Source organism: Leuresthes tenuis, unplaced genomic scaffold (assembly GCF_036924035.1).
Source record: "Leuresthes tenuis unplaced genomic scaffold, fLeuTen1.0.hap1 SCAF_6, whole genome shotgun sequence".
NCBI lineage: Eukaryota > Metazoa > Chordata > Actinopteri > Atheriniformes > Atherinopsidae > Leuresthes > Leuresthes tenuis.
The window spans coordinates 8,931,416-9,054,299 of NW_027325360.1; the positions used below are offsets into that span (position 1 = coordinate 8,931,416).

Genomic DNA, 122,884 nt, shown 5'->3' on the forward strand with positions numbered 1-122,884 from the left:
CCTCCAGGCACCCTAGCCCAGCACTCATGCATTGCAGACCAGGTGCTGCCTGTTGCAGCAAGGGACTTCAAAGGAGCAAAAAAAGAGCAAATATTAAGAAAGGTAGGGAGCACAGGGGGTTAAGATCCAGGCAGGCCAAAAAGCTGAAACATCTGTAATACTTCATAACACTCAACAGAATACCTCTCAAACACAATAAGTATGTTGCTTTCTTCTAAAACTCTCCAATCCACAGCTTTGATTTGATTAAAGAGTGTCTCCTCTCACATTTAAAATCAGAGTAATTATTTAATACATTATGCACAAAATTAGGGACGCACTAATCCAGATTTCAGCTTGATCAGCTGAAATACATCCAATTCTGTGCTGGTCAAATTTGCATACATGAGTTTCACATGTGCATGGCAACACACACAGTAACATCCCAGCCATACACACACCCACTCACGGGTTGTCAGAGCTTTTTCAGAATGTTCAAGACTCTATTAGACTCATTAATTTTTACGCTAAGCTATACAAAGAGGCACCTGTTTCAAGATACTCACAGGAAAACTGCCTGAATCTGTAGCTCAGAGCTGAAGTGTTCAAACACAAGCAATGCCTCTTTACAACTGTAAGGTACTCATAGTCCTGTAACCGGATTTATACGAAAGCGAGCCGTCCTTTTAGTCACTCAAACAATATTAAACTGTTAGCAACTGATGAGCCTTCTCTTACAGAAATGAGTGAAACAAGAACAAGCTGTACACAGTAAGTGGTAGCACATGCATCAGTCCTGTAATGCAGAAACACAGAAAGTGTGGTGGACACAGATTAACTCTCTCAAAAAGACTACTTGGTTTATTGTGAAACAGAAATATTTTGATGGGAAACTATACGGCAATGTCTGCCTGACAAAAAAAATCCAATCTCTCAATGCTCTCAATTAATGCATTTTTTTTAACACTTTCAAAAAGGCTGTGGTATCATTTACCAGCGCTGAGGGCAAGACCAGTCACCCTGGTAACCAAGAAGGCTATTGTAACAGATCAACATGAAATACTACAAACAATCAAGAAGAAGCAGTTACTTTGCGTGGCAGTGGGAGATACTTAACAAGTCACGTTCATTCGTGTCTCAAGCCATGCTCACTTCATGTATTACTGCAAGACTACGTCAAGATGTGTGGGGAAGTGCAACATCACGTTAGATATACTGGAATTTACTGCGGGTTGTGTCACATGGAATTTATGTGTTGATTAAAGCTCTGTCCTGTAACCTAGAAAGCTTTATTTTGAGAAATATTGGAGAGTAAGCAACAGTCCTGGTCAATCTGGTGCCGTTTTGGACGGTATTTAAAAGTCAGTGCTTCATTGTGGACATACAGAACGTTTATCAGTCCAAGAAAAGTTAGAAGAATGTGATCCGTGGTTCTCAGATAGCAGGGAAATCTGAATCTGCTGGTCAGACTCCTGGAACTCCTGTGTATCTCTGTACAAAATAGAAATAAGTGGATGAATGGTGCATATGCTTCAGAAAGTTGTATTTTCTGCTCTAAACACACAAAATAACAAGAGCATGTTACGATATGGGGCTTAGCACCGTTGCCTCAGTGAGAGGTTTCCAGCTGGGGCCTTTCTGTGTGGAGTTTGCATGTTCTCCCCGTGTATGCATGGGGTCTCTCTGGGTACTCCGGCTTCCTCCACCGTCCAAAAAAACATGCATGTTAGGTTAATTGGTGTCTTTAAAATTGTCCTTAGGAGTGAGTGTGTGTGTGGTTGTTTGTCTCGTTTGTCTCTGTGTGGCCCTGTGATGGACAGGCGACCTGTCCAGGGTGTACCGCTGGGATAGGCTCCAGCCCCCCCGCGTCCCGACCGACGGATTAAGTGGGTATAGAAAATGAATGGATGGCTGTTACAATATGGCAACATCACACCACAGCCTTCACTTCTCCTGTTAACACCCCTGACAGAGTTGAACTTGTATTTGTCACTGCTTTGCTGATCATCATATCTGTGAAGGTGTTTATGTTTAACATAGTTCGAGGCACGGTGTTAAGGTTCACATGACAGATGTTGCACTCCGGGCTGTGATGCAGATTCTGAACTCGTGCCATTCATGTGCCACTTTAACATGAGGAGAAGGGAAGGCAGACACAGTTTCAGCCTTGTTGGAGAGCCACACAGATTAAAAGCTTTCGTGCTTCCACTGAAATGTTGCTGTAATTATTTTGGGGGGTACAATTTGACAGCAGGAGGAGCAGAATCCATTTTAGTCCTTTTTATAGGACAATACTTGTTCCAATGCATGCGGCTGTCTCTCAAGATACGCGAGTTACTCATATACACAGGATCATTATAGGGAGTTGTCAGCGTGGAGGATTTTGTTAGCAGCTTAATTAGGCTATAGCTTTGCTTGCAGTGTTGATAATGGTCATTACAATGTGTATGTAATTGTAGTCAATGATCAATGCAATAATCTCTTGTGCTGTTATACTGAATTAGATCCAACCTTCTGTATTTAGTAGAAATTAGGATTCTTCAAATTATATGATTGTTAGTGATGAATTACAAGACACATTTTTCCAGCAATTATTAAGTGAGTGAAAATGTTGGATGTTTGATAGATGTGAGGATAGATGGATGAAATGATAAGGCTAACCTGAGCTTGCCTCTGAGTCTTCTGTAACTATCGATCTGTCTCTGTCTACAAAGACGTACAAAATAACCAACACAATAGTGTGGAGTTAATAAAGTGCAGACTAAATTACCAGTGGTTCTCTCTGCAGTATCATTTCCTATGTGACCAACAAATGTAGAGTTATGTGGGAGAAATGTATTTTGCCCCTTAAAATGGTCTGCTCTTTGCACCAACTGAGAAGAAAAAGATGAGATATAGTGAGTACAGTTATAATAAAATTTAGTCAGAAAATTACAAACACCCAGGTTGGAGACAGTAAAGCCATTTTATGTTGGCAGAACAGATTGATATCAGCATCAACAGACATCTGTCTATTCCAACAAGTGAACAAGATTGCCTTGACTGAATGACTGTCTTGACACATCAGTGAAACACAGAGTGAACCCAACTGCAAAACTGGATTTTAGAAGTATACAAATAAAAGATAAAGACCAGTAAAGCCAGTGAGAACATATGTTACTTGAATAAGACAACTGGTGAAAACACTCCATTGTTTGGAATACTCTTACCTAGGAAGAAAAAAACAATTAGAAAAAGACTGTCTTATAAACAGTAGGTGCACTACATATTGCCAGGATCACAAGAAATGAGTGTTGAAATGTATTGATAAAATGTACAAGCTTAAAAAATACAGTAAAATAGGCTAAACAAAGTTTGTAGAATTCCAACAAGCTTGAAAGTCAATATTTGGTATGATCATGTCTATTCTTCAACACAGCCTGAACCCTCTTAGACAAGCTTTATTGTCATTTCTTTAAGCAGTCTTCAGGAATAGTTCTCCAGGCTTCTTGAAGGACATCCCAAAGCTGGATGTTGGCAGCCTTTTGTTCCATTCTCTGCCAACATAATCCCACACTGCTTCAGTGATGTTGAGGTTTGGGCTCTGGGGAGGATTCATGCCTCCATAAGACCTGTTGCCACTGATTTTCAGTCCACTTCTTGTGTGATTTGGCTTAGCTCAGCCTTTTCTCCCTGCTTCCCTTCTTTAAGAATCACTTCTTGACAGTCACCCTTCCATGGAGACCATTTCCTCCAGTGAACAGTAGATGAATCAATTGAAAGTCCAGATGCATCTTTCAAGTTCTGTGTCAGGTAATGGCTGGATTATTTTAGTTTTTCTAGTCCTGCCATGTCTTCTTTTGTCCTTCATTTTTTTAAAGACAGGCCACACCTAGACATGCCAAGTTTCTGGCTATAAACTATTTGGGAATCTCCTTATTGATGTAAAAATATTATTTCTGTGCTTGACAAACTGTTCTATCTTTGATCATTTTAACAGATTCAACTAAATAAATGGCAACAAGTGTGTCTTTCTCTAAGGCTGCCAGTAACCAAGTGCCTAAAGATTCATTTTAAATTTGTCTCTTTGCAGAGTTGTCTGTCATGTTCTGTGACACTTTAACAAAAAAACATTATCTACTGAAACTGGTCATATACTGGACTGGACTGAATATTGGGAGGGGAAGCAGCCAATGTCCAAAGAAAAACTTTGAAAGACCTTCAGAACATCTTTATAAGTATTGCTTGAGACCACTTTAAAATATTACAAAAAAGTTTGGCTTCTTCGAAGGAAAATATAAAGAAAAAAGGAGTGGCTCAAGACTTTTGCACAGGACTGCAGATATTGCTTTCTGCAGTTTCCTTGCAGTAGCTTAGACTGGCCAGCTGCCTAGATTGCCACAGAGAACAGATGGAAGCACACTACACTTCTTGTCAGTGCTGTAACACATGTCTATGTGTTGGTAAGGGATGTCAACAGCGACGCTATAGTTTCAGGATACAAAAATGAGTCTCTGACAAATTGTAAAATACTGAGGTGTTTTCCTCTCAAGCCAGCAGCACTGATACATCGCACACACGCACATAACAACTCTAGAAAAAGGTTTATTGTTTTTTTAACTCCCATGCAGATCCTTCTTAAGTGATGTATTTTGAAAATCCATGTGTGCTATTCTTTTATCCCTGGAAAGTTTGTGCAGAATTTTGGAGAAACTTTTCTCCACAGCTTCAAAATCCGAGTGCTGGAGCTCTAATCTGCATTGTCACGTTGATATACACCCTGGAGCTGCTCCATTAACAGTGATAACAAGGAGCAACCAACTCTGTTCTCTTGTTTCTGTCTAGAGCCGAGAGAAACTGCTACTGATGCAGGCTGAACTCTCCGAGGGCAACAACATGACATAGTACAAACCTTTAATCGGTGGTGCTCCTCTTCATATTCCCACATCCTCCAAGGCTTTGACAGTTTCACTCCAAAATGTTATCATTTAAAGAATAAGGCTAAGATTTGCAGGGAAAAGTAAGAGCAAAATCTTTTATCTAATCTGTATCTAATCTTCGCTGAAATTCTCCTTGGTGGAAATGATTCAACAGGGTAACATTTCTCTCAGCTCTCATAATTTCTTTAGTCTACCATCAGGCTATAGACAGGAGGCTCTAGTCAAAAATGTAATTTCACTATACGAACAGAATTCAAGAATTTTTATTTTTTTTAAAAATCACTCCCAAGGGGGGTAGATACATTGTTATGTTAAAAAGTTTAATCAAATTTGTCATTTATATGCAAGTCTATGCCTCAACTCAGTGTGCCCAAAGTACTTTAACACATAATGTGAATCATTCTGACAAATCACAACATGTTAAAAAAATTGTATTGCAGCACCAATGTGAACATTTGATTAAAGTGAAAATAATAGCAGATCTGAACGTATGAGAGTCTGTTTCTTCAGAATCCTGTCCTTAAACAGAGCAGCCAGCCTAAATGTGCACTGTCTTGCTTTTTCTTTTTTTCTTTCAATACGGCTTCTCCCTTCATCCTATCAGTCCCATCCCTCCACTTTAGCATCCCTATTCACTAAATCTCTCTCTCCTAGCTTGTTTTGCTCTTTCCCCTTGTTCAAGCATGACCCCTTGTCCTCCTTCTGTCTTAACTCTTCCTTTTCTTCCCCTGTTTCCTCCTCTGTTCTTTTAACTCCACCTCTCCAGTCTATTTTTGTCTCAATCACTAACTCTTTTAGTCTTAAGCAGAAATCCTGGCTCCCCTGTTATCTTCAGTCTCCATGTAGCACTGCCAACCATAGCCAAGACATAGTAAGGACTTACATTTCCTTGGCTGGTTTCCGCATTCTCCGCCTTTCTCTTTCGCCCCACTGCTTCGGTAGGATCATGTGTCTGCCTGCCAGTTAACAGAGAGCTGCAGGAGGGATAAGAAAAAAGACGTTTGGTCTTCAACCTCAAAAAGGTTTGCTTTACTGCATCTTGTATTGGCAGATTAGAACTTTTACACCTTATCTGAGCAGTCGACTGAGCTATCATGCATGTGTACTTGGACTGTGAAGAACTACATGAAAGAGACCACTCAAGGGTTTGAGATATCTGAGGCTAGATTTCAGAAATATATTTCAAAAAGAATGTTCAAAAACTTTAGGAGCTTGGGCACAAACAGACCAGTCTCCCAAGAATTCTGTAGCTATGTTACATATCTAAAAAAAACTATTACATTTCATGTGCACATTTCACAACCAAAGGAGCCTGGTGTTTCTGCCACCAAATGACATGGTGATGGTTTGTGAGGAATGTGCATTTACTATTTTACTGGATTTAGTAAAAAGTCAAATCTAAGGTAGAGGAAGAGGATGTTTTGAACATACTACCACAAATTGAAACAAATTGATAACAAAGATCAAAAGCGGGTTCGTAGAGGAAACAGTTTGGCAGATTATTTTTGTCAGATATTACAATGGTAAGACATAAAAGCCAAGACCAACACAACAAACAAAACATCCCTAAATGATTAAAAACTAGTGCCACTAGCTTACCACAGAAAAACACAAAACTACTAACCTACAACTTAACTCAACTCCCTAACGTCAAACATAATCAGAAGAAAAAGGGTGGCAAGCTTTCCCCTTTGAGATGGTTGACAATGGAAAATAATTCAGATTCACACACAATATCTCATCATCTTCATACTTCTGACTTTTGTTCTTGATTGATGAAAACATTCTATTTAAAATCATTTTGTTTTTGTCCAGCTTTCGATGTTCCAAGAATTTCCCCTCAAGCTGCACAAAATGAATGGCCCCATTTCAGAAAGTAAACTCACAAAATAGAAACACAGTCCTACTCCATTAATCCTTGAGGCAGTATTGAACCGCAGTTGAATTCTGTGTTTGAAAAGTAACAATAGTGGTCACTTTTGTGGTCATGTGCATGACAGGCATTTAAAATAACCAACCTTGAAAGGTAGTACAGGGTGTTTGGTGCCAGGGTCTCTTTGCTGTAAGTCTTGAAGGAAGGTTGAATTCAGAAAAAAAAGAAAAAAATAATACTATTGAAAAAGTAACACGATAGGCTTAATGACTACATTTACTGGTATTTTAAATTATAGCATTTTAAACCACACTGGCTTAACAGTTTCCCAAGGTGTTTGGAGCAGTTTGTACTTCCTTCTCAGAGGTGTTTCTGACTGTGTGTCACTCTTCACAGATAAGAAAACTAGATTTGATGAGCTTGATTTAATCAAAAAAAAAAGAAAAAAAGAAATGCGAGTCGAAATTTTAGGACTGACGTACACATTATTTCAAGAGTTTTTTTCCTCAAGTGGATAGTTGGAAGCTACTGTGAATATCAGCAATACAAAGTTCTAACATGAAGCTTCTTAACTCTGACAATGACTCCCTACTCATGACTTTTTTCAGTTTAGAAGGTGGAAGGGTATTTCTTCTACTTTAGAGTTTAGGCAACGCTCTACAGGAAGTAAATGGAAGACAAAATCTGAGCAGCAAAGACTGAGTTTGATGTGATTTAGTCACTGTGGTAATCTTATCTTGCCACCGATGCTATTTCAGCCTGAGTTTCACATAGTAGATGAAAATTGTATGCCAACAAATTAGTATTAATGGATACTGTGCCGCTTTGTTGTGGGTGTCTACGATGAGACACATTTGCATCACTCCTGCTTTTATTAAATAATCATGTTTGTTTGGCCTTTGCACCACAAGCGCGAGCCATGTTGACTACGTTCCAGATATTTAATCATTCTAAATGTTTAATGAAGATGGATTTTCAGTTGGGAGAGAGTCACCACAACTTTTTATTACAGACTCATTTATGTCACAGTGGATTCATGTGCATGTTCATGAATTAGATTGTCCAATGACAAGACTGAAAGTCAACCAAATCTTTAAGTCTGATCTCTTTAAGTCACTGCGTGATTTATTTTTATTTTTGCAGGACAACTGCAAATCTACTCAGCAATGTTTACGTCTATTGCCCCAAAAATCCTAATTGTATTCAGTGAGAGTGAGAAAGCGCAGCATTCTTCGTGTTGTGTTTAGAAAGCATAGTATATCGCTGCATGTTCCTGGAAGATCCATGGCAGTCCATGACGATCAATAAATATATTTTCCATGGGTGCTGAATGACTCATGAATATAACATAGATAGAGAGTCTCTTTTCAAAGTCGATATGTCATGATGAATAATTCTTTGCATGTGAAATCTCCCTCAGAGAAAAAAACATGAATGGAGGAAGCTAAATGAATCGTATGGTGGAGTGTTGGATGATTTATTGGCTGATATGCATTCCAGGCCACAGTATTCGACAATCATGTCTGTTGGTTATTGGTGAGATGATGCAGTCGTCTGGCTATCAGTGCACGGGCAAACGAATGACTGACTCGGCAGCACCGTGTACTGCATCTCACGGCCAATGCATTTTCCTGTGAGTCTGTTTCAGAGGATAATTATGGCACCCACACAGTGACATTAATGGCTGCCCAGTTTTCTATTCTACCCAAACATCGTGAGACTCTGCTTTATAAATAATAAACAAAACAGAGAGGGGAAAAAAAGACAACATAGAAAAGGCAAGCCATATTTGCACTGAAAGTGATGAATAATTTAATCTGGAAGGCATACATGCAGATGTAGACTTAGACGTGGTTGCATGTACACACACTTGCATGCAAAAAAGCCCGCCACAAACACAATCACGCAATGAAATTCAGAGGGAAACTGGATCGCCTGTGCCATCTAGAGCTGGTTAATGGAAATGTGCATAATAGAATAAGAACTTTTACATAATGATTTATGGGAGTTTTGTTGTAATTGTAGTTCAAAGACAGACAGAAAGTGTTAGAAAATTTGCATGATCACATTTAGGCGACTCTCCTTGTACTGTTCGAAGACATGCAGTTTCCATTAAAGGACAATCATCCACATAATTATAAATGATTGATCAGTTTTGTCTGCCTCATGTTTGTGTAAATGACCCTGAAGCGAAAGAGGCTACAGCAAAAAAAAAAAAACGCTGATTAAATAGCCCTCTTAAGCTTTATGTGAATAAAGCTTGCTATGGAGAAATGAAGACGTTTGTTTTGTGTTCTGTAGTGTTACAGCGAGCTCTAAGCCTTACTGCTGAACCTCAGCTTTACCAGCAAACAGCGGAGGGCTTGCTAAGGGCCAGAGCGCACCAGTCCTTGTGTCTAGCAGCTGTGTGACCTCACACATGTTCTCCACATTAATGAGTAGAAGTGTCATTCTTCCAGCTGGCTGCTCCTGACAAAGTGAGAAGCCATGCATGAAGTTCTATCAGCCTGTCAGCACCATCAAAATAATTATCTATCTGTGCTATGGCTTTTGACTCTTTTTTTCCTTTTATTTTTTTCTGCGTGTATCGAAAGTGTAAATGCTTTGTACGACATTCTCAAAAATCTTCCTTTACTTTGTTCTTAGAATAAGGTTTAATTATACTGTCTGTTAAGCGTAACATGTGCCAATACCACTCCCACTTAAAAAGTTCTCACAAACCATATCCTCAAATTACATACAAACCTATATACGTATTATAAGCATTATGATATTACAAGCAAACGTTGCACAACATCTTTTTTATTTTGCCCAAACATAATTAACAGGAGGAGAACCAGATGTAGTTGACCTCAATTACATGTGCAATAGCGTTTAAACCCCATATTAAGATGTGTCACTTTCTAACAATAATGAAGTTATTTATGTCGTGGAACTCAAGCCTCACCACCTGGAGAGATGAATAGCATTAGACCTGAAATCTGTCGGGTTACTTTTGTTTTGTTGTGTGTATGAGATCTAGTGGCACACTGATTTCCAAACTATGATGGCCATAATAAACATAAAAAAGCGCCAGTGTTTGGTTTGTCCCCCCCCATACGTGTCATATCAAACCCTTTTTAAGCAAAATGGTAGTTTTAAGCAGGTAGGTGACTGTGACTGTGTTCATATTTCTCATACATTATTTGCTTTGACCTGTGGATTATGTTTATTTTCGGTTATGTATCTACTTAACCCATTAAGACCTGAGGGTACACATCCTCTACAACTGCTTTATGGATTCTTGTTTTCTGTGCATATATTACAAAAAAGAGAGCACATTCACATAAATACCAGGAGCTTGCAGAGGCAAATATCTGACAACCATGATTCCCTATGGGAGCTGGCAGCGGGATGCCCGACAAAAGCAGCTGTTGTTCTCTCAACCACTATAGCTGTTAATATTGTGTTTCCCATTGGCAGCGCTTCAGATGCCATTGGCAGAACTGGTGCTGTGAGCATGGCACCAATCCAGAGGCTTTCCATTCCTTGCCATTTGGTGCCTCTGCCTGCACTCCCAAGTCAGGATCATTTTTTTCCCCTCTCAGTAAACTGAATACATTCAGTTGGAATAGAAAAGGGTACAAAAAGGCAGTGTTAGTTAAGAAAATCACTGATGCTGTGCTTTAAACACTCCTCTATCTTTTGATCCCCTTTCTTACACAGCAGAGTTGAAACTGAAAAAGAACAGCTAATACTTACAGGCAAGGAGATGGAAGGGAAACTTTTAATTGGCTACACTGAGCACAGCTGTGTTGTGTCCCCCTCCCGTCCAAAATTCCATTTGTCAGAAGTGCAGAGCACTGTAATAGGGAGGCAGGCACCTGCAACTAATGCTTACTGTAAACACCGATGGCAGGGTTTACAGAAGGGCGGTTACTTTCCACAGTCATCCATGCAATTTTCCAAGCGACCAATACAGCACCAAGGGGTTATTCATCATAATTGTGAGAATGGCATGTGGATATATGTGGCTACTAAATGTTTGAGGGAGGCTACATTTAACCCAAAATATCTGCAGAGGCAGCATTCAAGTGCAACATTTACTTTGAAATGTTTTATTCAATCTTCTTGACTTTAGCGAGAGAGAGGAGAAGAGGAGAAGAGGAAGCGATACTGGGAATCAGACCATATATATCCAATCAGCGACTGTGTTGCCTCATTTTGATAATCATCACTCAGATGAGATGAATTTGTCTTTCCACTCCTGTTCCAACTTTTACTGTGATATGTTTTACAGTGGAGCAGTCTGCCACCACCAACCCCCCTGCTGATCAGCATTCGAATGGCCCCCAAGTTCCTAACAATAGGCTCATGAATACTAGAGTATTTTATTTTTTGCTGCCTGTGTCAGTTCTATTCACTGCCATAAAAGAAATGAAATCCACTTGAAAAGGAGGCCTTTTGGATAATTTGCATGCAAGTGCAGCCCAGTAATGGAATGAAATATGACACACCAATTTAATTACTGCCTCAGAATTGTCTCGCCTCACAGTATAAATATTGATTCAGGCTTCTCTTTCCTCGCATCCCCTTCAACTATCTCCTTCACTTTTCTTCTGCTTCTTCCATCTTTCTCATATATTATTCCAATCTCCTCTCATTCTCAGCACCCTCTCTCCACTCGTGATTCTCAGAACAGCTGCCTCCTCCTCGATTTTCACTCTCAGTCTATCCACCACCCTCTCTATGCCAGCTGCCCACTCCTCCCTCTGTCAGTTTCTTAGTCTACTTGTATCTGGTGCATGATTTGATATGGGGGCAAATACTGGCAAAGGAGAAACGTATATGAGATTCTGCCCTGAGTGAATCTCTGCTTCACAGTGATGATAGTAGCGCTCTATATGCACGCCTGCACTCTCACCGTTAATGGCCCCTGAAATTACACACAATTTCCATAGCAATAGGCTTTATTGAAGGCAAATAGCTCCCTGAGGGGGACAACAGCCACGCCTTTACAGTGTTGGACAGTGCAGGCAAAGAGAAGATAGGCAGCATATACAAAAGCACCGAAAAGGAGTAGGATGGCTAATTTCCCCACAGCTATCTCCCATGTGTACTTCAATAGACTCCTTGGCCCCGTCGCTTCTTCAGGAGTGTGTGATGGGTCAGCTTCGTGGCAAACCACAGCTCTCAGTGGGTGGGATTGCAGCCCAGTGATGTGGTCCTGACTATGAATTCATTGGCTGTGTTGTGGTTGACTGCCCAGGCAGCCACTGCCATGAGGCACAAGGGGATAGAAGTAGAAAATATTATTCAATGCAAACTTTAAAAGAAGATTAATTAAAAACACAATAAGCTAAAGATGACATTCAAAGCTTTCAAATGGAGAAGATTAGTTTATTATAATCAGTCTGATGGTGTATAAAATATAATATAATAATATAAACAAACAGTTTTGTGATAATTATGATAATAATAGTAACATTAGCAATAATAATGTAAAGATTACCAAGATGAGACAAATAACCACATATTTTCTTACTTGACTACTTCTTGGTGATATTTTCCTAATATGTTGGTTTTGAACAGTTCTGTAAAATTTTCCATGAAGTCACAGACATAGAGATTTTTGTTTTATGAAATCAACAGATCCTGCCTCACAAGGACTAAGTGTTTCTCATTTTTCACAGAGCTTTTAACAGTCTGAGTGCTTAACAGGGGTGTCCAAACAAGGGATTGAGGACTGAATCCTTATCTGAAGGTTATAGAAAAGCACTCTGAATATCCTCGTAACTGCTTCTCATCTATTATTTTAATTGATTCAGTCTATACAGGTCACAATGAAGACATTACAAGACTTTAAACAAATACATTCAGTAGGAACCTTCAGACAGTTAAAAAGATGAATCTGTCAAATTAATTGTGCAGCTAATCACCTCACACGTTTAAAGGTGCTATATGAGTTATGAAAGTGCCTGTCTCTCAGAAAGTCAGCTCTTTCATCCCACTCACTCCTCTCCACACTAGGTCATGAACACATCTATTTCCTAATGGCTCATTCAAGTGAATCATCGTAAAATAGCCTAAAGGAAAGGCGACAGCGTTGCCCGGTCTGATGCATCATTAACACAGTGTAGCCCGACCAAAGGGGAAGGCAGAAACATGACCTGCTGGCAGATTAATCTAAGAAACTACAGAGTTCAATGACTCAGCCAACCTAAAACAGCCATAATCACCTAATGCTGAGAGGCAGAAAAAAATAAGTGTGAATATGTGACATAAAAATGTGTTAGGAATGTAAAATCAAGGAGAAATATTAAGAGAAAGCGGATGTTTGTGCTTATAACATTTCAGTCTACAGGGATCTCAACCGTGCAACAACTAATGTTTGTCTTCATCTCAGCACACAAGGTCTCATGTTGAAATCTTGTATTTGATCTTTCGATTAGCTTTAGCAGATCTGTCGGTGTAATTTGCCTGTGAAAGAAATCAAAGGATAATTTTAGGGAGAGACTTGTAATTTAGAAGGCAAGTTTGATCAGTCAAAGAAGTCTTTGCAATTAAGTTCAAGAGAACTTCACCTAAGGGTCATTAAGATATTGGAAGAATCTGTATTTAATTGCCTCGAGTAATACCTTATTGGTCCCTGAATGGAAATTATAGTGTTGTAGTGCAAGTTATTGAGGAGAAATAGAAAAATGAAAGTTGACAAACTATGAGTTGATTGGAAGTGTATGAAAGAGGCATGGTTCAAGTCTCCAGGGGTCACCATGAATGCATTCTGGTGTGTTTGTAGCTTAGCAACAACTGAGGTGACAATGTTAAATGCATCATTGGCAGGTAACGTAGGTGAACTCTCTTGGTAGACAAAGCCAGTTCATTCACAAACAGTTCATTATCTGACATGAAGGAATACTCTTCCTCAGTAATATGTCAAGGATTATACCATCTGTTGTTAACAAGCACTGTACCTCCTTCGCTTAGTCTGCAGTCTCATTCTGCTTAATTTGATGTTTGTGTATGGAGAGGTTCCGGAGTCCAGAATACATATATATAATAACTCTAACCCTGTCATGTCTCAGTGAAACATACGTAAAGGATAATACGTCTATCCTTTACTAATCCTCTAGGTCAGAGACGTCACATATCTCATGATGATTGAGGATTTGAAAGAGGTTTACACTTCCACTTTGCTCTCTGTTTTTCCTCTTGTCCTCCATCTTAGATGTCTTTTCAGCGTTTTGGAGAGGCAACTTTTGCCAAATGTTTGGTGCCACTCTGGACCGTTGAAAGAAAAAGTGGAAGGGTAAAAAAGGGATTTCTAAATGTTGAGAAAATGACAGCAAGAGACTCCCAGCTCATGGCAAAATAACCAAAACGTAATTGTTATGGCTGATGAAACCATCTCTGACTGACAGCAAAGTGGAGGGTGAAAAGTTGTTGGAGAGTATGGGGTCGGATGGAATTCAAAATTTGTTTCTTTTGTGACAGTCCATGGTGTGAAACATTATAATAACCCCTCCTACCTGGTATAAGTATGTTGGGACAGTTTAAGACATTTATAAAATGTTAACATGTTACCACTTCCAAAGGAAAACATGTACGCAGTATTGTTGGAGCCTCAATTTTTGAGCATTTGTGAAACTTTCCAAATATGCAACATGAATACATTACAGTTCTGAAAAGGAGACATGGGCACATAACAATTTTGTCACCCAGTGTGGTAATTTTAAGATGTTTGAGCCTTCATTCTGAAACAGCTGTGGACAAACATAGCTGTTACACTTTGTGGTGTGAGACTTGGTTGCCTAAGGTTTGCTCTTCTTAAGGCTACACTTAAAATGGAAAAGTGCTATTTATACTAGCTACAAAGGAAGCTTTTATGGGAATATTTAGAATGGTCATGTGAACTGTTTGTGGGATCTTGTAGTTTGTTATTTTTATTACATATATGTCATGGGAATATGCTTATCAAATGTTTCTCTTTGATATATTGCTACCTATTGAGTTAGAGATGTGTCAGAGATGCTGTAATTCCAACTGTAGTTTCAGTAGGACAAATCTTTTGCATTCTAAAGCAGCTTATGGAGTCTGATGACATTCATGTGTGGGACCCAGAAAGAAGCTAATCAAAGCGTTATCAGCATGCAACTGTATTAATAACACTTGCAAGCACAGAAGGAAATTGTTTGTTATGGATGCTGTCCTGTTTCAGAGAGCTCATTAATCTGAGCATGAGAAAACTGCTGAAATACAAGAGTAACGATAGATTTTGCATCAAACCTTTGGTAACAGCTGCATGAAAAATTGTTTTATAAAGCTGCTGGCCAGCCATTAGTCAGGCCAATAGTAATATTTGGGTTTCTTTCTCAGCTGTTGTTACTGAATGCACAACAAAAGGCAATTGTGTGGCTTAACAGAACACATCATTGTGCAGTAATGATAGTTTCTCTATGCAGTCTTAAAATAGTAATTTCTTTGCTTTCCATAAATATTCAGTTCCATTGCAATTAAATTAATAATAATGTGTTTGATCATTTAAATTTGTGAGTGAGAAGGGGAGGGCGATCATCATTTTCCTCACAGTCCCAGAGGAGCTATAAAAGCATGAGAGCAAACATTTTAATTTTATAAACAGGAACAAACTGAATTCCCTCACAGTTACTCTAAAAGCTCCTTAACCTTGATGAATTTTTAATGTTTCTGTTCAGATATATTGGTGAACTAAAAAATATATACTCTGAAATATAGAAAATTAGCAGATCTTTTCAAGACCTGGAGGAAAAAAAATGTTCTGGATTACTTTATGCTTTTTGTCTTCTTTATTAGGATTTATTATACTGCCAGACGTACAACTTTTAGTCAGAATAAATAACTTCCTGTGAAATTGATACTACCTTAAGGTCACACTACAGCAGTTGTCAGTTCCTAAAATATAAACATCTGTATTTTTTCCACAAAAAATGTGTCCAGACTGTAAATGATTGACGTATGTGTGAAGCCACCGCTGGCATTGCTGTGGCATTCAGTCCCCTTTTAGTGTGGTGCATTAATGTACTCTAAGAAGATATCTTTTGGCCAAGTTTTAATTCTTTCTATTCAATGTTTGTCCCTTTTATAAAGCAATAAGAAAAACAAATTGGCCATTGCTTTGCATGTCATGCACTGAGCCTCTGGTGCATCATGACCAAGACGAAAACATTGGTATTTTTTAGTAGTTCATCCGGATTCCAGCACCATGTGCTGTTGTAAACAGAGAAACTCATGCTGAGGGCAGTCACTGGTGCTCTTCATAGTGCTGACCAATTGAATGTTTGAAGAGAGAAGGCGACTGACCAATGATGATAATTCTCTATTGTCAAAGACTGTGCAAGAAGAGGGGACATAAAGAGAGAGACACTGTCCAAAATTTCCCCCTACTCACGTCCACTCGGTTTATGCTGTAGGGCTATGAGGAGAATGAGTGTATAATAATAAGTGTGTATGGGAATGAAATGCAAATCCCTTTGTAAATATATTTGAGGCTGAGATAGAGCAAAATTCCGGACGATTAGAAATTCCAGCCAAAAAGAGGACATGTCTAACTAAAAAAGGACATCTGGTCACCCTACTTAAATTCTTCTCTCCGCCTAGCTTTTGCTAATTTCTGCTCGGACCTTGATAGCTTCTTGAACTTTTCATTGGCTCCTATGGTGCATGGAAATAAACAATAAAGCCCCAAAAAGAAGTTGTTTTTTTTCCAAATTCTACGATACAGTCTTGCCCTACAAGGCTGGTTCGTGAAAATAGTCGATGTAGAACAGATGGGATTTCTGATCATGCCTTTCTGAGAACGTAAGTGGTGCTCTGGAGACTGAAGCAGAAATCCGCTGCCATAGTATTGATTTTATTTTTGATGTACCTTGTAACACATAAAAACACCTTATAGAGTTATAAAATATAGCAAAAAATGTTTTAGTTGAGGGGGACTTTAGGTAAAATAGATCTTAAAGGATAAAGAATATAAGGTAATTTTACTCCTTCTCATGGCACCTATTTATCATATTTTACAGAGCAGGATGCCTTGCTGCTGCTGGAATGAATAGAGACAGAACAGCCAGCTTTTTTCATGAAGCTGAAAGACAGTATAAGTCATATACTGTCTTTCAGCTTCATGAAAAAGCTGGCTGTTCTGTCTTCTATTCATATATATATATATATTAAAATAAAGTTTTACTAGCACTTTATGCCTGTCCCTTTTAGATGCCATAGAGTTTCCTCCTAGTTTACCTGAGGTCAGTCTAAATGCTGACATTCTGCAGCAGGTTTTCAACCTGGACCCCAGCCCTATATCTCATTGCTTTATAATACGTGTGGGCAGCAGGCAGAAAATATACTTTGGCTTGCAAGTCAGAAAGCTTGTCTGGGACATAATGAATGAGGCAACATCCTTAAGCCTCCCAGTTACCAGTCCAGAGCATTTCTCTATCAGAGCAATATGTTGTCTGACACAGCCTAATATCAACTCAGCTGTTACATCTGTCCAGGACCTCCAAATCTCCTTAATTCCTTAAGCAGGCAGCTGGAATCGGCTGAGGGCACATGCCAAGGATGGAGCTTTGCTTTTAAAAATGTACCAGTCTGAAAATAAAACATTTTTTTGTAATCCCTTTTTAGAAAAAAAAAGCTTTCTAAATAGTCATTTCTAAAAGATGATTTATCAGTGACCTTAATGACTATTTCATATCTATGCAAGAACATGCCAAATGCCTCCTAGAGTACTTGCATTTTCTCTGCAAGGGGACCAGCTAGTAGAAAGTACATCAATATGAGAGACTCATTTAGGAGATTTCAGGGAGAGCTGCTAAGAGACATAATGGCTGTAATAGTATACTAATCCAATTGCTGTTATTCAATTTTATTAAATTATAAAATTTCCCTTTAATAAGGTATTTTCAAGGGAAGGGTCCCAATGTGGCTGGGTTTCCATGGCTACAGTCATACACCTAGAGTTGAATGAAATATAGAGTGAAGAATAACACCCACGCACACGACACGGCTTCAAGACTTCGAAATATTTCTCCCATCAACAGGCAACTACTAGTCAGGCAGAGAAAACAGGAGTCACACTAGACAACCCCACAGTATGAGTTCATATAATTTAATGAATAGGTATATAATTATATTTGTCTAAACAGTCATTAACACAGGAACAGATAAAACACAGGAAATGCATTTTATTCAAATGCTCTGCTGAAAGGATGACTGCAAGAAGAAAAGAGAAGATAAGGGAGCAGGTGAACGTGAAATAAACCACAAGGCCATCTGCTCAGAAAAGAAACAATAAAGCAATTTTAAAAACAACAGTATTTCCCATCTCACTTTGGATCCAGTGGAAAGAGAAGCAATCTGCCAAACACATCAGTCCCATACAGCTGACAACAGTATTTGATAACCCAGCTTGATTTTCCACCTTTTTCTGACCAACATGAGCATTGCTTTTTCACTATTCATTTTGACAAGTGGTCTAAAGATGGCTGTTTTCTAAAATATATACATACAATTATTATCCATGCATTGTATTTTCATATTTAGTTTTCAAATGTTTTTGTCACTACTCTTGACTCGTGGCCAAAACCATTTTTAATTCAGATTACCAATTAAGATTAAATAATGAAGGCAATTTTTCACTTTGACATATGGCTGAATTAAAGAACTAGCACATGCGATGACAAATTAAGATTCCAGTGTTTCCTAAAAGATACAATAGCTTGCAGGATAACAGTCATTAATTTCTATTTAGTCAGTGGAAAAAGGTGCTGTTTGCAAATCTGTGCAAAAATAAGTAATACTCAGGGAAACCTGCAGCTGCATTCTGAGCTGTCAAATGACAAGGAATAAGATAACCTTGAGAGGCTTGTTTACCTCTTAGGCAAACCCCATGGGAGGTATTGAAGTAAACATCAAGTTTGTCCAAAAGACAAATCCAGGAGAGCAATATGTGGAGCAACGTCAGCTGAATGAACTTTTTCTGTTACAGGTCTGACAACGCATTGTGTGTTTCCCTCCTGGCTGAACTTTTTTTTTGGTGCACAAAGAACTTTCTTAGCTTGAGATGTGTCAACAATTTTGCAAAAGCTGCATGACTAAAACTGATGTGGGGGATCCAGTGAGCCAGTGCTGGAAACAATCTGTAGTATTGTTCAATAACTAGCTTGAATCAACTGTAAGTTCCTGACATCGTCGATCATTGTGGTGACAACTCACCTTACAGGGCAGATCTGTATCCCAGCAATAATTAATACAGTATATCACCATAGGAGTGGTTTAAGACTATTGTATATATCTGCATTGTCTCTTGCACACAAGCCTAATCATTGTAAAGTTTGAGGTTCAAGGAATTACAGGATATAAGTGTCATCAATCTGTCACAGTCTGTGAACTCCTGCTCTGCTGGCAGAGATTCAGGCAGTGAATTAATCAAAGGAACCGTTATTGCCAAATTACTGACATGGGTTCAAAGATAAATGTCTCCTGGCTGACGGCAACTGACAACCTCGAGAGTGATTAATTCCACTCCACCCTCGTGATTGGCAAGAGACTCAAACTGAGTGTGGCGCATCATCATCAGGCCAGGCATCCTCACAAGTTGCCCATTTTTTGTAAATCTGGATTAAATCTTTCAGTCTCTATACAGACAACATATTCTTAGGTTAGCTAAAGAGGTTCTGATCCTCAAGGACTAAGGGCAAAGCACTTTTTTAAAGGTCTCAATTTGAAATGATGACAGGATTGGATTATGTGGTCACTGTCCTGTCAAAAGCAATAAGGGAAGAAAGCAGAGAAAAGCCCAAGATTTCCCTTTTTGCAACCGGAGCCCTGTATATCTCCTGCAGGCAATAACACAATTATGTTTTCATGACATGGGAACACGGGCCTGCACCTTTGCCTTGGAGATTTACTTTCATATTAGTACATCGCTGGTAAAGAATGTGACCTTCCTGCAAATCATAAGTGTTGAGATGCACATTCAACACAATATTGCAGCTTGAGAAATCCAATTCTGACATTGTGCTGAAAACACTGAACTATATCAAATTGTTAAGCTGAGCAAAAACATCACCTGTTTTGTCTTTGACTGTTATTCTAAACACCTATTGGACTTGATATCAGTCCCGTGCGGAGAAACAAGATCAATCAAATTCATTATTTAGCTTTTGTGCTCATCATGTTTTAGAATTGCAGCAGGGACTCACGTTGTCATAGAAACAGCTGCAATAGAGAAAGGTTAAATTGTTGGTGAACTTGGTAGTGTGTATGGCGTAAAGAGAGTCATCCTTATAAAAGATATTAGAGGCAAAAGTAGAGAGAGGACTGTTGTCTTCACTGTTTGCTTAAAAATACAAGTACTTTCAAATTAATGTGTGCTAGTGCTTGGAAACTGTCCTTCTCTATATGAGAAAGCAGGGCAAGATGGTGAGGATCACAGACAATATTAAGTCAAAGCAGCATAATGCACCAGATGCAGTGATTTAACCGTATTCCTGCATAGTAATAAAGCTCAATGACAGAAAAGCACTGATTTGGTTTATACCTGCACCACAATGCAATCATCCCATCTTTCCTCCAGAAATGAAGGTTGTCTGGCTCACCCACAGTAAAGCTGAGCTGTGATGTCTTTTTACCTGAGGATTGAACATTAGCATTCACACCAACCAGGATAGCTTACAGAGAACCTCCAATGATATTCACAATCTCTAAAATGTTAGCCTGTTTCCAACAAGTGTTTGCACTTTCGTTCCACATTACAGAGGTGCGACAGTAAATCTGAGATGTGCAGAGCCATTTTCAAACATGGAAACCATTACATTGCCTTGTGTATTTATCCAGGTACCAAGGATATGTATTTTATGCAATGTCATCCCCAAGTATTTATCCACATGAGTTCTACATACTGCACTCACAGTTGTGTGGGGGTCAATATTTTCATAGTAACAATAGATCAAACTTTCTGAAAGGGGTCGCTTGTAGAAACATCCCATAATTGTGCTCCATTCAGCTCCATGGGGGCTTCTAATGTTTTTGAGTTCACTGATGTTGTGGTAAGCATGTAATTTCACTGCATAAATTGTTTATTCATTCATTCAAAGAAAAGAAAAGAAAAAAAAATAAATCAGAAACTCAAATTGTTTTACTGCACAGCACCAAACAAATTACAAAAGCTGTGATGAGTGGGTGGAGATCATAACAGAAAACATCTGTTATGGAAAACCTGTATTCTTAGTAAATTACCCTCGCCATCTAAAAACTCTTCTGATCATTTTTAAAATGAGAAGCACAGGACAAGGCAATGCTAGTAGATCACCCAAAGAACTGGAAACTCCCATCAGGGTTTTTCTGGATTAACTCCAGGGCTCTCAAGCTTTGGATGAAGGCAAGAGTGAGACCCCCCCCAACCCCATACTTGCGACCCACCCAACAATGGGGGGGGGGTGTCTGTCATTACTTATATTATTATTAGTGTTGCTGTTATTAATAACTGCTCTGCTCAGACTCCTGGGAGATGTGCGTTGTTTCCTGCTGTTTCCATAGTGATAGCAGCACGCCAGAGAAATTCATATTATCATAATTTTTCTCTCAGCGTGAGAAATACCATGTGTGACGTGTGAGCATGTGAACTTGTTGAAATGCCTGTGTCTCACGCTCATTGCATGAGATTTGAGAGCACTGATTAACACTATGCTAGTTTGCCCTGTTTAGTAAATTTAGTCCAGGTATGTAAATGAGCGAGATACATGATTCAAAATGATTGCTGACATCTGTATGAATATATCTTATGGAAAAAGGGTAGCATAATTTGGAAAATTGGGGGAGTACCTTTATTTGATTTTAGAGCGTAGTAAAAGTTTTAGGCAACTTCAGCTGTATGAATTGAATTCAGTGTTTGATTAAATACTGCTACACAATGCTGTCTGAGGTATTCAGATCAAATGTGAAGCAAACAGAGCAGATCTGTACAGAGGACAATACGATTGCTGTGAGATAGGTTGGGTGAGGGTGTATGTCTGGTTGCACAGCAGAAAAGGTGAGGAGAGCAAACTCACTAGAGGTGAATGGTTTCCTCTCCACTCAAAATGAACAGCTGATCTGCGTTTCCACATACATGCACATTGTTTAAAACCCCTGGTTGTTCCCCTTCAGAGGCTTCCCAAACATAAAACCACAGAGGAGTCTTTTGAAGAAATATCTCCTGGTGTTTCAATAAGACAGCCACAAAAAAATCCTCCTAATATGCAGACTCCATTATCCTGCAGCTTCTCAGATGTCTAATTAAAACTGGCTTATTTCCTTGGAGATTAAACTCTTAAAAACTGGATGTATATGGTAAACATGGCAAATATTAAATATCTATTTTCATTGAATTATTTTACTTTGAAGACACATTGTGTCCTCTTCCTGGGTTTCCTATTTTGGCATAGCAAAATTCACAAATATGATAAATTCTGACATGAGAAACAAGACCAAACAGCAAATGTATTTGACTGGTTTAGTTTAACAGATCAGACCCAATATCTTTCAGAGAAACACACGTTACAAGATTTTTGGGATAAAAAGCAAATGAAAAGGGGATTATTTGACAGTTGCTTTCTAGCAGGCTGATTACTTATTCACAGAGGTCAAAGGAACTTGAAGATACACATATGTATGCATGACCTGACCTCACCTACAAGCAATCCATAAAGCAGTGTCTGAATGCACAGGCCTTTGCCTAATATAGCTGACGAGAGTAGAGATTCCCCCAGAAACCTCTTAGCTGCGCCTGCATCAAAAGCTTAACTCCTGCTCACACCTCTGGGAATTCTCCCCACAAACACGCAGCCAAGAACAAAGGCATTTACTGTCAAAGTGTGTTCCGATTTGACTTACAATTACATTCAGTGAGAAAAAAAAAAGTCAATCTGGAGTGTTTGAGATGTCACATACAAAATTCTAATGAACTGACAGTGGTACACTGCAAATTCTTGAGAAGATAGATGAATGTGTTAAAATGTGAAAAGAACTGGGGAAATATTCATATCATGCTACCAATGACTATTTCCCCATCTGTTCACGATGTTGTCAAAGTTATGTTTAATACTTAATCTAATTTCAGACCAAAGATCATAATAATAAGCTCAAAGGAAAACAGACTGGCCTTAGTTATTTAGACACAATTCTAAAGGACTGTAGCAAAATGAGCTATAGTTTGGGAGGTTTACATGGAGACAAACACGTTGCTTAGTAAGGAGATGAGGCAAACATAATCAAAGCATGGATTAAGGGTGGGAAGAAAGTCTAATAGTGGTAGATTATAATGGTATTACAACCTGGAGAGGCATAAGTACACAGAGCAGGCTTGAGGTGGCTGTGGGATGCACTCAGCAGCTGAGTCATACAGAAGAGGAGAGAATCATAAGACTACTGCTTGGCTGTGAGGAGAAAAGATCTTTGTTCAACTGAGTCATCCTCTCTGGAGTTAAACCTTTGTTGGGAAGACATTCAAGTGATCATGGTTTGAAGCAATAGCTAAATATCCATATGGAATTTCTGTGGAGTTTGTGCTCCCTCATTATGACCTAAAGACTGTAATGAAAAATGTTTCCATCATGTTCCCATTAAGTGTAGAGCAATTTTTTCTGTCGCCCACCAACATTCCTGTCTTGATGTGATTAAGAGAATATTACGATTAAGACATGGGTCATAAAAACACATTAATCTTGTAACAATATTTATGTTAAGGTCAAATGGAGAAGATTAACACTGCAATTACTACATGCACTATAAGTCATGTTTGAGGCTGGAGACCAGATTGTTCTCCGAGTTACAACACTGGCCAGATATAGTTAGAGTAATCAGATGTTTTGTCTGTATTATCAAGGAAGTTTAATGACAAAATGAATACTAAAATGCTAATTAAGTATGATCTATTACAATATCAGATTAACAAAAGGATATATTGGTAGAGCAGATGTTCCAAACTATGCTTTCAGGTTTTTGTTCCCCTGCAAAAATTTACCTCGAGTACATTTAAATAAAACAGACTACGCAAGACTACAGAAAACTGTATGGGAAAACTGCCAAAAAGGCCTCTTTCCAATTGCTGAAGGGAAGCACATCCATCTATAAATAAAACAAATAAATATATATTTTTTTTTTCCATAAGGATTTCCTTATGTTGAACATGAAGGGGCATAATACACAACTTATGGACCAAACACATGTAAAAATGGAAATGAGGCATAAATCTCTTTTCACTGATATTTTCTTTACATATTTTTATTCATTTATTTCCCCAGTCACAAAATACATCTCCAGTTCTGGCATAACTGATGCTACAGAAGCATTTATGGAAACTGCTTCAGGAAATAGAATGTGGTAACCTCAAAAACCTTGCATAAAGTGCCTTTAAATAATTTTGACATTAAATATTGCTGGAGCAAGGTGATGACAATTTTCTGTGTCAAGTGCTGTAGTTCAACTCCTCAGGCTGAGCAATTCCTCTTCAAAAGCAGGATGGAAAAGTTGTTTGACCTGATGAAATGTGAGCAAATACTTCAGCCTGGCCTCACAGAAACTTGTGAAGAAACATCATTCTTAACACTTCCTTCTTTGATGGAGGCACATAATGTATGACAATTCCATGCCAGTACCAAAGTGACACACTTCTCCTTCACTGTCTGCTGCATATAAAGAACTAGTAAGAGCTAAAGCTTCTGATATGGTGACTATTAGAGGGAGGGAGCTGAGCCAGCAGTCATCTTGACTTAACAAACACGAACTGTTCCTAAGTATCCATAATGTATAATTCAGTTCAATTTGATTCAAATAATCACTGTTGTGTAGAGGGTGTGGAGTGTTGTCCAATATGTTGAGCAGCTCATGCAGCATTCTTTTTTGTACAATCAGCTTCAAAGTAGTCCCCAGCACAGAGCCTCTTTGAGTCACTGGCTCTGATAATTTTGCCCTTACAGATGGCTGCAAAGCTGACTGCACTCTCCAGCACAGACTTGCAGAAGATATGCAGCATCTAGCTGCAAACAGTGAAGGACCAAAGCTTCCTCAAGAGTAATCTGCTCTGTTCCATCTTGAAGACAGCCTCAGTGTTGCATTTTCAGTCTAGTCTTTAGTCTAAACACCTAGGTATCTGAAATCCTCCTACCCTTCTCCCTGGATGAACAGATACAGCTATCTGTTTGTCCAACCGATCAGTTTGGTTACCAGTTTGTCAAGTCCTGTCTCAGGCAGTGATGAAAGGCTCAACTGCTTCTGTAAACAAGTTTTTATTTTATCCAGAACAGAGCAAAAATTGGTTCTCTTGGCTGTCCAAATCATATAACTCCCTAATTCTAACCATATATTTTGGGTGGCTAAATGTAACTTTTCTTTCTTTTTTTTTTTACTTACCCTAACCAAAGTGACAGAAAACAAAACTAACAACCTTTTTTGGCGAAGATCTTGTGCTCCATCTGCACGATCTCCTCCTTTCTTCAAAAGCTAGGTTTTTGTGGGCGTTTATACACCCTCCAAATCTCTCTGTCTAGTATGACAAATATCCTAATTGACCTTTTAATTGGCAAGACTGATGTATTTTCAACACCACCATGTAATATGTTGTTAAAGATCTGAGCTTATTGGACATTTCTGTGAGATCAGGTCATATATTTGCTGTCTTCTAAGCTAAGCTACCCAACTGCAATGTAGCCTCGTATTGAGCAAATAAAAACGACAAACCACTGCTGTAGTTACAATAGCTGAGAAAAATCCATTGCGACTGACTCCCTGTATAAAATATGTGAATCAACCCAGTGCACCTTAACCAGTCCTCACTCTAACAGCAGCTGTTATTTGTTTAGTCTGCCTGATGTTGACCAAAGCACTTCCAGAAGCTGGATGGTGGTGACATGTACCTCGTTCTTTTTGCCAAGCTTTCCCATCCAAGTCAATTTCACAGCTCGACTGCAGTGAGTTTTTCCTATTTCATCTCTTTCAAACTCAATTTAAAGGAGTCCTGGGCGACAGCACTGGCCGCACTTTTAATCACGTTTTCTCATTAATCTAAAGCCACTGTAGATGCCTTCTGATTACGACATGAATAATAAATAGGTCCGTTAGTCTCCTTCTGGTGGAAGAGGCCCTGTTTAATTCACTGTCTATCCAAGTGTATTAAGGTTACAGCCTCTCCACAGTGAAAAAACCACAACAAACATCCTCAGACATATGACATTGTTGCTCTAGACTTAATAAACAACCAGTCGGGTTGTATTACAGTGGGATATTCCAGGTGCTGTCACACACAGAATAACTGTGAAAAATTATTGTTTTACGTCTTAAATAAGATTGTTGATCCGATGGTTCATCAGATATAATGGATTCTTTCCGCATTTCAAAGCAATTACTCCTGTGTCCATTTCTTAGATCAAAGCCTTGATGTAATTTAATCTTCAGTTTGCAAGTAATTACAGCTAAAGACAATTTCTCTAAATGGTTTTGAAAAAAATGATAATTAGATTGACGAGAGGGTGGATGAATTTACATTTTGATGCATCTGTCAATGCACTGTGGGCCTAAATGTACACCCAATTGAATTTGAGTTTTTAAATGACTTGGATCACAGATGTTTGACTCCTCATGTAACCTTAATTCAGAGGAGGTTACCTGAATATCATAGCATTCATGCTACATATGAAGCCATCATTGATGAGTCAATCCCTTGTCCACCTCCATTAAGGACTTCCCTCCGGTCTGGTCTCATATCCTGTTTGTACATGTTATGCTCTTTTGCAGGTTGATTGTCAAGGTGCTATGTCTCCACCTAAAGGTAACCTGAGGAACTGAGTGAGAGCCCCTGTGTGTGGGTGTGTGTGTGTGTGTGTTTGTGTCCCACATGACAAAATGCTGAACTGATAGGCAATATAATCACGTAAACACTGAGCAGCATTTAAATCAGGGCCAAGAGCTCTGTCTCATGTAATAACACATTAGGTACATGCGCATTTGCAGGATTCAGGCAAGATAATGTAGGCGTTAAATTACAGCCACACATGTCAACAGATTTAATGAAAAAAATTAATAACAATACTTTCTGAAAGAAATACCATCGTAAGGGTTGGATTTAATCTTAACAAATTTTATTTAAGCACTTTAACAATAAAATGTCATAAACCAAAGGTAAATATACAATAATTTGTACTAACCACACATAAACCATATAAGCTTTAAAGTGACCATAAAACATTGGATGAAGGGACACAAAATAAGGAAAAAAAACTTCACATGAATTCTGAGAGCTTCTCCTTCACCTTCTCTTCAATGTTTGCATAGTATTTCATCTGGGCAAGAAGTGCTTTGGCAGCATCAAACTCTCCTGTTAAGAAATAAAAGAATGCAACAGAAAGTTCAATCGGTGACTTACTTGTGACAATATTTCAGAGAGACATCTGAATATAATACCTTTACAAAGGACAGCATCTATCTGCTCTGTCAAGTCTGCAAGTTTCCCTGCAGGGGAGGAGAAGACAAGTTCCAGTTCTGCACATGTTAACAAGGCAAGGCACACACAGTATATTGCTTTTTATCCCGAGAAACTCAACAGCACTCGAGCGCCTAGGACTACCGGCTTGGTTTGAAGCAAATGAACCACCACAGAAAAATCAAAGCTTAAAACAGGCAGCATATTACTCATGGGTACAGTAAAATATTTAAGTTTACTAGATGAAAACTGCAGACGTCATAAAACACAGAGAACTCTAACGTGCGTCTCCCATTTTCAAAACCGCCCGACATTTAGACCATTCTGAAAGTTGTAGGACAAGTATGCTTAAGATTTTTTCATGATTGCATCCCATAATTATTACTGCCGTAAATGAGGCTGCTCCCATAAGACCCACATTACTCAGCATTACAGAATTTCCAGTAAATGATAGCACCTTTTGTTTCATCAGGCAACCACACGGCTATCCCTTTCATGTCATCCACAAAGAGAGCAGCCCGTGTTTCAGGTCTTATTTAGATTAGTTTTTCTTTGGGATGGTGGAGTTTGAACTCATTTGAATCAATTTGTGGATGCAGTGACAATGATTTCTAAAAATGTTTCTCAGTCCAAACAGACTCTTTGCCATTTCACACTGAGAAACATTTCTTCCTATGTCGTAAAGTGGTGAATGCCTTTCTTTCTTTGCTTTCTGACAGACCCTTAGAGCTCTGGAGGGATTCTTGAAACCTAACTCGAAAGAGTACATCTTTATGGGTTTGTACCGCTCTATTAAAAAAAAAAACAGTTTGATACATCTATCAATACATGGGGTAAGAGGTCATTCGGTGAGAATTCATTTTTAAACAGAGCAATTTGGTTTAATTCAATGCTATTTGATTAGATTCTGTGCAGTCTGATACATTTCTTAAACATACCTTACCAGAACATGTATTTGCTTCCCTCTGCTTCTTTATCGTCAATAGTCAGCAATAATGCAGAAAGACATTTACACAATTGTTTACCTTTTGTGTCTGAGCCGATCTTATTGGCTTCTTCTGGAGTCTGTGCTTCATCAAGGGCTTCATTGATCTCCATCAGCTCCATTAGAAAGCCTGAATCTGCTCCTGAGTCAGTGCCCTCTTCCAGGTGCATGCCCTTGAGTTCCAGCTGAAAAATGCAACAGGAGTCCATCAAACTTGAGTGCTCTTTTTAATGCACACTGGACTGTCAGGTGCTGAAGATCAAGTGGTAACCGCTTGCAGTTACAAAAATAAACAGCAAGAAGATAAGCAAGTGATTTCAAACTTACCATATACAGACCACGACTCAAAGGCTTAAGCAGAGTCTTATATGCTTTGTTCACAAGAGCCGACTGGCTTTCTGAAAAATCCTGTTCTTTCTGCAAAATACCAGTACATTTAGTTAATGAAGGCCACAGTCATTCACATTCATTCAAAAAAGACTGTCTGCCTCATTGCAATTTTTAACCAACATGCTGCTCGTGTGGAACAACCAAAACTTTAAACAAAAGGGAAATAACATCTGAGCTATTTTATGCTTTTCCATTTGAATCTCTAACCCTGTCAAATTATGAGCACGACATACAGCAACTCTTTTGTAGGGAAGCGATCTGGGACCCTTCACGAGATGCAAGTGTGAGTCTGACATGACAGGTGTGTGGAAGTCGAGACAGGGAGGAAAATATCTTAGAAAAGGTTGGCAGATCTCAGAACATTTTGCAGCTATCTGGTCTGTCAGCTCTGGTAAAAATCAATACTCTAACTCTCTGGCCCATAAGCCTGTCGTGTGAAGTGATTTCTGTAATAACAACCAGTGCAGTAGGTAGCTGCCTTTTAACTTTTTATAAGTAATGAGCTATCTGTATATGATGAAGATCCTTAAAGCTGGGGTTGCTTAATCAATTAAAAAAAATGGCCTGAATAAATTTGCACAAACTGCGTGTGAGGAACTGAAGCTTCCTCTCCACACATTCCGTTGAATCTGAATTCCAGTTTCATGTCATAACATGACAACATCCTGCGCTGCGAGTGTCCAAAATGAATTACACGCCAAGCAATACGTCCGTCTCGATCTTGTGCTGATAATGCTTACTCTTCTAAACTGCCATGCATTTTTCTTAATGATCTATAAGGAGGGAATTGGGCCACGTGAAAGTGTGCCACTATGCATCACATTCAGATGTACTGCTCAGATACACGTGGACACATCTCATTTCTTTCTATGAAAGCTGCACTAGTCTTTCTTGTAAAATTTGGGCACCAATTTATCATCAGCTAAAGTTAGCTTAAGTGTTATTTTGCTTCATAAAGTTTGTGTTTGGAATATCTTGTCATCCACCTTTATGCAGTGACTATTTAAAGTGGGGAGGATGAGAGTAAGTTCGAACAAATAGACAAACAAAAGTTATTCCTCTCAATCATCACCTATGACCCACTTACAGTCTGAGACAGCACATAAATCAGCAGAGCTCTTGCCCTCTGGCTGCACTGCTCTTCTTTCTTCTTGTTTTTTGGTCCATACCAGATATTTCTTTAGCGCAAACTTTGGGCAGCAAATATGCCAAGAGGAAAGTTCACCTTGCACAGGGAACCTTTTGGTTTTCCGCCTTAACTAATCCTCACAAGGCTTTCAAAGTCTGGACAAGTGCATGCTTGCGTGAAACTGGCAGCATTGGCACCACAAGACCAATCACAAATGTGGATCTGGAGCTACATATTTCCCACATGAAAAAGGAACTGAAACCAAAATAAACACAAATAAAAAGTGTTGCTCATGTGTTCTTCAGACAGTGCCAGTCTTTCCTGAAAGCAATAGATGCCTCTATCTACAGGTGCAAACCACACATAAACCCTTTTCAAATTCAAATAGTTAATACCGAAGAATAGTTAATTTCGTCGGCTAAGGGGGATAAGGGTGGTCATCAGCCAATTCCATTGTGTCGGAAAAACAATGTCCTTGTTAAACTGCAGTTGTTGGAGTGTGGCCCAGCGCCACATCACTGGTCTTTTTCTCACAGTTTCTCTTCGTTGCGTTTCGAGAACTCCTCTGTAGTCAAATGTGAGGCCATCTGTATGACTGCTAAGGCTTGGCTTATCACAACAGTAAATCTACAACAGAATGTCTGATGGTCCAGTCAAAGTTCAGACCTCAACCCGACTGAAATGCTGTGGTGGGACCTTAAGAGAGCTGTGTATAAACAAATACCCTCAAACCTCAATGAACTTAGCCAAATTTCATCCGCAGCGATGTGACAGACTAATAATATCATAAAGAATGTGATTACTTCAACTTATCGCTCCCAACGGTCAGTCTACAAGCTACTAAATCATAGCGCGTACTAAAGTTTTCCACATGCTGCCTCTACATTTTGATTTATTTTTTGTTAAATAAATAAATAAAGACAGGGTGTAGTATGTCAAGTGTTGGCGTTTGTCTGTATTAACCTGACTTTAAAACCTTAGAACTGAAAGAGGGTTTACTCTCTTTCGCACGTCACCGTATATAACGTTTCATATGAATCAGTTTGTGCTGGAGTGTTAAGGTAGTGAAAAACAGTTTGTAATGTCACACAACTGCTCCCGTTGCAATACCCTGGAAGCTCATTGTTGCTGCCTAACCTGTCGCATCTGGTTACCACCCTCCTCTTTAAAGGCTTCTTTCTTAAGCTGTGAATATTTACATTTAGGTCAAAATCTGCATCACACTTTGAAATGCTTTCTTTGAGAAACACAAGCCACAATCTCTTTCTTAAAATAATTCAAGTGAATCAGCTATTTATAACACAGATCTACTCTGACAGTCATCCTCAAATAAGTGAGAAACGGAAAGTCGAAAAAGTACAAGTATAGCACTTCTTCATCTTCTTAGTAGCTTGGCTTTAATCCAATGAACTTGCTTGCCTTGACATAGTGTTCTTGATAGCTTAATATAGGGAATTGCATCTCCAGGGGGGGTTTAAATAATATAATATATACATATATATATATATATATATATATATATAAATTCACCCAGAGTTATTTCCTTAGACAAAACATAATGAACCATGCTTAATGAAACATAAATCTACACTTCAATTGCCTTAAAGGGATAAAAGGGTCAGGCCCAATTTCCTTGGTTTCAGAGCAGCTAGATACTAAAGCCTCCTCTGACTCATGAACCGTTTCGCTCAGCTGATCTCCGTTCACCTCACAACATCCCCTGCCCTACCACAGATTTCTGGCTGAAGTTGTCTGGATGAAGAGACTGCTGGAGCTGCAGATATCTTGTGTGCAGCTTTTGTGTATCCAGTGTGAATTTGAAGTCACTGCAAAAAAGGCAGCACATGGTGAGATGAGACGCTTCTCCTCACAGGCAGATGTAAGTTTGTAGAAATGCTTATGGACACGAATGGTTACAGTTGAAGATATCATACTCACCAGTCCATTATTTTGAAGTAGGATGTCCCTTCCTCGGGGGGTTGGATTATTTTGCATGAGCTGCAGAAGAATGGAGGCGTTTTGTCAAGAATTTGCTTACAGTTCCAACAGTTTAGTTTAACTAGTCTTGTGCTGCAACTCCTTGGTGAAATGATCTTATTAGTGTGGTAAAGTAGTCCTCTTTCCGTCCCCAGCACCCTGAAGTTCATACTGCTGTGCCATGTGTCCTTGTTGTGAAAGCTGGTAGATGCACAGTGTACTGAACATGTAACAGCCTTAGGAGCAGGCAGGCGGTTCCTCATCAGCCGGTGTGGCTGCAGGACGGTCCGGGAACAGCATGTCATCCGCAGGGAGCTGGCTGGCAACATTTCTCAAGTTAAAATACTCTGTTAGCTGTTGTGTAGTCAATCAATATATAAACATGTATTAAAACAAGAATATGTCACTTCCCGAAAAGCATTGAAGGGAGAATTCTTCTTCTACGTCTGTTAAATACCACAGTGCCCCCGCTCGGCTCGGTGACGTAAAAGCAAAGAGTTCCTCTCGAGAGTGCTGGGATAAAAACATTAGCTAGTTAGCTCATCTGCTAGCAACAGCAAACACAATTAGTTAACAACTGTTAGTATTAAAGTAATGTTTGGTTTGAACGCAGCACACCATACGAAGTAAGTCGAAGACCCCAGCCGTTTTGATGCTTGTCTGAAATGCACCACCAATGCATGAAGTGCAGCGTTTGCTAGGGTACAAACTTCCGATGACCGAAAGAACCACTGGTCAGCGTGTAGCTGTTTTAGCTTAACAGCTAATGACAGGATAGCTTAGTTTGCTAACGTGTTTTAACAGCAAAGATGTTCATGTCTGTGTTCGGTGCTGAAAATTCGGCTAACTTGCTTGTCAACTAATGTTTTATCTGATACCAGCGTGCTTCCTCTAAGTTAGCGTACCTCGTTATCTAATGGTGTGTTGGAAAAGTCACCTAGCTTGAACTTTCTGTTCGGTCGCTGGCTCACCCATTTAGCAAGATGACAAAGGCATGTCGTGCTGCCGCTACCAGCGGTGACTGGCAGATAGCTGGCACAACCCTCTAAATGAACGGAATCTGTGATTCCCTTTGCCAAGGCAGGTCATAGACTAAAGTCGCAAGCTGTAAAGTTGCTTGTGATAATGTATTGTATCTACATGTAACTTTCTTTATTTGCTTTACCGAGGCATGACATATTCGGATAAGCCAGAATGTCAGAATGAACCACACTTTCATCTCCTGAATCTCGTTTTCAGACCTCCTTTTCAACTGCATGGCGATGAAGGGGGCAATAATCCATAAAGAGTGTTGGATACACAGAGAGTGGCTGGTCCATGGGGGACATCACCAGGTGCTGGAGCACAGATAACACCTTCAAGCTGGCCTCTATATCTCACTGGGTGGACCTGGTGCTGCTACATCATCTTCATCCAGACTTCTCCATTGGTCATGTTGTTAGGTGCGTAAAAGTTCCTTAGAACTGGAGCCAATGTCATACTAGGCGTCTCGACTCCTTGACTTTACAATTTCCTAACAAAGTACAGGCTGTGATGAATGCCAGCTCTTGATTCTTCTTGTATGTGTGTGTGCGTGTTTTGGGGGCGGTGGGAGTGCAAAAGGGGACGGCAGACAATTCCAGAGAGACACTGGTTGGAGACAGAAGCATCTGCAAGGTAAACAGGATCTCCTCCTGAAGGTCGAGGGAGGTGCTTCTCAAGGCCCCCACAGACAATACTCTGGGTATTATTAACGGAAATGGCTAAGAATAGAGAGCAAGAGAGCAAGGGAGCAAGGTGGCTCCTCTGGCGCTCATGTTGTTTGGGTTAGACAGGCCAAAACGGAACATCATCTTTAGAAGAGTGGCTTTTCTAGCTAACATGTTGGGTGTGGCGCAGTCGCACAAGGCAAGAGGTTGATTTGAAGGGCTGTAACTGCCTTTCACTACAGTCGAGGTAAAGGAGAGTAGTTCAGGATCGCGCTTGACTGTGTATGAATGGCGTTGTTGTGCTTTACAGTTTGGATTTGTAAGTAAAACCACTTTTCACATCTACCAGGGACATTTTTGTCTTTTATTTAACTTAATTTGAGTCTTGTTTGTATTTTTTTCTTTTTGTTTGGTTTTTGAGTTGGCTATGTTCAAAACCAGCATGTAGGGGATTTATCCCTAGATAGCACTAGACCTTCATTATGGGCAAGGTTTCTTTCAGAATTTCAGTATTTATCGTGATTTAATGAAGACAACTGGAATGAATAGAATAACTCGAGAAAAATATTTGGTGAGGGCTAATTCAGAGGTACCTTACAAGCAGCGCAATCCTCGCACTGATGCATTTTTGTTTTGTCTGGCTCATCGAGTTGCCACATTACCTGCCTTGGGTACAAAAACGCTCCAATGCCTAACATATTTACGTTGTTTCGCAATTTTTTTAACTGTATAACCACATTTTTGCTATCATTTTTAGTGATGGGTGGACCTAACATTACCACAATACTTGAACTGATGAATAATTGCCAGCTGAAATAACCATTTGTCTTACTTCACTTTAGGCCATTATCAAAGTGTGAGTGATCACAGCACAATTTTTCATGTGTGCCTTGAAATAAAATAAAGTAGAAAAATTAGTCTTTTATTTGAATTGAACATTTGATTGCAGAATTACTAAGGGCATTTCTCTTTGCTTTTTAAGAGTCAGAAACACAAATTGCACAGTAAGATTTGACATGATAATTCGTCTCCATTTGTCTTTGCACGAGGCTCCATTTTCCTTTTCAGACCAACCTGTGTCGAACAGCAGTGCGGTTGTGTAAGGGCTGCTATTATCGCAGGATGGTTTCATCGAGATGCAATTGATCAGAGAGTGATCGCCTCAAGATAAGTAGTTGTTGGAAATAATTGTCCAATCAAGTGTCATTAAACCATAGAAGAAGAGGGAGACGAAGCAAGATAACATGATTACAAGAGTGCCAATATAACCGATTTCTGTTCCCTGTTTTTACACAGTGAATGGCAATGATTTAAGTGGTAATGCCCAAATGACAGTGATCTGCACAAATAATGATTTAATGATAGCATTGGGCTGAGTGAGGGATCTGCTCATCGTCTGGGATCAGCGTCGTCACCACTGCTGTTTTTATTTTTTTCAAACTCGATTTTAGAATGTCTGAAAAATTAAAAGTTTGAACTACTCGGATTAAAGTGGTAACAGGCAGGTGTTGGTCAGGTTATCGTTGAGAAGAAAATATTGATTGGACAGTGCCTTCGCTCAGGAATAATCCCACCATCAGCGCGACACAAATGAACGCTCAAGTCAAAGTACTGAAGGGGTGATATATGTTGCCATATTTCCTGTTAGTTCGTTGTGACTCATAACAAGTGTCTGCTCTTACGGTTTTCATTAGATAGCTTTTTTCCACCGTTTTTTGAAATTATGTCAACCCAGTTCGCCTTTTTCATCGCTTAGAGTACTGTGCAAAAGTCTTGATCCATCACTCTTTTCTTGATGTTTAGCTTCCAAAGAACCAGAGAGTCTGTAATCTTTAAGTGGTCTCGATCTGTATTTCTCCGGGTTTCCTGAAGGTCTTTTATAGTATTTCTTTGGACGTAGCCGACTTTTTCACCCAATTTCAGTCCAGTCCTTGTACAAATTACAGAAAATGTTGGGGGTTTTTGCCAAGGTTATTAATTTTTTTTTCTATGAAAAATGCCAAAGATAACCCAGTTTGACAAGAAGAAGAAAGTATTTTTGCACCAACAAGGTGATACCCAAAGAGCTATTAGCTAAAAACTTGGCATTTCTCAGCATGGTGTGAAGATGAAATGAGGAAAGTGAAAGCTGGATAAAAGAAGTCACAGACCTAAAAACACTACAGCAGATGAACAGTATTTGAAAGTGATGTTCTTAAGAAAGAGGAAAAAAAGAAAGACCTGACACAGGACCTGAGAGAGGCATCTGGACCTTCAGTTGATCCATCTACTGTTCACTGAAGCCTCATCAGACATGTTCTCCATGGAAGTGTGGCTGTGAGGAAGCCCTTTTTAAGAAAGAAAAGGCTAAATGACACATGAACTGGACTGAAAATCAGTGGCAACAGGTCTTATGGAGGGATGAATCCTCCCCAGAAACACAACCTCAACATTATTGAAGCAGTGTGGGATCATGTTGGCAGAGAAGGGAACAAAAGGCAGCCAACATCCAAAGAAGAGCTTTGAAATGTCCTTCAAGAAATGTCCTCCATTCATGTTTGCAGGTATTTCAATAAACCACTGCACCTACTTCCCGTTTTCTTTCCAACATATGACACGAGATTATTTTAAAGTACTGTATGAGAACGTTTCTGTCCATCATTGGCCAATAAATGATTAAATTAATGCTTTTTGTCCTCTTGATTTCTCTGCTTCACCCTCACACCAACCTCTGCTGTACTTGCGTGTTTGCTTCAAGCAAGTCTTCATTCCTCGTCTTCATTTAAGTCTCAGAGGAAAACTGAAGCCAGTGTCGTCTCGTGTTTCCAGGCAGTTGTACTGTAATGAGTGGTGGAACTTCTGAGTCTGATGGCTGAAATAATACGTTTATTTTCATTATTTTTCTTTCTTTGGATGACTTTGCAAAATAATATTTTCTTTCTTTTTTTTAATTGAATGTGTTTAAGCTTGCAAATGCTCCCTGGATGTTCTGTCTCTTGTTTTGTTCGTGGCAGCGCCACACGAGTTCATCGCCAACATCTTTTAGGAAGACTTAAATGCAAACAAACTTGACTGTTCTATTTTATGAGCTGGTTGCCGTTGGACCACATTTTAAATGCTACGTCTCGTAAGACCTCCCTTTTGAGGGCAAGACAAATTGTGCCAGTTTAATAACGTTTAAATCAACCAAATGCTACTCCTCTCAGTTGGTCAAACAAGAAATGTATTGTTGCAGTTTCTTTCATTATTCTTGGCAGCTTTGAAATGAACCACCTGGAATGATCTAACATATGACCTTTGTAGTTTGCCTTGTAGTATTGATTTCTATGCCTGATATTGTATTGTGGTTCAGACTTGTTTACAAAGCTTTTTTTGTGTTTTCATGTTGGGCTGTTATGATAATGTCCCTAACTCTTTTCTTTCCCCTCAGGTAAGCCATGATCCCAATCACTGATCTGCGGTACTTTGTGGATACGCAGCCAGCATACCGCATCCTGAAACCATGGTGGGATGTGTTCACCGACTACATTTCCATTGTTATGCTCATGATTTCGGTGTTTGGGGGGACACTGCAGGTCACCCAGGACAAGATGATCTGCCTGCCCTGCAAATGGGTTGTCAATGAAACCTGCAAGAAGAATTTTAGCTCCACCCTTTCCAAATCATTGTTCTTGGAGCCCAAAGGGATCCAGTATGATCTGGACCGCCACCAGTACAACTATGTTGATGCAGTGTGTTATGAAAATAGATTGCATTGGTTTGCCAAGTATTTCCCCTACCTAGTGTTACTCCACACCCTCATTTTTCTAGCTTGCAGCAACTTTTGGTTCAAGTTTCCCCGGACTAGCTCCAAACTAGAGCACTTTGTATCCATCTTGCTGAAATGCTTTGACTCTCCGTGGACAACCAGGGCACTATCAGAGACTGTGGTAGAAGAAAGTGATCCAAAACCAATGAAAATGAATGGCTCAATGGACCATAAGGAGTCTGTAATAAGTGAGGATGTTGAAGCAAATGTCCCAATGCTTCAAAGGACAAAGACACGCTTTGAGCAGGGCATAGTAGATCGAACAGAAACAGGAGTTTTGGACAAAAAAGAAGGGGAACAAGCAAAAGCCCTCTTTGAAAAAGTGAAAAAGTTTCGAATCCATGTGGAAGAAGGAGATATTGTGTACAGACTGTACATCCGTCAGACCATTATCAAAGTCATCAAGTTTATTTTGATAATCTGTTACACAGGGTATTACGTGCACGATATCAAATTCAGTGTGGACTGTTCTGTAAATATAGAGAGCCTGACTGGTTACAGTGTGTACCGTTGTGCTCACCCACTGGCCACGCTTTTTAAAATCTTAGCCTGTTTCTACATTAGTTTAGTGGTGGTTTATGGTTTGATCTGCATGTACACGCTATGCTGGATGCTTCGGCGCTCTCTGAAGAAGTACTCCTTTGAATCAATTCGGGAAGAGAGCAGTTACAGTGACATACCTGATGTGAAGAATGACTTCGCATTCATGTTGCACATGATTGATCAGTATGACCCTCTGTATTCTAAACGCTTTGCTGTGTTCCTCTCAGAGGTCAGCGAAAATAAGCTCAGGCAGCTCAACCTCAACAATGAGTGGACACTTGACAAGCTCAGGCAGAGGATAACTAAGAACTCTCAGGAGAAGTTGGAGTTGCACCTTTTCATGCTGAGTGGCATTCCAGATACAGTATTTGATCTGATGGAGTTGGAGGTTCTCAAACTGGAGCTCATCCCAGACATTACTATTCCGCCAATCATCGCCCAACTGGTCAACCTACGAGAGATGTGGCTTTATCACACCCCAGCCAAAATCGAAGCTCCAGCCTTGGCTTTTTTGCGCGAAAACTTGAAGTCTCTGCACATCAAGTTCACTGACATTAAAGAAATTCCTTTATGGATCTACAGTTTGAAGAACCTCAGCGAGCTTCATCTGACAGGGAATCTTAGCGCTGACAACAACCGTTACATTGTCATTGATGGGCTCCGAGAACTCAAGAGGCTCAAGGTTCTTCGTCTGAAAAGCAATCTCACCAAGCTACCTCAAGTGGTGACTGACGTGGGCATGCACCTCCAGAAGCTCTCCATCAACAATGAAGGCACCAAGCTGATGGTGCTCAATAGCCTGAAGAAGATGGTGAATCTAACAGAGCTAGAGCTTATTCGCTGTGATCTGGAACGAATACCACACTCAATCTTCAGTTTGCACAACCTGCAGGAGATTGATCTGAAGGATAACAACCTGAAGACCATTGAGGAGATAATCAGCTTCCAGCACCTTCATCGGCTGGTCTGCCTGAAGCTCTGGTACAACCAGATCGCCTACATCCCCATTCAGATTGGCACCCTGACCAACCTAGAAAAGCTGTACCTAAACAGAAACAAGATCGAGAAGATCCCCAGCCAGTTGTTTTATTGCCGCAAGCTGCGCTTCTTGGACTTGAGCCACAACAACCTAACCAATATTCCAACCGACATTGGCTTCCTTCAGAATCTCCAGTACCTGGCAGTGACAGCCAACAGGGTGAGTATTTTAATCTTTCTTCCCAGCCATACTAGTCTCTGTTTATTGTATATTGGATTGATCTGTTCTACCTAGTCTAAAGCTAGAAATTAATATATGCATGTTATGTTTTCTTTCCATTTTGTCTTCCAACACAACACTCTCCACACCTTAAAATAAAGATTGAAAGCCTTCCAAACGAACTGTTCCAGTGCAAGAAGCTTAGCACCTTAAACTTGGGGAACAATTGCCTGCAGTCTCTGCCATCACGTTTTGGAGAGCTGACCGCTCTGACGCAGTTAGAGCTGAGAGGAAACCGTCTGGAGTGTCTACCCGTGGAGCTGGGAGAGTGCAAACAGCTCAAGAGAACCAGTCTTGTTGTGGAAGAGGAACTGTTCAACACCCTGCCCACTGAAGTTAAGGAGCAGCTGTGGAAAGCTGACAAAGAACAGGCTTGAAGAGGTTTGTGAGTAAAAACTGATACGGCCAACTTGGTGTAGAAACACTGCCCGTGCTGAGGCAGACCGCAGTGTTGCTGCAGTGTACTGCCAGTAAGGTTGGGTATCAAGAGCAAGTGCCAGTGTGCCAGAACCAAAAAGCTGACTCTGGCAGCTTCGGGTTGTGTGTTCAGTCCAATTGTGTTGGGTTTTTTTTTCTTTACTTTACGAACAACTTCTCAGGCCAGTGATACTGTATAGCAAAAATGTAGCAGTGCCATTGTGATCAGGATCCGCTGTTTACAATTCGAGCTTCTCTGTTATGGTGTACAGGTCAAAGTGTGGAAAACTGTTGGATAACTTTTTTGGAAATAAAAGGAGACACAAAAAGACACCAGACATATGTTAGGTCACGACTGATACACCATTAATATAAGGTATTAATGATTAAAAGGAACAAATGAGATAAAAATAAATTCTCCCCTTAGACCCTTTTTCTTTTTCTTCTGAGAGTTATCTCATGATAACTGAAAACTCAGCTGACTTCGTTATCAGTCGTTTTACATATGTATATCGAGAATAACGATATCAATCACAAGCAAAGTATAAAGTTAATCTTTTAAGTTTGGACCCCAATCTATAGAGAATGCGTTATTGATGTCACGTATTGTATTCTGGCTTGCTCTGCAGATGTATTTTGTGTGCACAGATGCTGAATTCTAACTTCACGAGTGTTTCTAAGCTCAAACTGTTGGACCAGCCCCCAAAACCATACCTCAGTCCATTTCTAGTCCTCTTAACCAAATGTTAACCATATATATATGTATATATATATACATATATATATAATTTCTTTCTGTTATATATCCACTGCAAATAAAAGGAGTTTATTAATATACTCACTCATGAAATACACTACACAGAACTCCATGAAGTTAACACATTGTTGAATGTATTTAGACGTAAATTTAAATTAGCAAAAAAAAATGGGTAGGATTTTGCGAGGGATCAAAAATTTTGCTAATCGATAATTAGCTAAATTTGCATTCCACAGTGTGATTCAGTTTATTCTGTTGAGGTCCATCAGCCTCTTCTTTTCTTTCCCGGTTCATGTCTTCTCTTGTCCACTGGAATAGACCATTTTAAGCCGAACAAAGGTAACTCTAACCAGGTGACAGTGTTTGCAAATGGAGGTAACAGGGGAAATGCTACCACCCCAGCATGCAACACTTTATAACGTATCTTCACATTCTCTTATAGGTCAGGATTGTGGCTTTTCCAAAGCTCATCTGTTGTCAATCAGTCACTAAAGCAACTTCTACCTTAGTTCTACCATAGTTGGTTAACGGTAGTTGTCAAATATATTCACATGTGCTGGCTCAGATTGTAAAATCTCATGTCAGATGATGTCATAGAAGGTTGCAGATCCAACATCCTTGTGTTCTCATGGAGTTTTGGCAAATGATGGTTGCTATGGTTACAAATGCAATGGCTGTAGAGATATAAGAGTTGAATCTTGGCCCCATTAGAACTGGTGAAATCCGAACACGTGATCCTTACAAGGAGGCAGAGTTTGGCAAAGAGGATGGGTCGATGACCTCACTCTGGACCAGCATTATAAATACATGAGTAAAGCATTTCATCAGGATACCCAACCCTTACTGCTAGTATGCTTTTTAGTTGGAACTGAGAACAATCTGTTCTATGGCCAGTGCTGTATTTGGATGTTTTCTTTGCATGGAATAAAATGAACAAATCTGGGGAAAATAGTGACTAGGTTTTGAATAAGATGAGCCATGTCTGCATCAAAAGATTAGATTTTTTTAAACTGACTAAAACAATACTGACATTGCGGTGGTACCTCTGAATATCGGTGATATTGAAGGAAATTGACTTCCCTGAGAAACTCGATTTTTACTGCTGTGTGTTAATAGACAAGGAACCAGCTGTCGACTTGAATAGTGGAGTGTTGCTCTTGACAAATGACACCTAATGTCCATAAATCTGTTTTCTAAGCCCCATCCTGTTTGTTTTAGTAAATAAAACAATATATTTTTATGTTTATACCTTGTCAGTATATCATCTTTCTTGAATCTTGCTGAAATACATTGCAGTAGGGGCGTTTTAAGTGGAGATGCTTCCCTAATTTGTGAGATTCAAAATTTTATAGCAATTCATATTGGACCATGTACGATGGGGTTAAGAGGTCATTTAAGTTTGTTGTTTTTCCCTAAGTAAAATGCTTAGCAATGACAATTTTGAAATTTGAACTCGTGAAACTTATGAACTTATGAAAACGAGCGACATTCCATGTAATGAAAAGAGAGGAAAAAAGAAATGTTGGAAATGAATTTTTGTGCAACAGGGGATATTTGGGGATTTCTTTTCTTTTTCTTTTTTTAAGAGACATGTCTGTCAGATTAGTTGCCTTGACATTTATTTCCCCCTGCCATTGTTGTGGATTCTTTGTGTTATTTATGTTGTAGCATCTGTAGGGAGGAAAATGATCTCTTGGTGAAGTCACTGGTCCTTCAATCTGCCCAAAACAACGATGCCCCAAAAGTTGTGAGACTCCGGAAAAGTTTGTTGTTTCACTCGTTGCTTCCAGTAGACCTTTCACAAGTAAACCACACTTGGAAAAAGTAATTAAGTTACACAAGTAAAACATTTAATGTCTCAAAGGGATGGATATGACTCTTTTTTTTTTTCTTTTTTCTTCTCACCTTGCGAGTTTGGCTGTGCTGATTTAATTTTAACACAAGCGTCAAGTGCAAGTTTAACTCTGTCTTAGCCATTGTTGCTGCGCACTGCTGACAAAGACAAATGGACAAATGGATAGTTTTTTTTCTTCGTGTATTTTATTTTATGTGTGTTTTAGTACCAGATCCATCTGTTGCAGAAAGCTGTTCCTGCTGGAGAATTTGGGGGGAAAAAAAACAAGATCAGTGTTAGAAACATATTTTTTTAAATCTAAAATGACAAAGTCTTGACGCACTAAACTGGACCTATAAGATAGTTTTAATTGAGTCACTGCTCAAAGAAAGCAGAGCGTTGATGCACACCTACCAGGCAATTTAAAGTTTAAATCTCATTAGATGTAAGATGTTTTTATTTCCATAATTCCATCATTTGAAGGGTGTTCATTTGTATAAAAAAAAATGTTTTTTTTTAACGAACCTTACTTCTTTGGGCTTGTTTATTTTTTTGTTGTTTTTTTTTGCCACAGGGAGAAAAACTTTGCTAATGACGACAAAAGCACAGCTCTAACGCAGCACAACATACGACAGGGATTCTTGTGTTTTTACCCTGAGAAAAAAAAACTGTCTATTTTTAAATGAACCCAAGTGTAAGAAAATCTTGACAGAAGCAATATAAATAATTGTAACTTGCTCGAGAAGCATTGACATGATTTAAGCTATGTGTGTATTTTGTTTAACATGTTTAACTGCTATATTGTGCAATATTGCCTTTATTTAAACTGTATGAAGGTTAGTAGTATTATTGTTTTTCTAATGTGCATTGGCATTCCTATTTTTCAAATTGCTATTTACTACTGATATGATGAGAAGTTCAAGTTTAGTACATTACAAGAAGATCTTGGTCCTTGAGAATGCTTTTGCACCACAGCACCTTTCCCACAAATCACATTCAGACTAATGCAAACAGTTTGCAAAAGATGTATTTTGTATATTTTTTCTGGTGTGGCACCAGTGTCACTGCCAACCAAGAGATAAAAGGGGCATTAGATTAGAACTTCTTTGTTCTTTACCTTTTAAATCACACCTAGAGCATTTGAAACGAGCCCGGAACATGTCATCAATAGGCCTCTTATTAAGACAATCAGATATTTAAATTGGGGATGGTATCAGAAGACCTTATGTCAAACATGAAGTTTTGCTGTGAGTGGAAAAAAAAATTATGTACTGGTTGCTGGTAAAGTGGTAGCAGTTTGTAGACTCCGTTTTGTCTCACTTTCTTTGTTAAACTGTGTTCTCAATCTCTTTTACCCACTTTTTTTTTTTTTCAATCATGACAGCTATATTATAGTACAAGTAAATTTCTCAGGAAACCAGCTAGTACTCACCTAATGTTTGAGTTGATTGCCTGTTTTTTTTTTTTTTTTTTTTTTTTTTTTAATTACACCTGATATTTGTATTAATTTAAACAGTTGTGATAACATTTTATATGCATTTCTATACATTATTTTCTAGTTTGGTGTTTATTATTGACTGCTGGCTTAAAACTAAAATTGTGTTTTTAAAGAGAAAACACTTGGTTTGATGCCAGTTCTGTGTTTTTCATCAGCGATCGTGTATTAATTGAGCTGTGTCATGAATTTGTCTTGATAATGAGGTCAAGTACGTACTGTATGTGTGTCTGCATGATGCATTGTCACCCCTCCCTTCCACGGTTGTTCATTTCTGGGTACAGAATCAGTATTAGTGTTCCCACACTCATTCACAATTATAACAGATGCACACATTTAGTTTTTGTGCTTTTTTTTTTTCTTTTGCCAAAAGTCACATAAAGAACAAAATCATCAACGCAACAGTCCTGACACGAACCATGCAACGGTGTGCGAGTATTCAGTGTGAACATGTCCCATCCTCTTGTGTGAAACATCCACTAGTGAAAAGTAAAATAAATCTGTTTGACCAGATTTGTCTTGGTTTCTTTTGTACTTCTGAAACATCTAACCCATCTGCCTAGGTGACTTAAAAGAAATGACACCTGTGGTGGTTTAAATATTGACTTATTTTTAAGAGCTCATTTGGCAAGTGGAGGAATTGAGTTTGGCCATACTTCTCTGCCACCTCATGTTTGAGTGACACTAGATTAAGTAAGCCAGTCATTGTTTATGAATTAACTTTATTTTTTTTTCTCTTTTTATCCCTATTTTTTTTATAATTAACCAAAGTGATACCCGTGGATGCACAAGTCATTTTTAGTTTGCCAATTTCCTGGCGGAACCAATGAATGACACTTAATACCAGACGGAATTATTTCTCAGACGCACTTGGTCACAGACTCAACATTTGAAATGGTACATTTCTCAATGGGAAGTTCCAGAATGTGCTGGTTAAACTTTAAATCACAGAGGCAAACACTTCTAATTGATAACCAATGTTGTTTTAACGGGGCTCGTTTAGCCACGAGCCGGTCAGCTAACTGCACGCGTGCAGCTGCTTATATTGACTTGTTAGCCATTACAGGCGGAGCTCGGAAGCCAACCATAATTAGCATCTGAGAATCGCGAATGTGACGTTTCAATGCTCTAATTGAGTGCATTATCTTTTTGCAGGCGGTTACCCTTCACACAGATGTAGGAGACTTTAAAATTGAGATATTCTGTGAACGCGCTCCGAGAGCATGCGAGGTAAGTTTCGTGCTACTTAAAACCATATCGGCACACAGCAGCATACACCTAGAAGTGTTCATTTCTTTCTGTTTTAAAGTGCTTTGTGGTAGTATATGAGGCCGTCTTAGTTTGACAGCAGTAACTTGGTTGGTTTATATGTTGCAGAACTTTCTTGCTTTGTGTGCCAGCGGGTTCTATAATGGTTGCGTCTTCCATCGAAATATAAAAGGCTTCATGGTTCAGACTGGAGACCCTACAGGTATGGGGATAATGTGGCATCTGATTGACACCTAAAATATCTAAATTGATATGCTCATGTGCTGTGTTTACTGCCTCTTCGTGTGGAACTATGCAGGCACAGGTAAAGGAGGAACAAGTATATGGGGACGCAAATTTGAAGACGAATTCAGTGAACACTTAAAAGTGAGTAGATCCACTTCTAGTCAGTTGAATAAAGTACACATTTTTTCTCTCTTTCCCTCCTTCTCGGGGTTCTGCGATGAGCATTATCATTTGTGTTTTTTGTTGTTTTTTTTCAGCACAATGTAAGAGGAGTGGTCTCAATGGCAAACAATGGCCCCAACACGAATGGCTCCCAGTTTTTCTTCACATATGCAAAACAAGCCCATCTGGATATGAAGTACACAGTCTTTGGAAAGTAAGCAACTTACACAGACTGATGATGATATGAGACAATGCATATGTGGATAGGAATGCAATGAATGTATCATAATATATATATATATATGTTGTTATGCAAGGTTTTATATAAAAAAATAAGTAAATAACAGCAGTCGTGATGTCAGTTAATTTTTATATCTGTCCACTAACATCTCACTTGATAATGTTTAGGATCATCGACGGCTTGGAAACACTGGATGAACTGGAGAAGTTGCCTGTGAATGAAAAGACATTCCGACCACTGACTGAAACCCGGATCAAGGATGTGACCATTCATGCCAACCCTTTTGCTGGATAACCGACTTTAAACTCAGATAATTCCAACACAGGGTCTGTTAGTTCCAGCAAACCAGAGGATTCACAGCATGATGCCTTGCAAAAGTTAAAATTGAAAAACTTGTTAAAGATGCTAGAAATTGGAGAAAACTCTTTTTTTAAAAAAAAAAAAAAAAAAAAAAGTGTTGTTTTTTTTATTAAAAATGGATAAAAAGCTCCAGCTCCTGCTTTTATCTTTTATTCTCTATGTTCAATAAAAAAGAAAATGGAAACGTGTCTGACATTGTAAAGATTTTCTTTTATTGTAATAAATATATTAGTGAATGTTTTCATTTAAATCAACTCGTATTAAAGTTTTTGTATTGTTCCATATCGTATAGTGCTTGCAAAAAAATAAATATTTCAAATGTCTCCAGCAGGACAGTTAAACGTGAGAGCAGGCTGTTGGACAACCAGTGAAGGCGTCGGTTGTAGTCCTTTAGGAACTACAAATAAGCGGCGGTCGCGTCATGCTACGCCATCAGTAGAGGACGAAGCGTGTTGTGCTGATTTAGAAACAGGCAAATTTCGCAGAAATGGCCTCAGGTGACGCATTTAAAGTAAGTCGACGTTCATTACAGGTGGAATAGCGTTCTTTGCATGTCAAGTTTAACACGGTTTTCAAGTTTTGACCAAGCACGAACACATTTCCTCGCGTGAAGTTGCCACAGGTTAGGCTAATCTGTTTGTATGTCTGAACTTTAGGTGTCTTCCCTGAAGGGGAAAGTGACCCTTATAACTGGAGCCAGCTCGGGCATCGGGGCAGGCACGAGCGTCCTGTTTGCTAAACTCGGAGCTCTGTTGGCTCTGAACGGCCGAGACGTGGAAAACCTCCAAAAAGTGGCCAAACAGTGCACCGACTGTGGAGCTGCGGAGGTACACACGAATACACACGGGTTCATCAACGTCACGTGTAGTGCATAGATATCAGTACACAGATAATGTAAGTGCACTTTGTGGGGTAATTGGTGTGATCCCTTGACAGGTTTAGAGCCTTTCAGTGGATCATTTTGGGGAACATGGCGTCAATGCTACCTTCAGTCATAACGTGTTATGCATGTCTGACTTTCAGCACATGGATCACCAGGATCAATGCTTTACTGGTGTTGTCACATATAATTTATATTATCATTTTTAGGGTGGTATTTAACTCAGAATTTGCTCTCTTTGAAATGGACGCTTTATTTTGTATTCATCCAGTGTTGCACACATACATTTCTACATTTGTGTAAACTTACCTGTAGTAAATAGTCCACTTTAAAGCCATGACAAGCTGTTTTTGTGTGCAGCCCTTGCTTGTTCCCGGGGACTTGACTGATGAGGAGATGGTGAAGAAGACGGTGGAGGAAACGCTCGCTCACTTCGGCCGGCTGGATGTCCTGGTCAACAGTGCCGGCATCCTGGCAATGGGCAGCATCGAGACCACAGACCTGGCTCAGTATGACAAGATCATGAACGTCAATGTCAGGTGGGATTTATACAACCTGCCATCATGACGGATGATGGAAGTGTGGTAGTGTCATGTAAATCCCTGCATGGGCTCAGACATTTTGGTGTACACAGTCTTGCGTACCATCCACACATTTAGTGATTCTGAATAATATTTTATTAACCCCCAAAAGGAAATTTATTTTGACTTATCATTTACCTTTCTTTGGGATTAAAGAAGTGGTATTGTAGGGGAAATTCCTATCAGGCAAAGCAGAAGCCACATGTGTATGTGATCCAGAAACCCTGCCGCCTTGTCTGGGCCTGAGCTCATTTCAAATGCACCGAGACAAACAGACCAATTAGAAACATTTGAAAGAAGACCCAGCACCCTGTTGAGCAGCCGGGACTCTCATCGGGGCCTCATTTACAATTTTTTTTTTTTTGCATTTCTCATTTCGGTGGATGCTTGCATATAGTGCTTGAGTCATTTCACTGCTGTTGAGCTGTGCTGCTGTAGTGTGGTTTGTTATCGTCTCGCTGAAAAAGACCCGCTGTTCCAAAGCCTTTATAAATCAGTGAGAGTAAAAAGATTTTTGCTTCCACAAATGTCACGCACTCTCCTCTTTAAAGTGAAATTATGCTTCGAAGTCAAACCAATGCAGAGTCCATGGCGTGGCCATTTACACATGCAGTTTGTCCACGTAGTGTGTTTCTACACATGCTGCATACTGCTTTGCTCAAATGTGACAGCTCCTGTGAAGCATAAATGGAAAAGGCGACAGGCTGTTACTGAAATAAACCCCTGTGAGTTTTTGAAAATAGGTTTGTTCACACAAAATAAGCTGAGTGGTAATCCGAGGGTGTATTCATTGAGCAAGGTGGGAAATTTAGAAAAGTGAAGCCGTATTTGGTGCTAAAATGTAGTTGTAACTGTTTTCACTCATATATGCAAAGCCCTGCATCATGCAGTAATGTGGGTGGGTGACTGAAAGTCAATTTATTACAAGGACTATTGATTTAATTTATTTATTTATTTTTTTAAATGACGCAGTTTCATTATGATGTGGACATGATATCTTCTCTAGGTCACACAATCTAATGTTTACCTGGCCAGCACATTTGTCTCTGCACTGAGTCAATTTGGGCCGTAAATGAAGGAGAACATTGAGGCAAAATTGCAGTTTGTGAGTGGAAAACCAAAAAAAAAAAACAACATCAGCCCAAATTGTGTTAAATTCACAGCAGCTCCAGTCGTCTAATCTAAATGTGTGGGTGCAGGTGTGATGCTGTTATCTCACTTGTCAGTCCAGTCAAAGATGCTGGATACTTTTTCTTTTAGTTATGATTATACTGCCATGGAAATGCTGACTTCAGACACGTCTAAAAGACTGTGAGAAGACTGCGCCTGGAACTCGTAGTCGATTTTTCAAGAATTTTAAGCATGTCAAATAATTATCTTTTTCCTATCACAGATCTGTGTACCACCTTACCCAGCTATGCGTGCCCCACCTGGTTAAGACTAAAGGCTCTATTGTCAATGTTTCCAGTGTGAACGGACAGAGATCAGTGGGTATTTTGCATCTGGACACATAGATTTCAACAGCATCGGCTGCGATCTACGCTGCATTTCTATTGAGTAGATATGATGATCAGTGTCTTTTTTTTTCTGTAGTTCCCTGGTGTGTTGGCTTACTGCATGTCTAAGTCTGCCATTGACCAGTTTACACGTTGTATAGCTCTCGGTGAGTTGAGCCATTTCACATGTAAAGCACTGTAAAAGTTAACCATGTGCGCAGGACGTCATGTAACTGCTTTTTTTATTTCAGAACTGGCATCAAAGCAAGTCCGAGTGAACTCCGTCTGGTACGTTCAATAAACCTCTCCTTGTTGCATGAGTTCACTGTAACATTCATGTTGCTCTGAATTCTTCTTTTAACTCGACTTGTAGGAGACAGATTTTGCACCTTTTTCACAAGCTGACACCATCACCTCGGTCTGCATGAAATGTCTGCGACACCACAGACTCTACAGCAGCTCTTTTTTCATACATTAATTTGCACCTTTCTTTCGAATGGAACATTTTACGGCGTGGAGTGACTCATCTTCACATCTTCACTCCGCTCTTCTTTTCCTCCGGGTCTGCCTCTGTTCAGATCTGTGGTACCTAATAACTGTGGGAGCATGCTGTTACAGTATGAGAGAGCCTACAGTAACCAGCCCCAAGAGCTCAGACAAACACCAAACCGATTGACTATTTGACTTGCAGTTGGACCATGAGCAGCTGATAGGCTACTGATCCCAGATCCCGTGTGTGTGTTAAAGCACACACTGCAGAATGTAGCTGCTGCTAACCGGCTAATAACCGTGCTGACAACTCGAGTCATTATTTTTCCGTCACATATCGGCTCTATAAACTTTGGACTTCACTGTCGGTCCATTTCTCTGTACTCTTGAAGTTTTTAGTGGCCAACATTAAGGTCTGTTGCTTATATTGGGTGCTTATATATTTATAAAACAAATGAATGAACGAACGCATACTATTGCTCTGTTAGCACATAGCTACTGTTATGTGGCTGCTTGCAGCTATAGGAGAGCTAACAGAGGGAATTTTACACACACCTCTACTGGAGCCACTTCATCGACGCGCATGGCTGCAGTACAGCTCATACACATCGTTCACATTGTCAAAATTTGATAAATATCCTGCCATGTTGCACAAAACTAGCAGTAGCTAACGCCGTGTGAAATTAACCGCCTGTCACAGAGCAAGGAGTAAATAAACTGCTCCAGGGGGGGCGTGTGGATGAAGTGGTCCCAGTAGAGTGCCTGTGTAGAAATCCCTCCGTTAGCTCTCCTATAGCCGCAAGTAGCTACATAACAGCAACTATGAGCTAGAGGTATAGTATACGTTCGTTCATTCATTCGTCTTAAAGTATTGGTGAAACAAAGACAGATAATGTCTTATTTAGAGGCTGCACCATCCCTGCTCTGTTCACTCCGTTATATGGATATGCGCCTATCGCGAGTTATCTAAATATCTTCCAAAGGACGCCGACTTTCACCAAACTGTTCTCGGTGAGTAGATTATCGTATTTCATGCCAGAAATAAGGTCTAGGTTTAAAAATACCAGAGTTCCCCTTTAACTGTTTAATAGCTAAGCAAAAAATCAAGAATTTCAACGTCCTGCTTCTAAAGTACAGAGAGTGAAGGATTATATGAAGTTGAATCGAGTTACAGACAACAAGAAAATGGGCCAAATAACTTTGTAAAGTGATTGAAGTTTCCCCTCAAATTAGACACCCAAATACATGCTCAAGCACAGAATTATTATTTTTTCCTTTAACTATAAAATGCACCCTTTAACTCTATTTGAGGACAGCATTTCTGATTGGCTGTTTATGCATATTTTTGGTTTTTATCTCTTCAGTCCTGGCGTGATCATCACAGATGTCCACAGGAGAGCTGGGCTGGACGAGGAGCAGTATGCTCAGGTTCGGCAGACTTGCATCTGTTGCATCAAGTATAGATAAACTTTGTCGATTTCACAGTGATGTGAAGAAACGTCGTGATCCGTTTCATGATAATCTTGATGCATGTAATCCTAATTGTTGTGACTTTTCTCCGACAGTTCCTCGCGAAGTGCAAGCAGACCCACGCGCTCGGTCGGCCGGGTGAGGTGGAGGAGGTGGCGCACAGCATCGCCTTCCTGGCGTCCGATGCTGCCAGCTTTATCACTGGGGTCAACCTACCTATTGATGGTGGTCGTCATGCCATGTGCCCAAGATAAAGATTATATATGCCGACATCCAACACTGATAATATAGTACTTTAAAACTCTTTAAGTGTGCCCGTGTTTTTCTGTCACACAAGGCTGCAGTCTGACAGATGAAAGAATCAACCGGACATCGGCTGAAGTTAAACAGAAGAAAAAAGCTGCGTTTAAAGAAGCGGTACCAGACAAATCGCAGAGTTTCTGCATGTTTACGTCGTAGTCATGAGGAAAAAGTTGAAAGTTCCTGATGTGAAATGAACAGAAGAGAACAAAAATGATTCACGACAAGCAGGCTGTTAAAATGCATTTTAATTTTTTTACGTGTTATGAGGTTTATCTTTTTGGATGTGTAAGCTGCTTATAGACAACGATTTCAGACTTGAATTGAATTCTCGGCGGCGTCATTGGGCCTCATTCGGCTCAAAATGTCTGTATGGACCAAACACTGGAAGCTCATGTACCATGGTAGTGTTGGGGAGCGTAAGAAATTCTGTTGGGTTTACAGATTGGCGTGACCAGTGTTTCGTATTTATTCGTCTTTAAAGCTTTAAATGAACTGAAAACAGGACTTTGACGTTGTTTTTAAGTGGTAGGCTAATCAGAATTTAAATAATATTTAAATAAAAAGTCCACGGATAATAAAAGGTGGCATAATTATACATTTACACGTTGACAAGACAAAACTTAACTCGTACAAAGAGTATTGAAAATATTAAAATAATACCTTGAAAATATAATTTAAGAAATTTGGACCGTGTAAATATATATCTTACATTCTTCCCTTTTAAAGCACAGACATAGCGTTGATGAGAGCTGACAAAAGTTGATTATCCGAGCGTCAACTGTGGCAGCACCAGGTGTCACCTCTGTGTCATCTCAGATTACATCCGGTCACGGCTGCCGTTGGCTGCGAGACCAGAGGTGCAGAACGAGGTAGCATCTTGACACGCTGTGGAAGTCTCTGCTCCACATTTACACTGACAGCACCGCACAGCAGTTGTTTGTGTGAAGACATCTGCACAAATGCACGTCACCAGACAGCCAATGCTGCCTCGAAACGAATTACCTGGAGTCGTTGTGTCTTTGCGTCCGAGGCAAACCGCATACCTGAATGACTGATATGACTTTGATACTGCATGTCCCCAGAGATCGTGAAATAACCATTTCACTTGATACCACAATATACAGTACATGTACATTTATAAATAATACTTTAAAAGACGTGTTACTGAATTTGCAGACGTAACTGGTTCGTAATTCTTTACATATTTCATAAATTTTTTGCAAAGTTGAGTGTCAAACCGTGAGGAAATATGATACAACATGGTCTGAGACATGACAGGTGTGAGACGTTTCTATCACTTCCAAAGGGTGCAGCCAGGGGTCATGTCACACAAGCAAGTCTTTGAAAGGGCAGCTTATTGTTTTCTGGCGGCTGCTAAGTTTTAGAAGTCTTATCTCTGCGACTCCAATGAGCCGTCTTTATCTGACGCCCCTCATGTTTCTGCAGTCCAAGCATATTCTGAAGAGAGGAAATGGAGGTTCATTGTTGTGGAAACCACAGACGCACCAGTACCCCTCTCCCCCTTCACAAGTCATCCGTGCCGTAAGTCCTTTGAGGAGTCATTTGGGCCCCCGAGCGCGGGGCCCTAAAGGAAGCACACAGGTCCGACCTCGAGGTGAAATCGTGCAGCAGGCTCTGCGGTCGGCAAGTTGAACACATCCACAATGGGGAGCAAGTTTGGGTCCAGGCTCTGGAAGATGAAACGAGTCTGATGCCAGCGCCCATCTTTAATCTGAAAGTCACAATCGCATTATGTCATAACATGCTTTATGTTGAGGACAAAAGACTTCTCCTGCTTTTCTGCATTCAAACGAGCAGTGGACACAAATTTAATTTTATTTGTGAAGAAAAAACACTATTAAAAAGCACCCTAACTTGCAAACAAAAATGCACCAATCATCCAGGATAATCCACAGGCCTGACTTTAACAGTCTTCATTAGAACTGGTCTCTTCCAGAAAAACCACTGACACTGAGGTCTGTGGATCATCCAGAGGCTATTTATAGAAAGAATGCTGTTTTCTTTTTTAATGCCATGAGCCCTTGAAACAAAATTCCATTCGTTGTGACTTTATTACACTGGAGAGGAAATATTTTAGAGAATTAACAAGCGTTTCTCTAGGAGGAGCAAATCAATACAATTTCCATTTTTGGGCATTTTGACTTTTGAAAAACAAAAAACAAACTTGTGATGTTTTATTTCTTGAAGTTTACAGATGAAATAAACAAGACTTTGGTTAACCAGGAATGATTTCAGTTCCACGTATGCTGCACAGAGGGAGGTCTGGTTCACTTGCACCCAGATGGTTTTAAAGCTGCCAAACCTTCAGGCATCTTTCATCTTCTTTATTTTATGGCTAAAAGCAAAACAATTGTAGGCCACATCGCTGAGGAACCACCTCACGGAACCAAAACCCTGACGTAGCACACCAAAACTTTCCAGTTTTCCCTGACTAGACATTAACTTTGCAGAGTTTCTCATTATCTTTACACTGGAGCAAGTTTTCCAAAATGCACGTTTTTCAGTTTCCCAAAACTGTGCATGAATGTGGATGAAAGTACTTAACAGATTTGGTTAGTGTCTAATCTCAACTTCTCAGTAAGAAACCATATGTGCTTTCAAAGGTGCGCACATTTGAAACCAAAGCACTGAGAAATGTAAAGATCTGCATGTAGTAAGAGTAAAAAGAGCGTACCCAGCAGTCATCCCTGGGTATGAGCGGCTCCAGGAGGTCTCCTGCCTGAATCTTCTCCCCTGACCAAGCCTTGAAGCTCACAGCACCGGATGAAGGTTGCAGAGAGGGTCCTGTCGCCCACACAGGTGTGTTGAGGCAGTGAATGGTGATGTGCTGCACAGCCTCAGTGCTCAAAAGGTGGATGAAGTTCATCTGGATGCGACCCACACCGACCTCCAACTATGGAGCGAGTGGATTTTTGCCAAGTTTGTTTTCAACAATGAACATTTTAAAACTGTTTACAGCTGTGTGGTTAAGTAGTACGCTGTGTAACATCCTAAAATGGAAGAAGTGGCAGTAACTGTAAAAAGTCCTTTAGGAGTGCTTCTTTGACTGGACTGGTCATACTCAAAAACAGGCTTCTTCTTTAAAGTCCACAAATGATGGTACACTATATCAAATGTCATACATTCAGCACAGATTTATACATTTATCATAATTTAGGTGTGCTTTCATGAGTTTATCCAGAATCATTCCTGATGTAAACACTACAAACAATAAAACAATGGAAGTTTTTGTAACAGAAAAAGTTGAGCACAATTCATTTGGAAGTTGATACCAGGCTCCAGTTGAGCAATCAAACTCAGTGGGTTACATCTGGATCACAGATTGTGCCTTAAGTATGACTCTCTATTCCTAATCAATTTGCAGTTTGTGCAAGAAATGGATCAGCCCATATATGTCATCGTCCGCAATCTAATGTTTTGTAGGAATATTTTAAGGATAAAATATAACCAAAGGATAAAAGGCAGATTAGGTCCAGAGGTTTACTTGCCAAGTATGCATGCCTTTAATGGCGGCCAAGTCTGAGGAACAAATGGGATGCTTTTAGATTGACTACTGGAATGATCCATCCGAATAGTGCTAAGGTTTAATGTATGAGGCCAGGAAATGAGCAGCTTTTCTCTTTTATCTGTCACGAGTTACTTTATGCACTCACATGACCCATCTTAAACTCTAAGCTTCTCTACTTCTTAAGAAATCCTTGTTAAGACAACATGAGAACATTTTCCACAAGGATACAAGCAATCTTGGACTTATTAATCCCCTATCAGCTTTGTATGCTCACACAGTAATCCTGTTCGCATCCAAGTGATAGGTATTTCCATTTTTCTGTCCGTTTCATCTGGCTGCGTTACATGGATATAAATGGAGATTCAAACCTTGGAAACTGTGATAGGTTTCAGGCAAGTCTGTCCTCCACCAGTGAAGTTACATGTCACCTCGATGCTGTCAGCCCCGCATCCGAGGTTTGGATCGATCCAGTAAGTGCCTGCCAAAGAGATGCGAGAGCGGAGGAAATGAGTCCCAAAGCAGAGACGACAAATGCACAAAACTGATGGACCCTTAAAATGTCACCTCACCGTCGTACATCCGCTGCTCACAGTTGTAGAGGTCTCGGCAGATTCGGGCAGGATTGTCACGCGTTCCCAGCGGGTTCCTCAGACTCTGGATCAGCGAGCTGAGATGCTGCAGGGTCTTCAAGATCTCTAGTCCCTGGTCTAACATGGGCAGGTCCATGCTCTGGTAATTCTGGTAGGAACGTGAGCAAGTTTTAGCATAAGGTTTTCGGTCCAAGCCTTCAATTGCTTGCTCATAGAATATCATTGTCACTAGTGTGTTCAATGCTACTGTAATATGGCCAGTTTAGTTGGGCATAATGTAAAGTTTTACTCAGAACTGACCGCTTGTCTCAGTGCAGCATGGGAATCGAAGATCTCAAAAGCAGCACCAAGAGCTTCATTTCTCTGCCAGTAGAAGACCTTTTAGTTTGTACTTTGACATCAAAAAAGCCCAAATTATGAAATTAGGAGAATCATACTTACGAGTAAAAAGGCAGAACTGGGAAGGCCCTTGAAAGCAAGTGGAGGAAAAATAGTTTTATTATTTTAATTTTCTGCATTTCTGTTGCAGCAGTCAGTGTGGCAGTCACTGAAAACCTCAGTCTACACTAGTGCTGGAATTCAATTCACACTCATTATGCAGATAAGCAAAGAAATAGTAATGAATGCACAGGAACTGAGGCACAAATGTACGAGAAATTAATCATGTCAAATGCAGAAAAGAAGAGCCGTTAGCTATCATCTACTGTATTTGATTACAGAGGGGACAAAAAGCTGGACTAACAACAAAGATTATCCCTCAAATAACACAAAGTAATTACAGTTCGACGAGAGTGTTGAACTGACGTTCAAGTGGATTTTTATCTTAAATCATTTTCCATCAGACTTAAAAATATGCCCATTTCCTTACATCCACAAAGAAACCAGGAGTTTCATAATGAACCACAAGAGGGGTGTGTGTGAATTATACCATTTGTACACTTCAACACCCGTGAACAAACACTAACATCAAAATTGTGGCCTGTCAGTGTGGCACAATCAGACTGACAACTGCAAGAATATAAATCATACAAAAAAGCCCTCTTTAATACGCTGTTTATCTGAGATGCAATATACTCTGCTCCACTTTGCTGGAGAATGTTGGAAGCCTATTTGTATTTTTGGAGAGTTTTGTGGTCGATTACCAAAACATGTTTCAAGTCACATGGACATGAAAATGGCCCTAAATTGCAGCCTTTTAGCCTCAATGTGAGAGTTTTCACATTCAAAAGAAAGGAGTTTAGAAATCATCTTTTTTTTTTAAAATACAGAGTGCAGGTTTTTTTATAGGACCACAAGTAAATTCACAATGGACAGTTAATCGTTCTATCTTGAACATTTTAGCACCTATAAAGCAGGGGAAGGTGTGGTGTTGATGCCAAGTGTGATAACAGCTTTTCTCGAAACTGTTGCTGTGAAAATCCACAAAATGGATCAAAGGAGTTTGCACTGCCAGTGAAGCAGACCGTCCTTAGGTGTGAAAAAAACAAAACAAATCCGTCAGAGAGATAATGAGAATATTAAGAGTGGCAAGATCAATCTACATCCAACCAGGTGAAGGACACCTGAAAGGATGTTGGCAAATACCTCTCAGTCTACCAGGAGGAGACTTCACATGCAAAGAACAAAAAGGCCAGATTAGACTGTCGGATTAGATTCAGCCAAGTGCAGCAAAGTTTACTGAACAGCAACTAACAGTGCAGATGGATCCAACACGCAGTGAAAGCAACACTGGAAACTTCAAATATTAAAAAGGCTAAACTTCTGGGCCAGCCATCTGAGCTGCATTCCACTTGCTGAAGACAAAACTAGAGGGATGCTGATCCACAGACAAGGACTAAGGACAGCTGCAGGAAAAGCCTGGCAGAGTATCACAGAGCAGGAAACCCATTCTGGGGTGATGACCACATGTTCAGCGCTTCAGACAGTAATTTGTCTACAAAGGACTCTTTACAAAATATCAAAAATGACCATTTTATTAATGGCTACTTTTACTAAAACTCCACCACTTACTTCCACCGGTTAGGGTACAAATACCCTCAAATTAAAGCTGAGAATATTCAGTTTTAGTCCATAATCATTATGTAACTGTGACATGACCAATGCTTTTCAAACATTACTGGATGTGTGAGGAAGATTAGTCTGTTCCATGTGGAAAATGAGCAAAAAGAAATAGAAGAACTCACTGGTGGTCCAGGTGGTCCTCGAGGACCAGGAAATCCCTGAAAAATTCCAGCGCCACAGGTTAAGCTTTTATATAAGATTATATAATTCATTCATCATTTCTCATACTGCGTGAGGAATAATGATACAGATGTGAATTATTACTCACTCTTGGTCCCTGCAACCCCTGAAAGAGATCAAAGAAAAGCCAATCAATTAAAAAAGAGAGAATTAGAGCAGAGCAGGTAAATTATTCATTATGTAAAGCATTAAGAATTTTTGCTACCAGTTCACATTTTTATCTAATGTACTTTGCTATTGAATTGCTCTTTAGCCTCTTCATTTTCATTAAGAAATGTTGTTTCTATTCTTCAAATCCTATTTTCACACATCAATCCCGTGTGTGATCGTTGCCATTTTAAGAGTGAGGCTGTGAATTATGCCTGTGTACCAGCGCTCAACAAACCTCCTAAAAAGCTTGAGATGAGCAAGCAGCCAACATTTATCACGCTGACAGGATTTCCACTGCTGCTAAGTGTCACTGTGAGTGTAACGACAAACAGCGGAACACAACAGGAAATGAAAATTGCTGAGGGGCAAAGGAGGCTGAGTGTTGGGCTGTCTTCATACTAAGAGCCCTATTCTGTGCTCACAGTACAGACAGACAAAGATTCATCAAAATAGCGACACGCACCGTCTCCCCCCGACTTCCTTTGTCACCCTGGGGTCCCTGATGGAGAGAAAGAAGACAGACAATTCCCTCCATCACTGCCAAAAAACAGAGAGGAGTCACATAAAGCTTGGCAGATGGGATGAGAGATGGGGTACATACCGGATGACCGCTGGGCCCAATAATGCCAATGGGACCCAAAGTTCCGTCCACACCCTGGAAAGCAGAGGCATCTTAGTGACTGAGGACACATATGATGGAGCGTCTGATGAGGCCACATTTATTTCTAATGGTAAGTGTGCAGTTTGTAGGAATTAAGGTCACCAGCATAGGCTGAAATAGTGCACAGAGTTGCCAAACTGCCATTAATCTTCATTTTACCATTAAACCTCGTGGTCCTTTTGGTCCCTGTATTCCTGCTGAGCCAATGTCTCCTGGGGGCCCCTTAGAAACACATTAAGAGTTGTTAGTGCAAAACGCAAGGTTAGACCAGAATAAAGCCATCTGCGTCAACCTATTTTGGGAAGATGCTGAAGAGACGTCTCCAGCTGATGTAGAAAGTTGCACACGTGTACTATGTACAAACCTTATTTTTACACTTTTTTAGACCTACAAAGAGAAATGTTCCTGAAAGAATAAATACATTGTTTTTCTGTATCTTTCTGTTTAACTTAACCCCTAATAAGTGTGTAACCAAAAGCAACCATAAGCATCCCATCTAAGAATTAAACAGCCAAAGAAAATGTGCCAAACTGTGTCACCTTACCAGTGTGAACAAACTTCATCCTCACACCTCAGCCTACTCTCAATGAAAATACAAAACGTCACATCTTCTGACTGTGTTCACGGTAGCTTCCAGAACTCTGCTGGCATGGACTCAACAAACATGAAGAGTTTATCTTATCTTATTTCCCAGGGGAGTAATCAATGGACGCAGACCAAAACGCCTCTGAATTTTTTATATATGAGGAAATGTTAGTATTAAGTTCACAATTCCCCCGGGTGGTGGTGGATGTGTTAAGTTCCTTCAAACATTCATTCGTCTGGATAAAAATGGTGTGCTGCTACCCTTCAACATACTTTAATATACTATAATCCCTTTTTGATACAGCTGTAAATATAAATTAGTAGCTGCACTGTGTTTTGGGACACAATAGTAGGAGAACAAAAGCAGAAACAACCTCTATATTCTCTCTTTTTTCTAGAATAATAAACAGCATTGCTTTAGGATTTCAAAAGCTTAAATTTCAATCTTTCGCTTTAATCCCACTTTTCTCGCTTTAATCCCACCGTTTCTGAGTTGGAATGACTACTGAATACTAACACGCACTCTCCAACAGCACCTCTTGACGTTTTTGAATTAAAGACTTAGACTAATAAAGCCAGCCGTGTTTCCTCAGCTGGTTATGATCTACCAACGGTGCTCCAAGGAAAACAAACTAAAGGGCAGAGCAGATGTCATTTTCTGGCACGTTACAGTAATCTTTGCCAAGACAATGAAATGTATGTGTCCCCTGACAATTTTAGATGTCTAAACTTTACACAAAAGTTAAGTTAAACCTATAAATCAATTGTCAGGTCTTTCAGGACAAAGAACTGGAAAGGTGGAACTTTGCTTATGAATGAAGATTATACGGAAACTCACCTTTGGTCCAAACAAGCCGAACACGCCTGGGAATCCTTGTTCACCACTATCCCCCTGATAAAAACAGAGAGGGGAAAGTACGGTGATCACTACAAACGCTAATACTCTCTGTCAAAGGTCGGCAACCCACAGCTCCGGAGCCACATGCTGCTCTTCAGCGGCTCACTGTAGCTTTGATCAAAGATGACATGGAAACAGATAATGGTTATTTTGGTTTATTGGTTTTTCTTGTACACTGCTTAATCTTTTAACAGGGAACACTTCTGATTTTTTTTTAAATAAAAGAAGTTTTCATATCTCGTCCACTAAAGTATGCGTTGTGTCCCGTGTATGCACACCTCTGGGCCCTTCCCTGCAGGTGGCTAATGTGCAATCCTGACCACGCCGTCCATCCGTTAAATTAAAATTCCAAGTGTGTTTTTTTTCATTACGCTAATTTTAGAAATGCATCATAAAAAATTGTTTATAACTATATATAAAGTTCTATAAAATGTGCTGTCTTTATTTTATGGGTCAATAGAGTTTGAGGCTCCAGAGTAATTCTATTTGGTGGGAGCGGGGACAAATGTGGCTCTTTTGAAAATACAGGTTACAGACCCCTGCTCTGTGTAAAAAGACCTTTGGATTATTGGGGGAAATAAAAAAAATCGGGGCTTACTTGTTGTCCTTTTGCTCCCAGATCTCCTTGTTTTCCTGGCAATCCCATGACACCTACGGAGCCTCTCTTCCCGGCTGGACCAACCTGACCTGGCAGACCTCTCTCACCCTGAAGAGACATACATCAACACCTTCCTCACATCCACACCTGCTCAGGCACCCAAGACAACCCAGTTGAAGCGAGTAATGCTGCAAGCTGCTAGCTCATGACCCATCACAGGTTTCCTACCAGTGGTCACTGCTAATTGCCTTGCAAGAAGGAAACTTGACTGCTCCAGCCCAGTGGTACTGGGTTGGTGCTTTTTCACTCTAGTGCCCCATGAAATCCATTAATATTCACCACATTTCCAGAAAAGTTTTTTTTAAAATGCAACAAAAACTTAAAGCAGAAATGTGTTCTGACAGCAATCAGACAAAAACAAGCCCAGACCGGCGCTGAAATCTTGAATCTAATTGAGAACAGACACAGATTCTAATAGCAAATTCCTTGTTTCCCAAACAATTTAAAAGTGCAATTGAAAGTATGGGTGATGTAACAAAACTGTAACTAAACATGCCGGTTCTCTGTTTTTTCCTCACAGTAAATTCTAAATGCAACGAGGCTGGTCTGTGAAGACACACAGAATCATTTCACACAGAAGTTCATTAACTAGCTATAGATGAGCTTTGCTGCATTTTAGAAAACTTGGGAATGTTTAAGTGCAAAGGTGAGTGCTTCTCACCTTGGGACCAAAGTAGCCTTGACTTCCCGGGAGCCCCGTCACACCCTTTTCACCCTGCAGCCCAGGTTTTCCAGGTAAACCCACTTTTCCATCCTCTCCTTGCTCCCCCTAAACACAGAACACAGTTAATGAACAATAAGTAGAGCTGTTTGTCTTTTCTATCATCGGAGCGAGCGCCACTGACAGTGTGTTCACCTTGACTCCTCTACTTCCATCTTTACCAGGCAAGCCATCCGTTCCAGGTGGACCCTCGAGTCCTTCCCTGCCCATGACCCCACGGGGGCCATACAGGCCCTCTGGACCCTTGAGAAAGACAATCAGAAATCTTAATGCCAAAGCTGGCTTTAGTTTTAAGCAGGTACACAATCTGACAGCAGCTTAGGTCTGACTGTGCTGTTAGTGAAGAAATGCCTCCAACTCACCGGTGGTCCTTTGCTCCCAGATGTACCTACTGCCCCTGTTTTTCCTTTCAGGCCCTGAAGCATAAATAGTTCATGTTCCGCATTTCTGACATAGTGGCATAAATTTAAAAAAAGTACATACTCTCACACAGAGAATCATACAGCTATTTACTCATGTCCTTACTTGATCACCTTTGGATCCTTTCAGCCCTGGGAGTCCCTTAGGCCCAGGATGGCCCTGAAACGATCATTACTGATTGATTTAAAGATTGCTGGTTTTTATAGGGAGATTTTCATACTGAGCTAAAAAGGTTGAGTTTTAATTTTAGGAGAAATAAAGTTGATACCTACAGGAAGCCCTGGGGCGCCAGCCTCACCTCTCGGTCCATCCACGCCTGTTTGGCCCTGAGAAATGCATTGAATTTTCTGCATTTTAGCATCTGTTTTACCAGAAACTTACTATGCCCAGAATGTAAAACAGGAAAACTGCTTGAGCGGAGGGTTTATTATCTCCACTTACAATGTATCCAGGGTCACCCGGCTCTCCTCTCTCACCTCTGTGTCCAGAGGGACCCTGGATTCACGTGGGAATAAAAAACAGTTCAGCAATCCAGAACGCCGCGAGCAAACATAACACAAAACTGTGGGACATGTAAGAAACTCACTCTGTCACCTTGGGGACCTGGAAGACCCTCTTCCTTGCTGTCGTCTCCCTGTTCTCCCTAAAGAAGCAAAGCAGAAACAAACAACCAGAATTAAAGGTTACACCCAGTGCTTGGTGAGGAGGCGATTCATGTTTGCTCAAAATACATGCCCTGCTCTCTTCATATAAATGGCAAATCATTACACAAGCTATTACCCACAACGATCCCACTTCACATAAAGAAAGCCAGTGTTTGCTCCAGGGTTTTTTATGGGATTCATTAAACAATAGTCACAGATGTGTGTATAGTTTAAATTGTAATGTTCTGCACATGTGTCAAATTGAATGAATAAAGAAAAGGCCCAACACTGAATCTAAAAGAAAAATGGACAATTAGTAATGAACAGGGGCCAAAGAAAGCTTATAACTGCACGGACGAAAAACAACACTCGGAAGCTTTAGGGATTTAAACGTAAGTGATCTGGATCTGGATCAACCTGCAGCATAGTTTCAAGCCACAATTATCCAGCACTAAACTGACAACAATACATTTTGCAATGACCTGTGTCATAGCATGATATTGATTTAATACGTGCACAAAAACAGCCATTATATTTAGGATACGAGCAATGAGAAAACAACAAATATCCACCTCCAGATGGCTTCTGTCCAGGGACTGAAAAAAATGCTAATGAGTTTATGACTAAACTCCGGTGCAGTGTGTTACATTACACAGTTCTCCTGTCAAACAAACACAAATCATGTGGCTAATATCTACAAAATTAGCAGCAGAGGAGTCCAGGTGCCCAGCTAATTATATACATTCGATGGTGCCAACTTAATTGGGTGTGTCTGAGTTCAGATCATTGATCAAATTAGGGATAACTTTGGGAAAATTGCAAGGACACTGAGGCAGACAAAGAAAACGCTAATTAGGGACACAACTCAAGTCCCACTGCATCAAAAAAAGTGACCACGTGCCTGAAGGCAGCGTGCTACATGACAGGCCCCCAGAGCTCATTAGACATGATCAAACTGCTGACAGCTGTTATGGACAGCAAATAAAGAGTGGGGAAGTATGTACCTTTTCGCCTTTTGGCCCAGGAGGTCCAAGTGGGCCCTGTGGTCCCATGTGACCCTGAAACAGGAAAATGACTGTGAATGTGCATCATTCCAGGAGAACAGCCTCTAAGCCTTTCCCTCCCCTCTACTTTAAGACATATTCAACCATTCAGAATCACATAAATCAGATAAATCCTCAGTCACATATGAATGCAGCAGTGTCATTGACCACCTCTTCGTCTTCAGCCGCCATGAAGACAGACATTTTAAAATTTAGAAAACTTTTGGTGACATGTGTCAACAACCTCATTAAAATTTAGTCCTGACTCTAAAAGGATTGATCTCTCATCTCTAATCTAAGTCACGTGAAAGACACTCCTTTGAGCTTTCTAACACTTTAAACTCCTGCTAAATTAAGATGTTCAGATATGCGTGAGATCAAAACACTAATTCATCAACATCAAAAGAAGAAGAGAACAATAATAAAATACTGTAAAAGTCTTGCTCTATCCCTCAATTCTTCATATTTTGCTTCCATTGATCCAGATGTCCTTGTAATCCTTCAAAGTGGTATTGAACAATAATTCTACAGAATTTTTTTGAAGTTCTTGTAATCCTTCAAAGTGGTATTGAACAATAATTCTACAGAATTTTTTTGAAGGTCTTTCAAAGTTTGGCCTTGGACACTGGCTGCTTTGTCACTCATTTACAGTCCAGAGTACCTGACTATTTACAGAGGAATATGTTTTTTTGGTTTATTATTGAATTTAACACTGATCTATGAGTCATTCAAGTATAAAAAAAGCATCCTAGCTCAAAGGAGTCTTGTGTCTACACATAACAGACAATTTAGTAAAAAACAAGTTCTAAACTGTAGCTTCAGGCGCTTTTCTTCTAGCAGCCTGTCAGAAATACACACAGTTTGTTCCCAAGTCTTTAGTTGCATCTACAAAAAATGCCAAAGATAAAACAGTTTGACACATCAAAATGATATTTTTGCACCACCTAAATGATTGCCAAATTCAAGGAAACTGGAGAAGTGAAAGTAGAAGAAATAGACCTACAGCAACAGTATCTGAAAGCAATGTCCTTAAGAAATTTGCCAGACTCCAGCAGAGAGCTGACACAGGACCAGAGAGATGCAGCTTGACCTTCAGTTGACCCATCTACTGTTCACTGAGGTCTCATCAGAAATTGCCTCCATGGAAGGGTGGCTGTCAAGAAGCCATTTTAAGGAAGAAAAACAGGGAGATCTGGCTGAGGTATGCCAAATGACACAAGAAGTGGACTGAAAATCAGTGGCAACAGGTCTTATGGAGGGATGAATCCTCCCCAGAGCCCAGACCTCAACATTACTGAAGCAGTGTGGGATCATCTGACAGAGAACGGAACAAAAGGCAGCCGACATCCAAAGAAGAGCTTTGAAATGTCCTTCAAGAAGCCTGGAGAACTATTCCTGAAGACTTAAGAAATTACAAGAAAGCTTGTTTAAGAGGGTTCAGGCTGTGTAGGAGAATAAAGGTGCTCAGACCAAATACTGACTTTCAAAGGTTGATCACTTTTCAACATTTACAGCAATTAAATGATTTCAGTGAAGAAGTACTTACCTCATAACCTGCTATGCCTGGATCACCTTGTTGGCCCATTCTACCAGGAGCACCCTGTGGAAATATATATGAAAATAACAAACCCATAGACACTAAATAATTGTTCACTTCCTCTGACAGGAACATACCACTGGCCCGATGGTTCCTCTTGCTCCCTTCTGTCCAACAAATCCTGGCTGTCCCTGCTCACCGACTGGTCCAGTTTCACCTACATGGCCGTGCTGACCTTTGCTCCCCTGGAGAAAGGCCACCAATGAGCAGGCATGTACAAACAGATGCCCGAACAGATGTGGAATATGACAATTCAAACATTCAACTGCTAAACTCTATTTGAAAATAAATTTACCGGTTTGTTTACAACTGCAGCAAAGAAATATTCAACTCCCCGTTCAAGGTAGCAAACTGACAGACACCCGAAAATGAAAGGTGTGCTTTGCACCAATCAAGTGAGCTGACAAACCTTTTCGCCTGGCTTGCCTCTTTCTCCAATTTTGCCTGGTTTACCCTCCTGACCCTGGAAAAAGAAAATCAAAGGGAGCATTAAGTGGAAAAAAAGTGCTGTCTTTGTTAGAAGTGAAAGAAATTAGAGGGTGGCTGCTCAGACACTTACCCTGACCCCCACAAGTCCAAGAGGCCCGGCTGGTCCTTCCTTTCCTTTCAGGCCAATTTCACCTCTGTCCCCTTTGGCACCCTCTGGACCGGCATCCCCCTTTTCACCCTGGGAAGAATAGTACAAGCCTAATCAAAAAGGGTGACACCTTTGAGTTAAACTGCACTATGATAGAGAGCAATGACAAGAAACCTTAGCCAGGATCCTGGCGTCTTACAGCGTTGCTATGCATTTACTACAATCAAGGTTGTGCAACAAAATTACCAGTGTAGACTCAGATGGCCATGTTGAAAAAAAAATACATGCGAACGAAAACAATTCATCATTTAAGCCATATCAGTGGCACAGCACGTGCAATATTTGACTTCCTCAAATGAGCAAATGCATGCCAAGCCTGGCCACTTACACAAATTTGCTCAAAAGAGCAACTAACATGTCCTCACCTAATGAGCACGGAAGTCTTCCTGTGGTGAACTGTTATCATCTACGACTCTGAGAAGTTTCATCAGAGGAAAGCGTTGCCGGTTTCAAACACAATCTTGAGCTTTATTCATTATTCACAGGCTGCTAAAAGAATCCCAGACAAGAGAAGATGCGAGCCGTATCACTGGCTCTAAACAAAGTCTGCAGCATTCTGAACTACCGCTGAAGTTTCCACAGTGACAGCTCAGGCGTGTAAACAAAGAGTTACAGTAGTTGAGCCAGAATGACATAAAAGCATGACTTATTTATTAGTTAGACCCAGCAAGCGGAGAATTGGAGATATTTCTAAGACGAAACATAAGAATGTGACTTGACATGTTGTTCGAGGTGTTTATGCTCCCAGAGCATCACATGTCATAAGAAAGTAGGCCACAGCATGTTGTGATGCAATTTTACTGAGAGAAATTGTCAGTCCATCTAATTCTTCAAAGTATACAATATTCTTCGAAGAAAACCAACGTGTCATGCAACCTTGCGGTAAATATAAAAGATGCTTTGTCTGTGTAAAGCCATCAGAAACACAATCAACAACTAATAAGTAGGAGAGCATGTAAATAGTGAAAGACTGAACCAAAAACTGAGCTCTGAGACTAACACAGGGGGGGACAAAAAAGGAACATTAAGACAACTAAGACAGCAGCACACAATGAAACTCAGCACAGCAGGGGTTGTCAAAGCCTGACACAGTAAGCCTGCTGTCAGATAAAGTTTGGAAAAAAAAGACAACACGCTCACTCGCCTTTCTTGCTTTTGCTGAATTCCTGGATGCCGTGACGATCATTGTGATGTTTTTTAATCCCATACACGCAAGAAAAATTGCATGCTGCTTCTTGACACATTCGGATTGAACTAAATACATAAACGGTCTGTCCTCAGATATTTTCTAGTTAATTTATTTGTGGGAAAAAAAATAAAAAATCCAATCCCCACAGAGCTAATTTATCTGAGCTCTCCAACCACATCACAAACATTTAGGCTTTTCTTATCATAGCTAATGTAATATTTCCCTGCCTCCGTTCACTGAGACCCCCTGGGGAGGCCCCTCTCACACTTTGAAAACCTCTGCGGGAGATGACAAAAGTAGCTCTGAAATCAGAATTTTTTTTGTTTTTAAACAAGCTTTGTGTTTCCTTTTCACAATGCTATTACACGGATGTTCCGCTACTTCTTACCTCTTCCATCTGAAATAAAACAAAAACATGTCTCCAGCCCATACAAAAACACATGTGGAAGAAAAGCACATAAACCTCGTTAGTGTGATCCATTGCAATGGCTTCACACGCGTGCGCATTGCTGAAATGTTGCGTTGCAGCTGCATGTGTTTTCACACTGCTGACCTTTCGGCCGCCACGCTGCTCCCTGCACAATCTTTTAATGTAGCGCTTCCGCCAATATCAGCCAGAAATATACAAAGTTTTGTGTTAACCATGTTTATATGATTCAAAAAGTGACAACCAGAGACTTGACATCATTTGAAATGACCTACGTGGAATTACTACAGTCCAAAGTGGATCATCATGGTCATGACAGGCATAAATATATTTTGACATATCAGTGACATACTGTGTTCACACTGAAACTACAGTGGAAGGTGAGTCATTATTGAATTGAGGTCTACATCATGACCAACAGATGTCGGTTTTGCTGAGAACCGCTTCCCAACGCAGCCCGAGCCACGGCTGAGAGAGGCATGTGCTCGTAGCTTGTGTGCATGCTCTAATCTGTTAACATTGGAGCTGCAGAGAAATCCTGATGTTCTGCACATGCCACACAGCTTTGGTGAAGCTCTGAATTAGGAACCATGCCAAAGATGTCAACAGCTAGTATTCTCACAACACATGGAAACAAAATTCAGTTTGGTTTGACGATTTTGGTAAAAAAAAGCAATCAAAATCAAATTTAAAACAATAGCTTGACCTGATTATAGCATTCAGAGTCACCAGCAGGGCTAACTTGACCACGCCTGAACCTTTTGGGTTTGCTTCCTACATATTGGTATGCTGTGGGAAATTTCCCATCTTTGTTTATGAGAAATTTATCTTATTTAAAAGTTAAAAAAACTTTAAAACTTACATTTAAAGTTTGTGTTTCACAAATTATTCCAACAGTGAGTCTTTACTGTTGGACAGACTAAATCCCCAAAAAGATGAGCACAAAAGCTGCAAATCTCTCACAGGTTTTCCATCCAGGAGCCCCACGGAGGCCAGGAACCTCTCGTACCAGTTTACTCCCCTGAGTAACAGAAAACGTCTTGTACAGCATGAAGCTGAACAGACTCACAGGTTCTGAATCCCTTCCTTACCCCGTGCTCACATTTTACTCTCTCCTTGAAGCCAAAGGCTGTTTCTCAGTCTGTCAGCCACACAGCGCTTCCAGCAGTTTGGCGCTGCTAAATACGAAGGCTTTTTGTGCTCTTTCTTTTTCTTTTTTTCGTGTCACAACGCTTGCCAGACAGTAGAGCTCTTAAAATACCCTTCCACAGAGAGTCAAAATGCATCTCCAAAAGTACAGCAGCCAACATCTTACTAACGACACTTGCTGTTGTGTTATTAGGCTGTTGCAGGCAACAGGAGAGTTCATCAGGTTTGCAGATGAACAGCTTCAAGATGGAATGAATCTAAGGTAAAAGCAGTGTGGCTGTTCATTTTCATACTTGCCTTTGCTCCATCGGGTCCACTCAGACCAGCCTCCCCGTCAATGCCTTGCTCACCCTGACAGAACATATGAATGGATTTGTTTCAGTGTGACAGGGAGAGTATTCGCAATTAGCATAAACAGATGTAATGCCAGCCACACACTAAAATAACTTAGCTGCTTGCTGTACAGGCTGTTCAATTCAAAATGCATACATTTAAAGTTGGAAAAGTTTAATCCTTCTAAAGAATCTGCTGCAAAGTACTGATGGACCTAGGTCTCAAGCTTTTATTGGCACCATAATAGGCACAACATGCGTGCAAATAAATGTTGAAGGGGTAAGGGTTAAGGCAAATTTGTGAGAATCAAAACTAAACTCTACAGTGCGTCTTTGAAGTTTCAAGTCAATTTTGACTTAATTTAAAGGGATATTTCTTTACTCTCTTTTTTATCTATTCATTCTGTGTGTTATTAATGCCTGTGCTGTTGGAAAAATAACTGATGCAAAAGTGGCGTGATATTAAATATCCACAAGTTTGAACGTCTACAAATTTGGGGGGTTTTAGATGGTGAGAAATCGCTCTTCTGGTGTCCTTCCTCACAGCATCACAGTTGGCTCTGCTCATAACATAATCCCTTATCTCCCAAACTGAGAGCGCTCCAACTGCTGTCTACTGCAGGTAAGATACAGATTATTCACAAGTACTTCACACAACCCCATTCAAGAAATATTCCTTTAAGTAACTGGCCTCAAGTCGGCTGAAGACTGACATTGTGTCGATAAAAGCATCACACTTTGGTCCATCCAGCTCTGCATTTATTGCAAATGATGTGTTCAACAACAGACTTCACAGAAAGGAAACATGGGACACTCACCCTCTGACCTATCAAACCCTGCTCCCCAATGCTTCCAGGTGGGCCAGCGGCACCCTGTTAAGCAAAGAAACCAAACTATGAATCTATTTTTTTCTTAATGTCTACATCAATAAAAAAATGTATTGAAAAGCTGCAGTTGTACCAAAGCTGCCGTGTGAACAGATATTTACTTTACAGAAAAACTCCAAAGTATAAAAGATCAATTATGTTTAATCTTAGTAGGTGACAATAGAGCAAAGAAAAAATATATATTTAAATTCCTGTAAAAATATCACATCCAGATCACAGGACTGAGGCACAAATGCTTTATAATTCCATAGAGTAGGACATGTACCTCCTGTGGCTATAGCCACTTACTGCATGAAAGGCTGTACTGTAAATTGAATACATTATTATCTCTACCTTCTCTCCAGGTTCTCCAGGCAGTCCACTCTCTCCAGCTTTCCCTGGCGGCCCCTGTCAGAAGCAGGGATGGCCTTTATTATCATATGCTAATGTAAAACTCACTTGCAGTTTTTATATCACTTGTGTGACTCACCGTCGGCCCCATCTCCCCCAGCGGCCCAATCCTTCCTGGCGGCCCGGCTGGTCCCTGCAGTGATAAAGCAGCAGCAGCATCAATAAAAAGGTTAAGAGCATTTTCTAATCCTGGACAAACACCTCAGAAAGTGACAGTAAAGGTGAAAAACAAGAAAAGAGATGATAAGCACCAGACAGAAAGTGTGGATTGTGGAGATAAGTTAATCTGGACGGCTTTGAACCAACAAAATAATGGGCCAAAGCTTCTGAAAGTGATAAAAAACTGACCTGTTATAGAGACACATTCAGACAACAATAAAGCTGCCTCAACAGGAAGAAAGTGGCGTAAATCAAATTGTCTCAGCCTCACTACTGTGCTGCTCATGGCTGTGAGTTTTGGACAGTAGCAGAGAATGAGGATTAGGCAGTTCTGGGCTTTTCAAACTGAATGTGGGTTTCTAGAGAGAGCTGAATAAAATATGTCAAATAGGAATTTATGTAAGAGTAAGTAGAAGGGTAAACAGTCATTGCAGTGCTCTCTGGAAACAATTTCCAAATTCAACACTATTAAGCTCCATGGAATAAACAGAAAAGAAAATGCTGCTGTTACAGTAGCTCAGGTTGATTCCCAGACTGAGGGGCCAAGATACTTAACATAAACATAGATGATAAACTCACTGGCTCTCCTTCAATTCCTTTGGCCCCTGGAGGTCCCGAGGGCCCCTGAACACCCTGAAAAATATAAAATAATTTGAGACACACAGTATTACTACTGTTATAATACTATAACACCCTCAAGAGAAACATTGTACCACACAAGCCTGTCGTATCCACTCCTGCTCAACAAAATGTATCCCTACCAAAATCAAGAGTGACCTTAAATAGAACTCTGTTAGTCCCAATCACTTACTGGAAATCCCTTCGGCCCTGCTTCACCCGGCTCACCAAGCTTTCCCTGCAGGAAAAACAAAAACAAAAAATCACACAAATGGAAAAGTTAGTTCTCAGACCTGAACAGAAAGTAAGGACTTTTTACATGTAAAGCTTAAGATGTGTTAGGGAGGTGGGGGCAGGATAAGATGAGGACTCAGTTCACTTTATAACGTGTTCTTGTTTATACATGAAGAAGCGCAGCTTTGTGCAAAAAAAGAGTGAAAAACAGCTTTTTCTGATTTTCTTTTAATCTAAGCAACATTCCACATCTCAAAGACACTTAAATTACAACCGTTTTCTACCAACTACTTTTAACTTCTAATGACAGTTAAAATAACTGCTTATGTTTACATAATATTCCATAGCCTCTATTCTTTAGGAAAATTATTCCTATTATAAATTATTCTACCTCAACTAAAAATGTCTGATTGAATATTATATAATGCAATTATTATTTGACTGTGTCTGTTTTAGCACTAATCAAATATATCTAGAAGACTGTGCAATAAGGGAGGGGCTTACCACACTGTCACACCACAGAAAATGCTAGATTTTATATCAAACCAGGCCAAGCTGAATAAATGTAAGCAGTGTTGTGGGTTGTGCTGTCTAAGTCATGTACTTCTGTTAGGACAGTAAGGAATTTTCCTCACCATCTCCCCAGGGAGACCCAATTTTCCTTGTGGACCATCAGGGCCCTGCAAAGAAAAACCATCAGATAAAGGAGCTTTCTGAAATCCCTCCTCGAGTGAAAACATGTCTGACTGCCAGGCGCTGCCCGAACAATTAATCCTTTAAAGCTCTTTGATTTAAGATGCAGCTCATAAAAATTGGAGATAAAAAGGCTGTTTCTCTGAATATTCTTCCGATGTTCAGAACGGTTTATAACTAGAATCAGTGAAAATTGCCACAATTCAAGTTATGGGCGTTTTTTTCTTGTCACATTTTTGATGTGTGCGGATATCTCAAGGCCAAACATTTCTCTAAGCGTGTTATGGTTGTCACCTTAACCCCTGTAGACCCCTTTCCACCAACAGAACCATCAGGACCCCTTGGACCCTGTGAAAGAAATAATACTTGTTATTAATGATAATTTGCTCTTTGATTGACCTAAAGCAGAGAGTGTTTAACAAATAAAATCTTTCCATCATCCAAGATTGGTGGAACCTGGCAGCTGGGAAGCAGTGCTTTTGGTTTAATTTGTTAGTGTATTTTAGTTGATCCTACACTGGAGAGACAGCATCAAACATTGCGGCAATTAAGCAAACACTTGGCATTTGCAATTTAGTTCTGCAGTGTGCCCAACTCCCACAGTGTGGACCCCACTTTTCCACAGTTACAGCAGTGGTACCATCTGCAGAAAGGGGTGATTGTCAGAGGTTTTGTAGCTGATTCATTCCTGCCTTTAAAATCAAACCAAACTATTTACAATCAAAGGACTCACTATTACAACTATTCAAAGTCTGTGCAATGAAGGACCAAATGTGCCGGGCTGGATCTTCATGTGAGGATCTTATAAAAGAGAGCTTAACAGAGCCAGAGTAGTATATAGCTCCTACATAAATAAGGACTTGAAATCTCTATTGCTAACTGATGATAACAGACACGTGTTGAGAAACATTGTGGAGTTTAGGTATTTAGTCGAGCTTTGTTTGACAACATGTGAACATGGTGTCAAATGGAACATGGGAGTAAAGTCATAAATTCAACCCAATGATCATCCTAAAAGAAAGCTTTTTGATTAGTTACATAAATAAATCACAAGCTGCCTGCTTTCTTATAATTTAAGACGTTATACAGAGATACAAATATTCAGTAAAGCTAGAAAAAGTTCTTCAAACTTATTTAGGGGTCTGTGTTTTTGTCATCTCATTAGCTTAAAGCTCACCTATATAGTCTTATAAAGTACCCATATTTTAGGCTTTCCACTGAAAAGTACTGCGGAAGAACCTGAGAGAAAACGATAGTAACGATTGGCTTGCAAATATAAGAAATGCATCATGTGAGGCTTAAAGGATGGTTTAAATTCACAAGAGTCCGGTTGGATAAGAGCATAAAAGATTCAGCTTTAAAAATGATGCTGATGATGATGAAATGATGCTGATGTATGAAATACAAGATAAAGGGGCAAAGAAAACGTAAAGGAGGAGAGCTGAGACATTAGCATCATGTAGGAGGGGTGCATTAGTGCATCCACTTGTACTTTTGCAGAGAAATCAGTAGTTAAAAATGAGTTAATCAAAAACACTACGGTTCTCACACTGAGATACTTAACATCAGAGTCACATAATCAAAGTGTGTCAGAGAGAGTGTTTCAAATTAAACAAGGAAACATCTGAAACTTAACTGGTTCAAGCACAGGCATCTGGATCTGCACTCGGTACTAAAGGTGCATGTGGTTCCGTTGTTTGCTTTTCATAAAACCAAATGTTCATATCTGTAAATGCTATGTCTCTGTATGCCTGTGTATAAGAACACGGTGGGTGGAGCAGCTTCTTAATACAAGAGCTGCATTTGAAACCCATCTGTTTCATATACTTTGAACTGAATTAGGTATCAATAATTCAGTTGGATCTCTGTTACTAAGTTTTTGGTATCGTAACATCCCTGCTGTCCTGTCTGGTCTGTGTGTTTCAGGAGTACAGATTTGTATTCAGGAGGAGAATCTGCCATGATCTGTTGCGTCTGGAAATATGCTGCACTTTATATTTTACTTTGTGCTTCTTGTGTACTTGTGGGGCATTTTGTGTCAGTTGGTTTCTCAGTGAAGATGGCCATTTCTGCATAAGCACATACAAGATAGTCGCTCTCAGAGCCACAAGTTTAGAAAGGAGCTCTGTGAGGTTGCACCTAAATGCTTTACCTTGCATTTCAACACACAGACAGACACGTTTGGATGGTCTTCAGTTTGCCAGATTACCATTTCTGATGTTCCTGAATATTGGCACTATACACAACAGCTGTTGAGATATTTCAGTCACAGTGATGAACCAAACTATCCAACAACACGTTCATCGCTAAAAAGTCATAATACAAATTTCATAAATTGGGTATAAACTGAATTGTTATGTTATATCATTAGATAAGGTTGTCATGAAATCTCACTCAAAGGTTACATAATACAATAAGAACACTGATTTTATTCACTTACCCTCCTGCCTTTGGGTCCTCTAATGCCGACGGATCCGCGGGAACCAGGAGGCCCCTGCATGTTTGTGGAAAAAATATATATTCTTGGAGTTTGACCGCAAAAGACTCAACAAGTCTTAGTTTTATTTCTATCAATGGCAAGTTGCAGCAGCCCATAAAGCTGTGAGAAATGTACACTTACTGGGATCCCTTGCAGTCCAGGCAGTCCTGTCACTCCAGGTATTCCAGTGTGACCCTAATGGATAGAGCATCAAATCATTTATATCTTTATGATTGATTAAAAACAACTCCCTATAAATTAACGCTGAGATTTATCAGATTTATCAGATGTATGAGCACCAGCCTACATTTTCCCTTAATTATTTAAACCCATCTTTCCGAAGAATCACATCCCCATCCCTTAGAAATGCAGAACTGAACGCCTCAGGGTACAAGAGATGGGGTCCAGACTTACTCCTTACCATCGGTCCCGTTTCACCTGGCGGCCCTGGGGCACCCATTTTCCCTCGATCCCCCTGAGGAACCGCAAGTCATATTTAGTGAAACCTAAGTTGGCCTGCAACTGTTAGTTCTTCTTAACAATAAGCTCAAAAATATTCAATTTACAAGTAAACAATGTAGAGAAAAGTAGAAAAATCTGCAGATTCTGGAGAGGGTTATAGGCAAATATTTGACAATTCACTGACTTTGAAATTTGTTCAATATCTTTCCGGTCCAGTGAGTGATTGATTAATAGCATAACCCTTTCAGAGACAAACGGATGTCAGCAAAGTATAGTCAATTTTGACCATGCTAACCTTTTCTCCAGTGATACCCATCTCTCCGACAGGCCCGATAAAACCAGGCAGCCCCTAAAGGAGAGAAAACATGGCTGCCTTTTATTTCTCTTATCTCTGTAAACTTAAACTTCTCATTATAGGCCGCTCATCTGTGGGACTTCAAAAAAAGAGACATGCACAGAGCATCAAACAAAAATAATCAACAGAAAGAGGGAGAAATGCCTTTACCCTCTCACCAAGCTTCCCGACCTCACCAGTTGTCCCCGTCTCGCCCTATGGAAAACATATTCATGCCTTTTATTTTAGGTCAGTTCGTTTGAAATGGTCTTAAAGGGCAGATCCCTGTGGTGGCAGTGGATTAACATCTAATTTAAACATATTCAGTTGATACATTATCATAAAAGACAACCAGGGAGAGAATGTTCAGTTAGGGATGACAGAGGCTCAGCGGCAAATGTGGACAATTAAGTCTGACCTTGGGTCCATCTGTGCCTGTCAGTCCAGGGAATCCCTGCCTCCCAGGTCTGCCCTGAACAGAAAGCAAAAATGACAGAGAGAAGTGTACAGCAGCTCCACGAAACTAACAAAGAACCCTGTAGCTCTGGTAAAAGAGAAAGTGTGTGAGTCTCCTGGCCCTCACGAGGCTGTGGCACCTCACAAACCAACAGCTGATGCCAAAACAAAAGCTGTTCTTTTCAGAAACTTTACGACCAGGAAAAGAAAGAGCTATAAGAGCTGGTTATTACTCAAAACTGTCTTTGGGTCTTTAGTGTTTGTTTTCAGTAATCACTTGTGGCTTTTGGGAGATGATAGCCAACCGCTGCAAAAAAGAGCTGCATTTAAAAACTGTTCAGTATTGTAAACTACCCAATTTGTCTCTCATAAAATCCTGAGTTTAGCTTGCATGCCCTCCCCACTGTCTATCCTCAGATACTGCAATGAAAGAATATCTAGAAATGAGGAAATTTAAAAAAGCAAACATTCAATTTCAATAATTCAATAAGTTCAATATTCATTCTGCGATTTCACATTTGTCCTCTCAACTAGCAATTACTATAATACATAGCAATATTATTTCATCTTGGAACAAAATGTTCCTTTTCCTCTGTGTTCATCCTAAAATCCACCATCTTTATCTTTTATAGATGGACATAAACACCTCTATGTTTAGGATGAACATTTACAATTACTTTTGTTTGTGTTTGTGTATGTGTTTATGGTAGAAAACAAAATAGCAATTTGCTAACCAATCTGGTAATATGAGCACCAAGTGTCCAATAGGATGCCTTTCAAAACAGCTTTAGAACAATAGAAAGATCAGTCAGCCAAAGAACTGAGCAGCCATAACTGCTCATGGTCATTCATCCCAAACTAAATTTAGACAGAAACACGTGTGTGCGAGTCTGTGCATAGCAAGTTTTGTGGCATTGTGTGAAGATCTTTACTGTGTCACTGTATTTTCAAAGTGATCCTGAGCCGCAGGGTTTATCCAATCGGCACTCACCTCGGCTCCAGAGAGTCCAGCTGGCCCAAGCGGTCCCTCATCACCCTGTCAAATACAAGAAAATAAAAAAAGTCACAAGTTGAGAGAAAGGAACTTTCCTTGTAGCTTTAACTTTTTTTTCACAATATGTAAAACCAACCTGAAGTCCCTGCATTCCTGCTGGTCCTGGCAAACCTCTTGTCCCTTGCTTTCCCTAATTATGAGACACTGAGAGTGAAAATTCACTTCATTTCAGAAGACTGAAACAAGTTCATGTCAATCCACACACCTTAGGTCCCTCAGGGCCATTTTTCCCCGGCAGGCCAATGTCACCTGGATAGCCCTGTGAAAACGTCAGGAAGTTAAACTCCTTACTAGATTCATTCACAGCTTTGAACTGATAAATAGTTTACAGTGATAGGATGTATTTCTTTGGATGCCCATTAGCTATTACAAATGTAGAATAAGAGGAAGTGGTCTTGCCTCTGGGCCCAGAGGACCAGGTATACCATCAGGGCCCTTTTCTCCAGGTATGCCCTTAGAAATATCAAAGAAACATCCAAATAAGCAAATTGATTCATAAAAATTTAATTTGAGCAACAACATTTTGCAACCAAGCAAGAAAATCCCAAATGATTTTGAAATTGATAAGAAATCTGCCTTGTAGAACCTGTGAAATCATCCTTTTTATGCCATTCAAGCTCAAGTCAATCCAAGTTAGAATATGAAATTTAATTAATGTAAAGCTCTACAGTTAATCTCTCTTAAGATCATAAGAAGAAGAATTAATTAGGCTCCTCAGACAGGCTGCTTTCAGTGTTGGAAGAGACTTTGTTTTCCATGGAAGACTCATGTCAGGTGGGTGTTGACTGAAAATATTTAGGACACTTTTGATTGCAAGTGCCAACTCTTAAATCTCAGAAAGCACTAATGCTGGAAATTTACATCAGTTCTGCTCTTTAAGAGGATGTTTGTGCCTGATTAAATCAAAATTCTTCATCATAAATGAGTGCCTGAAGTTTCCTTTCAGACATTTTTGAAGATTTCCATCCATCGTAACCAAAAGCCTTGCCCAAAGCATTTTATCCTGTGTGCATTTCAAGAGTTATTGGACCCTTTAAGAAACTATCTTCTTGTGAACTTAATTTGAATTCACTTCAAGGAATCCTAACACTGCAGTGGGTGTGGGAACGATACATCACTACCCTCTGTTGGGAGTTATCTAAGTGCAGTACTAATTACTTTGTCTGGAATTTCCATGCCAGTAACTCTACAGGTATCATCATTTATGAATATCTCAAAGCCTTTAAAGATTATTTTCCTCAGGTGTTTGAACAATGTAAAGAAAATACCTGAGGTCCAGGTTTTCCATGAGGACCCGGCAGCCCAGGTGAGCCGCGGCTGCCCTGCCAAGTCAACAAGACAAATAAGGACATCAAACCAAAAAAATAAAAATAAAAAATCACATACAGTTTTTTGCAAAAGCTTTTCACACTTTCAATTTTTAGAGTTTTGTTCATCGTGCTGTAGGGCACTTTGCAAAACATCTTCACATTGCTTTTAGTGGCTTGGTTGCAATACAGCGGAATGGTAAATGGATTGTACATCAATAACACTCGAGAGCAACACAAGGACCTTTACCAAGTCTTAGCAATCCATCATTGTTAGTGTCAGAAATGACACACTAAATGCAGATTTGATAGACAACATTGGATATAAATTCCAAAATCGGGGATTGAACCACAAGTCGACTTATTCAGGGTCGATCTGCTGTAAAATCTGAGCATACAGCAGGTTGCACTTACCTTGTCCCCTTGGAATCCAGACTCCCCCTGCTCTCCTGGTAAGCCAACATCCCCCTGCAATAAAACAGACATGTGGAAAAAATAATCTAAATGCTTACAAAAGAAGCATTCAATCAACAACTCCTGATATATTAGTGCTAACTAATAAAGTAAAACAAGGTTTCCATTACAGCAGCATGTTACACACTGCGGGAGTCTAGAATTATTAAAATTGTCACCTCAAACACTAGTAATTTGAAAAAAAGACATGTGCAGATCACCTTATCACCTTTCAGTCCTGCTGTCCCCAGGTTTCCAGGAACTCCCTGATAAGAAAAATAAAATATTAAACAACTGAGTGATAAAAACATGATGCATGGGCACACCGGTATTCTAGTCACAGTGATTTATACACTCTATAGAATAATAAACCTCTGTACTGACCATATGTCAGGTCAAAGTGAGATTAAATATAGTTTGAGAACCTCCCAGCTAACAACTACCTCTACCTTGATGTAACCAATTTATATTGATCAGTATCAAAAGCAAGTAGAGAACCGCATGCTTTACCTTGAGTCCTGGCAGTCCCGGAAAGCCCATTAAGCCAGTAGGACCCATATCTCCCTGCAAACAACATCAAACACAAAACACACACCTTTATCCAATGCAACTACTGAGCATAACTAGGAAAAATGATGGTTTCCAGAAATATAACACGCCACATTTATCAAATGTGCTTTACAAAAATGTGATTAATGCCTGTTTTTGGCACTTGGCGGTTTAGTGATGCAGCCATCTCTCTGGATATGTTTGGAGTCTGGAGCAGTAAGTCATGATATTTAAAATCCACCGCAGTTGCACATGCTGCATAAAACTAACAGGCTTTTTCTGAGCTGAGAAAAGATGAAGAGGTGTTTTAGATCCCCTTCTTTGCAATTCTAATGATTTTATGTAGCACTTTAAAAGCTGCCGTTCAGTTTCCAAATACTTCCCATTTTTAAAAAAAAACATGACCTGGAGAGACAAGTAATCCGAGTGTAGAAATAATAAAACACATTTAGATAATAAATCAAAGGTGATAAAACACTCACAATAAGACCAGGGACTCCACATGGGCCAGGGGCTCCCAGATCCCCCTGAGCAAGATGAAGAGAAGAAATGAAAGGTGAAGAAACAACACAGTCAGTCACATAAGAGACTGTAGAACTGTAGGGGTCGCACTCAGTTAAAAGAATACAACGTGTTTCTATATTTTCTCTGATGATTAGAGTTTTCTCCCTAAGTTTAGCATAGCAAGTGAGTGACTTGACACCTGACACATAGAGGGGGCTTGTTGTCTACCTCACATCCACATGCCATGCCTACATCCTCTCCGAGCTACACGCACAGTGGAGAGACGAAGCACACAGAAAAGCACAGTGTGGCCTTCCTGCCGCCTCCTCCGCCTCTCTTTGAATGAAAGGAGATGAATTCGGCCAAATGGAACATCATCCCTTCTTCCCTCTGGAGGGACAGGAAGCGAAGCTTGGAGACTCTTGGAGGTCAGCCAATTTTAATCTAACACTGACCTTGTCAGTCACAAGCATGTGAGGGTCAAACTAAAGAAAGAGGAGCGCAAAGTGAATCTGATGCTGCTGCCCTCATATCAGTGTGGATTATGGTGGGTGAGTGAATGGTTGAATCACTGTAAGGATTTGCTTCACAGCCGGTCTTGTATAAAAATAAAATGGTCTGCCATATCTGAATGTGCGAACAGCTCGAACTTTGTTACGCTGCTCTACGCTAAACAATAAGAGATATCACAGGTTTACTTGCTCCTGGTGTAAGGGTCTCTTTGGAAGCACTTTAAACTGCATTTAAGCACAAAACACGCTACAAAAATTATATTGTGTGGTTATAAAGCGTTGAAATGTCCACATACAATCAAACCGTAACCCCTCCTGTTGTCTTTTCCCAAGCACTTTTTCTTGACCTTATCGTAAAATGCCGTTAAGTGTTTAATTTTATGAACATGACCCCCAGCTGAAATAATCTACTATGTCTCTGAATGCTGCACCTGCATAATTTGTGGGATGGATTTATTTCCGTATCTTTTCTCTGGGATGGTGCATTATTTCCCCATTCTAAATGAGGTATTCAAGGAAGCATTCAGGAAATTCAACCAGCTCTTATCATGGCTTTCTGGCTTATTGTACTCAATTAGAAACGTTACCAAGCAAAAGAAAAAAGCCTGTTTAACTGGACTCTCTATCAGGTGTCATTTCCGGAGCTACAGGAGGAACTGCATCATGCCAACAGTGATGAAGCCAGAGATGAACTTTCTTTCACTTACTGGGTTCCCATCAGGGCCAGGAGGTCCCCTTTCTCCAAAGTCACCAAAAAACCCCTGGACACACACACACAAACAGGATGGTCATGAAACCAGAGGGGGTACTGAGAGACATTATCATGTTCACAATGCCAAAATGCCCATTTGGATGCTGAATGTGTTTAGAAGTTGGTTTGTCACTTAAGTTTTTACACCAAACACAGGGGATCAACAAAGTGTTTCCCAAAACAGAAGTTTGCAGAGCAAAGCCAAGCAAATCCCATCAATTACGCTCCCAGTGCTTTCATTCCTGGGAGACCGGCAGGAAATTCCACAGCAGTATGTTTCCAAGCGATGAGTGTGCGGAGTGCTCAGCGGGCTGCGAACCAAACCCCCAGGACCTTTCCTAAATGGCTGAATAAAGCTGCTTGGCCCAGGAATTGCTGACTGTGCCTTTTTTTTGCTTGGTGCTCGTAATTCCATTATAGAGGCAGAACAAGAGGCGTGATGCAGCCATGAGGCCACACGCTCATCGTGTGCTTGTCAGCATGCCAAGGTCAACACGCAACTTGCCACACATCAGGGCTCAGCACTCCATATAGAAGGCGAGAGCTGAGGAGAAGCAAATGATAGATGGCAGACGAGCAGAGAGATCTCCCTCATTCTCTGTCTGTAGACAGAAAGAAGGGGATTCAATGACGGACCAAAAGAGATGCCAGAGATGGGAATGTTTGCGTGGTAAACTGCTTCTTCACATAAATATGGTAATAAGCAATAACTGGTTCAACATGAAGCCAACAGCAAATGTGGAAAAGTTTGCCTCGCTCCAAAAATTACTCGCTCAGTTTGTTCAGAGAGCCGGGCAAGTATTTCTCCCCATGTTGTATTTATTTTGAGACCAGTGCAAATGAAGTACCTCCTCACTGCTTTACTCCAAAACAGAAGTTAATAGATAAATAGCATTTGTATGGCTGAGACACGAAAAGTGTAGCAGTTCAATGTCACAAGCTGCAAAAATAGTCAGTTTGCCATTTACTTTTTTGTATCTTTTACAATAGGCAAAGTAACTAACTTCCCTTCACACCAAGAGAAATGCCTTGCTCATGACTTGGCTATTACATGCTTACTTTTAGACCTCCGTATATGTCACTGACCATAATTACATAACAACATTTAAAAATCATGTACAACCAGATTGAGCCTGGGAAATATCAGTATTTTCCATGTTAGCCTGGACGGCTGGGAAATTTACTTCCAGGCGCCAATGACGATAGACTTCCATGGTCTGTGGGTAAAGCTCCCAGAGGGCCAAACCCACAACTTACACATCCCATTATCATATCCCTCTAATCCATTACAAGGGCAGTAATAAGCACACTGTCCAAAACACAAAATTTCTGAATCAACGACAGCAAGAGGAAATTAATCATAAAGACCCATAAATGCACCCACTTCAATGTGAAAGCAAGCAGTAATTCCTGATTTCAAAAAGAAACATTCATGTTGCCAAAGCGTCTAATTCACTGGTCAGGGTGCATATGGCTCTCCACTACGTCACTGTGTCAGTGAGGAACTTTCTTCCACAAATTTACGAGTAACGCCTGAAGGGGTTTGATACTAAACTGTCTATACGAGTGCCTGTCATTTAATAGAGCTTACAGTAGATCACAAGTATTTTAAGTACCACAAGGCTGCATTAACAATGTTGTCTGGGAAGTATGTTGAGAGAAAACTTTACCGGCCTACCCATCTTGCCCTTCTTCCCATGAACGCCGGGAATTCCCTACAAAACAGAAAAGAAAACAGAGCGAAGAGACACCAAAATGTTTAATATCCTACAGAAAGTGCATAAGCTGAAATCTTCTAATCTTATCATACGATACTTAAAAAGCCAAGTAAACTCAAATTACTTGATGAAATGAGAACAGAGAAACAGCATTTTTTTGTTTGTTTTAGATGAGCAACAAGGTTTACATTCAAATCAAATATTCAAAGTTAATTCTTCAGGGAGGCAGGGAGGCGTAGAAGACATTACAATCTCAAAACGCTGTAATGGGACTTATGATCTTCTTCAGGTGATCTAAAAAATGCTCAGGGAAAAAATGAATACATAAAAGGATATTTAAAGAGAAAAAAAATCAGAATAATCAGACAAAACCAATCAGGTGATGAAAATCATGCATTTTGATCAAAGCATTGGGAATGCGATAAAGTGACTCGTGATGTGAGATGTGGTGTGAGTTTTGTCGACTGAAATCAAAATCCTCTGCAGCGAGGAACACTTGGCACTAAAGTCCTAAGAAATGTGGTGCCTTTGTTTTGATCCACTGTTGCGGACTTCCGTGGTCATTTGAATTATGACTGGGTTTAAGTATATTTAAACCCATCTTCTCCACTTTACCATTATCCAGGACAGCAGCTGGGTTGTGGCGTGAGGCTCGATCCAACACAGTATACGAGACTTTGCTCCACTTTAAGCTTCGAATACTGATTTGGTGAAATCTGCCTCCAGTGTCTCATTATTGCAACAGTGAAATGTATTTCTATTTCATCATTTTGGCCCGTGGACAGTCATAATGCAGGCCCTGCAATCATTTACTCTCACAGCAACTAATACTCACTCTCTCCCCATCAGAACCAGGAAAGCCAAAAAGCCCAGGGATGCCAATGTGACCCTGAAAGGATGAATAAAAGATGGGGTAGAGGATAAGGAGCAGATATGCAGAGAAGAAAAAGGACGATGGGGGACACAATAAGACTGGGGAAAGGTGACTGGTATTATTCAGAACTGAAAGATGTCAACAAAATTTTTAACAAAATTCACTTTTAAGTCCTAACAGTTGCAGTCTGTTACAGCTCAGCCAGGTTTTGTTTTCACTTTTTTTTTTTTTTTTTTTTTTTACAGTCGAGGTGTCCTGAAGAGCAAAGCCTTGAAGCAAGTGTATATGCCCATGGACTGCATGGTGCTGGCTTCCACGATGTAGTCCAAGGGCACATACCCTCGCATCAGGGATCTCTGAAGATCTTTGTGCCAAACCTGCTCAGCGGAAAAGCAGAAATAACAATGGCGTTAAATCTAAAGCCTCCATCTGAAAGGATTACGGTTACACTCTGCACCAAAGAAATACAGTTTTATGATATTTGGCCCGCAGTACTTTATAAACTAACAAAACCATCTGCTATTATGATCGAGGAGTTAACGAGGGCAGATGAATGGCGTTTATGACACTGGTCTTTTTATGTGCCCACACTGGTTAGGCGGGCATTTCAGAGGCGTTTTACGGTTCCTTTAAGAAAGTGTAAGTTCAACAGTGTTGTTAACAAAGAAGAAACATTTTTCTCTTCACTGTGGATGCTAAAGGAAGTCAAGTGAGGGCACAGCTGCATTTAAACCTGCTTTAATTTAACTAACTTGACTACTCTAAAAGGAGCATTTAATTCATTGACCAAACATACTTCCTTAAAAAGTCTGTATCTACCACAACAAAAAATAATAAATGTCCTCAACATCTACTTACTGTGACTCCTTTTGGCCCCAGTCTTCCTACAGGCCCTGGTAAACCCTGAGGTTAAAAAACGATAAACATATTCATGTGGTTACAGCCAGCAGCTGAGCTTATTCCTTGCTGTAAGATTCTGCTCTGCTTAGGATTCAATCAGCTAAAACATGTTAGATAAAATGAAATCCTTGGTCAAAAGCCAGGACTTAAAGAGGCTGAATATTACATCCTTTTTCTAAATTCTGATGAACACCATGGCCAAAATCTTCAGGGTTGATACACGTAAAGATACAGCCCTCGTGATTCGTACTGGTAAAACCTAATCGATCGTGTTCATGGGGTTCTGAGTTTTGTCGTGTTAAAGCATGGGTGTAATGGGACCCGTGCCTGGACCCTGCCTTATCTAAAACATTTAAAGACCAAAGCGAGTGAACAGCCATCCAGCGGAGTTTAATTACGCTTAAAGCTATAAGGGAACAGATTTTAAGTGCAGAGAAGCCCTAATGCTCCTCAGCTTTGAATTCTTAATGTATGTTAAACACTATCCAAAGAGGTGGGCCAAGGAAGGTTTGGAAGGACAGAGAAAGCTTATTTGGAACCAGGGAGCTGTGGCATTAGTCACACTTTTATTACCCTTTCCTCCCTCAGGGCTGTGCTTTCTAAGTAAAACGTTTGACGTTTTATTTCCTCACGATAGCAGAAATTCAGCAGCATCCGTTGCTGAATTCCACCACAGGTGGAGCTCGATACATTTGCTGGAGCCTTTCCCCCCCAAACCTTCACCCCAAGCATCCAAAATCTGATAATGTTATTCTGCCCAGGCAGATAAAACACATAGGAATTCAATGCTCTCCTTTAATTTCCCTTTAATTTAAATGTACTCAAAGACCAGAATCACTCAAATAATTTCAAGAAGTGGGGTTTACAACAAGAGGTGATATTCTCGTCCTTCATTCATAGTTGTATCAATTGCATGTGTGTGTGTGTGTGTGTTTGTGTGTGTGTGGCCCTGCTCAATCAGCATCGCAACACTAGATTTACTGCACCTGCCTGCCAGGATAGCCTTTGGCCCCAGGGCTTCCATCATCTCCCCGCTCACCCTGTGGAGACAAAGACGGTACAGACATCAGCGCTACAAGAGGACGAGTCTGAAGGCTGGAAAGGGCAGGAAGAAAAGACTGAGGGATGAAGGGAAGGAAGCAGCAATTTTTCAGGAAAAAAGGATTTTTTTGCCCACATGGTTTCTGTTGCATCCTCACAACTGCAGTAACTGTCAAAGGGGACAGGGATGAAATTTGAAAGCGATTTTTTATGTAGTAACTGTGGCCAATTGCTCCTAGGACACCATTTAAATCCTCATCATTTTCAATAAACACCCTTTGTTTAGTCCAGTCACTGCTGCGTAAGAGGCGCCACTATAGACATTTCCACTGTAAACATTATATTAATCCGACAGTAAGCGCTATAACAATGTGGTCAAGCCAAATTCTGCTCCAACAACTGCGAGCACAATTCTGCCTCAGTATACTAATGCATAGCTTAATACATCAGTCAGTCCTTCCCTGTGGTGAGACCAAACCAAACGGATTCCACAGAGAGGAATGTTTAATACAATATGTATGAGAAGAGCTAAACAGACTTAATTAGTGAAGGCATGCAAAAAATAACTGACTGTTCATATAGTTTACTGTATGATTAAATTAGCTTGACCACATTCATCATACATTGGCAGCAAGCTGCAGTACTGAGCAAAAGTCTTGACCCGCCCCTAATTTCTGCATATTTTGCCTGACTTTCTTATGATCTTTTGAAATGGTCTTGAGTAATAGTTCTCCAGGCTTTCTGAAAGTCTTTCAAAGTTTTTCTTTGGGCATTGGCTGCTTTGTTGCTCACTTTCAGCAATGTGTTTGCTCGTTGTTAAGCCAAAACTTATGACACAGGACCTGAGAGATGCATCTGGACCTTCAGTTGACTCATCTACTGTTCACTGAAACCTCTCAGAAATGGTCTCCATGGAAGGGTGGCTGTCAAGAAGCCATTTATAAGGAAGGGAAACAGGGAGAAAAGGCTGAGCTATGCCAAATGACACAAGAAGTGGACTGAAAATCAGTGGCAACAGGTCTTATGGAGGGATGAATCCTCCCCAGAGCCCGGACCTCAACATTATTGAAGCAATGTGGGATTATGTTGGCAGAGAATGGAACAGAAGGCATCCCAAGAAGAGCTTTGGGATGTCCTTCAAGAAGCCTGGAGAACTATTCCTGAAGACTACTTTAAGAAATTACAATAAAGCTCTTCGAAGAGGGTTCAGGCTGTGTTGAAGAATAAAGGTGTTCATACCGAATATTGGCTTCCAGGATTGTTAGAATTGTACAAGCTCTCGTTTTACTCCATTTCTTGTATTTCCATCTATGGCTGTATATTTCTATGAATATGCATCTATGTCCCATTTTCCTGGCAATATGTGAAGAGGTGAGGGGTGGCTCAAGTCTTTTGCACAGTCCTGCACATGCAGAATGCCAGCGAAACCTCGCAATATAATGCAATAAAATACCATCATGAACTACAATTAAGAGTTAAGTGGCAGATCAACAGACAGAAGCGAACTTTAAAGCAAAACAGTTTTATTGGATTCCATTAAATTATTCAGGAACACCTAACAAAGACTTAACACGTTGTACAGTAGAAGGTTATCGTTTTAAAATATGGCTTAAAAAAGGGAAACAGAGGAGATGTATTTAAATTAGTAAGATTTATCAAATGGCATATTTAAAAATGTGACACAAAAAGTAGCACTACTGTAAAGGTACTTTACAACTTTTTTAGTTGCTGATGAACAGGGAGCATAGGTCTTACCCAACAAATGCGTACTTGAGTGTTTGTTGTATTTGATATATCTTGGAAGTGGGAATATACTTTGTTGTTTTGTCATTAACAGCAAACACACATCAACTGATATACAGTTCATTTAACGGAAAGCGCAGGTGACTTATTTTATCAGATATCTAATTAGATCAAGAATAACAAAGAGTGTTTGTATTGTGTAAGCTGTCTTTTTACCAAATGACCTACAATATGAAAGTCGGGGTTGAGAAACATTACCTGAGTTACAGACTGAAGTGTTTTAATTTATTCAAAGCTCTGAGTTACAGTAAATGCAGCACAGGCACACAAGAATGCAAGCAATGTTAAACACACAGCCCTGTAAACAGCAGGGGGTGATATTTCAAGGAAATAATTCATACATGCTGCCATCCATCAATCATTAGCAACAGGGGGCAATAATATGTCAACAAATGTGTCAATTGCCACCAAAATGGAGGGGTCAAAACATTAATCAAAACAGGACCACTTGTTATAATTATTTACCAAAAAATAAACCCCGAAGGACAAATGCAAGACATTTTGATAGGAAACACCGAAAGTAAATTATTTCACCACAAAAAAGAGCACAAAAGAGCACAACAACAAAGGGTCAATGGAAGTTCCAGCAGATGAACCATCAAACAGAAGTGTGCATTAAATAATCAAGCATAAAGCCTAAGAAAATCTTCTCGAAAGATTACTGGAAGAAAAATAGAATTTTCTTTGGGACACAACACATTTCTCTATGAGATGTTACACATGGTCTGGACTGAAGAAGGAGGAAGGGAGGATATGGAGGAGGACTGACCCATGACATCCAAACTATTTAGCCCACTTGAACCTGTGCCAAAAATCTTGTGCCATTTTCCCGCCAATATTCCTGAACGCCATACATCTGCTTTTTTAAACACTGCATTGTCTGTGCTTTGTTCCATCTTTACCTTCGTTTCAAACTATAAATGAAAAAATATATCAGAAACTTCCCCATTTAGACTCTCAGCTCTGGTATTTGATAAGCAAGTATTACACTGGTATGGATCATACACGAGAGATTGTGTGATATTCAATACAGTGTAAATGCTACACACACTCAAAAAGTAAATGTGAATTTTAGTAGTTAGCCTTTTACCTTGATACAAAGTAGAATAAAAGTTTAAATGAAACCATGAGAAATGTGCCTGGTAAACTGACACCAGCTCTCCTCTGCACTCTTGGCAAGTCTTTTTCTTTTGTTATTCACTTGCAGGCTGGTTGTCCAAGCGACTTAGAAAACTTGCTGCAATTACTCTATGGGAGCAATTCCATCTGTTGCATCACAGTTTGCAGCTCTTTACAAGGCCGACATTATGTTTGAGCTCATTTTCATGCCGCTGACTGAAATTTTTGCCGTCTGTGATGGCGCTGCATGACAGATAAAGTACAATCAAGTGCCAATAACTTTTTAACAGGAGAAACAATACTCACAGGTTCACCTGGGAGGCCAGAGGGACCAGAGTGGCCTTTTTGTCCCTGTTGATATAAGAAAAAAACTAGTTAGGGGCTTTGCAAATCAAAGTGAAAATGCTGTGGTGAATCTCATCCCAGATTCTCATCACAAAACCACAGGGAAGAATAATAAAGGGAGTAGTGGAGAGAGTGACTAAACAAACGTTTAGTCAAGATTACACAGGACCAAATGTGCTTGATAAAGAGACTTAAAATGATTCTAACGAATAATTTTGTGATAATTTAATTTCAATCATTTCTGGGAGAAAAATTCATATCCTTTAATTTTCAACATTTCTTTTGTGAAGTTAAATGAAAATGTATTACTTTCGTTGTAGCAAAGTTTCCCACTTTGTTCCCGTGAGGGTCTCCATCAACGCAGCAACGGCTGAAATTATGTTGACAGACTTTCTTATCGAGAACATTGATTCGTTTGTTTCTACAAAGTTCAATGAAATAACTTAATAAAACCATGAAAGCTTAGTTTAAAAGTCTCCATAGAAAAAGCAAATCTGCTGGCAGTGAAACTAATAGACTGCTCTTCAGCACTGAATAAAGTCATTCTTTTCAATTTCCACACAAAAACAATGCAGGTTCCAGTTATTGTCGTAGATCAGATACTTGGTTCTTTGTTTGTCTGTTTATTGATCCCTCTGCAATGTGACAGAACTATTCAGAACTGTCTCCCATTAACAAAAACAGTAAACTAATTAGGTAGCAACACACGAATCCCCTAAAGGGTAATTGATGCTCATCTTCATGCTCAGTGATTTCGAATGAGCATGCCAGCAGGTAACAAATTGTATTAATCTTTTTTTTTTTCCTTAATCAACACTTAAAATTGCATAGATAGTTGTGTAAGGTCATCTCTGAGGGATGAACAAGTGTCCTCTCAAGTGTAAAGTCATTTGCCACCAGCTGTGCTGGCCTATAAGCGTCAGAACAAGTAACCAGCAGGCGGTAAAGGCAGAAAAAACTGAATAGGTGTAAACAATGATGTCTTCAGACAAAGTATCCTCAAATATTTAGTCACAGAGAGAATTAAATCTACTTTGGAAGAAAAAAATATATGAAGGAAACTTTAACCTTTTTAAACTTTAAATTTTGATGAAGATAATTTTCTGTAAAACTTCTAAATACATCATTAGCCTTAGTGGAGGACATGTTGGGTTACAAATCCACACACACACACACACTCTAGTGTATCATAAAAAATTGTGTCATAAAACCCCATAAATTCCATGTCTAGTCAATTATGTTGCAGTTATGAAGCCTGATGACTTCATTGTTTTTCGAAACTGTAGACACATGGCTTCACTTAAAATAGGCCATAAAATTAAGGCCACACCACTTGATCACACAGCGGATCCCCTTTAATGCACATATAGAGCACTTTATTTAAACTGCTTTAGTTTGCCTGCCTTTACTGCCTTTTTTGAAAGGCACTTTGCATCCAAACTCCAGCCCAGCTCCTCCTCTTTTCAAACTGTGTTCTACTTAATAGCAAGTCTGACGTCACCGAAGCTTGTTCTGCTTGGCTGCTGCTCCCCCTGACCAGGGCCTCCGATGCTTGAGATAGATCGGGGAGGTCCCAGATCAGAGTCGCAGCACCAAATATCAATTACTGAAAATCGTTGTCATAATTTTTGTGAGTACAACGGCTCTGGCTGAGGTTTAGTTTTAGTTTGAAAGTGATTTGATTTCACAGCAGGAGTTAATACTGATGGACATACTGAAGCCAAGACATGACTGGGGGAGATGAAACTGACAGACCAGAAAACATAGTAAAATCATGCTGGCAATATAATTTCAAAATATTGTCCCCTCACCAAATGTTGCTAAATCCAATAAGTCCTCACAAAGAAATAAACACACGCAGAGAAAACTATTTTTTGAGACAAAGTTTTTGCCCTCCTTCCAGCAGCTTTTCGGACAGATTGAAGCCAGATGCTGGCCCACTGGACACAATAATTCTCTCACACACTGTTGTAATCCGGTTCTTCTTCTTATTTGTTCATTCATCTGTAAACAGGCAGGGAGTTGGATATTTGATAGGATGTTTGGGAGTGAATGAGTCTCCTACAGGAGCAAAAGTAATGCTGACGGGAAAGGACAAAAGAATGTGCCTGGACCTTCCAGCAAAGCCAATACAGCTGAGTACAGTGAGAACAGGAAAATAAGGCTGTCCCTTGCATGTGCATGTCTGTTGTATATGGACAACGTTCAAGGTTCTGTAAATCCATTGTATGACACAAAGATGGCAAAGGAGCACATTCTCAATTAGATCCCCATCCTTATGAAGATCAAACCGTTTTAATACGTGTGACTCACACCAGATCGACCCTGCAACCAACAAACCTCAAACGGAGGCAGCAGCAGTGTCTCCCCCGCTTAAAGAGGAAGTAACAGACTGTAACAGACCTGGCGGACAAAGAAAATATACACCCTTCTTTTATGGATTTTTCTCTTTATCATAATAAAAACTTTTAGGAACGAGTATGTTACTGTATAAAGCTGAGAAGCAGGAAGAAAAAAAACAAAAACATGGAGGCTGCACACCACATAAAAAATTGAGTGTTAGTACAGTGTGCCAAAAAATATCTGAGCTGGCTGTATAAAAGACAATCTGGTCCAGAATTACTAATACTCTCCACGGTGTTTTGGGTTTGACACACACATACACGAGTCCCCTTTTCCCTTACAGTGCAAACTACTGACTGACTCCCAGGCAACCTTCCCATTACATCTTTACACATTTCCCATAGTGAGGAAGGCTTTTTCTGGCAGCGAGCCAGAGACTGAGAAGAAAACCTCAGCGAAAAAGGTCCATCAAGCTGCCGCGGGTCAAATTTTTACAGCCTGGTTAGACAGCAAGAAAGAAAAACCTTGAGCTTCAACTGTGGCTGCTTGTGGGAATTCAGTAAAACTCTACATTTTATAGAGTTTTGGTTTTCTATGCCAGAAATTACTTTATAAAAAAAAGAAGTCTCAAGAACAGCTGCAAGCAAGGAGGTGTCTGGTGGCCTTCAGCAGAGCCAAGCCAATTGCCTTGTTTTTATTAGCTGCATACAAACTGCACTTTAATGCTCTGAATGGCTGTCAGCTGTTACCTGCACACACAAGTTCTAAAAGGTTAACACAGACTTGCAACAGAGGGATCAGAATCCCACCTGAACTGATCATGAGGACATGAAATGGCTGATGTACAGTCAGCAAAGGTTCACAATAACCGTAAATCAGCAGGGAGAACATCAGCCTTTTCCCATGACTCCATGTTCCATGACTCACAAGACAAGAAGAGGTCTTCCTTTTTAAAGCTGAGGCCCCGCAAAAACACTGAATGGAGGAACCTGGATGGAGCACACCAGATGGTTTTTCACCATCTTTCATCTGACTACATAACACACTGCTGGAGCAAGGCATTATTCCACTCATGCTATTGCTTAAAAATCCCGAGTGGTCTGTATGTATGCATCTCAGAAAGAAATTAAGTTGCTTCTACTTAGTTTTCATCTGGCATCCGAACAGGTACGTTTATCATAAACTGCCAAAGTGTTTTTTAAAGGACATTCTGTCTCAGCATTTTCTCCCATGATCATTTATGCTTTCTGCCAAACTAGAAGTTTACACATCTCTACATTTTGCTATCAGTGGAGAGTTTAGGGCTGTTTATTCTCCCAACTGACAAGTTGGGAAATGCTGGAAAAGGTGCACATTATCCAACTCTCCAGGGATGAGGTACAGTAGGTGAAGACACATAAATATAGTTGAGTTGAGCAAGCACTCTGCTGTGCTTTAGCTGCATAAGAAGCCACCCCTCATTTATTTTAATGCTGTTTCATGTCTATCAAAACTGTGTTATCTATGTTATTTCTCATACTTATAACTAAAGAAATGGGAACAATTCATGTGTCTTATAAACAGGCTGCTAGTCACAAAGTGCTTAAAAATACAATTTCAGAACTGTTCTTTGTTAAGTTGTCTGTTACGTGTAGACGTTCATCCCTTGAGTTTGGAGCCTTTCTTTATGCCTGAATGATTCAAAAGTTAATTAGCTTAAGGAAAAAAGACAAGAGTGAGAGTCTGTTTGCTTGGAAGTGAAATGTAAAGAAATAAGGGATAGGTCTCGCCAGGCTTTTACACAATGCTGTTTAGGTATCTTCGGTGGGAACTAATGCACTTCAGAGAAACTCACAAAAAAGAAAACTTGACAAGTAAAACTAATGTTTTAGATTACTTTTTTCGACAGGTGAGTAAATTAACAAAATTCTGATAAAAAATGAATGCAAAACTAGGGTGTTGAAGCAAACTATGTGTTGAAACACAAACAGTTTACCATCCTATTTGCAAACTGTGCAGTGTAAGAAATCCCGACAGGCACTGGCCCACGTGTAATTACTGTGTGGAGTTGGGAAAAGGCCAAGGATAAAATGCACAAGGCCGTGAAGCAAACGCTCTGTGGTCTGTAGTACACAAAGAAGGCAAATACTCAAGATCATGAGCGGGACCATATCACAGAACTAACCCACATTCCTAACTTGTCCTACTTTTGAGAGGAGCTATTCTCCAGAGAGCGAGTGGAGGGAGCATGCAAAACTTTTCACCCAGTGAGTCTCATTTTCTCCTCAGCTGCGTTCATCACATCTGAGGCCTGTGACACAGATGATGCCACACGCCTGATATCCAAACCCTCTAATAATTGGACCCGCATGGGAGCCAGAACATAGGTCTGCTTTTCCACACCTGCTTTCCAAACAAGAGCTCAAACATGCCCATTTGGCTACACACTGAGAACACCACCATTTGGGAGATACTGCTTTCAGAGGCAGATTTCGGTGTGCATTAAATTTATGATCTACAATATACAGAAACTCACCGCTCCATTGACCGGAGCTGAGCCCGTAAACTTTGATGACATTATGTAAATGTGGATTTACACACACTCATACACAAGCGAGTCAGGTTTGTAAAAAAATGATTTCTTATTTACCTTCCGTCCATCGTGGCCAGGCAGTCCAGGGGGGCCCATAACACCAGGCTCTCCCTGAAAGAATGAATTAAGTCTCATTCATTTACCAAACATATTGATAAGACTGTGCCTGCTGTTGTCAAGGTGTTTAAAGTAAGAAACCATTATAGAGTGTATACTTTTAGTCCTTTTGGGGCTTGACCAGGGGACAGTCCAGGATCTCCTTTTTGTCCCTGGAACAAAAAAAAACAAAACAGAAAGCATATTCTTTTTCAAACTTTCAGAGACACTTCCCCGGGAAGGAATGATTTGGGTTCCAGTGAGCTTCAAGTCTCTGCGACATTTACACTATCAAAGCCTCGTGAGTTCATTCTGTCTCTTACAGGAGTCGACTGGTTGTGTTTATACAAACGCGCAGTCCGTTTAGGCCCTCCTGTGACTCGTTTCCAGAGAGCCTGCAAGGAGGGATGGGGAGTGATTGCGTACATTCTTCTCCCTTTTCGGGGCAGTGGGAATCCTGTTAGTGCAGTCTGGGCCAGTATTCGATGTCTAATTTTTCTTGTGACAGAGCAGCCCAGTAATCTGTTGGCGCAATTACAATGCAAGAGCTAGAAGGAGAAAATAGGTTGTTTCCTGTGTTAGTGCTTATCACAAACAGAATAAAATGTTACTTTATTGAGTAAGTTGGACTGGAATCAAACAACAGCTGACTGCACATTTTATTTGACAAATTGAGGTCTGAGTGTAGGAATAAATCAACCTCTGCCACACGACACTACAGGTAAAGCCTACTTTTAAAGCTGCATGGGAGTCATTTATTTCAAAACTTCTGGGAATTACTATATCAAAGTAGCTCAGAATATATGGAAAGCTGTGACATTTGTTTGCCAGGTAAAAGTGACACAAATCTCTCCATCTATAGTAAATCAGCCCATCTAAACCTGCATGTTCATGTTAGGCACAACTGGGAATAAAAAAAACTACTTTTTAGTGGTATTTCTATCTCCAGAGATTCCTCCAACCAAAAGCAACATGCATTATGTGAACCTTTTTTTTTTTTGCTACTTTTTTTTCACATGAAAGTGTGATGCTTAACTCTAATGCCGGGCTTTTATGAATGGATGAATTGAGCATCATATTGTCTCAGTCTGTCATCATTACAAATTCTGCTAAAACTGAATATCTTTACATCTTTTTTTATAAAAACACTGTTATATCAGACAGTCTGTGGTTTGAGGTTTGTGTGCAGGCAAGGCTTTCAGTTCAGCTCCAACAAACACGTGTATACCAAAATATGACTTATGTCTTTTCAGTTTTAAGTAGACCAAAGTGTGGTATCAGTTAAGTTTTTCTACTGTTTGAAAATCATTTGGGAAGCACTGAAATTCACTGCATTCACATGGTTACCATTACACCCGGAATACTAGCAATATTTCATCTCATTCTGACAAAGATTACCACAGAAGCCCACTCTGTAACAGCTTGTGGGCATTTTATGGAGCTAAGAACCCACTTTGTGGACAAGAGAATTTGGCACAGACAGATTTGAACACAGACTGATAGGAGTACCTGCAAATTAGTGAGACAGAAAAATTTTAAACTGCCGTTTGTTCCAGAGGGCAATGATAAAAATGGATTTTTATGAGGAGAAAAGCCAAGAAGATCTGACCTCAGACAGGCAAACTGACTGAAATCACAAACAAACATTGCATGACTAAGAAAAAACACACAAGAACCACTGGTACTAGTTTATGTACAAAACCCATCTTATCCTGTTCAAGGTTGAAATCCTCCTCAAACTGAGATTAAGTACGCTCAAATATGAAGCAAAAGGAAAATGCATGTGTGTGTGTGCCCATCATGTAGTGATCTGCCTTGTATGTCATTGTTTTTGATTCACATAACCTGATCAGTCACATCTTGATTAAAACTACTTAAATTTGAGTCTCCACTGTGAATCTATGCACCTTTGCTTCAATTGAGATTTATGCGAAACACAAATACAATGTCACCTAACTTTGAGTAAAGGTTGTCCATTGAGAGCAAATATAAATTGGGACAGTTTATTGGAGAGCAATTATTTTAAATTTTGTTTAAAAGTTACACTGTTTCGTTAAAATTCCAGTGTGTTATATTTAGAGCAGAATATAATAGTCATACCTTCAGAGTCAAAGTCACCACAGATCTTTCCCCTCACTTTCCAGCATTTTGCACCACCAAGTCACTACATAGGCCCCATAGCTCTACAATGGGCCTTTATCATTTTGTGCAGAAATTAATTTTGTTGCAGTTTGCTATTTGTGCCACTAGATGCCGCAACATCCCCGTCTTTTTTGTTTTTCCAAGCAACCTTAAGTATTGAGAGGGTTCCTGGTTCAAATCCCAGCTGCGGCTTTCTGTGTAGAGCTCGCATGTTCATATCAACTTGCTGGTACATCTCCCCTGGGAAGGTGGGCAAATGTCTTCAATGTTCCACTTGTGGACAATCTTTCTCACCGCAGAATGATTTGATCAGCAGCACCTGGCTGCTACTCACCCTATTAACTAAAATTGAGAGAAGTTTTTCACACACTTTCATGCGTCATTGTTTATCTGTGGTTGAATTTCTGTGATTTTAAGATTTTAAGAAATACATAGTTTATTTTTAATCTTTACGGCTGTGTAATCTTGTTAGGGAGATTTGTCAAACTGAATTTCTTAGTAAGCATACTCAACTGAAGCAAATAAAACAGAATGCATATTTTGGCTTCAGATTAATACACACTCCCAAGTGAGTATTTACAGTAGCAGGACAGCGCAGTTTGGAGTAATATACAACAGTTCTCGTGTTCAACGTGATGAATGTGACGAACGAGCATAACAACCAGTGCACTAGTTTTTGGAAAACAATGGAGGTCTCTGGCAGACACATAGGCTCCGTCTACAAAGGCACTACTTACTGCCAGAATGAATTTATCATTCTTTTGGTGTTTTTGTAAAATTAAAATACAAGGATTATTCTTTACTTTATTGTCATTACAGCATACTGTACAGAAGATTGCTAACACTGATAGTTGCCCTTCGAAAGAGGTAATAGATTTTAGCACTATTTAAGTTTTAGTTATTAGATCCGGAACTTAACTCAATTCCTTTTGACTAGTTGCCTTACAAAATGTTCTGGCTCATGGTAAACCAGTGTACTTGACAAATATTTGATGAATGTAAGGTAAATGGCATTATCTCCTTACCTTCACTCCAGGCTGTCCAGGACGACCGGGATTCCCATGAGGACCAGGAGGACCCTTAGAATAGAGATGCACGTGATAAAGAAAGACACAGAGTAAAGGTGAGCACAGGGAGCCATTATTAGGACATTCACTTAAGGGGGAGGTAGAGGTAGATGTTCAGTAGTCACAGACATGTCATTCATGTTCCTCATGTGTGTGTGTGTGTATTTGTGAGTGTGTTAAAGGACAGCTCTCTGTGTTTGTGTGTAGGTGCTGTGTGAGACATACTGTGTCTTGTGTTTTCTGCCTGCCTGTCAAAGTTATGACATATGGATGTGATTTTCCTTAGTGTTACACTTCTGCCACTGGTTCTTGGTGTTCCACAAAGCGTCGGCCACTCATCCATCACATCACATGAAATGTTATTCAGTTGAACTCATTAAACTATCTGTGGCAGATATTTTGTCTAAATGAACCATCTCCTACATGGCATACCAGGTGGGTGGATGCACGGAGACAAGGGGCGAAGAGGCAGGCATAGGCCTTGCGTTCACATTGGAGGTTGAAGGGATCATAAATTCAAACAGTTTGCAAAGGCGGAATGTTTGGAAAATTAAAGCCACAACTTCCATCCAAGAGCCTTCAGTTCAACTGCACGCTTGTGTGGAGTTGAGATGAAATGCCGAGCATGGAAAATATTCTCCAGCAAAGCATTGAGACATGTTCAGATGGCCAGAACAGGAAGAAAATCTATCTTCAGCCCGTTCTTTGAGTTGTTCAGAGTTTCCGTGGGTAGTGAGGGGAGACCCCCCCCCAAGGAGGAGTAAAACAGACCAGGACTAAAAGGTGTAACTGTATGGCTGGGTGAGTCATCAGGATCTGTCATCTATCTGTGCTCTTTTATCACACTGCGGAAAGGAGTGAAAGAGCCAAGGCAGTTACGCTCCCCTCAAACTGGCCAGACCTCGCCCCTTGCAGGACATATGGAGACATTTAACAGAAGCTCATCTACAGATTTCCTCCTCCTTCCCCTCCTCCTCTATTCAGACCATTCCTCTTTTCACTTGCTCAATATTAAAACGTATGGAACCCATTATATCCAGATAGGAAGCAAAAGGAGGAGGAGAAGTATAGAAATAGTGGCGTCTGGATTGAGTATTACAAATTGCACTCTTGCAGTGCAAAAGATAAGGAGGCGCAATGCTGATGAGAAACCACCGGGTGGTATCCTATTGGGACAAGAATAATGGGCCAAATAAGCCACTTGGTCCATCCATCTTTGTGTGGGCGAGAAGAAGAATGAAAATACTCTTTTTGCTTAATTACTAAAAAGAGCTTCTGACAAGTAACAGTTTGGAGACCACTAGCAATTACACACAAACTGCAGTGTGAAGCAGACACACACCATTACACCTGGGGCCTGCAGATGAAGGGCACCTGTGTGCCAGAGCTGTGACCAGCTTTACGATGAGGGCAAAGGACTTTTACAGTAATGACGCGTGGGGTGCTGTTCTTATTATTAGCCATTAACCCAGAACAGAGCTGCCAACACCTTCTCTGGATTGCATCGATGGAAAAACTGTGATTAGTGTGTATTGCTCCCACAACTGAACGTATATTGAACGATTTTAACTGGTATTTATTTAATCTAGAATTAAGGACTTTGATGATAATTAAGTGCCAATTACATCCCTGAGATGACTGATTAAGTAATTTCCCAGTTTGGGATGACACAGCCATCTGTGCTGGTGCTATTATTCTAATCTGTCTTTTATTCTAAAGAGTATTACTGGTCTTTAAATATTACAAGAGGAAAGGGTTGAAATGTTTGCCTAGTAAATGGCTTCAATGATGAACAGATTTAACTGCCTTTTTTTTTTTTAATTGCTCTGGTGCTATCATTCACGCATTTACTCAAAGCAAACAAACCCTAACCCCAGCTGGGAACATGAAATGCATCACCTCCTTTGCACCAGTGGTGATGTCTGGTGGGCAGATGCTCCATATGCTGACAGCAGCAAAAGTAAGCATTTTTCAAGCTGAGTCTTAGAGTGTTTTTCATATTACAGGGACTGATGGGAAATAGATTAGATTAAAAATCTTTTTTTAAAACTCTAGAAATTGTCATTGGCTTAGTTTTACTCTTGATGCTCGGAATAAGGTGTTCATGCTGTTGCTGGCACACCCTCCGCCACTTAACTTCAACTCTAAATGTGCTCCTGATTAGCCTAAGTACAAGCAACAGTGGAAAATGTCTGTGTAACCAATAATGACAGAGAAAATTTGAATCAAGCCTTGGAGAAACTGCTCACTCATGCCCACACATGTGGTTTGTCTCTGAAAAATCAGCATTTTACAACCAACATAAATCAGTTCAGTTTTCAGTAACCATCAAATAGTGCCATTACTTTAGCCTCCATAGACGCCTTATGTCATGTCATGTGGTGTCAATCATTTTTTTAAGCGATGATGTAAATGTTCCTCAACTTCACAGAAGCCCGACATCACGTACTGACTGCAGGTCTGTTTCCCAGCACAAAGCCACCTTTGATCCGCTCTCGAGCCTCCCCTCCAGGACCGGGGTGAACTTCAGCAGGGCTTACAGCTACGTCGAGGAACGTGGACGCTCTCACGTGAAATGACTGCTTGCTTGGTGGAAGCAGAGGTGAGACTGTCTGCTCAGTTAGACATGACACCTTGCTGTCAGGGAAGTACAGCCATGACAGTACGGTGCGGTTCCCAGTGCCGTCAAGCATTTTTTCGCAATGAGAAAGAATGCCTACAACTTTCAGGAGATACTGCTTCTGCAACAGCAGTAGTTTGTGTGACACACTTCCCCTCAGTCTTTTCTACATGTGGCCTGAAAAGAAGAGTTCAAATGAGGTCATGCTCTGCTACGAACTGCAGCTGCTCTCTGATCTTCAGGAAATGCGGAGGACAATAAATTCAACACACATCCTCGGTTTTGTGATGCCTTCGGGTTTCATAAAGGTGATCAGTGCTTTTTTTTTTTTAATTGACAGGAATACGGGCCAAATAGCCATTCATTCAGGGATTAGTAATCATTTGTGTTTTATGAGCCACTGTGCAATGCTGTTTCTAAAGGTGACCCACAGTATGCAGGTATGAATTCCTGGTGTGACGTGAGTGGCAATGCTGTAGAGTAAGCCAAGTCAGAAAAAAGATGAACTGAAATATCAATTTTTAACCAGGGCACCTTTTTTATGCCCATTTAAAGTGTGTGAAAAGGGCTTTTAAATTTACATAATCTGTATTTCCTTATGTTATTTTTACCACTTAATCCCTTGATTAATCTCATACTTGTCTCTGTTGTTAAATTGAGCCACATGAAGTTGATATTCAAATATTATACATCTTGTTATAATTAAAATCACACACACAGCCACAATTTGATCCTGTACTTGAGTGTGCATTCAACCAAAATCCAGAAACCAGCTTTTCCCATCGGCCTTCCTTCCACATCAAGTCAGTTAGTTTTCCAGTAAATATTGCTCTATGTCCAACAGCTTCAAGGTTTTCTCAACAAGTTGACACAGACTGGGTCAAAAATATCAACTATGTAGAAGGTTAAATGAAAATGACCTGTAAATATTACATCAAGTGAATTTGGCTTTTAATCCAAATGTTTGCACAGGCTTTACAAGGCCAGAGTCCATTTGCGGGATTTCTGCAGCTCATGTGTGTAGCCGTGAGGCTTTTCCCTCTAATCATGTGAACCATCTGCGGAAAATCTAATGGTTCAAGAAAACAGTCAGTGTAAAAAAAAACTGAACTGCACCTGAGTCCATGTGGCCTGCAGTTGGGTCTCAAGAGCCTGATGATGAATGGACTCTATAGAGGTTGGAGTACTACTGGATGGAGCTACTGAGCCCCAGACAGGATCTTAAATGCCTTTAATAAGATGGGGACAAAGCCGTCTTTCTTCCTTGTTTAAAGAGATTGGGTTCCCACAACCCTCCCCTGAGGCCCAACTGCAGGGCTGCAGCAGGTAGCTCACACACACTCATCAGAAGCACAAGTACTCTGCAGGAGCTCTGCAAAAGAGCAATCAAGACTGTCATCTCACCACTAAAATACCACTTTCAACCGCTGCTTCATTCTTTTTCAGCTGTAGAGGGAGATGAGGTAGTTTGCTGGGCAGCGGCTAGCTACACAACTATAAGTGATAAGTGTCCAAATAATAAAAAAAAAAAATCAGAATAACACGTCATTCCCTTGGGAGGAATCACATCCTGGAGTTTTCTTTCCTCTTATATTTCTTTGGAGAACATTAGCTTAAAACAGCATCTGCACCTTCTCTGTTTTGTTCCATTAGCTGGAGATTTCTAAACTGAGCTCCAAAATGAGAGACACGCCACCAAGGGACTGCATTAGAGGTCCAATACACGAGACGTGTTCACTGATGTTAAAGCACGGCCTGTGCCTGATTTAAGAACCTGCAGTGTTTATGCTTGGGATCTAAAACACTTGTTCATGGAAATACATGTACAGTATATCCTGGCAAAGTAACAATATTTTCCCTCCTTGTATTACCTACCTGATGTATTCAATTTATTTTATACTGGCAAGCCACAGATTTGTAGATTACGGTTGTTTGCGCTACAAATTTACAAATGGACCTTGGCTGCAGTGAAGCACCGTTTGATCAAACGGCGAGCCAAGGCAAACCAAGATCTGGCTGAACAATTCTCTCTCATACAAAGATGCCTCTGAGTGTTTGATGAGAATACTCCAATGTCCTCTATAGATATGGAATCATCTCCTTATGATGAAGGCACCGCGGAGATTGGAGACATGTGGAAGACACTTTAGGGTTACTGGGAAGGGAAGATGTGCAAAGTTAAATGAAACACCTGTCATTTGTGAGTGGGATGTGCTTACCCTTGGGCCCCTCTTGCCTGGTTTTCCTGGCAAACCTGGAAATCCTTGAGGGCCCTAAGAGGAAAAGAATAAGATGTCACGGGTAGAGTGAAGCAAGCCTATGAAAACAACAGCGAAAGTAAAAGATGCTGCCTTTTGTTGTGTCGTTATAAAGAGCTGAATGCTACAGAACAAGTGTGCAAAGTTAAGAAAAATCCTTTAAAAGTCACTCACACAAGACATTCAGTCAGTAAAATCGTTGTGAGCTTTTTTATTTAATTTTTTCCTGACGACACATTTGATGAAGTTAACTGAAAGTTACAAAACAGTCGGTAAGACTCTGGCAGGCAGGAGGACTCTTGTTAGAAGCTGATAAAGCCCTCGCCTTCAGCCAACATTATTTCAGCCCATAACCACAACAGTGGACAGACTGCAGGTATGAGTCAATGTACTGGCAGGGAGGTCGACAATAGTTCCAGACACAGCCAATCACTTTAATTATAAGCATCAACTAGCTTTAATACAATTTCATACATGGATTAGCAAAGCTCGGAAAGGTCAATTTTAATGAGCGGTCAACCTGAGGGAACCTGAGTTTGTTTCTAAATGTTGGAGTGTGATTTATTTTCCCATTACTCAAGAAGTTTAAAGAGAAAAGGGCAAAATGGGCCTAAAAACAACTCGAGGCATTCTGGCTAAGATTGGGCCTGTGTAATATTGTGAGATGTATCGTGCCCTTTTGTGCAGCTCGGACAGAGCCCTGAGCTAGGATCATAATCCTTCAGCCAGGATATACCCTGAAAGCAACTTTAAGATTCTTTAGATTGCAACCATCACTTTGTTCACACATGATCGGTGGTGTGACCTGCAGTCTCTGTTGGGGTCAGTGCCACAGCTATTGTCTTTATACAATTTATGCAGTTTATGTAGATAAGAATATGCCACATATAAGATCAAGTCAAAATTGGTCTATCAGATTACTTTGTCACAAATAACCAACAAATTATTGGCCATTTTATGCCTTAAACATGGTTTTAGAAAATAGAAAGAAATAGAAATACAAAAATACTTAATTCAATACTTTACTTGGTCAAACAGTCCAAAATCAAATTATTGTTTTAAACAACTTTCAAGGCTGCAGTCCAGCAAATTTCTGAACATTGCTCTATCCAGAGGAACAAAATGATTTAATGATTTAAAAAATGGTGAATTAACGGTAGATTACATACCCAACTCATCTCTTTTTTTAGTCTGAAACATTAACAAGCAGTGTAAAAACGAAAATCTTCATGAGAGCGAGCATTAGCACACAAAGGACTTGGGGATTGTTGGCTACTTCTCTGTGGTCTTTTTGAGGCAGCGGAAAACATTTCCATGACAGAGCTCCGTTTTGTCAACTTTGCCAAAGCGGGAAGGCTTCACTTAAAACATTGATTTTAAGTCAAACATGATCCTTTCAACAATGGAAAAAGTGAGTAAAGTTTTGAAGATTTATCACAGGTCTGTTCATGTATCCAAAACTGAAGTGCAGAGTGTATGATTAGCAACTACCATCGAAACGCTGATGTTTGAATGTCGTAAACAAGCCGTCCCTGAATGCACCGTCATTGCATCCATCATTATCTATCATCAAAGAGTCACTCCAGAACAGTATTACATGCATTTTGTGAAGGTATTAAACAATCAATGGTATCCCCTGTCATGGGATATCAGCTGAAAGAGTAACTTTGCCCATAAACCCAGTTTGTCGATGTTTTTCGTTAAACTTGCCTGTATTATAATATATTACAATTTTTACAGAATTGTGTGAGAACTCTCACTGTCTTTAAATCTAGGCTTTCCGATTTACACAGTCAGTATGTTTCCCTTTTCCTGGTGCAATGACTGTGCAACAGCTAAGTGGGGCACAGCATACAAAGAAATCTACGCTCTGTAATTCTTTGATGCTATTTGATCTTGTGATGGATTTCTACAATCGATGATCATTTCATTAGTTAGATTCATGAAGGGCTGAAAGAGAGGTGAAGGCGATTATAGAATAGAAGCCCGTAAGCACAGTCACAAATAACACTGCTGATCTGAATGTGTATGATCAAGTGAATCTGAAAGCAACCTGCCACATATTAAGAATATCAATGCCTGGGAGGCTCACACATTTAATTTCCTACACATAAAAAAGTTCCTACACATGGATTTAAAGTTTGTTTCCATAGATCCCAACTTTGATTTAAACGAATATACCATTAAAGTTCAGGTTAGTTTAAAGATACTTGCACAAAACTAGAAATAGCTCAATATTTCAGTGTGTTTGTCGTGGTGCAAACATTTCTACCAGGACAATCTGTGGTGCTCCTTAATGACACTTAAAGCGCAGCATTCATGTTGCAGGGGGCTTTTCAATATTTACTCTGAATGGTTGATTGTGTACACATGCTTTATCCCTTTAACCTTTGACCCCGCTTTAAAAGTATCCATACTCTGAACAGTCACACCCCCTGCAAGAGGAATCTAACACCTCACCGCCAGCCCCTCCACTAAGTAGTAGGTGGCAAAGGGCGGCTAGGACCCTGAGGAATTACCCTGCTGCTCAAATGGATGAAAAAAAGAGAAGAAAAAAAAAAGCATATATCACATGTATGCATCTCATGCAGAACAGGAAATAAACAGATTTTCAGCACATTGAAAAATCTCAGTCACCAAGAAACACAACACTGCCAAGTTCACAGAAACCACACAGTCAAGACAAATGTCAGTATCCACGTCGGCAGCGGTTCCCGTCATCGAAGGGCAAACAAGCAAACAAACGGCAAGCTGTCAGGCTAGTGTATCACTGTCATCAAGAGATGTGCCCCAATTCAGGCGTAAAGGTAAACACCACAGAGCTAAACTGTAAACTAATCATAAAACAAGTAAATAAGCATGCACAGATTCATGGATCTCAGGTACAGGTCTGTGTTGTGTTTGTAAAGAACTGACTCACTCACCGACGGGCCCGGCTCTCCCTTTAGTCCAGGTGGTCCAGCAAGCATTGAGAACTGGGTCGGTTCCAGGTCAAATGTTTGGAAGCCATCTGTTGCAGCTGGAGTGACTGGAATGAGTGAGGTGGGTTTGAAATCCTGCACACTGGTCACTTTTGGCTCAGGTTTCTTTGGAGCTACTGTGGTTAGCTGCGTATTATGGGGAATGTAGGCGTTTGAAGGAGACCCCTGTGTGGGAGCAGCCATAATCCGGAGGTTTGGTTTAATTTCTGATGATGTTGTGGAAACAGGTAAATGTATACTTTTCCCAAAAGGTTTCGGTGAGTTAGTTTCCCCCCACTTTGTGTTCTTTCTTGCGTGGGAATTTTGTTTTGGATGTGGTGGAGTCACGCTAATCCTAAGAGACGCAGTAACAGTTTGAGCTGGAAATTTGTACGGGGTTTCCAAACCCGGATGAACCGGTGGAGAAACAGACACAGCAGCAGGTTTTGGAGAGCTGACAGCCTGATACACTGTTGCTTTTTTAAGCATCAGCGAGTGGTCGGTTGAAAGAGGAATTTCAGTCCTGGTGTTTACCCAAGTCAGAGCCAAAGTAGGTGTTTGAGCCTTTTTAGATATCTCCGTCAATGACGGTGGGGTTTTGCGAGCAACAGTAATGTTTGGGTCTGAAAATAGAGGTAGCAGGGGTGCAAACACCGGCCGATATGTGTCAGCTTCTCTGCAATGTTTCTTGATATAATCACAATAGTTATGAGCTGCCTCAGCAGAGGGATAAATGTCAAACTGACAGATGGCACCTTCAAAAGGCACCGAGTTGTGGTTCATTTTGCCAAGCAAAAAAGAGCCCTCTGGATCCAGGGCCTCCTCTTTGTTTGAGTACAAATCTGCATGTAGACTTTTCTTACCACAAGGTGTGTGTAAGAATACTTGATGGCCTTGAATATCCAAAGCAAGATTGTGCCACTGACCATCATAGACATCGTAGTCAAAGCTCACGGATGTCTTCTGCCCCACCTGAACAAGGACACTCCCTGGTACGAACTGCACTCCGAGCTGCACTCTCCTTTTCTTAGACAGAACTGAGAAAAGAAAGGCGCTGTTGAAGCGATGAACAGAGAGGCTGAGGATCAGAGAAAGACTGGTGGTGTTGTAGGCAGCAGGGATGACGGAGCGCAGGGGCACCTGGATACGTGCCCTCGGCGTGAGGATGACACCGGCCCTGAAGGGGATGACGCCGTTGGGGATGGACCGTACGCCCGATGATGTTGAGCCGCTTGTCCTTCGCCCAAAAAGCCCAAGTTGCTGCAGGATATCCACATCTTAAAAAAACACAGAATAGAGTGAAAAGTCAGTGACTCCGGGCCTTTTAGACTTAATGATATTTGAAAGGATCAAGATTTTCATGCTTTTCTTTTACCTGCACCCCCTGTTGGCTCTCATCACGACTACAAAGGGATTAACGTGGCACATATTGCATTTCACCCAATATGGACACTTAATGAGACATTAAAGAGAAAAATGTGGTATCAATTTATGTAAAAACTCCTCTTATCAACCCTTCAACCCAGGTGTACTGATCTGCATCAAATGCATTGAGGGAACGAAATAAAACTGCAAAAACGTAAGTGATATTTAATATGTTATACTTGGAGTTCACAAGTTTAAAGTCAGATTAATAGAAAACCTGCAGAAAAAGCAATTTAAAAAAAAGGGTGCATCAAAGTTCCAATAAAGCGTCGCACATTAGCATTTTCTTTTGGGGATTGCTGCGTATTATGTAATCGTTACATCACTCTTAATTAGGACAACATCAGGAAACAGGGGCTGAACGAGTCCCAGGAGAGGACAGTTGTGGGGATGTAAGAGTTTTGCGAAGATGAGAATGTTATCTCCCTTTATCTGTAAATGTCCGCTGATTGAAGATGAGCCCTCTGACAGCAGCCAGAGCTCATTACATACTGCAGCGCTTTCTGCAGGTTTTAATTGCTACTTGTAACTCATGGGAGGAAAATGTGAGTTACATTCACACATTACAGTGCGGTGTGCATGCTATATTGCTCCTAATTGGATCCACACATTTGTGGAAAGGTTTAATTGAACCCACATTTCAGGTGTAGTCCTCATTTAGGGAGAGTTCTTCATAATAATTTCTCATTCTTGAGGCAGTTATTTGAACTTTCTTACGGGTGGCCACATATTACAGTGATCATAGAAAAATATAAAAAAGAATTTTGGGATGGCTTCGATACAGTCTGAGAAGAGATATACTACCCTGAAATCCAAAATGGTGGTCCTATCTACCAAACCAAGATAAACAGCAGCATAAAGCTCATTTAACTACTAGCGCAACATTCCGTGCCTTTTGAAAGTCAAACATTAAAACATATTGAGTGTTTCCATTATCCTACTTTATTTTTCTTTTTACACCACTGCAAGTCATCAGTACTGTCAAACAGAGGCATTTTTGTTTACCCTCACAAGGATGGGAAATAAAAAATAACATGTCATCTTAAGTCTATCAGCACATCCTAAATCCTCTCAGTTAAGTCCAATACAGACTAAAACCTTACATAAAAAGCTCAAATATCCATCCTTTTCCGGATTATTGCTAAACAAATGTGGGAAAGACTGAAATACACTGTTGATTAATAAAATGCTGCTCAGCAGAGGAGAAACAAGTGTAGACTCAGTTCCTGTTAAGAGGAGGGAGGGCAACTCAGTGAGAACATGCAGCAGGAGGTCAGCCCGACTGAAAAAGCTGAACGCACCGAGAGGAAACATCAAACAAAGACATCTACAGTCGGTTTTCTTTATGTGGCACTAATCTGAATTGTTAATGTGGTACAAGGAAGCAAAACTGCTCTTTGATTGTGCAATTCATTCTCAGGGCTGTCGCTGCATAATATCTAAATCTTAGCAAGGAGGCGGGTTGCCCGAAGCTTTTTCTGACTTCCTGATGAGCAGAATAAAAATAACTGTGAATTAAGCACAGGGCATCCAACAGACAAGTTTGGAAAAAAACTACATCAGACAAGAAAACTTTGCGAGAAAGCAGGCACCTACATGGACTACTTCATTATTTTACTATCGGCATGCAGTCGGGGAGGTCCCGTCGCCTCCTGCAGCCGCCTCACAGTTTCAATCCTCCAATAGTGCGAAAAATGACAAGAAACTGGTTCCTTTATAGGCACATAGAAGTAAGGCACTAAGTAGGAACCCTGGATTGTAATATCCAACACAACTAGATAAACTAAAACCTGCATTTACAGGATAAAATTCTTTCAGGGGCAAAAATGTTCAAGGTTACACTGCTTGGCCTCTGACTCTGCGTAAGAATCACACCACAGTCAGCCACATGAAAGAGTATATTCCCAGAATCCCCAGAATGTATGTGTTTCTTATGTATGCAAGGATAATATAGTGTTGTTTATGTCATTCAAATAATTTGCTTCTGGCCTGACTGACTTCAAAGTAGAGGTAGATGTAAGGGCTCAAACGGTAACCCTAGGAGGCGCTTGGTGAGTTTCTGGCTTTGACAGCTGGGCCGTCACCTGGAAGATGGTTGGTATTACATCTACAGTGACACACTGAGACCCCCAAACTACTCAAGGTCTCCTACTGGGCTTTGGATGACCTCAGTCAGAAACCCTTCTGAGGAAAAGTGCATGTATAAAGTATGTGTAGCTGAGAGGGAAGTGAGCAAAAAAGTTCTCACTGTGGTCAAAAGTAACAGCACGGCAGAAGAAAGGCTTCAGCCCACCACACCTGGATTCTGTCTTTAGGAGTAAAGCCAGCACCGTGGGAAAGAAAACAAACAAAGACGTAGTACAACGAGAAGGCACAGCTGCTTTTATTACACATGACATCTGCTGCATGTGTTGTACTAAAAAACAAAACTCAATTTTGTTTGTCAAACCAATTCCTCTCTTTTAGCATCTAAATGCTTTTGAATTGGGACAGAAATGTGAGCAAAAAAAACAAACAGCAGCAACATAGCATCAAAGTAATAGTACTCGTTTTTTGCTGCCTTTCTTTCATTTGTACCAATGCCTGGTCATTGAAAGAACTCCAAATGATAAAACGAACTTCCATTCGCAGCCCACACTGTCACCACCCTGATCGGTGAAATCTTCGTGATATGTAGCACATTAGCATTTTCTTTCTGACTTCCATTCCAGGTGGGACACGTCTGATCATAGAATGCTTCTCTTACAACTGATCATTGCAAGAGTTCAGCAAAAACCACTTCAACAGAAAAGAGTGAAACAGACCATATGAATACCTGAAGCTGGATAGTTAATGTACACAATAAAGATTTCATGTCAGGGTGGGCCTTCTTACACCCTTTCTTTACTTTAGGCCAACTGAACCACAAACTACACAATCTTAATTTTCCTTGGTTCTCACTCAGGTGATAGGAGACACCTGTAATAGCCACTGTGATGCAGTTTTCATTTGGTTTGTCACACTGCCTTCTCAATAGTTCAACTGCATATAAGGGAAAAACACTCCCTCGGCCATCTTTGATTGGAGCCGCTTACCTTGTGCTTGTGTTAGCCTCAGAGAGCAGGTGCAACAAAGAATCCAAAGAATCAGAGCTCTCCTGCACACAAAGGTGAGAAAAGACAGGGCAGACAGTCAAGTTACATGTAATGTCAAATACAGTGAGGAATTCTTATGGAAATGTACATTTCGAATCAGAAATGTAAGCCCCCCCTCAAAAACATATAAAACAATGAAAACCAAGATCAGACTTTTATTGGGAATGACTGCCTCAACTTATATGTTGTTTCAGCTCCTATTTAAAAAGTTACATTCTTAAAACGTTCACTAGAAGTGGCAGGAAATAGAGCCAGTCTTAAAATCAACATTTTAATGCACTTAAACTTAAACATGCTCGTACCAAAGAGATCAGGCCAGCTGCAGTGTCAGCTCTGCTTTGTTCAAAGAATCAAACATCTTTTTTTTTTCAAAATAACAAGCTTTGTCTTATCTTGCTGCCTGACCAGATAAACTGCTGCTCAGCAGAGTCGGCGAGTGCTCCAACAAGGCCACCTTTGTCTAACTTAAACAAAAAACAAAACAAAAAAAAGAACACTGCATCCCCTCAAAACCTCAATTCAAAGTGATACAGATAAATGTCTGAAAAGACCCGTCTGCAGCATCTGAACTTGTGTCCCACCCTTGCTGTGCACTTTTTGACTGAAGATTTCCAGAGAGTTCAACACAGCTAAAAGCTGCATGGAATGTAGACATCCATGTAATCCCAAATAAGCCTGCTTCCACCATGACGGCAGTGCCATTTAATGGCTAATTTTCCACAAATGAGCTTCCAATGACATCTATGTCTGAAGATATGTGATAAAAAAATTAATTAATTAAAAAGGTGCTTATGGCACTCTAAAAGGTGTTAAACTACATCAGACGATTGTAAATCCAAACTATCACAGGATCATGCTGGATTTTTCACACCCTACAGGTAAGGATTTGGTTAAATGCAGCAGATGAAATTGGTTGCCTCGTCGGGGAGTGAGGCCTGAAGTGCCCCCGCTCAGTCGCAAGAGCCTTCTGAAAATCTTTTACACTTTTGGCTTTTGCAGGGAGCCACAAAAAAAACACACACTGGTCAACCACTGGCATGCCTGCTTAATGCTTTAAAAAGTTGTCCTGCTTCTACTGTTCATGTCACACCAAATTTAAATTAGCAGCACAAAGAAAATAAAGAGGGGGGGGGGGTTGTAGTTTGTGACCAAGTCTCCCACAAGTCCGGCAGGGTTACATGATGCAACATTTTGTTTTATTAACTTTTATTCCCCCTCCCATTGGGACAGCCTGGCCAACCAGCTGAGTGAGATGCACAGCAGGGAGGAGAGAAAAGGAGAGGGGATAGAGGGAGGAGAAGAGTGTCTCCTCCTCTCATACATCCCCCTCAAATCAGTCCCAGATAACTTGGCAGCTCATTCTGAAACAAGCTGCAAAGACTCAACCCGGAGAACTGTACGGCAGACTTTCACAAGACTGTATGAATGGCTGGGGAAATTAGTTTCCACACGCTTATATGCCACCTATTAAAGAATGTCACCTGTTACCATTCATATCTGAACAAACGCTCAAACAAAGACTTTAAAATCCAGCTCACTCATTAACCCAACAAGTTCTGCAAGAGGTTTTCCGGACTGCTTATGTGCAAAATGCTCAAGTTTCTTAACGTAACCAGCAGTTTAACACGAACATTATTCAAATGCCCCCTAATTAAGACGCATTCGGTGGACACGAGCACATGGAGGACTCAGTCTTGAACCGGATAACCCTGAGAAAGTGCAAAAAGGAAAAAGCTTTTCTAATCTCTCAACTCACCCCCCGACTCCAGTGGTTTTGAGTTTGGAGTACGGGGCATTGTCCGGCTCCATTGCGGTTACTTCATTCTTTCTTGGGAGTTTTTATTACAGTCCAGATGAAGCAAAGTTTTTTCCATCCCAGGTGTTTCTTGCGCGAGGAGTGAACGTGCAAAATATATATTTTTAAAAACGATGCGGGATTAACCAACAATGAAGAGGCTACTTGCTGTCATTGTCCTTTCTCTTCTTTTTCTTTTCCCTGGAGTCTCAAACTAAAAGATGCCTAATTTAAAAAATTAAAATAAAAAAAAGAAGACGGTCCACCTGTGCGCTTCTTATAGATTTTCCGTCTTCCCTCCCGAGAGTTTTGTACAGAACAATAAACGAGAAGTAAAGTGTTGTTCAGCTTTCCTGGGTAACCGTAGCAGGACAAGATGACGATCGCGGTTGTGTGTGTGCATGTGTGACGACTTTCCTAAATGAAAGTTTATTGTGGACTGAGAGAAATCTTGAGAACCGGGAGGGGGGGACACCTCCCTCTGTCGCCCTCAGCTGACATCAAGGCAAACACACTTGGAGAAACAGCGGTTCTGCGCTCCTTCAGTAGAAGGTGTGTCTTTTCAGAGAGCACGACTCCCTCCCAGATTGCACGTGTATGGTTGTGCTGTTTGTGTTGAAATACTGTAGGTTTTGCGTGATTGTGGTATGTTGTTGCGTTTAGCGCATGTGCAGGGCCACTGCTAAGATTTTAGGGACGTCATGAGCCCAAACCCCCACGGTCCCACCCACAGAAGAATCTGACCAGACAGGCTACTTCTGTCAAAGCTGTTTGTTAGTTTTTCACTCATTGGTTCATTGTAATGGCTGAGCAAGTTATATGAAGGCTATATTCTTTTTAGCTGCTTCCGTATTGTTGCTTGTTGTTGCTGTTAACAGTAAAGATTAATTCATCTCCTCTTATGTGAGGAGGAGACATGAAGGCAAAGACATGACCTGGCTGTTTTGGCCTCTCTGGCAAGAATTTGTTGCCTTGGTTGGATAGATTGGTTCAGTTCATGCATGAGTTTGAGGACAATAACTTTTTTACTGATGCTTACGTCTCAATGTCAAGCAACAGGAGACAGAAATCAAGTATACCTGCTTCTAAAGACACCACAACACCACTGCTCATAATCAACACTAAGTAAATATAAAACCAAACTGAATTTCTAGAGGCTATGCTCAAACTGAAACTCAGTTCCACTTGAACTGATCATTTCCTGCGAGCAAGATGCATAACATGAAAAAAATGCCAAGGGCGGCACAGTGGTGTGGTGGTTAGCATGGTTCCCTCACAGCAAGATGGTTCCTGATTTAAATATCAGCTCAAAAACATGTATGTTAAGTTAATAAGCAATTCTAAATTGAGTGTGAGCGTGCATGGCTGTTTGTTTGTGTTGGACTGGTAACCATTTATAGTTTATGCCCTACCTCTCACCCAATGGTAGCGGGGATAGGCACCATCCCCCCTGTGACCTTGACTTGATTAAAGCGAGTCTAGAAAAGGCATGAATGGAAAAACACAGATGACGTATCGGTGGATGGAAACATGGCTAGTGATGGATCTGATGGTTCCATAGATCAATCAATTAAGTTGTTAAAATACTTAACTGTTACTCTACTATTATAAACCACCTTAGGACCAGTACCAGAAAGACCCAACAATATTTTTGACATTTGTGGCATTTCTACAGCAGGTACCAAGCAACAACAGAAGTTATTTCTCTCATTGATGATGGCAGATATAAATACTGCTAAGGTGTGCGGTATCTCTGGAGTCAACTCTGCCCCCCCGACAACACTGTAAGACATGGATGCAGCCACCATGATATCACCCATTGTTTTGTAATCTCCTCTTTTGAAGCCTCGAGGTTTTTTCATTCAGCCATTGTCACGATGGGCTTTTTGGAGCCATCAGTAATCATATCTAAACAAGGGGGTGAAGTGATCAGTTAGACAGTTGAGGCTTTTTTATTTGGACTCTATTGGAGCCAGTGCCTTGCAAACATGAAGCCAAGTTCATACAAAAATATTTCCAATGTTGCTGAATCAATGCATTGCCCATTACCCTACTCAACAACTTTCCCCTGTGGACTCCTCCAAAATATCTAGCATGTTAAATATTTAATCGGAGACTGGGACATGTCTGCGAGCCTCTTAAATCCTACTGAGCTATTGATGATCATTCCTCCAATTTCCCTCAGAAAGGGGTTATAATAGTCTGTAACCTACAACATTTGTCTGCAGTGTGACAATCAGACTTAACATCTCGTAGTGTGAACCTGGCTTTAATGGTATTTAAGTCTTTAAGTCACTTCTGAGTTGGCTTCACTTTTGAGAGCAAGTGACCAAATACATTTTCTATACAATTTATGATGCTGGCATTACCACATAGTATGTCAAAATGTCTACTGTTCAAACAGCTTTTTTAATTTTAGTTCATGATATGTTCAGTGATATATTAACATTATGGACTTTGCACTCTGTACTTCTCTGTGTCTGTTCACAAAATTTAATTTAATTTTCACCCAACAAATATCCAATTTGAAGAATTCCAATCTAAAAAAAAAGTTATCTCAGCTGTCAAATCATTTTTGCAATTAAAATAACCTTGAGGTCAGTTAATATCTTGCAATTTCCTATCACTTTCCTGCATTATTGTGAGCCAATATTAGGCTGTATATTGATTACAACATCCCATGATTTTATTGTTCAACCTCAAATAAAAACTGCCTCTCATATAAAAAATCATCTCTGGAGCCAAAAACCAGGACATGACCTTCTCGCCTCGTTTCTGGTGAGAGTGCTGGCTGAGCTTTTACTGTGTAATCTGTTTGACAGTTGAAAATTTGAAGAGTAAACACTCCCACTGTTTGTCCTTCACAACTACTCTGTCTCTGGTGAGTTCCATTAAGCCAGAGCAAATATGACAAATATAGACCGGCGACAAAAATGATCGATTGATTTAATCAAGCGAAATTTAAACCAATGCACCAGCTTTTGGACAGCCTTTTCTTCATCTCTCTCTTGACCAACATTCACATTCATACTCCCCAGAGTTGCAGAGATCTGGGTTGCGGGGCTGCAGTGATTCTAGTGTGTTTGTGTGTGTGTGTGTGTGTGTGTGTGTGTGTGCTGTCGTGTGCTGTGAAATTCCTCTGCCAAAGAAAGTCCTCATTGACCCTTCAACAAACACGCTATGACAGTGTCCAGGGGAGACCCAACAGAGCACCGATTCAACCGCTTGCAACTAGATCTCTCCTCCTCCCACAGTGCCCCCTCACAGTTCATCCTCTCATGGCCAGGAAGGAAGGGAGCTCACCACCTTGAAAGATCACTTCCCATGTACCTGAGCAACATCGGATGTGAGCTTTTATTACCACAAGTTCACAGACAAGTAGGGCAATGTCCTCAGAGCCTTTGGAGGAGCACAGATGTGGATCTCTTATCTGTAGTGTAAAATTTCACTTCAGATAATTATTGTAGCAGCCTGTGAAAGTGTGTTTCAAAGTGTGGTCTCAGGACTGGCAAAGCATGTCAGGGGGAACACTAAAGTTAGATGAGAATAAACTTGGTTGTTGGTTAGCTTAGCTTAACTTATCTTAGCTTAGCATAGCATATTGACTGTAACAAGTTTGATTTATCTGGCCTGAAAAATCTAGCTAAAAAGAGGATAATAGAATCAATTAGATAAAAACAGAAAAACATTTGAAAGCAAGCTCCAACAGAACAATGTGACACGTGTGGTGAGGGATGAAAAAGAGCACAGGTTTTGAGGTTAAAGAGAATTAGACTTATGGAAGTCTAGACAGAGCCAATGCATGCATTTCAGTAGGTTCAGCTCAGATCAACACTCAGCATGCTCCTCCCTTGCCTCCAGCAACACAGACCTCACACCCCATCCGCAGCCTCCCTGTCACACCTCCATAATGTCACCCTCCACCTCAATTATGGATCTTAACACAGCCTCACCAACATCTCCTCCCACATCAGGACACAACGAAACCTCCTCTGGCTCCCCTCCATCCTCCATGTTTCAAGCAGTCAGGTGAAGAGGCAGCTGGAAAGACTGAACCAGAAAAAAGCTGGAGGTCGAGATGGTGTCAGCCCCAGGGTCCTGAAGGCCTTTGCAGAATGTTTTCTACAGCACCTTTTTAACCTTAGCTGCAACCTTAGAGTCAAGAGAAAGTTCCAGTGCTGTGGAAGACATCCAGCCTTGATCCAGTACCTAAATATCTAATCCATCTGCCTTCAGTGAATACAGACCACTTCCCCTAACATACCACGTCATGAAAGTCCTAGAGAGACTGTTATTAGCTTATCTCAGTAAGTAAATAAGTAAGGGGACACCTTCCAGGACCCACTTCAGTTAGCCTGGGGTTGATGTTAAAGGTGTCATCATGTTCTTTGATTTCTCTTGTACTTTTAATACAATTCAGCCTGTACTGTAATGTATGAAGCTGTAGATAATACAAGTGGATTTTTGGTTTATTGACCGTTACAAATGGATCACAATTTGTGAGACTAAAGTGATGTGTATCTGAGAAGGTGATCAGCATAGTTTCTCTTCACTCTGTACACCCCAGACTTCCAGTTCAATTCAGAGTCCTGTCATCTCCAGAAATACTCAGATGACTCAGCAGTTGTTGGGTATATCAGTTATGGAAAAGAGGCTAAGTACAGGGAACCAGCTGATCAATTTGTGGAATAGTGTGAGAATAATAACCTCATCTTGAATGTGACCGAAACAAAAGTGAGGATTTTAGACTTTAGGAATAAGCCAAACCCTCCATTCTGGGAGAAGAGGTGGAGGTGGTGGAGGACTACAGATTTAGAATAGACTGTACTTCTTAAGGAAGCTTAGGTACTTCAGTGTCTCCAGCATGATGTTGCATATCTTAGACGTCTGTGGTGGAGAGTGCAATCTGCTTTACTTCGAACTGTTAGGGTAGCAGCACCAGAGGCAGTTACGTTATGGAACTCCCGGAGCTGTTTATGCCAAGAAGAATTCTGCTCAAGTTGTTGAACATTATGGACAATACTGCCCACCCTTTATATAACAAAGTATTGAAAGAATTGAGTATATTCATGCAACACAGAACTGTAAATGGGTTCATTCCTACCAGCAGCAGCAGTAGCCCCACACCTTATAAAGATTAATAGAAAATGTTTTTTAATATTTAAATTTCAATTTAGTTCTTTTTACACTTCAGTTTTGTTTGAAACATACGAAGTACAACAATTACTGGGAGACAGCTTTCTTTTGTCACCTTTAGTCAGAGCCACAGATCGTTTTATTTATTCATGCTTGACTAACCTAATTAAACTAACTGCCATTAATAACTTCACAGTACCAAACAGGCACAAGAGTGTCCTCTCACATTACTGTCAACAAGAAAAGTAATCTTCTGAGTTATTTCCCAAAATGTACAAGTGCCTTAAACATTCTTTGAATAAAAGTAGCAGGAGTTTTAATCCACTTTTTTTTATAAAAATTTAAGAGCTTGCTTCAGGACACTTGCAGAAAAAAATGCCTGAAACTGTAATACCACTGACAATTTTTATGGGTTTGCTCCTAAACATCTCCAACAGACTATGCTAAAACCTTTATTTCACTCATCCTAATCAATGAGGTGCTCATTTTCAAAATAATTTCATAATGAAATAGACATTGAATAGGCGACAAAGGAATAAGGAATATATTTTTGTCCAATCAGGTTTAAGATATTATTTCCCAGTTCATCCTCTTGCCCAAATATAGTCAATGGATCATAACATGATTATGTCTACTTCTTATATAAAGTCTAAGGTAGAACTGGATTCAAGTTTCAATGTTTTCTTCACAAGCAAAGAATCTTAAGATAAACAGATTATATGGGCTGTGGTTGAGATTGACCAACAATTGTCATTCTCTCAACATTTTCTGGCACTTACCCTCAAGGCTTTTAATTCTTGCTTAAGATGTATAAGAAAAAGAATGTAAAATTCTTAAACAATCTCCTGAAGCAGCTGGGAACTGTAGAGTTTAGTAGACACGCCATAAAAAAGGATTTACACTTCATTTGTTACTATGAACTGATAGTTTTTTATGTTGTTTTGGGGTGAACTGAGTCTAGATCAACTTGTTCCCCTCTGCAACAGAATGATTTGGTGGTTTCTGGATAGCAAAGTAGACTAGACTTTGATGACAGAGGCTAAACTTACTGGTTTCCCCTGTTCAAATGATATGTTTAAAGTAGAAAGGGTACCGAATATCATCAGACTCATCCTTAGGAAAGAAATGATCAGTAATAGCTTTCCTTTGTAACCTCAGCTGGGAAAAGTGATGTAATTCTTATGTAAAGTTTTTCCGGATATGGTTCCTCAGAGCTGGTGATCTGACACATGCTGGTGGTCTGTTACATTAAAAAGTTTTACAGCCCGTTTAGTGTTGGCCCAAAGGGACATTGGGCCTGAGAGCAAGAATGCAGCAGTTTGATCACTGATTTCCTACCTGACAGCAGTTCAGCAAAGTTCAGCAAATAACTCATTTGTGGCCAAAAGCTTGTTAGGCAGTGACTAATGACTAATGAAAAAGAAGTACGGAAATATGCTTTATTTTTTTTTATTTTTAAAGAGATTCGGAGTGTTTCTACAACCGTTTTATGAGTTGATTTTCTTCCACTCATCACACATGACTACCATCCGCGATCTTGTTTATAACCATTGTCAGGTGCAGATAGCTGCTGAGACTGTTTTTACTCCAGACCAAGGGTGGGTAATAAAAGTCAGCTGTATACCCTGACATTATTAGAAGTTCAGTGTCTGCAGGAAATTTGAGGATTTTTTTTTTCCTGCAGACTGTGTCAGTGCTATTATAATGCCTATACCATATCCATATGAATCAATTTTAGTCAATAAATCAGTCACACGAGCAAGGTTTGGCTGTGCTCAGTCCAAAAGTGATGTTTGATGTTAGAAACATCAAGAAATCTGACAGTTATGATGGTTTAAGTTGTTCTGTTCTATTTTTTTATGAGAGGCATCAAAATATGAGCTAAGCACACTGTACCAGTTTCCTTTATGCCATGCTAAAGCGATGGAAATTCTTGTCAAATAAACACAGACTCTTTTGTTGAAGTCTCATGTCTTGGTGAATTGGGGCCAGCTGAATGCAGCAAACTCTGTGCAGGCACAGCTGGATCCAATAAGAGCATGCCCTAGTGCTCTGTTTACCCATTCCATACATTACAACAGGAAATTTAGAGAGAAGTTCAGTGATTCAAAATAACATTTACAAAGTACATTTATAGTATTTTCTTCACGTCTGAACCAGTGGTTTTGTTAAAACTGGCATTATGAAGGTATCATCTTTGAGAGAAATTGTCTCACTATTTTTCTGGTGCTTACAATCCAAACAGGCAATTATCTATGAAATAATGACAGCTCATACTTCCAAAGGTCCTTTCAAGATACACAATATCAAAAAATCAAAAAGTATAGGAGCAAACATGATAACAAACAAAAAATTTGAACAAATTAAGTCAAGGGAAGCAACCAAGCACGGTGGCGGTTTCAGCTCAAATGGCAATGTGAAAAAGGTGACCTGTGAGTAATGACTTAAATTGTCCTACAGGTTATCTGCACAACAGATGCTCTGAGGGCGAGAGTTTCATATTGTTTGAGCCTGGACATAGAAGGCTTTGTCCCCCAGGGTGCAACCTGAATGGACAGCTGCCCAGTGTCAAAGAGTGTCAAAGAGGGGCAAAGATTTCAGGATGGGGTGAAGAGGTGAAGGAGGTCAGAGAGGAGCTGAGGGGCAAGAGCGTGAAGGGACCTGCAGGAAAGAAGGGGAATCTTGTATTGATTGCAGGGTTGTTTTTTTAAACTAGTATAGGTGGAAATGAGTAACAGGGATGTATTGCCAGGATTTAGTGTGGAAAACACTGCAGCCTCCAGGACGAAATATTTGGAAGGCCACAGGATCATGAAAGTAATCATTGGGAGCCACCATAAAAATAATTTACTATGTTTGTGTTATAAAAAGGCTACCCTTAGCCGCTCGCATCAAATTCAAGTCACTGATGTTAGCCTACAAAGTGCTTAATGGAACGGCTCCCATCTACTTGAATGCTCTTGCAAAGGTTTATGTCACAACTGGGTCCCTCCGTTGGTCCCAGGATTGTCGTCTAGCAGTGCCTACACCACGCCTAAGACAATCCAAACTCTTTTCATGTGTCGTCCCACGATGGTGGAATGACCTACCGAGCGCTACCAGAACAGGGGCGTCCCTGTCTACCTTCAAGAAGCTCTTGAAAACCCAGCTCTTCAGAGAGCATCTCCTATCCTAGCACTTACCTTGTACTTCCCTACCCCCTCTATCTCTGCACTTTATCTTTCTGCACTTCCTTCTATGCCTACACCCTATCTCTACTCTGTCACCTCTGACAGAGTCAGACTAGTGGGTTCCTTCAATGTAGTTTATTGTTAGCTTTATATAGCTTGTTAAATCTTCATTTGTAAGTCGCTAAATACATAAACATAAACATATATTCTATACCTGGAAGTTTGTGATGTGGCGCTGATCAAAATAAATAGTTCACATTGCGTAAAAATGTGTGTTGCAAACAAAAAGAGATGACTTTTTTGAGACAGTCCAGCAGATCCAATAATGCTCACACTCTGCTGCTTTCCTCAGCAACACAGAAGAGTTAACCATTTTTAGCTGTGTTTGCTTTTTGGCCCACAGCTTTACAAGGTTTTGCTGCTTTCCCCTTTTTTTTCGCCACAGCTGATACCAGATTTCAGTGAAAAAGCTCTGATAAGCTGAACATGCTAAAGGCTGATGAAGTCAACATTGTTCAGCTGAAAATTACCATCATGAGAGTCAGTGTTGGACTGAAAATAGCCTCAAATAAATAATCATGTTCTTCCGTGTTTACTAAATGTGTAAATAGACAAATTCTTGTCCAGGTTTTGCCCATATGAATCAAAGAAAGACAGTTTTTAAGCAGAAACAAGGAGGGGTGCTGCTTTTTCTTTTCAAGCTATTCTCAATTAGAGCTTCAAACAAGGTTTCTTTTTTTTTTTTTAAATGAGGAACAGATCAGGGTTCTTGTTAGTTGCCAACATGTTTTGGGTTCAAGCTGTTTGCTAAGTCAGTTCAGGTGATATGTTTTGTGGCCGTGTGTAGGTCTTCAACAGCACATTTTCTGCATCACAATCTTAACAACCTTTAAGTCATGACTTACACCAAGTTGCAGTGATGTAATGTTGTTAGCCAAGATTTTACGTCTCAGTAAAACGGCAATAATAATTTGAAAAACAACGTGCTTGAACAAAATGTCTTAATCTGTCTGAAGGCTGCTTGGATGTGGTAATTATTGCCAATTCCTCACCCCGCAGAGCTGCAGAGAGACAGGCACTGCTGCCAAGCCAGAGGCATTGTTGTGGTGACATTTGAGTGGAGGATCAAACCGCTGATGAATAATCCATACTGAAAAGCTGCTCTTTCTGCCAAATGTCAAACAGCAGCCGGAGCCATTGTTACAGGAGCTGTCTCTAAAACTTTTCATTCGCCATCATCATAATGCTTTGTCACACAACACAGAGAATGTGCCAGTTTAGTGGGAACCAAAATATTGAGAGTTAAATGACTGAAACATTACAGCTTCTTGCGTAATTAACCACCTCCAGTAACGTTCCTACTGACTTTGCTTATCTTCTAACACTGAAGCTTTTCCGCACACTGCAGTCTTTCCTGTGATGTGAATGAAACGCACTTTAAACGTATTCCACGGATGTTCTAAGCAGTCCACCTCAAAGAAGTTTTTGATAATGACAAAGCGTTCTTTTGTTTTCTGTTATTGGCAGATCTTACTATGAGGTCACACTATAAACTCAAGTCTAGTGACCCTCATCCTCACTCCATCCAGGCTTTTTGACATTTATCTTTTGCTATACTGCATGCATCAAGTGAGAGCCAATATCAACTTCCTGCTCTAGACTCATTGTTTACTGCAAAAGCTTGGAGGATAGTTTTCTGTGAGGCCTGGAACTTAGCCGCTTGCGTTTCATTGTCACACACTGGCAATCGATTCTGTCTAATTAGCGCGCCATAAAGCCAGCCAATGTTTTCCGGCCTTGTGGCATCTCTTCCGTGCAATTGAGAAAAAAAAGAAAAAAGGTTTTGAAAGAACATCTTTGGACTGAGTTCATAAAACAAACTGGTGTGTGCCTGTGGTAAAATCAGATTCCACCTAAATGCAACAGAGAGTTTGGTGCTCTGACAAGTCCACCGCCCCCAGGATTCCGTAAACAAAAACACAGCACCTGGGTTTCTAAATCTGGTTTGAAAACAGGTCCACCGTACACAGACACACACTCCTGCCCATACTTTCCCTCAAGTCACACTCTGACTCAAATAGTTACACATTGCATCCAGTCTGTCTCACACGAGTTGGTGTTCAATTTGGCAGTGGTGGAAATGATGCGTATGAGAGCTGCGGAGAGAGAGAGAATAAGCTTTTTTTTTTGACTGAAAAGCAGTAATTGGCAGTTTTAGGTGCTTTTTGGGAGCGAAAAATATGTTTCTCTCATGGTCTTCTTCTGAGATTTATTTAGGTTATCTTCTTTGTCAGCATGCATTTCTGATTATCCAAACTGATGGTAATAATCCAATTATCAATTATTTAAACTACTTATAAGTACTTCACACAACCCTATTACAAAGGAATATTCGGTGGAGTATTCGGTTCAAGGATTCCTTATTTGTCCACGCTCTCTCTAAGTTTCATCCAATTCACCCTATAGTTTTAAGGTTGTCTTGCTGACAAATACACAAATAAAGAGACAGGCAAATAGCAATCACCTCTGTCAGAAAAATAGCTTTTACTCAAAGATTATGTCAGAGTTTAGATCCAGGTAACAGTAAGTTAATACATTTTATCTGGAGCTAGACCGAGAAGCTGAAGTAAATTTCATGGCTATCCATCAACGTGTTTAGTTAAGAATTACAAATGTCAATTTCATATACTGAATGAAGAATAAGTTGCTCCGCAACACGTTGTGCTACTCCATTTCAAACTTGCACATGTGTGCTTTTTCTTTAAAAAATCGTGATCTGACACCCAACAGTGCAACAAGCATGTTCACATTTTGCTTCATATCTGAAAGAAGTACCCCTGTTTATCCAGTGTACGAAAAAATAAAAAGTTAATGGCTTAGCAAACAGATGCGAAACCTTCATATACTGTCGGTGGAAAAAATGGCATCATTTTGCCCGGCAAACTTAAAGGAAGTCAGAACATTGAACCATTGTTCTCTCTATTTGTTTTCTTTATGCCTTTGGTCAGTGCCAAGAAACTAAATTAACAAGACTTTCCATTTTCTAGTTTGCTCTCAGCAAAATATCAGTTACCTGGAAGTGAAGTCCTGTATGCCAGTGTATCAGCTTTGTCTATTCTTCTTTTAGCTGTATATAGTTCTTCCTTTGCTTTTTCAAAGATTTAGGCACTTCATCCTTAAGTAGTACTCTTATCTGCACAGCACTGATGAATGACGTGCTTAACTCGATCATTCCAGGACAAGAAGACACAGCTGAAGTACCAAGACATTATATTACTTTCCAGTGCCAAGAGATGCTCTACAGTAATCTACAAAGACCTAAGAGGAGAAACAAACCTGTAAATTCCAAACAGATTGAGCCTCTGTGGTTGAAAGCTTTGAAAAGCAGCTGAAAGAAGCTTGTTACACCGCAGGATTTCTTTCATGGCAAGTACATTAGCAGACGGACAATGGGGTCAGTGATCTGAGTTTCACATGTAACAGAGACCTTACTGAAGGAGTCTACAAATTACAGTGCGGCTCTTGTTTGCCAGCTTATGCTCAGTCAGGCATGATGGTTTACTACTTAGTTCTATATTGATTCTATTACAAATGTGGCCGTTAAGATGTGCAATTATCAACGGTTATGAAGAAAAGAAACTTGGACTCTTTGTAGTGCAAATACCAAGATGTGTCTCATATGTACTATTGTCATTATTTTTGCTATACAATGTGTTTAAATATACAACAGCAGAAAAAGAAGCATATTCTCTGGGATACCTTCTGCAGATGTAATCTTAAGGAGCGCCAGTCTCATTTATCTGTCATCCTCCTGGGGGTTTGAGTAACGTCTTTATCAGGGATCCACAGAAAGGAATTTTGCAAATACTGCGGATGAAATATGGACGGCTTGGTTTCAGCAGAATCACTACCGGCAGCTCTGAGAGGAAGAGATAATTACCACTTTGACAAGCTTTGATCACAGGTACAGTTGTTCTCAAAATGCCTGTGCTGATATAACAAGGAGGTGATGGCCTTGAAATTTTGATGAATTTTCCTCAGCTTCGCTCCCCCTCGTACTTACGCTCTGAATAGAA

At 40.2% G+C, this 122,884-nt stretch overlaps 5 protein-coding genes across 6 annotated transcripts; 3 read left to right on the top strand and 2 right to left on the bottom strand.

Moving 5' to 3' along the window:
• Window positions 1-26,883: 26,883 nt before the first annotated feature.
• On the bottom strand, window positions 26,884-32,235 carry hscb (HscB mitochondrial iron-sulfur cluster cochaperone). Its single transcript, XM_072387441.1, has 6 exons — window positions 31,684-32,235; window positions 31,475-31,571; window positions 28,554-28,643; window positions 28,267-28,411; window positions 27,223-27,270; window positions 26,884-27,136 (listed from the first exon to the last, which is right to left on the bottom strand). Exons 1-6 carry the CDS (start codon window positions 32,049-32,051, stop codon window positions 27,042-27,044), a joined length of 843 nt encoding a protein of 280 aa, XP_072243542.1. The 5' UTR covers window positions 32,052-32,235; the 3' UTR covers window positions 26,884-27,041.
• lrrc8ab (leucine rich repeat containing 8 VRAC subunit Ab) lies at window positions 32,225-44,009 on the top strand. Of its 2 annotated transcripts, none has more exons than XM_072387439.1 (4): window positions 32,225-32,348; window positions 32,962-33,164; window positions 36,820-38,938; window positions 39,100-44,009. In XM_072387439.1, the coding sequence occupies exons 3-4, from the start codon at window positions 36,827-36,829 to the stop codon at window positions 39,373-39,375; spliced, it is 2,388 nt and encodes a 795-aa protein (XP_072243540.1). In that variant the 5' UTR covers window positions 32,225-32,348; window positions 32,962-33,164; window positions 36,820-36,826; the 3' UTR covers window positions 39,376-44,009. The 2 variants fall into 2 exon arrangements, with proteins under 2 accessions (XP_072243540.1, XP_072243541.1); XM_072387440.1 differs by lacking the exon at window positions 32,225-32,348 and adding an exon at window positions 32,797-32,864.
• A 299-nt stretch (window positions 44,010-44,308) lies between these two features.
• On the top strand, window positions 44,309-45,825 carry ppil3 (peptidylprolyl isomerase (cyclophilin)-like 3). Its single transcript, XM_072386927.1, has 6 exons — window positions 44,309-44,398; window positions 44,657-44,731; window positions 44,879-44,972; window positions 45,069-45,136; window positions 45,253-45,371; window positions 45,566-45,825. The coding sequence occupies exons 1-6, from the start codon at window positions 44,396-44,398 to the stop codon at window positions 45,690-45,692; spliced, it is 486 nt and encodes a 161-aa protein (XP_072243028.1). The 5' UTR covers window positions 44,309-44,395; the 3' UTR covers window positions 45,693-45,825.
• A 336-nt stretch (window positions 45,826-46,161) lies between these two features.
• Window positions 46,162-50,978, top strand: LOC140309543 (3-oxoacyl-[acyl-carrier-protein] reductase FabG). The gene is made up of 8 exons (XM_072387442.1): window positions 46,162-46,269; window positions 46,415-46,585; window positions 46,999-47,177; window positions 48,613-48,706; window positions 48,813-48,882; window positions 48,967-49,003; window positions 50,569-50,632; window positions 50,770-50,978. The coding sequence occupies exons 1-8, from the start codon at window positions 46,246-46,248 to the stop codon at window positions 50,926-50,928; spliced, it is 798 nt and encodes a 265-aa protein (XP_072243543.1). The 5' UTR covers window positions 46,162-46,245; the 3' UTR covers window positions 50,929-50,978.
• A 169-nt stretch (window positions 50,979-51,147) lies between these two features.
• col27a1b (collagen, type XXVII, alpha 1b) lies at window positions 51,148-110,924 on the bottom strand. Its single transcript, XM_072387443.1, has 61 exons — window positions 110,464-110,924; window positions 108,648-108,709; window positions 104,113-105,425; window positions 101,150-101,203; window positions 96,269-96,322; window positions 93,221-93,274; window positions 93,063-93,116; window positions 88,052-88,096; window positions 84,769-84,822; window positions 83,741-83,785; window positions 82,844-82,897; window positions 81,961-82,005; window positions 80,247-80,300; window positions 79,006-79,050; window positions 78,485-78,538; window positions 78,196-78,240; window positions 77,936-77,989; window positions 77,483-77,536; window positions 76,614-76,667; window positions 76,420-76,473; window positions 76,291-76,344; window positions 76,152-76,196; window positions 75,123-75,176; window positions 74,876-74,920; window positions 74,666-74,719; window positions 74,330-74,383; window positions 74,050-74,103; window positions 73,870-73,923; window positions 71,724-71,777; window positions 71,372-71,416; window positions 70,696-70,740; window positions 70,464-70,517; window positions 69,805-69,858; window positions 69,669-69,722; window positions 69,267-69,320; window positions 68,414-68,467; window positions 65,274-65,381; window positions 65,124-65,177; window positions 64,792-64,899; window positions 64,664-64,717; window positions 63,079-63,132; window positions 62,017-62,073; window positions 61,872-61,925; window positions 61,703-61,756; window positions 61,536-61,589; window positions 61,373-61,426; window positions 61,146-61,253; window positions 60,951-61,058; window positions 60,230-60,337; window positions 59,572-59,625; window positions 58,308-58,370; window positions 58,089-58,142; window positions 57,951-57,986; window positions 57,426-57,443; window positions 57,280-57,315; window positions 55,538-55,564; window positions 55,397-55,459; window positions 55,076-55,244; window positions 54,875-54,984; window positions 53,673-53,891; window positions 51,148-52,709 (listed from the first exon to the last, which is right to left on the bottom strand). The coding sequence occupies exons 1-61, from the start codon at window positions 110,514-110,516 to the stop codon at window positions 52,563-52,565; spliced, it is 5,100 nt and encodes a 1,699-aa protein (XP_072243544.1). The 5' UTR covers window positions 110,517-110,924; the 3' UTR covers window positions 51,148-52,562.
• Between the last annotated feature and the right edge of the window lie 11,960 nt (window positions 110,925-122,884).

What these genes read in the sequence shown, in the direction of transcription:
- col27a1b (XM_072387443.1), bottom strand. Translation starts at nt 110,516, where the DNA reads ATGGAGCCGGACAATGCCCCGTACTCCAAACTCAAAACCACTGGAGTC. An exon ending in AAAACCACTGGAGTCGGGGG is followed by an intron (nt 108,710 to 110,463) that starts GTGAGTTGAGAG and finishes CTTTGTGTGCAG; the next exon opens with GAGAGCTCTGATTCTTTGGA. An exon ending in AGGGTTTGATAGGTCAGAGG is followed by an intron (nt 68,468 to 69,266) that starts GTGAGTGTCCCA and finishes ATGTTCTGTCAG; the next exon opens with GGTGAGCAAGGCATTGACGG.
- hscb (XM_072387441.1), bottom strand. Translation starts at nt 32,051, where the DNA reads ATGTTGCCAGCCAGCTCCCTGCGGATGACATGCTGTTCCCGGACCGTC. An exon ending in TACTTCAAAATAATGGACTG is followed by an intron (nt 31,572 to 31,683) that starts GTGAGTATGATA and finishes CCTTTTTTGCAG; the next exon opens with TGACTTCAAATTCACACTGG. An exon ending in TGAGTCGTGGTCTGTATATG is followed by an intron (nt 28,412 to 28,553) that starts GTAAGTTTGAAA and finishes TGCATTTTTCAG; the next exon opens with CTGGAACTCAAGGGCATGCA.
- ppil3 (XM_072386927.1), top strand. An exon ending in AATTCAGTGAACACTTAAAA is followed by an intron (nt 45,137 to 45,252) that starts GTGAGTAGATCC and finishes GTTTTTTTTCAG; the next exon opens with CACAATGTAAGAGGAGTGGT. An exon ending in AAGTACACAGTCTTTGGAAA is followed by an intron (nt 45,372 to 45,565) that starts GTAAGCAACTTA and finishes GATAATGTTTAG; the next exon opens with GATCATCGACGGCTTGGAAA.
- lrrc8ab (XM_072387439.1), top strand. Translation starts at nt 36,827, where the DNA reads ATGATCCCAATCACTGATCTGCGGTACTTTGTGGATACGCAGCCAGCA. An exon ending in TGGCAGTGACAGCCAACAGG is followed by an intron (nt 38,939 to 39,099) that starts GTGAGTATTTTA and finishes CTTAAAATAAAG; the next exon opens with ATTGAAAGCCTTCCAAACGA.
- LOC140309543 (XM_072387442.1), top strand. Translation starts at nt 46,246, where the DNA reads ATGGCCTCAGGTGACGCATTTAAA. An exon ending in ATCATGAACGTCAATGTCAG is followed by an intron (nt 47,178 to 48,612) that starts GTGGGATTTATA and finishes TTCCTATCACAG; the next exon opens with ATCTGTGTACCACCTTACCC. An exon ending in GTGTGAACGGACAGAGATCA is followed by an intron (nt 48,707 to 48,812) that starts GTGGGTATTTTG and finishes TTTTTTCTGTAG; the next exon opens with TTCCCTGGTGTGTTGGCTTA.